Source organism: Alosa sapidissima, chromosome 2, assembly GCF_018492685.1.
Source record: "Alosa sapidissima isolate fAloSap1 chromosome 2, fAloSap1.pri, whole genome shotgun sequence".
Classification (NCBI taxonomy): Eukaryota; Metazoa; Chordata; class Actinopteri; order Clupeiformes; family Clupeidae; genus Alosa; species Alosa sapidissima.
In genome coordinates, this window is record NC_055958.1 from 35,759,738 (window position 1) to 35,878,493 (window position 118,756).

The 118,756-nt window shown below is 42.3% G+C and overlaps 1 protein-coding gene and 3 long non-coding RNA genes across 8 annotated transcripts; 3 read left to right on the forward strand and 1 right to left on the reverse strand.

Annotated features, from left to right (window-relative positions):
- Positions 1-12,517: 12,517 nt before the first annotated feature.
- On the reverse strand, positions 12,518-116,692 carry LOC121693191 (nectin-3-like protein). Of its 5 annotated transcripts, XM_042072503.1 has the most exons (12): positions 116,538-116,605; positions 60,553-60,604; positions 44,557-44,663; positions 20,963-21,304; positions 19,447-19,749; positions 16,745-16,853; positions 14,088-14,257; positions 13,761-13,827; positions 13,654-13,672; positions 13,312-13,397; positions 13,147-13,156; positions 12,518-12,904 (listed from the first exon to the last, which is right to left on the reverse strand). In XM_042072503.1, exons 4-12 carry the CDS (start codon positions 21,201-21,203, stop codon positions 12,818-12,820), a joined length of 1,092 nt encoding a protein of 363 aa, XP_041928437.1. In that variant the 5' UTR covers positions 21,204-21,304; positions 44,557-44,663; positions 60,553-60,604; positions 116,538-116,605; the 3' UTR covers positions 12,518-12,817. The 5 variants fall into 5 exon arrangements, with proteins under 5 accessions (XP_041928437.1, XP_041928428.1, XP_041928419.1 ...); XM_042072494.1 differs by lacking the exon at positions 44,557-44,663 and having other exon boundaries at positions 116,538-116,692; XM_042072485.1 differs by lacking the exons at positions 44,557-44,663; positions 116,538-116,605 and adding an exon at positions 56,874-56,998 and having other exon boundaries at positions 60,553-60,588.
- Positions 69,611-93,734, forward strand: LOC121693479. The gene is made up of 3 exons (XR_006025517.1): positions 69,611-69,621; positions 72,098-72,110; positions 93,593-93,734. It is a non-coding gene; the product is annotated as an uncharacterized LOC121693479 (long non-coding RNA).
- On the forward strand, positions 90,387-92,185 carry LOC121693383. The gene is made up of 5 exons (XR_006025486.1): positions 90,387-90,404; positions 90,564-90,660; positions 91,130-91,283; positions 91,419-91,526; positions 92,057-92,185. It is a non-coding gene; the product is annotated as an uncharacterized LOC121693383 (long non-coding RNA).
- LOC121693370 lies at positions 95,264-102,996 on the forward strand. Its single transcript, XR_006025481.1, has 3 exons — positions 95,264-95,338; positions 96,462-96,587; positions 102,795-102,996. It is a non-coding gene; the product is annotated as an uncharacterized LOC121693370 (long non-coding RNA).
- Positions 116,693-118,756: the final 2,064 nt, after the last annotated feature.

Consider the following 118,756-nt stretch of genomic DNA (forward strand, 5'->3'; position numbering starts at 1 on the left):
CATGTAAGTCAATGCCGTTGCATCAGACATATAGCCTTAAGCAGTCACAGCAAGTTCCATGCCATACAACCCAAGATTGGCTGAGTTACAAGGTCAAGTTTCACATCAAAACATAACTGATTTTGTGGGGCTGAACCAGGGCTGAGTGTCGCCGCCCCCTCCCCCAGCCAGCCCACCGCCGCAACCGCCCCTGCCCATCCCACCCCGTCCCACCCTTGCACGCACACATTAGAATGAACTAGATGGAACTTGCTGTCATCAGTTTCACATCAAAAATAAAAGATTGACTGAGATATGATCACACTTGCTGTGATTTAAACACAGAGGTCAACAATTGACGTCATAGGGTGTGTTGAACTCGGCTTGGCCCAAGGATTCCAATGATACCTTATTTTGCCATTCGGGTCAACAGGTCAAAAGTTACGTCCGTAAACACAAGTCCAACTTTGGCCTGTTGGTGGCGCTAGAGCGCTTGAGGTGCCGGCATGAAACTTGGTGAAATGAATTATTGGACTGTCCCCAATTAGTGTGCAAAATTGTAAAACTTTTTACCAGATGGTTCTATGGGCTGCCATTGACTTCCATTGCAAAATAATGCGCATCAGCAACTACTGGCCAAAATGCATTTTTGTCAATTACGGTGCCCCCTAGAGGTCAAATGTCACCAAATTTCTTGAGCGTCCTCCTAATGGGGTCATGAACATATGTAGTAAGTTTGGTGATACATGGCAGGGTTGCTGAGATATGAGCTCACTTCCTGTTTGGCCGCTTCGCTGCAAGTTTCGATTGGCTGTTACAGCCGAATGCTACTGTCAATCGTTCCAAAAAGCGATGCACTGATAAGGCATGGTCTGAAGATGTTCTCTGCCAATTTTGGTGAGGATCCGCTGAAATTTGTGACCTGCGAAAATTCGTACGTGTTTTTGATTAAATCCAATATGGCGGCCGAATCAATTACGATGACATCACAAATTGGCCTGGGTCGGCCTAAGGACCTCCAACAGTATTACCAGACACCACTAGTGCGTTTTAATTCTAAGCACAACAGCAGCTACAGGCCAAAAGGCATGTTTCTTAATTACAGCGCCCCCTAGAGGTCAAAGGTCACCAGATTTCTTGAGCGTCCCCCTGATTGGGTCCTGAGTCCATGCACCAAGTTTGGCTTTGATACATGCAAGGGTTGCTGAGATATGAGCTCACTTCCTGTTTGGCGGCTTCGCCGCAAATTTCGATTGGCTGTTACGCGCGAACGGTTTTAGTTCCGAAGACGAAAAGGAATAACTTTTGTGCGGCTTGGTCTGAAGAGCATGTGTGTCAAGTTTGGTGTTGATCGGACAAAATTTGTGACCTGTGAAGTTTTAGTTTCACTTTCACTAAAATCCAATATGGCGGAAAATCCATCATGGCGGAAATTGACGTCATAGGGTGCGTTGAACTCGGCTTGGTCCAAGGATTCCAACGATACCTCATTTTTGACAATCGGCCATACGGGTCAAAAGTTACGTGCGTGAACGCACGTCCAACTTTGGCCTGTTGGTGGCGCTAGAGTGCTCTAGGTGCCATCATGAAACTTGGTGACATTAATCATGGGACTGTCCCTAATCAGTGTGCCAAATTTCACAACTTTTCACCAGACGGTTCTATGGGCTGCCATTGACTTCAATGGCGGAATAATAATAATAAATATAGCTGCAAGCAGCAATGAGGGGGCCAAGCAGTATAGGCCGGAGTAGCCACGGCGACAAGATAGAACTCAGCAGACACTCGCGATCAACACTTTCAACAAGTGTCACATCAAACATAACTGATTTTGTAGGGCTGAAACAGGGCTGAGTACTGCCACAGCCTCCGCCAGCCAGCCCCTCCACCTAATCACCCCTGCCCATCCCACCCCGTCCCGCCCCGCCCTACCACGCACGCATTAGAATGACTGGATGGAAAATGTTGTCATCTGTTTCACATCCAAAAATAAAAGATCGATAAAACACATCGCAACTACAGATCAAAATGCAACATTGCTAATTGCAGCACCCCCTACAGGTCAAAGGTCACCAAATTTCTTGAGCGTCCTCCTAATGGGGTCATGAATATATGTAGTAAGTTTGGTGATGATACATGGCAGGGTTGCTGAGATATGAGCTCACTTCCTGTTTGGCGTCTTCGCCGCAAGTTTCGATTGGCTGTTACAGCCGAATGCTACTGTCAATCGTTCCAAAAAGCGATGCACTGATAAGGCATGGTCTGAAGATGTTCTGTGCCAATTTTGGTGAGGATCCACTGAAATTTGTGACCTGCGAAAATTCGTACGTGTTTTTGATTAAATCTAATATGGCGGCCGAATCAATTACGATGACATCACAAGTTGGCCTGGGTCGGCCTAAGGACCTCCAACAGTATTACCAGACACCACTAGTGCGTTTTAATTCTAAGCACAACAGCAGCTACAGGCCAAAAGGCATGTTTCTTAATTACAGCGCCCCCTAGAGGTCAAAGGTCACCAGATTTCTTGAGCGTCCCCCTGATTGGGTCCTGAGTCCATGTACTAAGTTTGGTTATGATAGATGAATGGGTTGCTGAGATATGAGCTCACTTCCTGTTTGGCGGCTTAGCCGCATATTTCGATTGGCTGTTACGGTCAAACGGTTTGAGTTCCGAAGACGAAAAGTGATAACTTTTGTGCGGCTTGGTCTGAAGAGAATGTGTGTCAAGTTTGGTGACGATCGGACAAAATTTGTGACCTGTGAAGTTTTAGTTTCACTTTCACTAAAATCCAATATGGCGGAAAATCCATCATGGCGGAAAATGACGTCATAGGGTGCGTTGAACTCGGCTTGGTCCAAGGATTCCAACGATACCTCATTTTTCAAAATCGGGTCAACAGGTCAAAAGTTACGTGCGTGAACGCACGTCAAACTTTGGCCTGTTGGTGGCGCTAGAGCCCTCGAGGTGCCGACATGAAACTTGGTGAAATTAATCAATGTACTATCCCCAATCAGTGTGCCAAATTTCACAACTTTTTACCAGACGGTTCTATGGGCTGCCATAGACTTCAATGGCAGAGGAAAGATGTTAAATAATAATAATAAGAAATCATAGAAACACAATGGGTGCCTTCGCAGCTTCGCTGCTTGGCCCCCAAATATAGCTGCAAGCAGCAATGAGGGGGCCAAGCAGTGAGATCAGCAGGCCATATTAACCTTGTAAATCAATGCCGTTGCATCAGACATATAGCCTTAAGCAGTCACAGCAAGTTCCATGCCATACAACCCAAGATTGGCTGAGTTACAAGGTCAAGTTTCACATCAAAACATAACTGATTTTGTGGGGCTGAACCAGGGCTGAGTGTCGCCGCCCCCTCCCCCAGCCAGCCCACCGCCGCAACTGCCCATCCCACCCCGTTCCACCCTTGCACGCACACATTAGAATGAACTAGATGGAACTTGCTGTCATCAGTTTCACATCAAAAATAAAAGATTGACTGAGATATGATCACACTTGCTGTGATTTAAACACAGAGGTCAAAAATTGACGTCATAGGGTGTGTTGAACTCGGCTTGGCCCAAGGATTCCAATGATACCTCATTTTGCCATTCGGGTCAACAGGTCAAAAGTTACGTCCGTGAACACAAGTCCAACTTTGGCCTGTTGGTGGCGCTAGAGCGCTTGAGGTGCCGGCATGAAACTTGGTGAAATGAATTATTGGACTGTCCCCAATTAGTGTGCAAAATTTTATAACTTTTTACCAGACGGTTCTATGGGCTGCCATTGACTTCCATTGCAAAATAATGCGCATCAGCAACTACTGGCCAAAATGCATTTTTGACAATTACGGAGCCCCCTAGAGGTCAAATGTCACCAAATTTCTTGAGCGTCCTCCCGATGTGGTCTGAGGTACATGTACTAAGTTTGGTTTTGATACATGAAAGCGTTGCTGAGATATGAAATCACTTCCTGTTTGGCGGCTTCACCGCAAATTTCGATTGGCTGGTACAGGTCAATGCTTCTGTCAATTGTTCCAGAAAGCAATGCACTCATCAGGCATGGTCTGTAGATGGTCTCTGCCAATTTTGGTGAGGATCCGCTGAAATTTGTGACCTGCAAAAACGTGTACGTGTTTTTGATTAAATCCAATATGGCGGCCGAATCAATTACGATGACATCAAAAGTCGGCTTGGGTCGGCCTAAGGACCTCCAACAGTATTACCAGACACCACTAGTGCGTTTTTATTCTAAGCACAACAGCAGCTACAGGCCAAAAGGCATGTTTCTTAATTACAGCGCCCCCTAGAGGTCAAAGGTCACCAGATTTCTTGAGCGTCCCCCTGATTGGGTCCTGAGTCCATGTACTAAGTTTGGTTATGATAGATGAATGGGTTGCTGAGATATGAGCTCACTTCCTGTTTGGCGGCTTCGCCGCATATTTCGATTGGCTGTTACGGTCAAACGGTTTGAGTTCCGAAGACGAAAAGGGATAACTTTTGTGCGGCTTGGTCTGACGATCATGTGTGTCAAGTTTAGTGACGATCGGACAAAATTTGTGACCTGTGAAGTTTTAGTTTCACTTTCACTAAAATCCAATATGGCGGAAAATCCATCATGGCGGAAAATGACGTCATAGGGTGCGTTGAACTCGGCTTGGTCCAAGGATTCCAACGATACCTGATTTATGACAATCGGGTCAACAGGTCAGAAGTTACGTGCGTGAACGCAAGTCCAAATTTGGCCTGTTGGTGGCGCTAGAGCGCTCAAGGTGCCAGTATGAAACTTGGTGAAATTAATTATGAGCCTGTCCCCTATCAGTGTGCCAAATTTCACAACTTTTCACCAGACGGTTCTATGGGCTGCCATAGACTTCAATGGCAGAGGAATAATAATAATAAGAAAACCAACAATCACAATGGGTGCCTTCGCAGCTTCGCTGCTTGGCCCCCAAATATAACCGCAAGCGGTGATTTACGGGGTCCGAGCAAAACAAACATGAGGTAGCATAGCTTTTTAGTTTTACATATGCTTTGATTGTTTGGGCCCAATTGTTCAAAAGAAACGTGATCGGATTTCGGTTATCGGATTTCAGTTACCGGATTGGATCAAATCTTGAAAATGGCTTGTTCAAAGGGAAACAAGGATCCTGAAATTGGATTAGATCACATAATCTATTCTTGGTTTTGATCTGGATAAAACCTTCACTTTGTGTTGTTCAAAACTTTTGAGTTGGATTGGAATAAATTTGATGCATAAAATTAGGATTACCCTGTGCTGTAACGTTATAGTGTGCTAACCTCCACAACCTAATAGTATTCTAACAATACCCTATTCTAGTGTGCTAACCTCCACAACCCAACAGTATTCTAACAGTAGTATTCTAGTGCGCTAATCTCCACAACTCAATAGTATTCTAACAATACTCTATTCTACAGGACTATGCATTTGTCATGGATAAGATGAAGCGTCTGTTAATGGAAGGCAGTGTTTCCCACAGAATGGAATTGTATTTGTGGTGGTAGGTGAAGGGGGGTGGGGGTGGGTTCTGTGTTGGAGTCAATAAGATGAACAACCTATAATTATGCAGTTATACTTGCCTTGCACGACAAGTCCTGTCAAGTAGCTGTAATGTTATAGTGTGCTAACCTCCACAACCCAACAGTATTCTTAACAGTATTCTATTCTAGTATGCTAACCTCCACAACCCAGCTGAAGGAACTGTAGGGGGCGATGTGGGTCGAGGTAGAGTGAGTGTGTGGCGAGCAGGCAGAGCCTCGGTCAGAAGGCTCAATGGTATGAAGTGATGACACGGAGATGGCAGGTTTCAGTGCAACACAAGTGAACTTTATTTGAGTTTCAATTCATCTGTTCTTTTGTTCTTTACTTGTATGTGTGCTGCATCAAAGAGGAAACAAACAGAAAATGGAGTAATCAGTGAAATGGGGTAAATCAGTACAGATCCCAACTCACAAACAAACCAATTGACATTTGAACAATAAACTGAAATCATATGGCTATATAAGGTACAACTAAACAATACTTGACATCCCAAGTCAACCAACATCACCTAATCATCTCTCACATGGGACTCCAACACACCAAACCAACAAACAAAGACCTTAACTATACACATGATGGCATAGCTACTCTACAAACTGATAAACATCACAAAAGTCATAGTGAGGGTCATTAAAGTGATGACTTACGTTAACTCAAAGACGCACACAAAGCAGGACACACTGGAGTGCTGGGTTGAGATGAACAAAAGAGTGAACTGAGGGCGAGCAAACAATTTATCCTGGTCTGAGCCCCTGCTCCGGAGCTACAGGGTTTCCCAGCAGGTAAACTGGGTGTGGTTTGGTGACAGAGCCAAACAATCCAGCAATTTCTCCACAGCACCTCCTTACACTGACAGACTTTGGAAAGATTTGCAAAGATTTGGAAAAGATTTTTGAAAGACTACAGTCTCAGACCCTCTCACATCTAAAGACAAGTAGTAGAGTTTTAAGTCACAGACTATGATTTTGCAATGACTAGGGATCTTGCAGGGTCACTATTTACAAGACTGCAACACGATTCCTTTAAATTATTACCCATCGTGCAATAGATAAACAGGAACTGAAAATGATAGCCTACTAAACTCAAAGTCGTATTTTCGTGTTTCTGCAGCATTGTTTCGAACACTCAACCTAAGAAACACCAGTACAAGGCATTATCCCACTGAGCCACTAACAATCATACACATTGGGCAGTCACATTCAAATGGTGAAAATGTGTGTTGGTAAACACACAAGAAAAACTCCAAGCATACATTTGACAATAAAATGAAGGGCTTTCCTAAAAGAGTACACCTGAAATCTTTTTGAAATTCTGGGGCAATTAGACATTTGTAGAGAAGAACACTAATGGATGAAATATAAATATGATAGACTTAATGATGAAGGAAAAATAATGAACAAAGAAGTTCCCCTAAATGTCAGAGTGTCTCGGCGTTCTGATTCTTGGCAACTAATGACTGTGTATGTTGATTGCCTGATGTCATTCAGGTGCTGTTCAATGGTGTGAATCTTCAGTAACCAATAGCATGTGCAGCTTGATCCTGAAGTTCTAATGGGGATTCGAACACTCAACCTAAGAAACACCAGTACAAGGCATTATCCCACTGAGCCACTAACAATCATACACATTGGGCAGTCACATTCACATGTGAAAATGTGTGTTGGTAAACACAAGAAAAACTCCAAGCATACATTTGAAAATAAAATGAAGGGCTTTCCTAAAACAGTACACCTGAAATCTTTTTGAAATTCTGGGGCAATTAGACATTTGTAGAGAAGAACACTAATGGATGAAATATAAATATGATAGACTTAATGATGAAGGAAAAATAGTGAACAAAGAAGTTCCCCTAAATGTCAGAGTGTCTCGGCGTTCTGATTCTTGGCAACTAATGACTGTGTATGTTGATTGCCTGATGTCATTCAGGTGCTGTTCAATGGTGTGAATCTTCAGTAACCAATAGCATGTGCAGCTTGATCCTGAAGTTTTAATGGGGATTCGAACACTCAACCTAAGAAACACCAGTACAAGGCATTATCCCACTGAGCCACTAACAATCATACACATTGGGCAGTCACATTCACATGTGAAAATGTGTGTTGGTAAACACCAGGGCTGTAGTACTCGAGTCCGGTCTTGGACTCGAGTCCGGACTCGAGACCGTTTTTCTACGGTCTCGGACTTGTCTCGGACTCGCTAGTATTTGGACTTGGTCTTGTCTCGGTCTCGGCCACTGGTCTTGCCAAATATGGCTTTTGGTCTCGACCGAGTCCAGGTGTCTTTAGGGCCATCAAAATTAACGTGTTAATCGCCGCGATTCATTTTGAAATACATAATGCGTTACAAAACACTCAATAGTGTTTACCTTTGTGGGGGGCTGATGTCACGTAACGGAAGCCGCAAAACCTAAAACCGCAAGCCTGAGAGTTTATTTTACTGTCTGTGGAGTTAGCTGAAGATAAAGAGGAACCAACATTTAGCCAAATAGTAGCTTTACTGCAAACTGCTTTTCACTCTTGTTAGATAACGTTTACAATGTCAAAATGCACCAACAGCAACAGTTACATAAAGACGATACTTTTCGGGTCCTCTCCATTAAGATCCAACTTGAACGTACTCCATTTAATTGAGAGCGCGTCTGAGCGCACACGAGAAGGAGAGAAAACGATTGGCAGGCTCCAGCTGGCTTGGCGTTGTTGATGATAATTGATATCTCCTTTTTAATATAAGAAACTTATAAAAGGAAGGCAACAAAGACGAGGTTAGAGGAGATTGCGGATTTATCCGATTTCCACTACTGACCAGTTATAACATGTATGACATGTAGGCTGCACTCACTGTGATTTGAAAAATGGACAAAAATATGAAGAGTTGTCTTTGCCTTTGTGTAATGGAACTGGTGAGTCTTGAAGTTTTCAATAATTTGTTTACATGAAGCACATATTATGCCGATTGAAACACATTCCATTCAGATAGCTAGGTGACTGGCTCAGGCTCATCATTCACTTTTAATTGCAAACAGAAAATGTCTAGCTAGCATCATGTCATTACATGCTTCTATTTCCAAAGGAATGAAAACTGTTTATACCAACTTAATATCATGCTTATCATTGTTAATATTGTACAATACATGTGGCACAAACAATATTAGAGCGTGTGGACTAGCTATAGGCTATATTTCAATGGAGCTGGTAAAAAAAAGATCATTATGAGAACGTGGCCACAATGGGCTTAAAGTGACAGTGCACCATTTACAAATGAGTTAAACAGCATCAAATGTGTAGTATTTCTTAAGAAATTAATACTTTAAAACACAATTACTGTGTCAGTATTATCATTTAAATAATATAAAAGTGTTTTACTTTTACCTTTGTGGTTACTCATTAATTTTGTGATTTATGTTGTATTTAATATGCCATTTAAGAAGCTTTAGTCTTTAGGAACTTTTTAATTGCGGTTAATCGAGATTAATTCATTTCAAAATATATATTTTGAATCGTTTGACAGCCCTATAATAATATTGGAGAAGGGGAATGGCTACACTTACAAATCCTGGGTGTGTTCACACTGTTTTTGCTTTTAGATAATAATAATAATAACCCAAAATGATTGTCTTGATACTGTCATGCATAAGACTTTTTTTCCTATCCTGGACTCGGTCTTGACTCGGACTCGAACCTTTTTGGACTCGGTCTTGTCTTGGACTCGAACCTCTTTGGACTCGGTCTTGACTTGGTCTCGACTAGTCCTGGTCTTGGACTTGTCTTGGACTCGACAAAGGTGGTCTTGACTACAGCCCTGGTAAACACACAAGAAAAACTCCAAGCATACATTTGACAATAAAATGAAGGGCTTTCCTAAAAGAGTACACCTGAAATCTTTTTGAAATTCTGGGGCAATTAGACATTTGTAGAGAAGAACACTAATGGATGAAATATAAATATGATAGACTTAATGATGAAGGAAAAATAATGAACAAAGAAGTTCCCCTAAATGTCAGAATGTCTCGGCGTTCTGATTCTTGGCAACTAATGACTGTGTATGTTGATTGCCTGATGTCATTCAGGTGCTGTTCAATCTTCAGTAACCAATAGCATGTGCAGCTTGATCCTGAAGTTCTAATGGGGATTCGAACACTCAACCTAAGAAACACCAGTACAAGGCATTATCCCACTGAGCCACTAACAATCATACACATTGGGCAGTCACATTCACATGTGAAAATGTGTGTTGGTAAACACAAGAAAAACTCCAAGCATACATTTGACAATAAAATGAAGGGCTTTCCTAAAACAGTACACCTGAAATCTTTTTGAAATTCTGGGGCAATTAGACATTTGTAGAGAAGAACACTAATGGATGAAATATAAATATGATAGACTTAATGATGAAGGAAAAATAGTGAACAAAGAAGTTCCCCTAAATGTCAGAGTGTCTCGGCATTCTGATTCTTGGCAACTAATGACTGTGTATGTTGATTGCCTGATTTCATTCAGGTGCTGTTCAATGGTGTGAATCTTCAATAACCAATAGTATTCGAGCTAGAGCCTAAAGCACTACCAGGGATTCGAACTCTCAACCTAACAAACATCAGCACTAGGCATTATCCCACTGAGCCACTGACAATCCTACATATTTGGCAGTCACATTCACATGGTGAAAAGGTGCGTTGGCAAACACACAACATCAAGAAAATTCTTAGCATACATTTGACAATAGAATTAAGGGCTTTATAAAAAAGAGTACAGATCTGAAAATGTGCACTGTTAATGGTATCCACATAATGATGGTTGTATGGTTGTTCACCAAGGAAAAAAAAATACTCATATAGGAATATAGGTGATATAGGAGAAATGGGCTGAGTGGTCGAACTTTATTGGTCTATATCTCTGAAATGGAAAAACATATCCAAATTATTTTGATAACTTTTGTGAGGCTTTGTCTAAACATTGTCTGTGAGAATTTTGGTGAAGATTTGATAATTTTTGAAGTATGTGAAACTTTTTATGATGTTTGGCTTTTCTCTGAAATTGTGGCAAAAGTAAACATTTTTAGAGCATAAGACCAGGGTGAAAAAGATGCATCTGAATGTAGAGATTAATATCATGAAAGAATTTTGAGTCTAGGTCAATCTGGTAAGGAGAAATAAGCATTTTTGACAAGAGCGCCACCTTTGGGTGCAGTACCCCAAATTTTGGGTTATGGGTAGTGGGGGGGTACTGGTAACAATACTTGAAAATGTTTAGTTTCTAGGACTTACGGTTTATAGGAATATAGGTGATCTAGGAAAAATGGCCTAAGTGGTCTAACTTTATTAGCCTATATCTCTGAAATGGAACAAAATATCAAAATTCTGATCCATAACTTTTGTGAGGCTTGGTCTAAACATTGTCTGTGAGAATTTTGGTGAAGATTTGATTATTTTTGAAGAGTGTGAAACTTTTTATAATGTTTGGCTTTTCCATGAAATTGTGTCAAAAATAAACATTTTTAGACCATAAGACCAGGGCCAAAAAGATGCACCTGAGTTTAGAGATTAATATTATGAAAGAATTTTGAGTCTAGGTCAATCTGGTAAGGAGAAATTAGCATAATTAACTTTTTTTTCCAACAGCGCCACCTTTGGGTGCAGTACCCCAAATTTTGGGTTATGGGCAGAGGGGGGTACTGGTAACCATACCTGAAAATTTGAAGAGTTTTGGAGTTACGGTTTAGGCAGCAGTATGACTTTTACAGAATTTTGGCCAAAAATGAACGGTACAGAAACAATAGGGGTCCTGCAGCTACGCTGCTCGGACCCCTAATAATAAGAACAAATAGAAACACAATGGTTGCCTCGCAGCTTCGCTGCTTGGCCCCCAATAAGAAAAGTTGGAATAACAGTACAGTGCATTTTCATGCACTGTAATAAATCGGATAACAATAGAGGGCATTTTTCATGCACTCTAATAAAAGCATAGAAGGGCAAATAGTCAAAGAATAGTTCAAAAGGTAAAGATCATAATAAAAAGAAAACATAAAACACAAGGTAAAATCATTTAAAAATAAAGAATGATAAAGTATAGTAAACAAAAACAAAGGCAAAAGTAGTAAAAAAGTAATAAAAGTAATAAAAGACAAGGTAGAATAATTAGTCAGATACAGAATTTGTAACTCGGTGCAGTTAGCAGAAAGCATCTGAGAACAATTTGGTCTTAAGTCTAGATTTAAAACTGGCTAGTTTTACAGTTAGTTCCAGATCTGAGCCGCATAGCAGCTAAAAGCTGCTTCACCATGTTTAGTTCTAAATTCCATGACCCGTGGGAACCCTGCTTTACTTTGAGGTCGGCTACGACAGCGGCTCTAGGAGTTCCGATGCAGCCTACTTTTTAGTTATCTTGGTGCATGGTGTTGTACTGTAGGCTAGTGTTGACTTAAGTTCACTGCTGATTTCGTTTCTAAGCATAGCCTACTAAACACATAAATTGACTTTGTCACATAAGTTGACTTTGTTTCTGTGTTAAGATCAGCTGTTTCCCAACTTATCTGAACCTTTCCCACCTTGTCTACGATTCTGAGTTTTCTTTTTAAGCCGCTCTCTCTCTTCCTCGCTCGCTGGCTGTAGTGAAGAAAGCTCGACTCCGCTGGAGTCCAAATGCAGTTTGGGAGGGACAGAAATACCTTAACAGAGCAAGCAGCAACCCTCCTCTATCTGAGGACTAAGCTAAAGTAGCCTATCTATTTTGTAAGTTAATGTAAAACACATAGGTTGGTGAAAGAACTGTAAGCTCAAAATTCAGCTCATTAAAGTGTAAGCTAATTAAAGCATGTTTAGACACACAGGGCCAGATGTACGTACATTTGCGAACGTAGCGTTATCAGCGTCATGGACAAACCACACATTGCGAACGCTGTCAGACCCAAGTTTCCATCGTATTTATCAATCGTTCAATCCTTAGTGTAAACTGCGCTTTTCTCTGCCTTTCTCCGACATAAATTTAAATAGCGAAGTAAAGTACAGATACGTGAAATTTCTACTTAAGTACAGTAATGAAGTATTTGTACTCCGTTACATTACAACACTGCTTGTATTGTAGCCTAACTGTAAAAATTAATATCAGAAAAATTATCTGACACCACCCCCAAAACTAATATTTCTGTGTCTTTGGGGGGTACTGGGTCTTCATTGGGGGCTATAGTACCCCCCTGTACCCCCTGTAATTGGAACTACGGTGAACACTACTTTAAAAAATCCGAAACAACTAAAATTAAATCTGAAAACTTAGAATGTCACGTGTCATATTTGCTGAGACTCTGCTTCTTCACGCATCATGCTCAGCTCAGAAGATCCTTCTCTTGCATCTTCCTGTGACTGTGATCTACCCTAGTAAGACACACAAACAACATGATTTTCACACATCTCCAAAAAGATAATCATTAGTACTACAGACAGCATCTCAGGCAACACATAAACAAGTACAACAACTATTCAATAACTGCATTATGTAGTCATGATAAAAATAACTTGAGAAGTGAGTGTCTACTGGTACATGTCATATTTGCCCTGTTGTGGGCATGTGAAACATTTTTCTCTGATTCTTAAAGGAAATGAAGATTAAAGCTTACCGATAATTGACTGGGAAAATTAAAGGGAAGCAAGAAAGAGAGGGATTAAAAGTAGACCCAGTAAACTTTGAACTAACTATAATTAATTAAAAGTCATTTAGCACTGCAATTCATAATATAAAATATGACTTACTGAGTACATGTACTGTATATTAAAGTACTTACCCTCCTGAGATCGGCTCACGGTTTGGTGGGGTTTCCATACGTTGCCTTCCCAGTCGTGACATGTTGTCGAAACATGTTGTTGCAAACTGGGAAAATATTTCAACTCACCCTTAATGCCAGCAAACATTTAACATTTGTAGAAATCACATTTTATATCCCACCAGTTAACTGAATTATCATTTCCAAATCATCATCTTCAGAAATTCTTGAATAAACGCATAATGCTGCATTGTGGGATATGGAGGAATAAAGGGGATAAATGCAAAGGGGGAAATGGCACATACGCAACACTGACAATATTTTGTTGACAAATATACACCTGAAAACAGAAACATAGCTTACCGAATGTTTCAGGACAAATCTGTTGAAAATATAAAGGAAAAAACATTAAGGTTCAGTTAAAACACATATAAATCTTTTACTCATGATTTATAGGTAATACGTTTTACCTGACACATAATATACAACCGAGAGTTAGGAATATGGTGAAAATGCTCCAGATTAAACAGTAATCTCCTGTAATGACAAAGAGTGTGAGGGATAGAAAATGGATCGATGTCACATTTCTACCTCATGCTAAAGCAGATTTAATGCAACAAATAATTCCATGCGTTAAATGCAGATACAATTTTACATTGTATATCGAGATGTGTACAGCTCAGTAAACTATTGACTTGGAAATAATGATTAAAATAATCCATAACTTTTGAAATTAAAAATAAATAAATATATAAATAAATATATATATATATAAATAAATAAATATAAATACTCACGAGTACATTGGTGCAGAAATGGAACAAATACATGCAATGAACCTGTTGCTGACCCATACAAGTTTGAAACCTCACAATCATACAGGCCATTCATGTCATATGTTAATTTGTGGAAGTGGAGTTGGCTTCCATTTTTTGTAATTCTATTATCGGAGAGAGGAACTCCATTCCTGTGCAGGAGCAAAGTCAAAGTCAAAGTTAATTTTATCATACCAAAGAGGGGATATATATACAAACATACAGATACACAGATACCCCCTCCCCCCACACACACAGACACACTCACCACGCACATATACTAAAAATCCTAAATATAAATAAGCCTAACAGTTCACACACACACACACACACACACACACACACACACACACACTATAGATAATAAGTTGGGCATCCAGTGCAATACAATAACTTAAGAGGGTAGACCATTATGTCCATTGATTTTATTATGTGTCTTTTATAAGAGCCTGATTGCTGAGGGGACAAATGATTTGCTAAATATATTTTATCCTTCTTTGAAGCATCCTTCCATTGCCCCGCTGACTTACTGGAAATTTAATCATGCGTTGCAGCTTGACCTGATCTTGCTTGTGCACGTTACCAAAACACAAATCAAACCAAAAGACAAGATGCTCTGGAGGACGGCTTTATAAAACAGCTGCTAGATATAACAGTCAACTGGCACCAGTTGTGGTTTGAGCATGATGACATTTGAACTAATCTAATGTGACAACACAGAAATATGCTAACGGGTAAACTGATTGAAGTTCACAGCTCTGATGGTCTTATTTTATAACATTAGCCAGTTGTGAAGAATGAGACCTCACGGTCCAAACTCACAAAGGGGATGCGCGCTCTTTCAGGCAACCAAGGTACAAGGAGACATTGACGAACCACAGACAAGTGCAAACTTTGTGCTAAGAGTGCTGGTTTATTTACAGTGTTCAAAAGTGATAAACAAAAACTTTGAAAAAAGGCTACAAACAAAAATCAACACGAGGGTTGCTCACAATTAAAGACTTAACTAAACAAAATAACCAATACAAAACTAATAGGGATTCACAGAGTTAAATGTTCACAAACCAGACTCACAGCAAGCTGCTCTCCCTATGCCACTCTCTCCTGAATGACAGAAGCTCAGCCTTTTTATGGGCCTACCCATTAGAAACGTCACTCAAACATGCCTTGATCCTAACAATTTTACCCTTATTTTACGCTATAAAAAAAATATACTTTCTCTTTCCCTAAAACCAGTTCAAAACCCTAACCACAATTACAGACACGCCATCAAAACAAAAAAATACAAAAAGATTGCAACTTTGACAATTCGGGTTTCTCGGGGGATCATTGATGGCGGGACACACAACAGGGAAGTGAATGCAGTCAGTGTAGGTGCTATGCAAGGGGGCAGGCGAATTCCCGGAAGTAGAAGAATCGACGTAGGCTGGAGGGACCACCTCTCTGCTAACTCCCATAGAAGTCCATTCATTCTAGGATTTTTTTTAAATACCATAACTTCATATAACATATATCCTGTGCCGATATTGTAGCTTCTGTGTAATCTACATAAACACTACAAAGGCAAAACAGACTCCATTACCTCGCCTGTAACGTTGGTTACCCGTAAGAAGAATAGTTAGCTTGTTCGGTTGGAGGGAAGCTAGCTTTGACGTAATCTCTCTTTCGCGCCGTAGGGAGATAACCGTATTGTTTGGATAAGAAGCTCAGTCCACCTTACTGTCTATGACGGTAACTCATAAGCAAAACCCATAGATATATCTATGAGCAAAACCTAGCATACACGACCGTATGTTAAGGTAAAGCATTACACAGAGGCAACCTAATAATAATACAAAAAAGCAAACCTATTTTTTTTTTAAAACGGCACTAATCATTTCAGAGGTTTTCGATGGATTGACCGTAGGTCGGAAAAGTGGAAAGAAGATTAGCTTCAAGGCTATAACTTTTTTGTTTTGTTTTAGCATGACTGTTTTTGAAGATGATCATGTATGGTAGCTTCAACATTAACACGACTTGGTGAGAATGATATTAATAATAATACATAAATAAATGTTTAACTTTGATGACTTTGAAGGCGAAGGAAGTGTGAGAAGAATTTCTGTGTATCTATCATATGAGTTACAAGATTCAGTTCGATGGCTAACGTCACGAAGTTAAGTGTGAGTCTGCGCAGTACTGGGGGGACCAACTGAAAAATCGTTCTATTTGACTCAGTGCCCTCCCATTGAAAACGACGGAGTCTGTTCGTCCATTTCTTTTACTGTCTATGGTGCTATGGCGTGGGAATACTGGTGCGTGTGGTGGAAATGTTTGGTGGAGCAAAACCAGCGAGTACCTTGCGGCTTGCGGAGATGTTGTGGATGAAAACTGGTGAGTACAGAAATATGTGTGACGCTATGTGACGGTGAAATATGAATGTGTTCAGAACGCGCTAAACCGGTATCGCGTGTAATGAACTTGCCAAGTGCCGTGTGCAGGTGTGTGCGTGTGTGTCGGGAAATGTTTGTCAGTTATGTGTAGGGACAACGTCGGGAGCATTTGGGGAAAAGTTTAACTGGAGGGCAACTTTTCCACACCAGTACAAACCAATTGTTTTTTTGCCAAGTAAAGTTCAAACACCATCCCACAAATTGTACCTTCTCCATTTATATTGTACATCCTCTGGATTGGCGTCTGTTTGACATTGAAACACTACAGATGGAGGGGGACTCTGAAGAGTGGTCACTTTAGCAGGATCAGGGGGATCTAAAAGAAAAAAATAATTGTAAACAGATCAAACTTTTACCACTAACAGAACATATGCATGGGTGCCCTGGATTTACAGTCCTGTCTTCAACATACACCAATCTGCCTGCAAAGCTTGCAGATCCTGGAGTCCTGAAATCCACTTTTAACGGAATCCTGGATTTACTGACTGACAGGCCACAGGTGGTGAGGATGAAATATAGACAGGAGAGATGCCTAGTTCCATAGATATGGGAGTTTCACACACCGGCCAATCAAAACCAACAACAACAACACAATTACTAACAAGTTCTGGGCAGAAAACAATCACCAACAAAACAGCAGTGTAGTGGCTAGCATGCAATAGCCACACAAGTCATGGGTTCAATTCCCAGCTGCCACCATTGTGTCCTTGATGTGTAGAACCATTTTGTAGCTATGGAATTAATTTGTCTGTGTGCAAAAAAAAATGCATACCTGCAGAAATATTTTGTGCACTTGTGAAAAACAGTTGTCCACAGGGATTTAGTTTGAATGTGTGTGGAACAGCTTTATAGCTACAGGCAATAAAAGGAACTTATGTCTTTGCACATACAATTAGGCAGCAATTGGGAGAAGTATGACATCTATCTTTCGTGTGCAAATTGGATCTACAAAGGTACAAAACTTTTTTTACAGACACAAATTTTGGCAGTGTTTTGTCGTCATTTCTGAAGAGCCAATCAGCGAATTTTAGCACGGTCTTGACAGCGTTTCTGCACAGCTAATCAGCACATGGTATGGTATGGTGCCCGCCAACCCTGGCCGAGAGATGTGGCACATGACGTCCCCTGATTGGCTAGTCAGTAGGCAGTTGGATCAATCCTTTTAGAACAGGCAAGAGCTTTCTAGCCTCACGTCAGCAGCGCTGCATCACCCATATACATTAAAACAACCAGCGGATGGTGGGCGGGTGCGGTTTTGAAAATTGGTCAAAAAACTTTGGTGCTGATGGATGGCTGATGGATGATAAGTTTTGCTATGCAGTTATGGTTGAAATAATAGCCCATCAGCACATCTCTAGTGTGTGTGCCTCTCTCTCGCTCAGAGGGGAGGGGGAGGCTGAGGGGTCGATCAAGCATGGATTCTAAACTCTGTGGTGGATAGGATCTACAATTAGGTGTTAATTAATATTACTACGCTAGTTCGAAGTACTCCCAAGTGCTATTGCGCCACACATTGTAGTTCTCCTGTTTATTCGCTTGGAAAATTGCCACGTTTCATGTTGTGTGACCGTTGACATTTTTATCAACTACTCGTGCAACTGTATTTAAGTCGGGAAAACGTGGATGTTTTACTTCTATGTCTGGCTACGTCTGAGCCCGTTAGCATAGCAACATGCTAACACATTCGTGCCGCGCACCAGAGTGTTTGAGTGCACGTACCGACACGGGAGAGGTATGACTCAACTCGTGAAAGTTAAGGTAAGAACATATATTACTACTGACATTGGGTGGCGTGTTCCTTTAAGCACCATCACACAAGTTGAAACTTACATCTGTGTCATTCTTTTTGGTGAAATGGTCTTTGCACGCTTCATCCTGTTGTCTGCCCTGGCTCTAACCTCGAGTTTTTTAGTAGCCTTTACTTTTCGCAAACCTTGTGAGCGTGCGAACCCAAACACTGTGACCTCGCGCCAAATGTTTTTATTGGTTTATTAAGTACAAACAGGCGAGTTATGAAAAATTGAGTGTGAGGGATAATTTGTTCACTTCACACAAAAAGATCTTGGAATGAGAGCGCTAACTGTACTAGCGTTTAGTCCACTGTCTATAATAGCCTAATTTAGAATTCTTTTTTTTAACCGACTACAGACAACTTTGATCGGTTAACGTTGATACAGTCAACCATCGGTCAAACGGTCCGATGAGAGCTGAGCCAGCACAGCAATACTGGCTCATTTCCTCCGAGCAGTATGGCTCAGTTCGGTGCTGTAAGGTGCACAATTATCTATTTCCAATGTAAACATTTGTGAATGGTACCAAAACAGAGACACGTAACATTCCAATTTTCCGGCTCTCACTCTCACACACACACACACAATGGAGACTCCCCTCTGTAGCCTAGGCTACCTGACTCAGAACAATCCAAGAGTGTTACAGCACAGAATTTGCACTGTTGTGTTGATAAGGCCAACCTTAGTGAACACCGAGCTGAACTGTCATTAAGTTAGATAGGCTACTGATGCATGCAAATTAAATAGTTTGTTCTTATCACAACAAAGTCAATCGTGGAGATAACATTTGTTTGACAGGCAAAGTTATCAGCACTTAGCAACATGCATGTAAGAGCCTTAGGTGGTAACAAGGTAAGGTAGGCCTAATGTTAGAGCACAGCTGGGTCTCTACACACGGTCACAGTTAACATCTATTAATTCATCAAATGTGACATGAGAGGTTTGCGCACCGCCAACGACCCTCACCCCCACCCCACCCCCGAATAAAAAAGAACAAAAAATAATAAAAATTGTGCCCTCTTGGAAATCACAAATGCCCCCTCTGTCACTGTACTCTCTGATTGTGTGAAAATGCAGAGATAGAAAACAACCCTGTAAAGATATAGCATTGATACTCACAATGGATGTTGATAGAGTAATTGAACATTTGCTGTCCATTCAATGTTGGGTGTCTGACCAAACACAGGACTTCCTTGCGCTGGATTCCTCTGGAAGGTAGACCCAGAAGATTGCAGGTGACATTGCTAGTGCCATCTGGGTTCACAGTTGAGATTGATGTAATGCTCACTGTGCTTCCAAGAGAGCTGGCATTCCATGACACCTCAGCAGGAGGATATGCGTTGTCAGCACTGCAGGTTGCAAGAGTTACCTCACTTATGCCAACCAAGGGTGTAACAGTGAGGACATTTACCACAGGTGGAGCTAAAGACATCAAAACAATTTTTAGTTGTTGTGTAAAATCACAAGGCAGGTGTGTAGCATAGAATACACTAAATGCAAATAAAAGGAAAGTGTGCTCATTTTTGTAACTCAGGGAATGGCTATAAAAAATCTAGGTACTTGTTTGAAAACAATGACTTTGGCTGGACTCATGGTCTATTGTCAGATTACCGGTAATTGAAAATGGCACTCTTTAGCAAGATGTACTTTAAGTGGGTTTTGGCATAGATTGAAAAGTGACTATACTGAAAAGATCTCTGCACAAACTATAAACCTAACTCTGATACAGAGAGGGAATGCACTCACAGGGTGTGTGTGTGGGTGTGGGGGATAGTGTTCCTTGGTGGCGACTTTGACCAAGTTATTACAATATTGGAAAATGATTACATTAGGCTTTATTACATTTTTCTTGGCGTTAAAAAGGGATTTTTATTACTATTATTGGGTGTTATTACATTATCGGGAAGTTATTACATTATTGGGTTCTACAGGGGCGTTCACACCAAGAACAATAACTTAAAAGATAACAGCAAAAAATATATATATTTTAGATAATATGAATGACAAAGTCCACACAAACTATAACAAATGAAAAACAATATAGTTGGGGATCACTTTCAGAGCAATTTTGAGAATGATACAAAGCTGACAGCCAATCAGAATCCATCACATTCATCAACACAAAGGGAGACTTTCCTTATCGTTGGTCAGTGTTAGTTATAGTTACCGTTCCTGGTGTGAACGGCCCTTAACCATTAAACCAAAGTAAAATATGTGGAGTATTCCAATCTTATTCGCAAAGTTTTTTATGAGCGGAGCTATGTGCAGCTTCTGAAAAGATGTCGGGAATGAAAAAGGTAGGCTAAACTTTTGGGCTGAGTCACGTAAGACTGCATAGTAGCGACATAGTGGCAGTATAGCTTAGGTAGTTATAATATTACTACAGTATGAAAACATTCACGAAAGTAACTTTAGAACTTTGATAGAGACGTTATTGAACAGAATATGCTGTGTGACATGTAAACAGGAATATTAACAGAGTAGTCTACTACAAACTCAGGTAACCATATTTGCAATATTGTCTTATTCTGAATAAGATTAATACTCTGAATATTAATGTAAACATGTACTCAATTACACAACATCACGTTGGGTTTGGTTTCAAACTACCATTGTATAAATAGAATGATCTTACCATGCACAGTCAACTGGATGGATTTCTTGACAGGACTGCCTTCAAACAAAGTAAAGCTACAGGAGTAATTCCCACAATCTTTAATACTTGCATTCTTTAAAAGAATATTTGCTACGCCTTCTTGAATATTCCCAATAAATTTAAGACGTGTTTTGAGATCATTCACTTCTTCAGGTGTTGTATTCCTATTTCTTATGATTGTGAAAATCTTTTTTTGAACCGTCTTCGGTGTTGTTCTCATCCAATCTACCTGAATGACAACTTCAGCTCCAGATAATTGACAGACCAATTCAACGTCTTCTCCGGCAATGACTTCTTTATCAACACCAATAATTTGGAGGGCTGTTGAAAACACAAAAGATAGGTATGTTGAAATAAGAAAAGATTGCAATGTGCCAACGTACATGACCATAGCAACAAACACTAAACTATTACCATTCAGTAGACAACTTGTTTTTTGTAGACTATGGTAGCCTGGCTAGACAATAAGAGTGCAAACACACAGGAAATTACATAATGAAAGAACATAAAAAAGAGAAAAAGTACATGAAAGTAGCGATGGACCGATTCCGATTCCGATTTTTTCATTTCTTCTAACCACTTACAGCACACACACAGTTATTTTCTATCTTGTTGGGAAACAACATACAAGGATGATTGTATGTTGTTTCCCAAATGCTTCAGTGTCTGATACAAAAAACAAGCTTGCAGAACTGGTGTCAAAATATGCAACTATCAAGTGCATCATTGTGCATGTTGGAGCAAATGACATCTACAGAGAACAGCTGTATGTCAAAGAAGATTTCAAGGAACTTTTCTCGGCCCTATATGAGCTTGGAATACAAATTTTCATCAGTGGCCCACTCCCAGCAGAGGGAAGCTTTGTATTTTCCAGACTATTCAGTTTAAACACCTGGCTCGCAAAAACATGCTTTTCAGTTGGGATGAATTTTATTGACAATTTTAACCTTTTTTGGAATCGCAGGGAATACTTCAGACCAAATAGCTCAGAGCTGAGTTGGACTGGGGCCAAGATCTTAACCGAATACTATCACCTCTCTCTCCTGCACCCAACATTTTTTCTGCCAACCTTGAGCCGAGCCTCTGATAAGCGCTCAGTGGCCATACAGACGGAACAAGCGGATGACCTCAACAACTCAGCTAAACCAAAACACTCTGCACAGGCTGAAACAGAGATATGCCCAACCTCCCCTGCTGTGGGGCCCTCTGATAACCACCCACTAGCCTCCACTGAAATGCAGACCTTGGAGAAACATAAACAACCAGCTCAACAATGCCAAGCCATGTCCACTGGACAAGATAAGATGGGTGCTGCTAAAATGACTCAAAGTCAATCACTGGCGTCAAACTCCCTGGAATCTCAGCAAACAAATGGATGTGATGAGCATGAGGAGATAGCACCTATCAAAGCTGCTGAGAGGATATCAGAAAGGAAGGGTCATGTTGTAACACCAGTACCAATACCCCTCCCCACCTCCGTCGTCTCCTTGTCACCACAAAGACACAACAACATGGAATACACTACTGGAATACCTGCTGAAAGCGGAGCATCTGCAACAAACTTCCCAGAACCTCAGCAGGCAGATGGAGACTCTGGATCAATTTTCAACCCCAACCTCCTTGATTTCCCATCACCACCCACACCCAATCACATCCCCACCCAATCAAACTCCCCAGGCCACACAAACCCCCCTAATCTCCCATCACCATCCCCACCCCGTCATCCCATCACCCACTCAAACTCCACAGGATCCCCTGAATACCCATCACCATCCCCACCCAAGCACATGATGTTCCCTGCAAGAATGGAGAGACCAGTAGCCATGCAGAGTTTTACTAGCCCAAGATCATTAGCACCAAAGAAGCGAAGGGCACCTCCACCCCCTCGCCCTCCCCCTCCCCGTTTAGAAGGATCTCTTAAGCAGCAGCAACCTCTTAGTTCATTTTCTCAGCCGGCATATAGCATGGAATGTTCAGTGGAAGATACAGATGGCAGCAGCAGGGGACAATTATATGATGACTGTATTGCATGATATTCTCAGGGTCCCTGCAATATAAATGGTACTGACAGTAGTTTTGAGAACATGCCGGGACCCAGTAAGCCCATGACATTCTCTATTCCTGTATTGACAAGAAATAGAACACAAATGCATCGAGCTTATAGGGTAAACCAGTCCAATCTCCTACCCGTACCACATCAACCTCAGATTTCCCCCATGGATCATATTTCCCCAACACTTACAGCAAAACTAGCACTCCTAAATATCAGATCTCTTTCAAACAAATCATTCTTAATTTATGATCTAATTTGCACACACAACCTTGATTTTTTACTTTTAACTGAGACATGGTTAGATCAAGCAAACAGTGCTGCTACTCTCATCGAATCAGCTCCCCCAAATTTCAGTTTTTTGAGTGCTACCAGAGCAAATAAAAGAGGTGGGGGGATAGCCACAATTTTCAAGACGTCTTTTCAGTGCAATCAGTCGTCATTCGGTGACTTTACTTCATTTGAATATCTGTGTGCATGCATTAAGTCTTCTCCTCAGATTTTATTACTGACAATTTACAGGCCTCCAAAACATTCAGCTAAAGTTTTTCTTGAAGAGCTAGGTGAACTGCTATCAGTTGTTTGCATAGAGTTTGACTGTCTTATTATATCAGGGGATCTAAACTTGCATGTGGATAATCCTGAAAACAACTATGCCAAGGAATTCATTGCACTAATCGATACTTTCTCCCTAACACAGCATGTAAAGGGGCCAACACACTCTCTCGGCCATACCCTCGACCTTGTTATCACAAAGGGTCTCGATGTCTCCACAGCTGTTAAAGACCTGGCCTTATCTGATCATTTCTGCGTGTTCTTTGATGTGTCTATGTCCCCACACACTCAAAACACAGCTATGGTGGTAAAAAGGAGAATCATAAATGATCAGACAAGTGCTCTCTTTGAGCAAGCACTTTCACTAAAGTCAAGTCAACTGTCAGACTCTGAAGACTTATTTGATCACTTTAATGCAAAAATGGCAAACATTATGGATGACATTGCTCCATTACAATTCAAGAAAGTTAAGGACAAACAGAAAGCACCATGGAGGCAAAATCCAGCAGTTAAACTTCTAAAAAGAGAGTGTAGGAAGACTGAAAGAAAATGGCGTAAATACAAACTTCAGATCCACTATGAAATCCATAAAGAGATGCTCCGCACATATAACTCTGAAATATGCAAAGCAAGACAGTCTTTCTTTTCTAACATTATCAATAGAAGTTCAAATAACACTCGTATTCTATTTTCAACTGTTGATAAGTTAACAAATCCCCCCTCTCAATTAGCGCCTGAACTTCTCTCAACTAATAAATGCAATGAGTTTTCATCTTTTTTTAAAGGTAAAATTGACAAAATCAGACTCATCATATCTGCTCAATTATAAATTCAACAACCTGAACTTCCAGCAACAAACAGAGGGAAACTAAACTTGAAAAACTGTTTTTCACCTCATAGCGGCGGATGTCCTTCAAATTGTAAATGTATCACTGCTGTCTGGCACTTTTCCTAAGTCACTGAAAACAGCTGTTGTAAAGCCACTTCTCAAGAAGAATAACCTGGATGCCTCCATGCTAAACAATTACAGGCCCATATCCAATCTACCTTTTATTGGCAAAATTATTGAAAAAGTAGTCTTTAATCAATTAACCACCTTCCTAACATCAAATGGGTATTTTGATTACTTTCAGTCTGGTTTTCGGGCAAATCACAGCACTGAAACAGCTCTCATTAAAGTTTCCAATGACATACGCCTCAACACAGATTCAGGTAAAACATCAGTCCTAGTGCTACTGGACCTTAGTGCAGCATTTGACACTGTTGATCACAATATTTTACTACACAGACTAGAACACTGGGTTGGATTTACAGGCATAGTTATCAGCTGGCTAAAATCATGTCTACAAGAAAGGAGCTTCTTTGGTGCAATCGGAAACTGTACCTCAACACCAACGTCCTTGACCTGTGGTGTTCCCCAGGGGTCGATCTTGGGGCCACTATTATTCAACCTCTATATGCTCCCACTTGGACAAATCATTCAAAATAATTTGATTTCATATCATAGCTATGCAGATGACACACAAATTTACTTAGCTCTATCACCAAACGACTATGGTCCTCTTGAATCTATGTGTCGGTGTATAGAACAAATCAACACCTGGATGTCTCAAAATTTTCTTCAGCTGAACAAAGAAAAAACTGAAGTAATTATATTTGGTAAAAATGAGGAAAGACTTAGGGTTGCCACTCTCCTTGACACAAAAGAGTTGAAGGCAAAGGATACTGTTAAAAATCTTGGTGTATTAATTGACAGTGATCTAAATTTCAACAGCCACATGAAAGCAATAACTAAATCAGCTTTTTACCACCTCAAAAATATTTCCAAACTCAGATGTCAAAACATGACTTAGAAAAACTCATTCATGCATTTATCTCCAGCAGGGTTGATTACTGCAATGGACTGTTCACAGGCCTTCCTAAAAATACTATTAAACAGCTTCAGGTGATACAAAATGCAGCAGCTAGGATTCTAACAAAAACTAAAAGAACTGACCACATTACTCCAATTCTTAAGTCCTTGCACTGGCTTCCAGTAAGTCACAGAATTGACTTTAAAGCACTATTGCTTGTTTATAAATCAGTAAATGGAGCAGGACCTAAATACTTGTCAGACATGCTTCAGCAGTACACACCTTCTCGTCCTCTCAGGTCCCAGGTGAAAAACCTGCTAGTAAAACCTACAGTTAGAACTAAACATGGTGAAGCAGCTTTTAGCTGCTATGCGGCTCAGCTGTGGAACCAACTTTCGGATGACATTAAAAAGGCCCCAACTGTAGCCAGTTTTAAATCTAGACTTAAGACCAAACTGTTCTCAGATGCTTTCTGCTAACTGTGCCGAGTTACAAATTCTGAATCTGCCTTGATAATTAGTCTACTTGGTCCAGTACTTTATTACTTTTTTTACTACTTTTGCCTTTGTTTTTGCTTACTAATTATTCTTTATTTTTAAATGATTTTACCTTGTGTTTTATGTTTTCTTTTTATTATGATCTTTACCTTTTAACTATTATTTGACTATATTGCCCTTCTATGCTTTTATTTGTTATTATTGTTTGGTTTTGTTTATGTAAAGCACATTGAATGACCTCTGTGTATGAAATGCGCTATATAAATAAACTTGACTTGACTTGTCTAATATAGCATGTTAATATAGAAATGCAATCAACTTATCAATATTGAAATGGCTGAATCGGTGAACAGACAGATTCTTCTTCAAGTCTAACTTCAGCTGCAGTATCAAACTATAATGCTTCCCAGTGTCTGCATTTATTTATTTATCCTGTCATCTTTGGTCCTCCATATTCCATTCAGTAGCGTGCAGCTGCAGCTCTCATTTGGAGTTGCCATGTTGTTACAGTCATTCATATTAATATATAAACATTGCAATGCTGAATCATTGTTATTTTGGACATACACTTCACGTTTGGTCTCAGTGGAAATGGGAAATAGCATGAGTTTGACTTTGGTATGAAGTTAACAGGAGGCAATGGAGGGAAACAAGTAGGCTGACAGCCTAGGCTACAAAGGCTACACAGGATTTATACTGCTTCTTCACAATTATTGGGTTGAACTCACACGGTGGTGTCATGTAAGGACCCTGTTCATGTTGCACAGCACTTGTTATGATATTTTGAGTCTAGGAGGCACAAAGGTACAGTTAAGAACATGCCCTCATAAGACAGCACCGATTTTTTTTCATGTTTTTCCTGACCGACAGTATTCCATGAACATGATCAACTGAGCTCCGTGTTCAAATTGGCCGGATTTCTCCTTTAATTTTGAATTTGATACCAGCAAAATGTTTCAAAAAAAGAAGTTGGGACAGGGGGTAACAAAATGCTGGAAATGTTGTGTAATGACAAAGAAAACAAAAGCAATGTTTCATAACTAATTAGGTCAATTGGCAGCACAATTGGGTATGCAAAAGAGCATCCCAGACAGGCAGTCTCTTAGAAGTAAATATGTGGGGGTATTCATCACTCTGTGTAAACATGTGTGCACAAATTATGAAACAATGTCATTTTAATGCTTCTTAACATGAAATTGTTAAGTATTTGGGAAGTTCATCATCTACAGGATATTATTAAAACATTCAGAGAATCTAGAGAAATCTTTGCAAACAAGGGAAAGAGCTGAAAAACAATATTGGATGGCTGTGGTCTTTTGGCCCTTACATGGCACTGCATCAAAACCAGGGGGTCGTTTCTAGAAAGTGTCGTCGGCTAACTTGCATCACAACCTTGGTAGTTCGCTCCGTCGTTCTTGGATTTGGTGTTTCTAGAAAAGGTAGTTTGAACTCTCAATCGCAAACAAGGATCCATTTATCACTGTGCTGATGTTAAGAGTCTGTGAAGATTATAATACTAGCCTATCAAAAAGCAAGGCAATACTTGAATTAACATAAATACCAGAATGAGCCAAGTAGGGGAGTCAGTCTCTTAATCAAAATTAAGCTACAGGATAGATCAGTGTTTCCCCTACAGTGTATTTAACAGCGGCGCAGCGCCGCCGCTGGATTTTCAGCGCCGCTGCAACATAATATCACGAGATTCACTTAACACACTGTAAAAGCACAACGGCCAACGTCATCTCGAAATTGTTTTCTGAAAGTCTTGAGTAAGTTAAGCGCATCAAATCCGCACTTAGCCTCTCATTATTCAGGACATATATGCGGCATGATGTGTCAGGTGATTACAAGCCCAAAGACAAGTCTGCAGCCCATATGGCTAGCCTACGATCTGAACACGGTTACATTGTTTAGCTATCCGACTGATGGGGTCTTGCTCCGCCACAGTGTAACCTATGGTGTCATCGTTCACTTGTAGGTTACACAATAAATAGCCTACTTATAGGCCTGGTGACAATAAAAAATGATATTAGTTATATTTCATCACGAAGCTGTTTGTATGCCGTGAATTTGCTTGTAGCCTATGCCATATGTTAAGCTTGAGCAATTCCTCTGATCCAAAGCCTGCTTTGACACATTGACACTAATGTGAAACATGCATCCTCCTCTCCTAGCCTACATCAAATAAAAGAAACCAATTCATGATTACCGAAATGAATTTAACATGGGGGGAAAAAGTTTGTTGCGATTTAGCCTACTGTTGTGATGCGGTTCTTTCTGCTGATTGGATTTACGTCCGGTGTCGTCAACTCTGAGAACTCTTGCTCCGGCTGACAATTTTATCCAGAGAGCTGATTTCCCAAAGATGAGCCTCCATCAACATTCAACGACAAATTATTAAAACGTAAGTAATGCAATAGAGTAAACCAATGTGCTACAAGGTGTATGGTCTTAACGTTAATTGTAGCCTAGACTTGTAACGTTAGCGTAGGGCTACATGTAATGTTTGCATGGGAAAGCTAGGCGAACACAGTCTAGGCCTGTTTAAACTTTCTGATAGTTAAAGGAAATATGAGCATATGTTGGCATATACGTATAGCCTAAATTCTGTCCACTTAGCTATAATAGGCTATCACAAACAGACCTTTTCTACGTTTGCGGCATTAGACATAGGAGCCTACATTCTCTTATCAGAAAGACGTGTTCTCATAACTTCAGCGTTCTCTTGACGGTGAGACGAACGGTCGCACTTCAATCAAGTAGCCTAGGTCCTTTTCGAGTTAATTGTGAGTGAGTTGTATGGTAACTGTGGGAGTGTTGTAGAAGAAAAGTGAGTATTTACTTTTTTATACGTGGGTTTGTTGTTTTGGGACTGAGAAATAGACTACAAGGAGAGCATCTGGCTACGTGCATGCGTGTCAGCATTAATGGTCCCCCAACAATTCAATTCAATTACCAAAGAGCCTTAGAGATGTTCTTTGAAAAGCCCAGAAAAATTAAGTGCTCGCAGATTGGGTGTGGCCTTTGCCATTAAAGACAAATTTAAATAAATTGTAAATCTTTTTCTGGGTTGTGCCATTTCATTTTTCTTCTATCATTTTTAACCAATAATGTAAAAGAAAGCTGAAAATGTCCACAAAAGAAACACGAAGGTATGATATAAAAAAAAAAAAAAAAAAAAAAAATGCGCAACAACCCCCCCCCCCCAGTAATAGCACCGCTGCTGGAAAAATTTCTAGGGGAAACACTGTAGATCAATCATTGAATCACGAGATAAACATCCACTTCGTAATTTTTGGTTAGGCGGTTTGGTGTAGTGGCTAAAGCAGGTGACTTGTTGTCCCAGCGTTGTAGGTTCGATTTTCTTATGAAGTGAGATTGTCCTCTTGCTACTAGCTACCTGCAGGTGAACTAGTGTGACACGTGGATTCAATTGTTTTTGACTGATGTCATGTACCTATTGGTCTCTCGATGTAGAGTAACTATATGCATAAATATTTATGGTCAAAACGTATTGACGTGTCTCGTAGGCCTACTCTTACTCAGAAGTGAAAAGGAGAGATAGGATACGAACTCCGGTCGACCGCGCAAAGTGCAGACGCTCTGCCGTTAAGCCAAGAGATAAGTCATCAAAACTTGCGATACCCTGAAATTCATGTAGGCTATATATTTTTTCCAACATAGATATTTAAAACAAATAATGGCACATATTGGTTGGCTTAAGTCAACTGTCTTGCAATAGGTTTAGGTTTTTACTGATGGCACTGACAATACCAGCATTAATCAATTAACTCTCACCAGATGAATTTCGTTCCACCTAGCTCCGCCTTGCTCCACTCACATCCATCTGGGATCGGTTCCGTTGAGAGTGATTTCGGCACGAGATTGTATGGTATGGTATCAGGACGCAGGGCGGGAGTTTCATAGATGTGAGTGGTTGAAGTAGCACGTCAATAGATGATGGACAAGTGGCTTATCCAATCTTATGCAAGGATTTTTTTAATAAGGCCTTCTGAAGCACCACTCCAATGGATCGATCCCAGATGGATGAGTTGAGGTAGGCGGAACGAAATTCATCTGGCGAGAGTAAGGTTATTAATCACTCGGTTTATATTAGAAAAATGTTGATGTAGGCCGTGACAGAGAATTTCTAGGGGGTTGGGTATTACACTGCCACTGTTTCCACCAATGATATGCATCGCTGCATCATCAACAACGTTGTTTCGAACTACGGTGTTCAAACGCCGGGGGTAGCGAATTGCAACACAGGTACGATGCTTTCTGGAAACAGGTGTAACAATGTCACTGTTTGGTAGCAAGTTACGTCGTACCATGGTGGCTGAACAACTTCGTTGCTAACTTTTCTAGAAACGAGCCCCAGATCTGTTTCCAGACCGGTCATTGTATGGGCTCAGGAAAACCTCTGATAACCATTGTCTATGTGCACAGTTTAATACTCAATTCAAAAAAACTACAGCCAAAATTGTATTGAGACATGATACAGAAAATACCACTGTTTTATCTGGGCCTGAGCTTGTTTTAAACGGACTGAGGTAACATGGGAAAAGGTCCTGTGGTTAGACAAATCAAAATGTGCAACATTTTCTGTTTGGAAATCATGGACTCACCTGGGAGAGGGCCTATCCAAGTATCCAACCTATTCAACTTGTTTTAATGCTCAGTTTGAAACCCAACATCTATGACGGTGTAGAAGAGCATTAGTGCCTACAGCATGGACATCTTGCACATTTGGCAAAGTACAATCGATTTTAAATGATGTATACAGGTTTTGAGCAACAGATACTGCTATCCAGGCAATGTATTTCCCAAGGAAGACCTTGAATATTTCAGGAATACAATGCCAAAATGAATTCTGCACATATTTAAACAGTATTTCTCCATAGAGGAAGAGTCCAGGTGCTACAATGGCCTATCTGCAGTCCAGACTTGTCAAATTAGGTGCATCATGGAATGAAAAACATGACTAAGAAAACCTCATACTATTGAGCAACTGAAATCCTATATCGGGGAGTAATGGGACAACATTTCATTCTCAAAACTCTAGCGATTGGTCTCCTCAGTTCCTAAACATTTACAGAATTTTGATAAATGAAGAGGTGAAGCAGTACAGTGGTAAACATTCCCTGTTCCACCTTATTTTGAAACGTGTTGATGGCATCAAATTCAAAATCAACATATATGTTCCATGAAATAGTCCAAATTTTCATTTTAAACATTTGATATGTTGTCTATGTCCTTTTTGCTGCTAAATATATCTTTACCAGACTTGTGTATGATCACATTCTGTTTTTATTTGCATTTTACACAACTTCCCAACTTTTTCTGATTTGGGATTGTAATAGCATATACATTATAGGCCTTTCATTTTGTGATAAAATTATATAAATAGAGCGGAGCTGCTATCCTCCCTGAATGAGTCCGAGGCTGTCATTCTGGGCGATTTTAACTTTGACTGGCTTTCCCCCGCAGCAGATTAATTTAAAGATCTATGGACAGAGTTAAGTCTTACTCAGTTGGTTTCATAACCCACCCGCCCGAACATGAAATTCCCCAGTCGCTCAACATTATTAGATCTCATTCTTACGAACAAACCGGAGCATTATTTCCAAACCTGTGTGTTCCCTATGGACTTTAGTGACCATTGCCCTGTAGGTTGCATTATAAATCACAGGAGAAAAGCTCAGGTTCTTTAGTGATTTTTAAAAAGTATTTTAGAAAACTTAATGAGGATGCTTTTTTTTAATGATTTGCAATCCAGTGAACTTATTTCCAGTGAATCCAGTGAACAATCAAGTTCAGTTTATTTCCAGTTCAATCCAGTGAATTTACAATTACTTTGTGGTAATGTCTGAAGTTCTACCATGGACTCTAACATTTTTTTGTGGAAAACATACCTTGGTTACCTTGTTTCAAGCCATTCTAGTGTGGTATTGAAAGCCTGCATGAAGACCCAGCTCGATTAGCGCCAGTTCTCATTAATATTCAATGAGCTAAGCTGCTTGACTTTGATTGGCTAACAGCTAGTAGGTTTCGTCCATAACATGACAGCCATTATCAACTAATTTTAGCTTCATGGCATGAACTTAGCTTGGCTAGCGAGTGCTAGCATTGTCTAAATGTGCATAAATAAAACCTGCTAGGCTAGCGAATTCATTAAACCTGTATAACATAGCACTTCCTTTCCTGACAATTACGTTTTACTTACAGGCACTAGTCGTAGACTGTGATGGTAGCCTGCTCCAGGCTTCAACAGCAACCTTTTTGCAAAGCCTGTGGCATTGTTCCAAAAAACAAACTGAAGCCATTTGATCCTCAAGTCTGGGTTCTTGGGCAAAATGCATTGTTGAAGTCCGTTGACATTCAGCCATCCTTGCCTACGAAAACGGTCACAGAGCTAAACAAATTTTGTGGGCAAGGTCTCAACTGGGCGAGCTCATGAATAGTAATGAGTTCATCAATTCCACGTCAATCTGAAGAGCTTTTGCAATTGGCCTAGCTGTTCAATTTCACATTCACGACATATCACAAACACATTTGGACCTAACATGTTTAAAAAAAATACAAGTAAAAATGGTTTTGTGTGGCAGGGCACCTTTAAGTGTGGTAAGTCCTCATATAGAGCATCACAGTCCCGCCCCTCCTCCGAGAGAGCTTAGTTTACGGAAGTAAATTTCCCATTCATTTCTCCCATTGACGTTTTGGAAAAATCTGTATCAAAAGAGTTTTAGAGCATGTCTTAGGCTAATCAGCTACAGAGTAACTCATAAGCATACAACATATCATTTCGAGTGAAAAAACGAAGAGAAAGTCCAAAAAAAGTCAAAGGTACAAGACTGTGTACATATTTTCATTTCCGAGCGAAGGAACTACTCATCCCATAAACCACCGCGCCTCACTGAATAATATATAAGCAGCACGAACCAGCGCGAAATCATTTCCAACCGGCGACAGCACGCAAACCCTTTCCTCCAAACAGTGATTTTTATATAGTGAATGTGCAGTTAATAGCAGTTATTTCAGGAGTAATCGTGCAAATAATCGTGTTTTTGTATTGAATGTTATATTTACCATCGTGTATTTTATATCGTGTGTGAAAGCGGTTAACGTTAGCAACATTGTGCAGTGCTTCGTATCTGACTGCCATCCTGATGCATGGACCGGTGCATGGTCTGCTCTTGGACCACCATATTCAGTTTGCTGTGAATTATTACGCAAAATGTTCATTAAATGTACGAAGAAGTATTTCTAGGTTAATGATTGATGATATGACTCGTACAGTATGAAGGCTACAGTAGCCTAGCTAATGTTAACTAGCATTACCAACCTCCCTGCAAAACTCACCACTCTTATCCCTCATGCTGGCCCTTACAAAACCCACAAGCTAACCCTCGGACACACAACAGTCAATAATGTGACCCGATTTAAAGTGGTTTTCATCCCTTTGGACACTTGATTTCGTCCTTGAAACAGTGAAATATTCACGGGGGCATGGACGGTTTGCTAACCATTTTACTGCAGTGTCTAGCTGCTAGCCGGTCGTAGCATCCAGCTTGCATGTGCTATCAGCTAGCTAGCTCAAAAGTTGAAGTACTTATTAAGATACAGGGCTTTTTATGCCTCGACTAAGTTGATGTTTCCTATAAACAACAATTCATGTTCATAGAAACAACAAGGTCACTAAAACATTATATTAATGTTAGCAGCATTATAATGACATTCTAATGTCTGAAAGGCTAATGATTAGCCTATCGGCTACCTGAAAAGTTAAGTGTTTAAACTAGCATTTACAGTGTTCTATTTGATGGTGTATTGGCCCTGACTAAGTTTGTGTGATATATAAACCACAATCCTTGTTGATACAAGTACCAATGTTCGTCTAGAAAGTTTTTATTCACATTAAGATTTTCGCCATAGGCAGTAAAAGACTCCGCCATCTTTGTCAATAATTTTCGCTGATAAAGTTTCAAACTATGATCATAACAGCCTTTCCACCAATCAGAGGCATCACTGTGGGATTGTGGGATTGTTCAGGATTGTGGGTAATGAAGTACTTATCCAAGACATCGCGATTAAAAGACATTTATTTCAAAACAAGGTTAGTGCCCCTTGAATTTTCGCCCTCTATATGACCATATACAATCGCTTAGTACAGCCGTAGCTGGTTTTGAGTCTACCATGTGCAGTTAAGTTTTTATGGCTTATACCTGAATTGTCAATGGAGAAATTGCATTAAATGCTTACTTCCGGAAACTCCTGTGGGCGGGACTGTGATGCTCTATTATATTAACCATCTCTATGCATGTGGCAGTAATCCAGCAAAATTCTGGAAAGTGGTAAATACACTTAATGGTGTCTCTCCATCTACACCATGTTCCAAATTATTATGCAAATTGGATTAAAGTGTCATAAACAGACTTGGAATTTCACCATTCTGGGAGCAAGGCCACTTGGCTTTCAGTTGGGCATATTTGGTGGGGGGCACAAAGAGGAGCCTCTCGCTGCAGCCTGCGGGAAGGCGGGGCTTGACATCAAGCCCAGCCCACATCCAAGTCAGCCATGTTTTTTTGTATTACGTCACGCAGTTTAAAATTGCTGGCGGCAAGAGGGAGGGAGGCAGTCAGCAGAGAGAGCCAGGACTCGCAACGAGACTGGGCGAGCTGCTAGTGCTACATTCTACAAACCAGCAACTTACTGCAAAACACGTTTTATTGTGTAATTCAACACGTAAACTGTGGATTCAAACCAGTGCAGCAACTCGCAACAGCACCAACGTTTCCATAAGAACGCTGTTGTCACACTACTCATTCGTCAGATAGGAACTAGCTAGCTGGCTAGCTAGCCAGCAAAGTTAACCACCCAGATGGCAATAGGCTGCTGGCGGGCCACCGGTTTCGCTGTCGCCGGCGGACCGCTGAGTTTTTGCACATCGGTTCTACCGCGGTCCGCTGGGCTAACGAGCCTCAGATTTGACAACCTTTTCTTTATTCATTTATACGGCGGACTGCCGGTGGCCTAACGTTACCATCGCGGGTTGCTGACAAGTAGCCTATCTACCGGTGGTCCGATAGCTGCTTGCTATCTGGGCAGTAGCCTATATTTGAGATGAGGATGTCGAGCTTGATCTAGCTGCTAACCGGTTAACGTTACACAATGCATGTTTCTGGTTCACCTGTTGTCAATAAAGCAAAATTGCCCCTTTGTAGGCTATTTGGTTGTAATGGAGAATTCTTGCTGTTAAACTGATAGTCCATGATAATGAAACAACACACCATTCTACTTTTGAGGGCTAAATTAAATGAAATATGGCTCGTTTTCCGTTTGAACACATTGTCATCAATATTTAAAATGACCAATTTATGTGAATGTGCATGGTTTCAAAACCGGAAATCAAATGAACGAAAAAGTAGGCCTACACAAACCCAATTACAGTATCTAGCCTAGGCCTACATGAAAAATTCACTGTTGTTGCATGAAATGTAATTTGTGTTTAGCCTAAATCATCAGTTTCTATCATCTAATATGAAACAATATACTATATAATTCGCTACCGGGCTGTCGGCAGTAGGCCTAAAGCCAAAGCGTATGGGGAGTGACGTAGGCAAAGAAAACATGGCTGAGTTGGATGTGGGCGGGGCTTGATGTCAAGCCTCGCCTTCCCGCAGGCTGCAGCGAGCTGTACTTGGGCACAAAGGCCACATGTCAGGGCACCAAGGCCAAAGTTAATACAGTAGTAGGCTATAAAAATGATCAAAGTTGTATTCACTGCAGTAGACCTGCATCACTGTATGAAACATTACAAAAACATGAAACATTACATATAACTGTAAATCATCTGATCATCTAATATCTACCGATATCTAGGCTATATTTAACATTTATTTTATATTTGGCCTGTTATGAAATCATGTATTGAACAATTTAAGCACAGCTCAGCTTTAAGAAACTCAAATAGCCTAGATGCATGCTTAGCATTTTGTGATCATTAAGGCTACTTTCACAAACTCTTAGTCAGTGTGAGAGAGAGGCTTTGCAACCCCCAACTCACATTTAAGGGATGGGCGTGTCCAGAAAACTCCAGTGGTTGAAGGGTTGGCAGACAACAAATAGCTCTCGAGTTTTAAGTGATAAAGGTGCAGGTTTATTTACAGTGCGCAGGTGCAATATATGAAATAACAAACAAACAAAAATACTTTGGAAAAGAAAAGAAAACTGGCCATCATAGGCATTACAAACTCACACATTCAGCCTCGCAGCAAGCTGACGCAGTACTCTGCCATTCCAAACTACCTCTCCTTCCACTCTCTCTTTCTCCCTTAAATAGGCCTACCAATCAAAAGTGAATTGGTAGAGCTCACTATCCAACCGGGTGTAATAGATGAGAAATAACTATGGACCTTTTCCATACACATACATAACATATGACACAACACATAATTTTACCATACAAAGTACATAAATGGCCACACATATACTTTACATACAGACAGGGACTTTACATGCAACAATCAGAACAAATAATAAACTAATTAAAACACACGCCAACTCACCACCCCCGCGCCAAACAACCCACTTTCCACTGTCCCGGGACAGTGAATAAGGAACTGGCTCCAATGCGGTTCGTGTTTCCCCAGGGGACCAGTATTCGGACGTACCCAGCAGAACGTTGGCAAACAAGATGCGTGAGTGTTGTGTATGTTTCAAAAGTGAGTTTATTGCTACTACGGAATGAACAATGGAGCTGAATCAGTGGGTACCTCACTGTTCGCTATGTATGTTGATAAATAAATGTAGTAGACTGAACTGACATGCATTGTGGTTGTTTTAAATGTAATGTTTGTAGCGGTCGCTAGCATGGTAGGCTTTGAAACGCCGCGGGTCGGTGTATGTGATGCACGTCGGGAACTGTATGCGTTTATCAGTGTATATGCTATGTGGGAGCTGCGTGTAGGGAATTAAGGCTCACTAACGGTGAGACCCGTGAAAGCGAGACCTTCGCTTTTCACATTTCCTCCCCCCTCGGAAGGCTCGTCACTAGGGTGACGAGACAGGAAGTCTGCAACAGGGTTCTGTTTCCCTGCCCTGTACTGAACCTGAAATCTGAATGGCTGCATGGACAAAAACCATCGGGTTATGCGTGCATTTGAGTCTTTCATTTTTCCCAACCACTGCAATGCCCTATGGTCAGTTTCAAGTATAAAGTCTCTACCCAACAGGTAATACTTAAAAGTGTCCAAGGCCCATTTCACTGCCAGGCACTCCAGCTCCACCACAGAGTACCTGGTCTCACGGGGAAAGAGCTTACGGCTTATGTAAGCCACAGGCTTTTGCTGCTCCGCCTCCCCCTGTAGAAGAACCGCCCCCAGTCCGACTCCAGAGGCATCCGTCTGCACAGTAAACTGTCTCTCAAAGTCCGGACTCTGCAGCACGGGCTCACTGAGCAATGTCCTTTTTAAGTCCTGGAAAGCCCGTTCATGCACCTCCTCCCAACGGACCTGTACAGCACCCGCCTTCCGGGTCAGATCGGTGAGAGGTGCTGCTCGGGTAGCAAAGTTCGGGATGAACCTCCTGTACCACCCGGCAAGCCCCAAGAACGACCTTATGTCCTTTTTGGTCTGGGGTCGCGGACAGTCCCGGACAGCTTCGACCTTATCCTTTTGAGGCCTTATCCCCCCACCTCCAAGAATGTGTCCAAGATACCTGACCTCCTGTTGAGCCAGGGCACATTTTTTTGGCTGGATTGTCAGCCCTGCATTGTGAATGCGCCGCAGCACCTCTGCCAAATGTTCCAGGTGCTCCTGCCAGGTGGCGCTATACACCACTATGTCGTCCAGATATGCCGCTGCAAAGGTACCAGTGCCCTCCAAGACCTGGTCCATTAGTCTTTGGAAGGTGGCTGGCGCCCCCTGCAGGCCAAAAGGCATAACCTTAAACTGGTACAGGCCTTGTGGGGTACGGAAGGCAGTGTATGGCTTAGCTCCCTCAGCCAACGGGACCTGCCAATAACCCTTACAAAGGTCCAAGGTAGAGATGAAGTGAGCCCTTCCAAGGCGCTCTATGAGGTCCTCAAGCCTCGGCATTGGGTACGCATCAAAATTTGACTGAGCATTGACCTGCCTGAAGTCAATGCAAAACCAAATGCTCCCATCTTTCTTTGGCACTAGGACTACTGGGCTGCTCCACCCACTGTAGGAGCGCTCAATGACCCCAAGCTGCTTCATCACCTCCAACTCCTCCTGGAGTGCAGGCAACAAGCGCTCAGGGATTCTGTACATCCTCTGTCTCACCGGCCGGGAGTCTTTCAAGAGGATGTCATGCTCCACCACCGAGGTACACCCCGGCTGCTCTGAAAACAGGCCCTCAGGCATGATTGCCTGCAATTCCAACACCTGCTCAGCAGTCAGGTGTGAGAGGTCCAACTCAGTGGCGGCGACACCCGAAGGGAAAAACTGCTCCGGAGTTTCCTCCTCCTCCACCACTGCTTGCACCATCAGCTGGTGGCTGAGCGGCAACTCCCGTTCATGCCACTCCTTGAGGAGATTGACGTGGAAGACTTGCTTTGTCTTCCGCCTCTCTGGCATCTCCAACTCGTAGGTCACCGGCCCTAGCTGACGTGTAATCCGATAGGGCCCCTGCCATCGGGCCAGAAGCTTGTTCTCTGACGTTGGCAAAAGCAAAAGAACCTGCTGTCCTGTCTTGAAGGTCCTCTGCCTTGCTGACTTGTCGTACCAGCGAGCTTGGGTCTGCTGGGCCTGCTGCATGTTCTCCTCCACCAGACTTGCCATCTCCTCCATTTTGTCCCGCATTCTGAGGACATAGGTGAGCAAGCTGTGGGTCTCGGCAGGCCTTGGCCTCACCCAGGCCTCCCGCAGTAAATCCAGAGGGCCCCTCACCTGGCGCCCGTACAAGAGTTCAAAGGGCGAGAACCCAGTAGAGGCTTGGGGCACCTCCCTGTAGGCGAAGAGGAGGTATGGAAGCCATTGGTCCCAGTCTTTGCCGTTGGCTGCAACAAATTTCCTCAGCATACTCTTCAACGTCCGGTTATACCTCTCCACCAGCCCATCAGTCTGAGGGTGGTAGGGAGTGGTCCGTATTCCCCTTATCCCCAGTAGACTGTACACTTGTCTGAGTGTTTTGGATAGGAATGCCGTGCCCTGGTCTGTGATGATCTCCTCTGGAATGCCTACCCTAGAGATCAACTGAAGCAAGACACGGGCAATCGCCCCAGCTGTGATCTTGCGCAAGGGGAAAGCTTCGGGGTATCGGGTAGCATAATCACACACAACCAGGATGAATCTGTGACCTGACTGCGTTCTCTCCAAGGGCCCTACTATGTCCATCGCTATTCGGCTGAATGGAATTCCAATAATGGGAAGTGATTGCAGAGGGGAAGGCTTAACCTTATGGCTGCTGGTTAGCTGACAGGTGGGACAAGATTTACAGTACTTTTGTACCTCACTGTATAGCCCTGGCCAATAGAACCGCCCAGCTATTCTCTCCAGGGTTTTAACATTACCCAGGTGTCCTGCCCATGGGATATCATGGCCTAAGGCCAGCACCTTGTCTCTGAGACCTTTTGGGACTACCAGCTGCTCAACACCGCCCCCTTCAGGTTGGTGGTACAATAGGCCCGCCCGGATAAAATAGTGTTCCCCAGATAAAGCTGTGGCTAGACCTGTCTTCTTGCCCTCTACCTCTGTCACTTTACTGAAAGGCTCAGTTAAAGACTCATCGTCTTTCTGCAGATCACCAAAGTTACTGGGAAGCTCTGACCAGTCTTTTCCTGTAACCTCTGGAACTGGTCCCTGCTCTCCCATCTTCTGCACTGTTCCCTGCAGTTTTTCTTGTCGCCTCTGTCTGCGACTCTTATGCACCTTGACACACTCAGGGGGGCTAATGTCAGCATGGCTATATGGCATGTCTAGTAGTGTTGTCATATCAGGAGTCTTCTCTGCCTCAGCCTGTGCTTGGGACCGTGTTACCACCATGCTAACTGGCTTGGAGGAATGCACCAGCTCCGGTAGTATCAGCACCTCCTGCCCCAACACTACAGGATGGCTTAACCCATTCACCACACCAGCCGTTAGACAATAGGCCTGTCCTCTGACCTCAAGATAAATCTCTGCCACAGGATAAACATGCTCGTCTCCATTGACACAGCAAACCCTTAGTTGCCCATTCCCCAGCTCATCTGACCTCTCTATCAGATGAGGCTGAACTAAGGTCTGTGTGCTGCCTGTGTCTAGGAGTGCCACTGTAGCTCGGCCATTCACCCTAACGGGGGTAGTTTGGAGTCTTCCAACATACTGTCCAGCTTCCTTACCAGGTCTAGGTACACTGCACATGCTTGCTCCCTTGGCTTTTCGGACGGGGCAGTCCCTAATCATGTGCCCTGCCTGATTACAAAAGTGACATATGACACTGGCTCTATTCAGGGGGGTTGTATGTGCTGGGGCCTGTCTAGGCTGTGAAGTGGAGGGAGCGGGGTAGGTTTGCCTAGGATGTGTGGTAGAGGGGGAAATGTAGGTCTGTGTGTCAGGTGTCCTACCCTGCCCAAAACCCTTAGGACCAACTCCACCACTGTATCCCCCAGACTTACCTCCGGCTGCAGGCCGGCTAAAGCTCTGGAACCAGAAGGTCTTTGGTCCTCGACGAGCACCCTGGAATGCCTCCACGAGCTCTGCAGCTTTCTGGCCTGTAGTCGGGTTGTGCTCCTTCACCCAAACACGCACCTCCGGAACCAGGGAACGCAGGTACTGCTCCAGGATGAAGATTTCTCCTATCTCCTCCACAGTCTTCCCTGCTGGTTTAATCCACTTTCGATAGAGGTCCTTCAGGCGATTGTATAACTCCCTAGGGGTCTCCCCTGGTCGGACTTCGGGATCTCGGAACCGTTGCCTGTAGATCTCCTCGTTGATCTCATACTTTGCTAGTATGGCCTCCTTAACATTACCATAGTCCATGGCCTCTACCATGTCCATAGCCACATAAGCAGCCCGAGCCCGCCCTGTGAGATAAGGCACCAGGTACACGGCCCAGTCGGCTCTCGGCCACCTATAGGCCATGGCCAGTCTCTCAAAGGTGGTGAGATATTGTTCAATGTCATCTCCTTCCTCTAGCCTAGGCACTGCTGCCCTGGTCCAAGCTGCTGGAGTCGGTGCGGCTGGGTCGGGTGCTGGATACTGTGGGGCTGCTGGAGGTGCCACTGGAATCTGTGGATCTGCTGGTGGGAACCAAGCATTGTCTGGCACCGGCTGCCTATGTCCATCATCGTCGCCCCTCCGTTCAGCCTCCAGCTCGTCTCTAAAGCTGTTCAGCTGGACTTGGACACTCCGCCACCTCTGCTCCTGCTTGAAGGCCTCGCGCTCCTGGGTCTGTAGGGACTTTGTGATGAGCTTATACAAAGAACCTAGGTCAAACGCCTCTGGTCCTCCTTCTGCTCCCTTCCCAGCTCCTGGCTCTCCTCCTTCGGTTCCGTCCTCACCATCATCACCGGATGGCTTCTCTTGCAGGCCCTCCTGGGCCAGCCGTCTGAACGACATTGCCTGCCTCGTCAGGTATCGTCTCTGGACTCCCTTCTTCTTCAGCTTCCCGGAGGGCGCCACTATCCCACCGCTGCCACCAATTGTGAGAGAGAGGCTTTGCAACCCCCAACTCACATTTAAGGGATGGGCGTGTCCAGAAAACTCCAGTGGTTGAAGGGTTGGCAGACAACAAATAGCTCTCGAGTTTTAAGTGATAAAGGTGCAGGTTTATTTACAGTGCGCAGGTGCAATATATGAAATAACAAACAAACAAAAATACTTTGGAAAAGAAAAGAAAACTGGCCATCATAGGCATTACAAACTCACACATTCAGCCTCGCAGCAAGCTGACGCAGTACTCTGCCATTCCAAACTACCTCTCCTTCCACTCTCTCTTTCTCCCTTAAATAGGCCTACCAATCAAAAGTGAATTGGTAGAGCTCACTATCCAACCGGGTGTAATAGATGAGAAATAACTATGGACCTTTTCCATACACATACATAACATATGACACAACACATAATTTTACCATACAAAGTACATAAATGGCCACACATATACTTTACATACAGACAGGGACTTTACATGCAACAATCAGAACAAATAATAAACTAATTAAAACACACGCCAACTCACCACCCCCGCGCCAAACAACCCACTTTCCACTGTCCCGGGACAGTGAATAAGGAACTGGCTCCAATGCGGTTCGTGTTTCCCCAGGGGACCAGTATTCGGACGTACCCAGCAGAACGTTGGCAAACAAGATGCGTGAGTGTTGTGTATGTTTCAAAAGTGAGTTTATTGCTACTACGGAATGAACAATGGAGCTGAATCAGTGGGTACCTCACTGTTCGCTATGTATGTTGATAAATAAATGTAGTAGACTGAACTGACATGCATTGTGGTTGTTTTAAATGTAATGTTTGTAGCGGTCGCTGGCATGGTAGGCTTTGAAACGCCGCGGGTCGGTGTATGTGATGCACGTCGGGAACTGTATGCGTTTATCAGTGTATATGCTATGTGGGAGCTGCGTGTAGGGAATTAAGGCTCACTAACGGTGAGACCCGTGAAAGCGAGACCTTCGCTTTTCACAGTCAGCTGTCCACTGATTTACTGATATCTAGGCGACATTTGTAATATTTATTTTGTATTTGGCCGTTATGAAATAATGTGGAACAATTTAAACACAGTGTAAAACTTAAATCCCAAATTTGGAGACATGCATGTATGTTGAAATTTACTGCAAATTCAAAACGGGATTACTCTTGAACGGCTAACTGTACAGGGGGCTGCTTTACACCTTTCTGTCCGGTAAGGTCTGCTGTTTATTCTGATATATGGTTTGTCATATGTTAAACGAAGGGTTCGTGAAGTATTTCACCGAGATGAATAGGTAGGGAGATGGACGCAAAACCTTCAGTAGAATTTATGATTAAATTGAATGATATTATTCACTTTTCTCGCGAACCGTTCACCACAGCAATTAGCGGCTAACATCGTTTAAAAACTGAGAAAAAGCTATTTCATGTGATACTTGTTATGTCTGTGTGATGAGTTACTTTGCGAGTAGTTGAACTGAGAAGAATGGGTGAATTTGGACGCACTTTCTTTGTTGCGCTGTCACTTTCTCCACTGCGTAATTTGCGCTGTGAATGCTAAGATTGTTTTGACAGGCCATAGGCTAGAAAATCTGGTAAAGCAAACCTAGTCTTTTCTGCAGTTGCCTTAACTTCCAGGGCCTCCACCGCAGCAGCATGACTAGCAGCACGGGTCCCAGCACAAGCAGCAAACACCCGAGGTAACTCTTTTAAACAGTCATCAGGCTCATTCCTCAGCTGAAGAGAATCAGTCATCACAGGAAGAGGGTTACTCTGCCAAACACGCCCACCAGCCAGATTATTCCCTAATATAACAGACACCCCATCAACAGGGAGGGCAGAGCGTACTCCCAACTCAACCTCCCCCTCTTCTCCCAGACCTTGAGGAAGAAGAAAACGGCAAAATAGACTCCAAAATAAAGGACTCTGATGCTCCTGTATCACACAGGATTTTTACAGGTAACTTCTCCTCACTGCCAATTAGTGAAACAAATCCATTTGAAATGAATGGAGTGTAATTAGGCTTCAGTTTGTTAGGAAGTACAACATCTGAATTAAAAGGCGACACAGCTAAAGCAGCAGGTTTCACAAACGAATAACGAGCTTTGGCCTTTGACTTTAGCACTGGACAGTTCCCTTTCCAATGACCTTTCCCTTGGCAATAACGTCAAACTTGCTCTGCATCAGATGTAGCACCTGACTGGTCTTGACTAACTGGCAGACGTTTGGAGTTTTATGACGAAAAGAAAACACGTCTCTTCGTCCATTTGCTGAACGCAGATGTTCGCCAAAATGAGCTTTATGCGTTAGTTCATATTCATCTACCAACACTGCAGCATCGGCCTCGTTCGCAGCTCGTTCCACCCTCCAGACCTCTCAGGTCTCAGGCGAAAAAGTTCTTAGTAAAACCTGCTGTTAGAACTAAACAAGGTGAAGCAGCTTTTAGCTGCTATGCGGCTCAGCTCTGGAAACAACTTTCGGATGACATTAAAGAGGCCCCAACTGTAGCCAGTTTTAAATCTAGACCAAACTGTTCTCATATGCTTTCTGCTAACTGCACTGAGCACATTGAATGACTTCTGTGTATGAAATGCGCTATATAAATAAACTTGACTTGACATTAGAACAAAGTTGCAGGGGCAATAGATACATTTTAGTGATTGCTGATTATGCGACAAGGTATCCAGAGGCGTTCCCACTGCGTAACATCAAAGCAAGGCAAGTGGCGAATGATTTTCTTCAGCTGGTCTCACGGGTGGGGGTTCCTAAGGAAGTGCTGACAGATCAGGGGTCTAATTTTACATCTACTCTGCTTAAGCAAGTGTACAAGTACTTAGGAATCAAAGGTCACTCCATACCACCCTCAGACCAATGGTCTTGTCAAAAGATTCAACAAGACCCTGAGCAAGCGGACCGGGGGCAAGTTCGCAAGTTTGTGTCAGACTCTGGGTCTGACTGGGATGTTTGGCTACCTCACCTGTTATTCACCTACAGGGAAGTCCCGCAGGCGTCCACTGGCTTCTAGTCGTTCGAACTCTTGTAGGGCCGGAAGGTGAGGGGGCCACTCGATGTCCTGAAGGAGGCCTGGGAGGGATGAGGAGCCAGAGCGGAAGATGAATGTCCTGACATATGTGCTGAAGATGCGTGACCAAATGCAACACCTTACCGAGCTGGTGCAAGGGAATATGCAGACTGCGCAAGCCAAACAGCGTAAGTGGTATGATTACTCAGAAGTGAGAATGTGTTGTTGCTTCCCACGTCTGAAAGCAGCTTACTTGCAAAGTGGCAGGGGCATAGTGGCATATGTAGTCCAATAGCGGGCGGGCAAGGTCACATATAAAATAAACATGCCAGATAAGAAAAAGCAAAATCAGATTTTCCACATAAATATGTTAAAGGAATGGCACCCTAGAGAGAGAGCGGTGGTGCAGCACCTGTTTGCCAGAGCCATCGGAGAAGAGGAAGAGATAGATGAGCAGTACTTCCCAGTCAAGCGTGAAGAAGATGCAGAGATAAACCTGGACCACCTCTCCAAGGCCCAACAGCAGGAACTGAAGGCATGTGTGCCTGAGGGGGTGTTCAGCAGCATGCCAGGCAAGACACAGCTGGCAGTGCTCCACATCAGGCTGAAGGCACCTGGTCCAGTCCGGCTCCTGTGCTAGTGGATTCCAGCTCAGCTTCTCCCAAAGATCAAGGAGGAGATTGACTCCATGCGGAACATGGGAATCATTGAGCCATCAACCAGTGATTGGTCGAGTCCGGTAGTGCTTGTGCCAAAGAAAGATGGGACCTTAAGGTTCTGCATGTACTTCAGAAAGGTAAACTCAATTTCTACTTTTGATCCATACCCGATGCCACGGATCAATGTGTTGATTAACCGCCTGGGCAGTGCCAGTTTCCTAACAACATTAGATCTCAGTAAGGGATACTGGCAAGTTCCCATGGCCACCCTGTTTGGCTTTTAGCAGTTCTGTTATATGCCTTTTGGCCTGCAGGGGGCACCGGCAACATTCCAGCACTTCATGGACCAAGTGCTCGAGGGGGCGGAGGAATAATCCTCTGCATACATCGATGATGTGGTCATCTTTTTTATGTGAAGGCCGTGCTGAGGAGGTTTGGAGGCAACACCGAAAACAGACGTGAATTGCCGTGAAATTGACGTGGGCACTGCTTGGCAGTCATCCCCCCATGAACCCCTCCTCCTAATTCTAGGGGAGGCTTTAACATGTAAATGAAAATGCTGTGAGCTATACAAATGCAAATCAGGGTAGCAGGGGGAGCTTTATCCCAGGTGATATTTTTCTAAAAGGTATTAACTTAATTTTAAGAAAAGCTCTGGTATAAATAGATCAGGCTCAGTAAAGCATAATTATACTCTTAAATTTTAGCTTGAATTGATTTATTTAATGAAAGTATGACTGTGACCTTTCCTTTGGTCTTGCTTAAATGCACAGTGGCTGTGTTAACCACACAACTCCCAGCAATGCGCTCAACAGGCAGAAATGATGCTGGGTATGATATAGGGGTGTCACGATATCGATTTTATATCGGAATCGATCAAAATTACATCTTTATCTTGAACTTCGAACTAAAAAGTAGAATCGACAATGCAGCCACACTCCCAATGTCACGTCCAGCATGTATGCAAATACGTACGCACGTGCTGAACTGCGGCATCAACACTCCTCATCCTAATTTTAGGCTGCAGCCAGTTAAAATACACATCAACCTACCAAAATCGAAGCCCCTCTTGCTACTCTGAAAATACCAGCGAGGAAGTATTTTGTTGTTCATTCACATCAATTAACACTAACTAGGCCTACTCAAGCAAGTGAAAAGATGATCTAGTTACAGTCCAAAATTACTTTAAGGCTTAAAATGCATATTGATAAGTACATATTCTATGAACACTAACCTTGTTGGGGGGGGGGGGGGGGGGTTTATCGGTTGCCATCTGACTGGGGTGGGGGGGTTATGGTGTCGGGTCGGTCCGACTGGGGGTGTGTGGGTGCTGGCGTCTTGTTTGTGCGATACACTACAGACTCTTAGTATTGGTGTAATTTGTGCAATTTTAACAAAGACTATTACAAACAATAGAACAAGTGCAAAAGAAAGTGCAAAACAACAAAATGTGCAAATGTGATCAGTCACTACAAGCCATCCTCTTTGGCTTTAAAAAGAACATTTCAAGGGCCCTTTGGTAATTGCACTGTTTTACTATTGGACCATTAATGCTTATCTTCATGCAGGCTGTCAGACTTCTTGCCCTGCAGCCTGTTCCGCAAGTCTGTCCTGATCTATACACCGAGAGTAAATGAAGTTTAGATTATTTTATAGTTTTGTGTAATATGAATGGAATTTGAGCGCGGAGCCCTTTTTAATTTAGAGGCCGGAGCAGCCGCTCTGTTCCACTCTGATACCGCTGACACCACGAGTCTGAGGCTTGCCCAAACCCACCCAGAATTCATGTCTTCCTAATAAAACCAAGACTGTTACATTTCAAAGATATTGGCCATATAGCCTAAGTTCGTTGATGGGGATGGAGTTAGCTAAATAATTTAGAAAGTATACGCATAGCCACGGGCGGGCCTGGACGGGGCTAGGCCCGTCTATTTGTCAATCTTGCCCGTCCGATTAGAGGGCTTTCCTTCGTTTACGCTCACCATCTTAAAAAGACGCGCAAGTCAACACTGCGCTTCGCTCAGGTGGCTGTTTACTCGGCCGCTTCTCCGCTCAAATTCGCGTCAGGTCACTCCGCTCAATTTCGCTCCCTGCTCCACCTAAAAATCATCCAACCGCAATGAAATCACTCCATTCTCGCTCCAATTTAAAAGAGGGAGAAATAATCTACAAGTCGAATTGTCACCTTAAACAGAAAACTTAAATCCCAAAAAACTAAGAGCAACGGCAATATATTTCACTCAGAACATTTATTTTAAAAGATAGTGCAACAACAAACACGCTTGGCAACATTAATACACATAAGCCTAAAACTAAAGGGATCAGTGGGATTAATTGCCTAAAGAATACAGGCTTAGCATCCAAGTTTTACTTTAGCCTTCTACTTGATATGAAGCATATTCAAATTGCTCACGTTTTTCTTTGCTCTCCGTAGCACACTCATGTTTCCGCGAAATGTGTCCTCTTAGATTCCAAAATGAATCTTTACTCACTGAAACTGTGTCACCACATGTGCTATGTGGCTATTCTTGCTCTACAATGTCAGTATCTAGTTGTTTTGTAGGAATAGTACACTTGTATGACTTATCAGTTTCCTTTCTAACAGTAGCGTAGCCAGAAATGTTCAAATGGGTGGGCACAGAAAAATTTGATCACAGCTGACAAATTACGCAGAAACATTTTCAACTGGAGCAAAACAATGCATGAATGTAGCTTCTGTGCATCACATGAAACACAATTGAGACAATAGATTGACCATATTGAAAAACTGCAAAGCCTCATCATAGGCATTTATGACATGAAAAGTGGAACTTATAGAACGAAAAAGACAAATTACGCAGTCGGCTACAGCTGCTGGAAGCGAGACAGAGTGTGCTAGCTAAGGAAGAGGTGGACCTTTGGAAGTGCACCACCATAGACCTGATATCTGATGAGAAAGACGGCATCGTTGGCGGGATGTCTGGATGGATTGTACAACCTCCGTCCTATCGCAGCCAGGAGCTGAGCTCTATGCCACACTGCAGTCAAGATTAGAGGCAACTCCGAAGTAGCCTACAGGACAATGCACCACAGACGTCAGCAAAATGGACCAAATTCAGACAGAATGCCGCCAGTTAGCCTACCTACTGCTCCGAAGCAGCAAACAGCCACTTCACGGTGCTGTAGGATTTTGGGTTTCTCGTGAGCTTCCCAATTGTTGTGTGGGCAGATCTCGCTTTGTACACTTCATTCATGTCCTTGATGGTAATAATAGTGTAGTAGCCTACATAAGATAACAATGACATGAATATACAACATAATAGCATATCATAGGAATATGGGGTTTACACTTATAATGACCCAGGGTGACCAATAGTGACACATCAGCCAACCAATCACGAGTGATTTTTCTTGTTTAAAAGTATTGGTTTCATCCAATACTGAGTAAGGAAATTCAAGCCAGGCCTGGTCAGGCGCATTTCGCTGCCATTCATATGCTAATTAGAGCCATTAGTACTCCGCAAGCTCTCAACATACGTCACAGTTCTTTTCCAGACAAACGCGACGTTCACATGCTGTAAATTGTCATTAACTGCCGAAAATTAGTCAGATTTCCGGGCATTTACGGGGACCACTTTTCATGCAGTGGCAATAAAGGGATTGCGCCGTGGCAAAGCGGAAGGGATTCCTGTAGAGGCATTACAAGCTGCTTTTGAAACCTCAACTATCATGCTTCACCAGCTGATCAAACAGATATGGGAGGAAGAGATCATACCAACGGATTGGAAGGACAGCCTCAAGTTGAGAATTGGAAAAGCTAGAGCAGCATTCAACATCCTAATCAAGATCTGGAGAACAAAAAAACATCTCTCTCAAGACCAAGCTTAAAATCTTCAACTCCAATGAAAAATCCATACTTTTGTACGGATCAAAACATGGAACACCACTACCATCATAAGCAAGCTGCAGTCGTTCATGAACCACTGCCTAAGATGCACCCTTGGGATCTTCTGGTCAAACACAATTAACAACATCAACCTGTGGGAACACACCAACCAGGAACCAATAGAAGTACAGATGTAAAGGAGAAAGTGGATCTGGATTGATTACACAATGATAAGAAACAAAACAGCAATAACCATCCAGGCACTGACATGGAACCCACAAGGCAAACGAGGTAGAGGTGGTCCCAAGAACACCTGGAGAAGATGGCCTAAGACAGACAAGGGTGAAGGCAATTCATCAATGGCCTATGCAGGGGCATTAGAGTTCTCAACGGGTCGGGTCGGCCCGACAAACCCGACGGGACCCGGTCGGGTCGGACCTCGGGCTTAATCTTTTCCGCACAATGAAAAAAAACATTTATTAATCATCACTGCTGTTCATCGTAAAGAAAGTTCACCGTCGCTACTACAGGAGTGGGAAAATCAGAGGTCTGGAAAGTGTTTGGAGTGGTGCTGATTTCTGCTGGAAATTCTACAGGTTAGGTAGGCAAGGTGCTTATGAAATATGTGACCCTGCAAGGCGAAACCAGTCACTTTGGTAAAATTGACAAAATTAAGTCATTGTGCTCACATGAACGGCCATAAACTAAGCTTTCCAACGATATGTATATCGAGGGTATTACAAAAAGTATCGCTAGGATAACCGCGTCCAAAGTTGGCATGGTTCTTCCGTCACGATACGCCAAAAGAGGAGAAAATCACCGTTTTAAGTAAATTGTCACGCTAATGTGTTGAATCTTCACCTAAATAAAGTCAGGGTTTAACAGTCAAAACGTGTTTTACGTCAGGCCGCGTTCAGGCAGATAATTCATGTTGATGTGTCAGGTTACATCGGGTCCGGGCTTTAAAAGCCATGGGCCGGATCTGGTCGGGTTGTAATTTTCAGGCCCATTGAGGGGAATAACTATCGGTAAACAGTGTACGCAGTTGCTTACGGGCCTGGTCCAAACAGGGGCCCGCATCACGCTGGAAATACATGATTGACGGCCGGGCCCCCTATCGCATTAATCGACTTGCGACCGGGCCTTTCACTGTAAAACGTTCCCTCTAAGAATGTCATCTGACTACATAAATACATGTATAAAGTAATTACACAAATTTATTGGAATAAATAATATCAACAATAGGGTTGGGCACCGAAACATGGTTCTAAAATGGCATCGATGCCGACGCAAACGGTAGTAACGGCATTGAATAACAACATGGATTTCGGTGCCTCATTTCGGTGCTTAAACAGGGTTTTTTTTTTTTTTTTTTTTATACGAGGCACATACGAGGCATCACTGCATGTCATGCGCCATCTCTAATGTCTTGCTATGATAGCAACACATCCAGATACAGTTAGCTAACATAAACACTGGATGTATAAACCAGAGGGGTGCACCACATAGGCGAGTGGACAGTGTTTGACAGCTTGCGTGAGCCCAGCTTACTTTAAAACGATATCGCAAGCTCCTGTCAAAATCTAGCAGTGGGCCTAACTACACACAAGCAAAAGGCTATGAAACAACATCAACAGTAGCCTATATGTTACACAATATCCTTGCTAATGTGCTAACTGGCATTTATTTGAAATGTCATCAACAAAGGTGTAAGGTGAAAACTTTATTTCACGGTGTGTTCTAAACAACATAATGGCATGATATTAATCTTTCATGTACATGAGGCCCATATAGCATCACAATGAATATGAAGATCATGGTAAAAGTTCGCTGGCAAAAACATAAATGTAGGTTACATACCTGATGTCACTGAGCTGTCAAAGAGGCTAAACTCTCTCCGTACGTTATCGCTAATTAAACTCTGCTGACTGGTGTTAGCGCATAGCCATAGTTGCTGTTAAAATGCCTACTAGGCTAGCGCTGGGAATCTAAACACTTCAACACCGATATGTAGCCTAACGTGTTCAAAACTATTGCGTGTTATGGGTTAAGACATTAAATTTCTTGGCAGTGTGCTGTAAGTATGTTGTGTGTTGGAGAAGCTTCCTGATGAAATAATGTGCTGTGTATGTAGGGGAGGGGGGGGGGGGCAGTGTGCTGTAAGTATGTTGGGGATGTGTGTTGGAGAAGCTTCCTGATGAAATAATGTGCTGTGTATGTAGGGGAGAGGGGGGGGGGGGGGGCAGTGTACTGCAAGTATGGTGAAGGGACTTACTATTGCAAGCAGAGTACTGTATGTATGATATGATGTATGTGAGTGATGACAGTGAAGATGTGTGTGTGGGCAGGAGGGGAGTGGAGCAGTGACTGTGTTTGTGTGTGTGTGTGTAGTGTGTGTGTGGGTAGGTGGGGGCAGTGTGCTGTAAGTATGTAGAGGATGTGTGTTGAAGATCCTGAAGACAATGTGCTGTGTATGTAGGGAGGGGGGGGCAGTGTGCAGCAAGTATGTAGAGGAGGCTTACTGTAGCAAGCAGTGTGCTGTATGTATGTGAGGTGATGACAGTGATGATGTAAGTGTGTGTGTTTTTTGTGTGTGTGTTGGGGATGGGGGTGGGGTGGGGGGGGGGGGGGGGCAGAAAGGCTAGGCAATCAAGGACATGGGTAGATGGAGGATAAATCAAAATAATAAATACAAAGTTCTATGGAGATGTGCAAAAGTTGGAGAAAAGTTGTGTGTGTGTGTGTGTGTGTGTTTTGACGTGTGATGAAATAAGAAAATAAATAAAAGGTCTGTGTGAAAGTGGGGGGGGGTCATGAGTGCTGAGGAGTGAATGAGTGCAAAGTCAGTATAGTGTGAGTTCAGAGTTCGGATGGCCTGGGGATAAAAACTTCTCCTGAGTCTCTCAGTTCTGGCTTTGTGACTACATAGGCGTCTTCTTGATTTCAGCGGTAGGAATAATCCCCCCGAATAATTTTGACACACGGGAAACACTTAAACAGGATGTGTAGTTTTAGGGAGCGCCAGATTGTATGCATTAGAAGCTGAGACAGTTGCTAGCACACAGATTAGCAGAGGTCACCCCATCCATTATCCACTCAGACCAAACAGGCTTCATTAAAGGTAGAATTTCATCCACCAACACCCGCAGACTGTTAAATATAATGCATCACTCTACAAATTTTCAAGATAATACCATCATAGCAACTCTGGACGCAGAAAAAGCTTTTGATAGGGTGAACTGGAATTTCCTGTTTTCCACATTAGGGAGGTTTGGCTTCGGGGAGTCGTTCATTAACTTCTATACACCTCTCCTTCAGCCACAGTAATCACCAATGGACTAACATCACAAAGTTTCACTCTTCACCGGGGAACTAGACAGGGATACCCACTCTCCCCCTCACTATTTACAATCTTCATTGAACCCCTAGCAGCTGCCATCCGTCAGAACCCCCTCATCAAAGGTGTCCAGACTCCATATATGCATCACAAAATCAGCCTTTATGCTGACGACATTCTTCTCTTTCTTCAAGACCCCACAACATCAGTAGAAGAAACCATCAAACTCATTGACACATTCTCTAAAATTTCTGAATACTCAATCAATTGGAATAAATCTGCAGTTCTCCCATTACATCCCAACAGCTGGGATGTGACAGCCAACTCTTCACCTATCCCACTCTGCACTAACTATATCACTTACTTAGGGATAAAAGTCTCCCCCAGGCTGTCAGACTTATTTAGCCTAAATTATTCCCCTCTACTCACTTCAATAGATGATGACCTTCAACGCTGGAAGAACCTCCCATTATCCATCATGGGCAGAATCTCAGTAATCAAAATGACAATACTGCCCAAAATAAACTATCTATTCTCTATGATTCCAACCCAGCCCACCACCCTCTGGTTTAAGTCTCTCGATTCATTAATCACTAAATTCTACTGGAAAGATAAGACCCCAAGGATCAAACTTGCCACTCTCCAAAAACCAAAAGCAATGGGAGGACTAGAGGCCCCACACTTCCAGCACTATGCCCTGGCCAACCAGCTCCACTTCATCCACAAATGGCTACACCCCACCCCCTCAGACAACACCTGGTTAGACCTAGAACAAACAATATGTAAAGAAATTAAAATCTCAGATCTCCCTTTCTGCAGTCAGTCGGTCAAAAAACATCCATCCTTCAAAGCCCCAACAATTTCAGCTACTCTGACAGCCTGGTGGAGATTCTACCACATCACTGATTCACCTATAGCACCATCAATTCGCACCCCGATTTGGAATAACCCAGATTTCACCGTCAATAAAAAAACACTTAACTTTCACACATGGATGGGAAAGGGCATCACTCACCTTCAACACATTCTTCAAGACAATAATCTGGCCTCATCTCATTTTCCTGTTTGGTCCAGAAGCACGGCATCGAGAGTAAACACTTCTTACAATACCTGCAAATTAAATCATCTATCCTAGGAAAAATTAACATCCAGACAGCTAACCTTGACATTCCCCCACCAATCTCAGAGCTGCTTAATATTCCCTCTCCCAAAAAAATACTCTCCCAAATTTACAAAATTATATCTCGTTCAGAAAAAACAATTGGCCTGCCATATCACAAATGGGAATCAGACTTATCAATTACTCCCGGTGCCGACTTCTGGACCAAAATGTGCAAAAACATCTACCTCATGACAAAGAATAGTAATCTACAACTAATACAATACAAGGTTCTTCACAGATTCCACTTCACTGCACATAAATTGGCTAAAATGGGGTTTGGCTCGGATCTTTGCACTCACTGCACACAAAATAACCCAGATACATACATTCATGCGGTTTGGCATTGCACTCCAATCAACCACTTCTGGGTGAGTGTCACAAATCTCTCTCTTCCATCTTTGGCTGTTACATCCCAGCATCCCCTTCCTTATGCATACTTGGTGATACATCCACAGTCAATTTAAGCAACTCCTGCAATAAAACACTGCTGGTAGCGCTGACTATCGCCAAGAAAACAATCCTCATGAACTGGAAATCTAAGAAAAAAGCTCACATCGCTCATTGGAAAAACTTGTATATCATTAGAAAACCTATCAACTACAAACTTAATCAATACTCAGGATATAACCTCTCCTTGGTCCCCCTTTATCACCTACTTACAGTCCTGACCCTCTTTGCCTGAGTTCCATCTCCACACCATCATAACACACTTCATCAACAGATACACATATCATCGAACACTGGGCAGGGGAGGGTAGCTGGAACTATTATTGTTATTATTATTATTATTATTATTATTATTATTAATATAAATAGCATCCCCTTCTTTCCCTCCCCCTTTTATTTACATTCTCTGATAACTTTACTAATTTCACTCTTTCTCTCTGCCTCTCCCATCGTTATTCTGACGGGACCCCATTGGATGGCTTGGGAGACTCGGTCCTGGCGGGTCGCTGTGTGGTTTTGGCATTGGTTGGGTCCTGTGGGTTATCTATTGGCCCTGGGCCCCCGGTGTGCACCCTCCTCATACGCTCATGCACACGCCTTGTCCTGGAAGCACACAGCACGCTTTACTCTCTTTTAATTGCACTACATGTTAGGTGACATACATAAACAAAAACTACAAAACAGGCTAGGGTAAGAGTGGAGTGCAGGTAGATGCCTCATCAGGTGTCTATCTGCATGCCTCACTTATTTTAATGCACACATTGAGGAGGCATACATCTTACACAGGGTAAGTGTGGTGTGCATGGGGAAATCCTGACAGATATTCACCATGCATGCCCACTTCTTTTAATGCTACACTCTAGATAGACCCCTCAACCTAGCCATTCACATACTGTACATATTTAGGTCAAGAGTGGCGTGTTGGGTGAAGGTCTGGGGGCGAGATGTGGTTGGTCGTGGTAGTGGGGGATGTGTGCATATGCTGGGGGCCTGGGGCGATGGGTGGCACGCAGGTCCTCCCCTCTGTCAGCTCGTCGCAGTATAACTGCGGGGGCTGGGTGGAACTGTGGCCATTAATGGGTGCCCAGGTTGGCAATTAGTCAGGCAATCAACCAGGCAATCAGTTATTCCTATTATTATACTTATCATTAATAGAATAATTACAGCTCCTCTCCTCTGAAACCCTCCCTCCCTATGTTCCAGCTTCTCTCCTCCTGGCCCAACAGCAAGCCAGCCTTATACATATGCACACACACACACACACACACACACATACATCCTCACATACTCACTACCCCTCACCCCCCATCCCAACACCACCTCATTCACACTCTCAGAGCTACCATCCGCACCCCCCCCCCCCCCATCCCCCCTTCTTTTCATTCCGGTCATCAATTTCATCCCTGATAATCATATCTGTAATCATCCTGGACGCAAATCATCCTTAGCCTTTCTGTTATTAATATTATGTTGTGTTATGTTTGTGGAAGCCAAGTCAATGTGATGTCTTGTTAAGTTACAGTATGTGTTTATGTAATGTACATCTGTTTGTCGTATGTAGTATTCATGTGCATGTCGTAGTGATGCATTTTCTGTAATGTCAATGATGTTTGCAAATAAATAAAAAAAAAAAAAAAAAAAAGAAGCTGAGACAGTTGGATTCACAGGTGACACCTGTGCCAGTGTTCTGATTAGCCCCGGGAACTACTCTGGGAGCTTAACAAGCGCAGCTGGCTTTAGGCCATTATGACATCACAGCCATTCAAGTCTATGGGGGGAAAATTAGCTTTTTAACATTTTTAATCCCCTATTTCTCAAAAAGTATAAACTTTTAAAAAAAATCTGAAATAACAACTCTCTTGCCCCACTCCAACCAACGGTTATTTCAACATGTCTGTATGTTAAGCGGTTAGAGTCGCATTCATTCTTGAAAAGGTTAAAAGAAAAGGTTATAAGAAGAAGAAGAAGAAGAAGAAGCCAGGAGATTTCAAGATAGTGGATTCCATCCACTATAATTACCAAAAATAGGAAGCTTCTTTAAAAAGATAGCACAGGAGGGTGAGATTGACATTGAGCTGGAGCAAGACAGTGAAGCACCTGAAGCGACCGTTGGCAGTAGTAGCTCCCTGGCTAATGCTAGCACCAGAGGATCAGGCAAGGTCAATGTAGTAGAAGGTGAAAATGTTGAGGAGGAATGGAGTGAGGTACCCGCAGAGCAGGGACGTGCACAGGAATTTTGAGGGGCAGTTGCTCTGACCTGAAAAAAGGGCACCCCCCGAACAAAACAAAAAAAACTCACAGGCTATACACGGCATACATTTACCAACAAAACAAGCAAAACTAGATGCGCGCTGCTGTAAGCTACAATCAGATTTTTTTGTATACCCTTGTTGTCTCAATGATAATAACATCTCATTTCAGACTATAATTCAGAGTTTGCTGTTCATTTGCATTTTAATATAACATCGTATTTTGTCATTTTTGGCGAAGACATGCATTCCGTTAGGGATATTGAACATATTGAACATTCTCTAACCATCGTGATTTGGAATTGGTGCAGTTTTCAGCACAAAAACTCATTTTATTCTTTTCATGGACAGCGCTGCTCTATGCTGTTTTATGGTGCTTTCTGCCTCTTAGTTGCGCACGCATGTTTTCGTGACGTTGCATAGAAATCCATGTAGGCCTATATGAAGGACTGAGAATAACAGGGTCTTTATTAATATATATACACAAAGAAGTAAAACACTGAAATACAGCACTCAATCACCTTAACTACTGAGTGCAAAGTCTCTGTCTCACCTGCTGGTTGGCTTTTTCGCAGCCAACCCTGCAGTGGGGGGGTGCCCTTTGCTGCCTCCCTGAGTTGTCTCTCCCTCTCCTGAATCTGCCTCTTTTCAGTGGGCATCTTGGCTTCAAACAATAGCCTGCCCAAAATAGTGATAGGATTTAGGCATTTAACTATTTTGAATAAAATAATTAATGTGATGCATTACTTCCATCACTCATTCTTCTTGCTAAAACTATATGTGAGAAACTAACTATCAGCAGACATGCTTAGTTTGTCTAATGCCAAAACAATAGTAGCCTAGGCTATGTGATAACGTGCTGCTTGTCTGCAAGCCATCTGTCTGATTATTTAGGCTAAAAGTGACAAACTCAGTCTGGATTTATGAAGATTTTAATTTCATAAACTTGATGATGATGATCGTTCGTTTGTTACAAACTCACCTTTACCGACAACGCTGAGTCGTCTCACCCGACAACCGCGACAATCTCCTTCTAGGGCCGCTGCCGCTCATGCAGGCTCAGCTCAGGTGCCCACGTAAACAGAGTTTGCCCTTCCCCTAGGCTACTGACTTTCACTTTCGGTGCTCGAATGGAAGTGAGTGAGGCTTTGCGATTTTTTTTATCTAGGCCTACATGAAATTCTGCATCCACTGTAGCCTACGATTTATTTATTTATTTTTCTTTCCCCTCGGAAGGGCAACGTGAGTTGAGAAGGGCATATGGGCAGTTGCCCGGGCAACCTGAGCAACCCCCCTGTGCACGTCCCTGCCGCAGAGAGCTTGGTGGCCTGTGCTAACATCAGCGGGTCATCCAACAGCGTTGAGGAGAAAGAGGTAGATTCTATGCCCATCACTGCTAATATATCCTCTTTGCATGAGTATCCAACGGACATGGGACATTTTCCTGAGAATCTAGACTCAAATGTCTAAAAATCTATAGGGTCATGCAAACCTACTGGCCGTTTCCCACTGGAGCACGAGTCATCCACTGTACATAAAGCTGCATGTGTGGTGTGTGACCATTGGCATCAGAACAAAACTATGATAAGGATAGGGAGAGGGACATACCTCACGAGGCCAGCTTTTGGTGACAGGTACTACACTGTGTGATTAATGTTACGCTCACTTTAGCTATGAACAAAAAATTCCCTTTAGAGGACATAAGGTACAAATAGGAGAAATTAACAATGCCAATTTCCTTTCTGTCATTGAGCTCCTGGCAATGTACGACCCAGTGCTTAAAGATCTGATTAGCCACCCTGCTCGCTCGATCAAGTACCTAAGCCCACTGATACAAAATGAGCTAATCGAAATTCTAGCAAAACATACTCAGAAACACATTCTAGACGAAATACGATCAGCTCCATTTTTCTCTGTGATTACAGACAACACAAGATGTGGGTAAAGTGAATCAGATGAGTCAGATCTTCAGATATGTCATAGTTGAGCGAGATGCTCTCGGTGTTGCCACTGATGTGACGATCAAAGAGTCCTTCATTGGATTTTGTGAGGTTAACAACTCATTGGCCAGCGAGCTTACTAGGGAGATTATTGCGGCTGTGGAGAACAACGGCTTAGGGTACGATGCCGTTGTTCGGGTACGATGGTGCCGCAAATATGCGCAACATATACAGTGGTGTCTAAGCAAGGATAATTGCCAAGGAGCCAACTGCTGTGTATGTACACTGTGCCTCACACAATTTGAATCTCATCCTTAATGATGCGATCAAGAAGTGAGACAGTTCTTTGACACTCTTGAGCACATTGATGTGTTCTTTGGGCACAGCATAAAGAGATGGGCAATGCTCTCAAATAAAACACAGAGTGATGACACAAGCAATGACTCCAACATAACACTGAGGAAGTTATGCTCGACTAGATTGTCCTCACGTTACGAAGCAGTAACCGCTCTGAGATATCGGTACAATGATGTGATGAAGGCATTGGCAAAACTTTGACAAACCGAAAGAAAGATGAACAGGACGAGGCTGTATCATTGGAACAGGCAATGGAGAAATTTATTTGAGAATATTTGGTTGAGAAAAGTGAAAGCACATTTTGATGAGCTGTGTCAAGATGAACGTTTAGCAGATGCGGAGTCTTACTTTCGTGTCCATGTGTTTAATGCCTGCCTATTTTGGTTGTGGAGGGCCTGCCCCCACTGTTAAAGAAAATCTAGGAAATACTGTGGTGTATTTAATTTTACTTTGGGTCATTCCATGTGAAAACAGCCAATATCGGGGTATCATGTACATGGTAAGTTTCAGGTCAACTTTGACGGTTTGCCTGTTGCGTCCATTTGAATTTCTGGTGCCACGGCCCTAATTGACACATTGGAATTTCACATTTAATTTTTTGGCATAGAAGGCTGGAAACTGGTGTGGTAGTTCATTGTAGCCTGCACTACACAATTCTGGAGGCAGAATCAACATTCCTTACTGTTTGGGTGAGAGGTGGGTCACCAAAGTCCTAAAAGATGTTGACGGCATGTGTGATTCAGTTTTTGGCTGGCCCTAGCACCACAATTAATGATCATATTTATTCTAAACAGGATTATTTGTTATATGTGGGGACCTTGCTCTTGCCAAAATTAATTTGAAGGGTATGGTACCACTGGTGGGGGTTTTATGGGGGTCCAAACCCCTCTCCGGCAGAGGTGAGGTGGATTTATAGGAATGTTGATTCTGCCTGCAGAATTGCGTAGTACAAACTACAATATACTAACACATCACTTTCAGCCTTCTATCACTATTATAAGAGAAGTTATGGGCCTCCAAAAATGCCAAAAAATGAAATGTGAAATTCCAATGTGTCAAAAAGGGGTGTGGCACTTGGAATTCAAATGGACATCACGGGCAAACCTTTTTGAGATATTGACCTTAAACTTCAGATTCCTTTGTTTGGTAACATAAGGCATATTTTCTGTGCTTTTCAGCAAAATCTGAGAGGTGTCATGTACATGGGTGGCTGAGTTGGCGTGGAATGAACCATCTCCATAATACACAACTGTGTGGGAATCTGTTATCTGTCTTGTTTAACTAATGAATAAAGAGGATTTATGTGGACGACAAGATTTCTCCAAAGTAGTGGAAAAAGTGCTCAAATTGTAAACTGTACAGTGGACTGCTTTACACCTTTGTGTTCGGTAAGGTCTGCTGTTTATTCTGATATATGGTTTGTCATGTGTTAAACGAAGGGTTCGTGAAGTATTCCACCGAGATGAATGGGTAGGGAGATGGACGCAAAACCTTCAGTAGAATTATGATTAAATTGAATTATATTATTTACTTTTCTCGCGAACCGTTCACCACAGCAATTAGCGGCTAACATCGTTTAAAAGCTGAGAAAAAGCTCTTTCAAGTGATACTTGTGATGTCTGTGTGATGAGTAGGCTACTTCGCGAGTAGTTCAACTGAGAAGAATGGGTGAATTTGGACGCACTTTCTTGCGCTGTCACTTTCTCCACTGCGTAAAAGACTAAATTAATTTGCGCTGTGAATGTTAAGATTATTTTGACAGACCATAGGCTAAATAATAATCGCTATTAGTAGGAAGCAAAGAAGAATATTGAAAGAGGGCGCCAAGGCCACCGTGGCCTGTAAACCTCTGATTTTCAAAGGGGCATCACGGCCATGAAATTCCTACCCTGGTTGTGTTGCATGTATTTGTAGAGTTATAACCAAAGAGTTTACCTTGAATCATGCTGCCGAAGATCAACAGAAGCAGTGTCAGAGTCTTGTGGTCCTGCAAAAGGGAAAATATTTTTACAAATGTAATCAAAAACTGAAAGTTTCCAGGGAATTCCTACTATTTCTCTAATGAAGAATGCAAGTTTGAATTAATTATTGTTTTCCAGAGGTACACACTGGCAGACTCAAGAGGGGCGACCTCTAGAGCAGTGGTTCTCAACCTTTTTTCAGTGATGATGTGAAATATTTTTTCAGCCAAGTACCCTCTAACCAGCGCAAAGCATTTTTAGTTGAGAAAAAATATTTAAAACAGAGCACCGTGCCATACGCTTCAACCACGACTCCATCATTTGAGTTTTGACAGAGATTGACAGGTGATGGCGGGTGGCATGTGACAGGTTGGGTCGAACCATCCTGGTATGGGGGGGGGACTCTGGGTTTTTAGGATAATGAAATTGAATAGCCTACTGAAATATAAAATTCATTTTATTAACTTATATTTTCCTGAAATATTTATTAAATAATTGTTTTAAAGTATTTTTGCATGGATTCTACTTTTTAAATATATGTATATTTTAAAATCTCACGTACCCCCTGGAGTGCCTTCACGTACCCCCAGGGGTACACGTACCCCCATTTGAGAACCACTGCTCTAGAGTGCCACTGCAAGCAATAAGTTTGAAGGACATATAATTCATGAATGTGTCTTAATTAGTTCCCTTCTAGTGTTGTAAACGTAATGCACCCTATGCGATGCTCAGTGTTCCCTACGTGTGCCCTTCTGTTCTGTTATCCTAAGTCTTCTTTTTTTTACAGTGGCATGAAAATGCACTGTTCTGTTATCCGAAGTCTTATTAGGGGCCAAGTAGCGAAGCTGCGAGGCAACCCATAGTGATTCTGTGTGTTCTTATTGGGGGCCAAGCAGTGAAGCTTTTCTTATTATTCTTCTTCTCCAAAGGAGGTCTATGGCAGCCCATAGAACCGTACAGTAAAAAGTTGTGAAATTTTGCACATTGATTCCATACAGTCCCATAATCCATTTCACCAAATTTTCAGTCTGAACCACAGGCAGTCTAGCGCCACCAATGGGTCAAATTTGGCATTGCATCCATAAATTTATATTTGAATCGTATGTCCGATTTCGAAGATCGATATATATTTGAAATACTTGTACATGGCCTAACTCAACGCACCCCATTATGTCAATATCCGCCATGTTGGATCTTCAACCATATTGGATTTCACCAAAAACACGTAAAAGTATTCACAGGTCACAAAGTTCATCCGTTTTTCACGAAACTTGGCGCAGATCATCTTTAGACCATGCCTCACAAAAGCCGGCTAATCAAATTTGGCGGCAAAGACGCCAAACAGGAAGTGAACTCATATATCGGCAAGTCTTTCACTTAACACCACCCTTTGTACATAGGTACAGGACCCAACTAGGAAGAGGCTCAAACAAATTGGAGACCTTAGACCCATAGGTGGCACTATAATTAGCAAAAATTGATTTTTTTCTATAACGTTTGATGTATTTCAAATTTAAACTTACTAGTGAGGTCTGTTGAAGGTTGTATCAGCGATAGCGGGGATACGTCACTTCTGTTGATGTTCAAACAAAACAGAGAGCTAGCTCGCTACTCCCTCCCCCTCCCTCCCGTGCAATTAAAACTCTCCTAAACGTGCATCTCGTCGGTTATTGGTTGAAACACTTTATTTTGCTTTTGAGGGGTTGCCAACCCTTGTTGGTAGCAATTGTTTTTGTGTACAGATCTCAGAGCCTAGGCTGCCTACAGAGACGCTTTTTTTGACTGCCTGCTTATGGGGCAGGCAGCAAGCGGATCGTTAGGAAAAATTAGCCTTTTTTTGGGCTTGAAATCGCTGATACAACCTTTAATACTTTGGGAGGTCCTAAGGCTGCCCCATTCCAATTTGTGATGTCGACGTAATTGATCCGGCCTCCATATTTGATTTCATCAAAAACACTTAAAAGTTTTCATAGGTCAAAAATTTCATAGCCTGGCCTCTGCCTGCCTACGTACTTCCGCTCGATTTATTTTCCCTACAGTACTCCGACTGGAATAGGTTGATTTCCCTCGTTTACTTCGGTAGTTGGGCAACCGAACCAACTAGCGAACAGAGGGCGTCCCTGAGAACGATTACGTTACACAGGAATGGTGTTTCAGTTACTACGCCCCCGCCCCCGAAGCAGGCCGCTTGGAATACATCAACGTAGGGAGCGAAAAGGGCTTATAGCCTACTTATGAAATCTTTGAGCAAATGTGAATAAAAGGCGCAAATAAGGTTGGTGTGAGTTATTTTAGCTCTTTCTAGTTTAGCCTATCAACAGGAGTGTCACAAACGAAGTCACAGTCGAGTAGGATGTTATATCGTCAGCTAATCTTTAGTCATACCTTAATTTGGCCACTTTAAATACGAACGTACCACTCTTCTCTGTATGACGAAACGTCGGCAAAGCAACCAAACAGGAAGTGAACACATATCAAAACTAAACTCGGTACATGGACTCAGCACCCAATTAGGAGGAGGCTCAAGGTGGAGGAGGAGGTGACCTTTGACCACTAAGGGGGCGCTATAATCACAGGAAATAGGCTCATATCTCAGCAACGCTTACACATATCAAAACCAAACTTGGTACATGGACTTGGGTCCCAATCCTGAGGACACACAATCAATTTGGTGACCTTCGACCACTAGGGGGGCGCTAGAGTTACAGGAAGTTAGCTCATATCTCAGCAACGCTTTCACATACCGAAACTAAACTTGGTATATGGACTTGGGACCCATCTTGAGGACGCACAATAAATTTGGTATCTTTTGACCACTAAAGACCATTAAAGACTTTGTCGTATCAACATCAAACTTGGTACATGGACTAGTGAACACATCCTGAGTACCTACAATACATTTGGTGACATTTGACCACTAGGAGCGCTATAATTAGCAGGAAGTAGGCTCATATCTCAACAGGTAAAGAAACCAAACTTCTTACATGGACTCAAGACACAATCCCAATCCAATCCAGTCCAGTCCAGTCCAGTCTATAATTACAGGACATAGGCTCATATCTCAACAATCCCAATCCAATCCAGTCCAATCCAATCCAATTACAGGAAGTAGGCTCATATCTCAACAATCCCAATCCAATGCAATCCAGTACAGTTTAGTCAAATTCAATCCATCCTTCGACCACTAGGGGGACGCTAGAGTTACAGGAAGTTAGCTCATATCTCAGCAACGCTTTCACATATCAAAACCAAACGACCCAATCCAGTCCAGTCCAGTCCAGTCCAATCCAATCCAATTCAATCCAATTCAATCTAATTAATCCAAACCAATCCAATCCAATCCAGTCATGTTTAGTCCAGTCCAATCCAATCCAATCCAATTATAGGAAGTACACACACACAATCATTTAGCAACCTTTGACCACTAGGGGTGCTATAATTATCAACACTTTCTCGTATCGTCCACTTGGTATGTGGACTCGTGACTACATCCTGAGGAAGCACAATAAATTTGGTGATGTTTGAGGTATGCATATGTGTTGGGGACTATTGGGGTGTGTGTGGGAGGAGGTTGATCTGTGTATGTGTGTGGGTTAATTGGCTGCGTTGCCAGGACAACTCCTGCTCAACTACTCGGCCCCCTCATTGCTGCTTGCAGCTACATTTATTATTATTATTACAGTACATGAAAATGCATTGTTCTGTTATCCGAAGTCTTCTTCTTATTACAGTGCATGAACATGTTTTAGCCTAAAATGTTGTAGCCTAAAAAACGTGTGGCATCGCTTAGAGCACCTTTAAAATGGAACAACTATGATGCTGATAATGGAACTCTTGAAAGGGTCTATTTGGTTATTAAGTGATGATGCAATAATAGGCTAATAAATCTTTTTATTCCGGGTCCAACGGCTTTCAAAGTCGCTCGTTTTCTCCAGACAGGAAAATAAACAATTTATTTTCCACTATTCAGAGTAGCCTTTAAGAAAATTGTCATCCTACTACTCGCTTGTTGCCTCAACCTAATAAAATCCTATTTTTTGTGGAAGCCTGCACGTAACCCTTGATTGTATCATCTGGCTGCACAGCTATAGTAATTTCTCTGTTAAAGTTAACCAGTTTTGTCTTACTCTCAATAAAACAGAGGTGATGGTGACATGGTTTATAAGTTGCAAAAACTGGCTGGCTGCGCTAGTAAATGTTTTTTGACCAAAAAGCTGTTGGGCCTGTGACGTCGGACTTAACAACCGAATATAGAACCTTTTGTGGGTGCCATATATGTACCTAGCTATAGAACCCTTTAAGGTTCAATATAAAACCTTTTGTTTGTTGTGTGTAGGTATAGTTTTATAGTTTAAAGCAGGGGTATTCAATTAACCTTCAGCGAGGTCCAGTTACGGAAAATTTCCTCAAGCAAAGGTCCTGAGCATCATAAGGCAAGATAAGAGTAATTGGGGAGAAAAACTGAGTAGGCTATTTTTAAGATCTTAATGTGAACTTAAAGGAATTATCCGGAGTAAAATGCACTTTATATCAATTTACGGATAATTGGGAGTACATACGTTGAGTTGACATCAAAATCATGTCACTCAGATGTGTTTTGAGAAAGTTCGATTTTACCCTTTTTAGTCAAAACTCATTAGCCTGGAAGTGACCCAGGCATGTCATTTCACCGCTACAAAACACTATTTTTATACCTCTTCTTCAGTTCCAAACAACATTACACTTATGTGGTAGTGAGTAGAGGGTCCCTAAAGCCAAACCGAAGTATCCCAAGGTCTTTATGTGGTCGGATAGAGAGTCCAGAATGAATTTCATCAAGCCAGTACCTTTCTGGAAATGTTTCACCATAGTAACTTTACTCACTGACTCAACTTTATCAGAATGCGCAGAATGAGTAGCAGCAAGTGAAATGATGGTTCCTGAAGCTACTGAAGTAAATGCTGTTATCCTAACCTACGAAACATTTAGCGCAGCTTTGAAATCTTACGTGAAAATCTAAATTAGGTTATTATGGTCCGGGTCCGGATAGGATCACGTCAGGGTCCGGATTCGGACCGCTGTCCGCCATTTGACAACCTCTGGTTTAAAGGGACACCAGGCAAGCCTGATGCTTTTTCTCTACAAAACTCCCCCTAGCGTCTGTACGTGTCGATACGTGTGCGAGCCCCCGCTGGGTCTGAAGCTCTTTTCCTTTTCTTTGCATCTTCCGTCAAGGGTTTTCGCTGCTTCTTCGCCGACTCGCCATTATACACATTTGCAACAATCGTTAGCGTTTCGTTAGCCTGCCTCTGTGCTGTGGATGCAGCACGATGTCCAAGACTTTGTGAGACTGAAGGTCGGCGAGTACGATACACTGAACTTGTAAGCGGGATATTCTTCCTACAGGCAGTAGAAGCGGGCGAGAGAGTCTTCATTCGCCCTGTAATGAGTAATTTAACCATATACCGACTTACGGGGGGGGGGCAGCCGAGGCCTACTGGTTAGCGCTTCGGACTTGTTACAGGAGGGTTGCCGGTTCGAACCCAGACCAGTAGGCACGGCTGAAGTGCCCTTGAGCAAGGCACCTAACCCCTCACTGCTCCCCGAGCACCGCTGTTGTTGCAGGCAGCTCACTGTGCCGGGATTAGTGTGTGCTTCACCTCACTATGTGTTCACTGTGTGCTGAGTGTGTTTCACTAATTCACGGATTGGGATAAATGCAGAAACCAAATTTCCCTCACAGGATCAAAAGAGTATATATACTTATATACTTACTTATACGAAGATGATTAATTAACACAAAAACGTTGCCTGGTGTCCCTTTAAGTTTTGCTTGTCCATGAGCCTGCTTTATTTGTTCAAGGCTTGCATTTTAAAGGAACCGTATGTAAGATTGTGGCCAAAACTGGTAGGCTACTGCAATCACTTTCAAATTACTGTAGAGCGGTGTATCCCCTCCCCCTCCACCCTGACTGGCAGAGCTGGCAACCCGGATGCCGAAGCACTACTGACTTTGTGATTAGTAGATAGGTGGAAGGTGGCGCATCAGACCAAAACACAACATGACAACATCAACATCAGTTAAGGGCTAAAACTTCACTTTTTAAATGACAATATCCTGGCTGGACTTCTGTTGTTAGTGATATAAGTATTTGAAATGAACATGATTTTTAGTGACATATCAGGACCATTTTATACTTTACATTTCATACTTTGTGGCTAAGGCAGCTCTTGTCAACTGCAGGTCGGTGCTAAATAAGACTTTCATACTGAACGACTTTTTCTGCCGCCATGACTTGGACTTATTGTTTCTAACGGAGACCTGGATTGTTGCCGTAGTTGGTGAGTCTGCTGCCTTCATTGAACTGTGCCCTACAAACTGTTCATTTGTTAGTACTCCGAGACGCGTTGGAAGAGGTGGTGGCGTAGCTCTTGGCGAAAATGCCGTGAAAATCCGGTCGCTTCCAACAGAGACTTACAGTACCTTTGAACTTCAATGCATGACAGTGGAATCCAAAACGAACTTACCGATATTTGGAGCCGATACTGCTTTTATTTTGCTCCCTCAATTTACATCATACAAATGACACATAATTACACAAATGATGATAACAAATGTTATAAGTCTCAATTTAAAAAAGGAACATTTATTGAACTTGTGGATGGGTGCACTGGATATGGTTAACTGTGCAAAATGCTTTCATCAACATCTTACAACACAGCCTTGATGATGCATTGCTTGCTGACATATTATAAGACATAATTCAAGTCATCACAAAATGTCCTTTGTCAACACATTTAAATAATTTAAGAAAACAATAAGCCTGAAAAGTAGCTATTGAAATAAAGTGCTTGATTTGTCATTTTAGACTGCATGGTTTCAATTTTTCTATGTCTATATTTTTCTAAAAAAAAGCTGCCAGATTTGTCAACCACAGAACATAAATCAGCAGAGGAAAATAACGTGGAAATAACATGGTGTCAGATGTTTCTGTTGTAAACGGCATCAACGTCAAAAGGTATAAAAACGTATCTCTCAAAGTTTTAAAATCTCTCCTTCATGTAGCGCAGCATTCTCATATTGCTGTGATGCGTGTGTCCCACTGAGTGACCCAGAGGAAACTTTTGTTTCTCATTTGTATCCCTTCTGTTGCTAAGGAGGCAAAATGGTAATTCTCTTTTAAGGATCATTTAAGTATTACTTTTGTCACAATTATTTTTCCTAATTTTGCCTTAGGAGAAATAAAACAAGCAAAAGATGAGACACATAGCAATAAGACAAGTAGGAGTCACATAAGAGATATTAGTTTGAGAAGCAGGAGAAATACAGGAGATCTCTTATATGTTTGAGTGTAGTCTCACTTACAACTTGTTTCTCCTTAGGAGAAATAATAGAGCAGATGGAGTCACATAAGAGATATTAGTTTGAGAAGCAGGAGAAATACGGGAGATCTCTTATATGTTTGAGTGTAGTCTCATTTACAACTTGTTTCTCCTTAGGAGAAATAATAGAGCAAATGAGGAGACATTGCAATGAGAAACTGTTGAGAAGTAGGAGTTACAATTGAGATATCAGTTTGAGGGTCAAAAAATAGGGCACTCCATAGCATTTCAAACTTTTATTTTATAAAACAAAGCAAAACAGTTGTACTTTAAAAATGGACTTTAAGCAATGGGAGCTTGCACAGTTGCACTTTAAAATGGACTTCAAGCAATGGAAGCATGTTAATGCCTTGATATGTTCTTTTTATAATGTGTATTCTTATTTTTTATTTTTTTGTGTGTGTGAGTGTGTATGTGAGTATTATTTTTAAAAGCTGCACAAGCAAATTGCATTGTACGGACCAACTGCACAATGACAATTTAAGTCTATCTATAAATCATACAACATGGAGAAATGAACTAATAAACAATAACATAAACAAACTGAACTTGTGCCAAAGCGTGCCATACTGTGTACAATGGTGGATGAAAGCGTGGGCTGGTCAATCTGCGTCTTTTATCCTGGTGGTGGAACCAACCAAAGGGAGGAGGGAGAGAAGAGCAGAAAATAGAACATTGTTAGTTTGTGAGCCACTCAAAAATACAAAGTAAGACATTTGTTTGACCGTCTGCTTTCATAACTGTGGGAATTTTGATACAGCACAAAGATCAGACACACCTTATTAATCACTTAAACACAGAATGAGGGATGTGATAGCTACCACTCACATTTGCTATATGTTGCCCAATTGAAAAACAGATTGTATTGATATATTTGTCAAGCTTAAACAAGTTTGTTGAATTCCCTCACCTCATCTAGTGAGTAAACTGTATTGTCAGGCTAGGATTAACCCCTATCCAGCTTACCACTAGGCAAAAACCTTGTTTTGGTTGGACTAAGCCTATTCAGTGTAAAAAAAAAAAATGGGCATCTGAAAATAGTTTAGTTCAGAGTCCTGATGTCAAAAACGTAATTTGGGCAATTTTTTTTGTCATCTGGGAGCTGGCTCCATAGTCAGAACGCATAACAACTAAATGCAGCGTTGCCTTGTTTAGTTCTGATAGTGGGTTTCAACAGGAACATTTCTCCTGTGATCAGTGAGGTTTAAGTGATGAGTATTGCTGGAACATGTCACACAGTCTCATTGAAGGGCAAATCTGGTGTAAACTGATTCAAAGCCTTGTTGTTCGAGCTCACCAGGCACTGTCCAAAGGACAAAGAACAATAAAATGTGTCATAACCTAGACAAGTTATGGACAAGAAAGTAAAGCTGACTCAATATGGCAAAAAAGCCTTCGGTAGCTTCTTTCCATTACAGGGTTTCCCCAGGTTTGACCACCCCAAATAAGACTTTTTTTAAGACCTTTTTAAGACCACTTGCATGAAAATTAAGACCTACATCACACCCATTATTGCGGTTGTAAAACACCAGATCAAATCCATAATGACAATTAAAACAACACTTCCCCATAATTACTATTAATCTGCTTAATTGCTAAACATATTTAGTCATTTGAATACTTAATATTTATTTTTAAACTATTACACCTAGGCAAATTTTAATGTGGTGTGTAGGCCTAGGTGTAATTGAGTGTTTGTCACTTTAAGAAATACGTGAGTAATTACTGTAGCCTTCAGTCTCACGGTTTTAGGCTAGTGAATAATAGTTGCACATAATGCATGAGGATATGTGGATGCAATTCATTGTTGTCTGTCATTAGATAAAATAAATGTAAATAAAAAACTATCAAGTTCATAGAAGGGATCATGTTCAATAAGGATTTTAGCACTAATTACGAATGACATACATGACCTGAGCTAGCAGAATTAGTTAGCAAGGAGCTCTCTCCAGATGTAAAAGTTTGCAAAGGTCGCGCTGCCTATTTCTAAATGACATTAAACCCAATAGTAGACCTACGTACATCTCATAGCCTAGGTAGGTTAGCAACACAAAGTTGAGAGGTGCAAGTGAGCAAATCAACTTGATATTAGCCTATTATTATGTGTTACCACAGAATCACTTAAGCTAAACTAGCAGCCATGTCTCGCTGTTTATGGCACGACAGCTGCGCATATGTGTGTGAGGAGAAAAGACGCACAGCCACAGGCTTGCCTTGTGCACACAAACAAGAACACGGTCATTCTTAAAAGTATTGATACTAATAAAATTAGGTATTGTGACAACTGCTAATAGCTATTGCGACACTTTTGTAGTATCGGTGCACCGTGCAACACTAAATTAGACGATCTCTGACGTTAATCAACCCCCTGTTGAATTTTCACATTGTTGTTGTTTTTTCCTAGCCTAGAAATCTAGACGCACCCTAGCGGCGGCAAATTAATTTGCTCAGCCTGTACGTCTAGTATCAAACCATAGGGATTTCTATTGGCTGACGCCGTGGACGTCATCCAATCACAGCGCTCTATTTTGTTAGAGTCTTAAGGCGGGCTTAACAGGATGGCGACAGTCCTGCGACAGTGAACAACAAGGAAGGTGGCTATGGCAAACGAAGAGTGGTTGTTTGAATCGGCGTTGGCGTCAACTTTGGAGGAGTTGGACTTGTGCTTTTCTTTGAAAGTTGAGCAACACAATGCACTTAAGTCATTCCTTTCGAAGAAGGATGTATTTGCCGTTTTGCCGACCGGATACGGATATGGTCGTAGCGCTGGCCTATTGCATGCCTAGGCAGTTTGAAAGACAATTCTCTGCCCGCCCCTTGGATTAAGCGAGGTGAATGGCTCGATTCCAGACTATACATTTCAATGATATAGGATGGCCCGCCAGGCTAGTTTTTTCCCCCATTTCACCTTGCTTGCAGGCTAGTATAATTAAAATTGAAGACCTTCGTTTAAAAAATTAAGACTTTGGCAACGGAATTTAAGACTTTTTCAGACCTTAATTAAGGAACATGACATTTAAGACCGTTTAAAGACCCCGCGGCTACCCTGCATTATGTCAGGAATACCAAAAGTACTTCTATACGGCTCTGGGCTATACTTCCCTGTCCATAATTCAGAATTGGCTGTGCCACATTTTCTTTTTCCTATGAACAGCACACAGTGATTTTCAACAAGAGCTATGGATCAATTCATACCGGATTTGTCCTTTAAGTGATTTGTAAACAAGGAGTGCTTTAGGGTCAATCCGGTAAATCAAAGACAATGACTCACATATTACATCTAAATTAGCCCAAAACATTTAGCTCTGATCACTCAAGAGACACTGACAATTGTCAAAAACAAAAACAAAATACAGAAAATACAGTATACACCAGGGGTATTCAATTAATCTTCAGCGAGGTCGTTACGGAAAATTTTCTCAAGCAAAGGTCCGGAGCATCATAATGTTTAGGCTATGTATATGTATGTATGTATAATATATATATATATATATACAGGGGCGGAGCCAGAGGGGTGGCTCCGGGTGGCACAGGCCACCCTTGAGATTCAATTGGCCACCCCAGATCCTAGTCTACAATTGGCCATTAACATGGTGTAAGGTGGGACCTTTCTTGATGCACTTGCAGCAGTGTGAAGTGTCAGACGTCAGAAATGTAAGTGGCAAACACACTTTTTTGAACTGTGGAACGAAAGGTTTCCCCGATCAGGAAATACTCCTTAATACGCAACTTTGTGTAGGCTTAACAGAGGTAGCCTAAATATCGTGCCTATGACGATGACAGCTTTAAAAAAAAAAAACATTTATTTCACTTGTCTCGCTGGATTGAAGGCAGAATGTGGGCTGTTGTGCAAATAGATGAATGAGGGTCGGGAGATTCCGTTAACAAACACCTAAAGTTTTGCCAACATTTTCTCCATTATTATCGTAAAATGTCTCCATACAGGGCAGGGCTGGTTCTAACCTAGGCTAGGCTACTATATTTGGGTGGGCTGGTAGAAATTTTGGGTGGGCAACATAGCAAAGCTGTCAAATTGGATCAAAACTAACATAAACACAAAACAAACACAAAACAATCAGTACTACCTAGCTTGAGTTGCTGCAGCCAACAGCCAGGGATAGGCAGTATGTCTGATACATGTATGTAAAATACAAAAGTATATTAGTAGTAGTATATTGTCATTTTTATTTTATTTAGTTGGAAAAAAATGGCATCATATTTTGTATCAAAATACTTTATAGGTTTGTAGTTAAAAATAGTGCCAAATTATTTTGGTAAAACCAATAACCTACTTTTGGTGATGTGATTATAAAAGTGCAAAACAATGAATGCAGCACTGGTGCTGACTTGTAATTTGCCCAGAGTTGTTGTGATCAGAATATTGAGATTCAGGGAGATAAGTTTCTTGAGAACTTTAGTCATCCAATTCAAACACATGGAACCGGTTATGTGGTTGCCCTTCAAGAAGTTGCACCATGTGCAACGTGCACAATGTTTGCACACATCCACAATACACTCCTTCATACCAACCTCAAGTTTCTTGAGAACTTTAAAGTTAGCATAGCCCAATGACACACAACTTAGATAATTAACTTTAATATGTTAAATTTTATTCAAATACAAAGACCTGCAAGAAGTTGCACCATGTGCAACGTGCACAATGTTTGCACACATCCACAATACACTCCTTCATACCAACCTCAAGTTTCTTGAGAACTTTAAAGTAGATAGATTAGATTCCCCATGCAAACTCTGAAATGAACAAACTGAACAAAAATGTTGGTAGTGTTGCATAGGTTATTGATATTAAATTTGAAAATACAGTTGCTTAATATATAAAGACGTATAGGCCTGCACAATATTGATAATTTAAAAGTAAAAATCACATAGGCCTATTATTTAGGAGGACTACCCTCGCAAAAAAGGGGTGAGGGTATGTTTGTTTTAAATGAGTAGCCCTCCATTTGATTTGGGTCTTCAGGTAGCCCTCATTCCCAAAAAGGTTGGAGACCCCTGGTCTACATGAACTATTTATTGGTGTATGTGTGTCTATAAAACCATCAACTGTGCATAAGTTAAGACAACCAGAGGAATACAATAAATCATCTGTTGGAAATTGTCTCTCTTAATGTCTCAATTAAAAAATGAGGGAAAAAATCCAACCTTTAAACACATTTGTGAATGAACCAGGTATCGTCAATTAATAAATGTTATTCCTTAAAATACAGGGGGCATAAGTAAGGAACCCCCTATGTTAAAATCCCATAGAGGCAGGCACATTTTTATTTGTAAAGGCCAGTTATTGAATGGACTCAGGATACTATGCATCCCGATAAAGTTCCCTTGGCCTTTGTAATTAAAAGATAGATAGATAGCCCATCACATATCCTTCAGATATACCTAGATATATCATGGTTTTATTTCAGTTAGCTAATAGCTGGTTTGATTTGCATGCTACAGATTCTATTAATTGCAAAAGAAATGTTGACTGGCAAGTTATTCATGACTGCAGATGCTGACCGCAGCAACGCTACTTCCTAGTTTACCTGGGTTACAAGAATGCCCTTTCACTCCTGTTACAATATGCTGTAATTTATAGCAGGTTAAACAAAAGTGAGAACATTTTGTGGGGCAAAATATACTTACCATTTTGGTACGCTGTTTGTTCAGCAATTTGATCTGATGGTCTAGCGTAGTCTTCCAATTTTTTAAGAAGCTGCCGGCCTCTTTTCAGTGGAATTGAGCTGGAACCAGTTTAAACCAGTGGCAATAACGTTAGCTTTGTCATCTTGACTGACATCCCAAAGACATTTTAAAATTCTGTGCATTTTGGCAACAGCATGGCTTAACACCATTCAAAACATACAGACTAAAGCTGTATAAGGCAAAGTAAGCTAGCACTAGCAACGTTAAATTGTCTAACGTTAGCTTTATATACAAGCGGCACAGCCAATGATGTAACTTACAAGTAGCTAACATTAACTAGCTAGCTAACTTTATGTGCTGCTTCTTCAGGTTGTTCAATGATATATTGAGTCTAAAAATATGCAAGAACATTAGCAAATTACCAAAATGTTAATGTACCTTCTCTGAGTTTTCGTGGTGGCGAGTTCTGCACAATCCTTCATACCCACACACCGTTTCACTTGGTTTCACTGGGCGCCAAATCTAGACTGCATTTTCTGGAGTCTTCCGCACGCGAGTTTATCTCGTCCGACCATCATAGACCTCTGGAGTCTAACTTGATTTCTCTAACTTGCTAACAAGTCGCAAGTTAGCTCTGGGGTAGCAAAAAGCAAATTGTGCCGCCTTCACGTACCATTGATTATAATATCTACTCGAAGGTTGAGGAGGTTTTCCTGCGTTCAGGAAAACGTCTGCGTCTCCGATTTTGTTGTCTCCCTGCGGGAGAATTTAACAGGTGATCTCCTTATATGGGCATAGATGGTAGCTTTTTTGTAGGCGAACTTCAGAGGTCTGTCAGAGCATCGTCATGTGTGGTGGTCACATCATATGGTTAGGCCTACTGTTTGCAAATGTGAACTTGAAAATATGTGCAATTAAAACAAATAAGCCAATGAAAATCATTTGAGAATTGTTGTACAACAGCTAGAGCTCTTACAGATCAGGCTAATTTATAAAACAAATAGGTCTGGATGAGCATTACATTAGTTCACTTAGAGAGCTCTCTGATGGATAAGCCTGAGTACAATATGAGATATATTAAGTCTGAGTATTGTATAAGCCTTTGCTGAGATCTCTTTTGTAAATCAAAAAAGGACTAAACTGAGATGACTAGAATGAGAACGGTTCAAGCTTGTGAAGAGATCTCTTTTACAGAACTGATGGAGCCTAATCTGAGATTTACCAAAAATATCTGAAATGAGAATTGCATGAGTTTACAGAGAGAGCTCTCTGGTGGATCAGCCTGAGTAAAATATGAGATGTATAAATTAGACAACACTGAGCATTATTTAAAATATTGATGAGATCTCATTTGTATATTAAAGGGAGTCTACACTGAGATAACTTAACTCTTTTGCTCCAGAGACAAACCTGAGAAGCGAGAGACAAAAGCAATAATCTCATTTTTATAACATTTTTAACATTTTCTTTCCTCTGGGGAGACAGACCAGACGCACACACAAACTTCTGTTTGGTAGCTGACGAACCACCATTGAACTGGATTGAACGTTAGCAAACGGCTCTAAACAAGTAAGGCAAACACGGTATGTCTGGTACATGATAAACGTTAACACAAATTAATATTCAACTACACGTCTCTCATTATTAAAGAAGCCCTATGCAGGTCTGGTTATTCCTTTGCTGTTTCTGGGTTTTTGCCTGATTTGGGCTCGCATTTTTCACGACATAGCTCCCCCTGCAGCTTCGGTAGCAAGTGACTGCTACGCTAAACCCCTACTAGCTAGCGAGCTAGCCATCAATAAACCAAGCTAAACACGTAGGGCTCACAATGAAACGGTCGAGCAAACACATTGTTCAAGAGACTATCAAATCACATTACAAAAACGAAGTTCACCCAAGGGTAGGCTACTTACAATTTCAACAGCAACAAAGCCAAGTCGGAGTCCGTTTTGCAGTCTTCTTAGAAACTACAATCTGACTAAATTTTCGAGTATTTCCGCCGAGTTACATCCGGATGTGTTTGGACTGGACCAGAAAGTTGCATATTCGGTTTTTCCGCAGAGAAGCACTAGGGGGAGACGAAGCACCCACCAAACGACCCAAAAAGTGTTGTAGAACCATCAGAACGACTCTCAACCTGCATAATTAAGGTCATTTCTGCTAAAATTGTTGCATAGGGCCTCTTTAAAGCTCTGATATCACTGCGAGGGGGAGGGAGACGCACACACCACACGCGTCCAAAACTCAGCCAGGTGGTCGCTGAATAAAACTCCCACAAATATCTCGGAACAACGTCGGCATTACTTAATCATATGATTTACCAGTGTTCGTAACAGCTACCGCTAACGCATGCATACGGATAGCCTACAACTTAGCTATTTGCAGCTCCCTAAATACAATGGCAAGCATGTTTTATATAACAGGCATTCAGGGAGGGAGACACACACACACACACCACACGCTCCAACACTCAGCCAGGTGGTCGCTGAATAAAACTCCCACAAATACCACGGAACAACGTTGGCATTAGGCTACTTAATCATATGACCAGTGTTTGTAACAGCTACCGCATGAATATGGATAGCCTACAACTTAGCTATTTGCAGCTCCCTAAATACAATGGCAAGCATGTTTTATATAACAGGCATTCAGGGAGGGAGACACACACACACACACCACACGCTCCAACACTCAGCCAGGTGGTCGCTGAATAAAACTCCCACAAATACCACGGAACAACGTTGGCATTAGGCTACTTAATCATATGACCAGTGTTTGTAACAGCTACCGCATGAATATGGATAGCCTACAACTTAGCTATTTGCAGCTCCCTAAATACAATGGCAAGCAGTTTTATAAACGATCATTAAGCATTAAAAAAAGTAACCTACCTATCATTCGTGTTTTCCATTTGGACCCACAAACTTGCTTCCACCTTCAAAGTGTAAGGCAATATTTCAGCTAAGTCAAGCAGTTAAAAGATGCTTTGAAAGTTTAAAGTTTACTGTTGTCTTGAAGAGCAGGCTTTCAGCACTCTGCTCGTGGGGGAGGGGCAGTCTGCACGTGAATTGCAGTGTCTCCAGCAACACAGAGCTGCCTGTGGACGCCTGTATGTAAATAATGCGGGGGGAAAAATTATCGGCGAATGCAGCGGCTTATCGGCCGATGCCGATACACGTAAAAAACGCAAATATCGGCCCGATATATCGGTCGATCCCTAATATTGATCAAGCCACCCACATACTAATGGTGTGACGAATGGAGTGACGAATGGTGCCGGGACACTGTAGTAGTATGCAAACACTGCTCACCACTGGCAGAGTTTATGATCATAAAGTGCCGTCCTTTTTACCTGCCAAGGGAAATTACTGCGATTCTGCTAGTCGCAGTATACATCCCGCCTACCAACAACAACAGCGATAAGAACACGGCTCTTAGTGAAGTGTACCAGGCTGTCAGTGAACAACAGACAGCACACCCAGACGGTTTCACCATCTTCACTGGAGATTTTAACCATGCTGATCTCAAAACTGTACTTCCAAAGCTACACCAGCATGTTGATTTTCCAACAAGAGGAGATAACATCCTGGACCTGGTCTACACTACACACAAAGGAGCATACAAAGCCACCCCCCTCCCCCACATTGGACTTTCAGACCATATCACTGTTATGCTAATGCCCGCATACAGACAAAGGGTAAAAGCGAACAAACCGGTTCGTAAGCAGGTAAAAGTGTGGCCTGAGGGAGCCTCCGATGCTCTTCAAGACTGCTTTGACACAACAGACTGGGAAATGTTTAAGCAGGCAGCCACTTACAACAACCGGACAGACATAGAGGAGTATACAGACACTGTAACCTCTTACATCACCAAGTGCATCGATGATGTGACCCACACAAAAGACATCATCACTCGGGCTAACTGGAAGCCATGGCTGACAGGGGATGTCCTCAGGCTGCTGAGGGCCAGAGACAAAGCCTACAGAGCTGGGGATGAAGCTGGCATGAAAACAGCGAGAGCCAACCTGTCCCGTGGCATCAAGGAAGCAAAAAAGGAATACACTCGCAAGATAACCACCCACTTCAAAGACAGCAGGAACTCACAAAGCCTATGGCAGGGCATTCAGGCCCTCACGGACTACAAGCCCGCGCCACAGAGCTGTGAGAGCAACATCCCTCTGCTCAACAACCTGAACCGCTTCTTTGCTCGCTTTGAAGCACAAAACAGCACCTGCCCACAAAAGACCCATCCCCCTCTACATGAGCAGCCCCTGTGCCTCTCTGCCGACAGCGTGAAGAGGACACTTGCTGCTATCAACACCCGTAAGGCAACAGGTCCAGACAACATCCCAGGTCGTGCGCTGAAGGACTGTGCAGGGGAGCTTAAGGATGTCTTCACAGATATCTTTAACACTTCCCTGAAGCAAGCCATCGTCCCATCATGTTTCAAAGCTGCCACCATCATACCTGTGCCGAAGAAAACTGCTCCATCCTGCTTCAATGACTACCGCCCTGTGGCACTGACACCCATCATCATGAAGTGCTTTGAGCGGCTTGTCATGTCACATATCAAAGCCATTCTCCCCCCCACCCTGGACCCCTTCCAGTTTGCATACCGAGCCAAGCGGTCTACAGAGGATGCAATCTGCTCTGCCCTCCACCCAGCCCTCACCCACCTGGAAAAAAGAGACTCATATGTGAGATTGCTGTTTATAGACTTCAGTTCTGCATTCAACACCATAATACCACAACAACTCATCTGCAAACTTGACAAACTGGGACTCAGTACCTACCTCTGCAACTGGCTACTGGACTTCCTCTGTCAGAGGCCCCAAGTAGTACGTGTTGGCAACAATACCTCAAGCAGCATCACACTGAGCACAGGGGCCCCCCAAGGCTGCGTGCTCAGCCCGCTGCTCTTCACCCTGCTGACGCATGACTGCACTGCAACCTACAGCAACAATCACATAGTGAAATTTGCTGACGACACAACTCTGGTGGGTCTCATCACCAAGGGCGACGAGACTCAATACAGGTTGGAGGTCGACCATCTGACCACGTGGTGCAGGGACAACAACCTCCTGCTGAACGTCAGCAAGACCAAAGAGATTGTTGTTGACTTCCGGAGAGGTCACACCCAACACCTGCCACTGACCATCGACGGTGCTGTGGTGGAGAGAGCGAGCAGCACCAAATTCCTGGGGGTGCACATCAGTGAAGACCTCTCCTGGACCACCAACACTGCATCACTGGCGAAGAGAGCTCAGCGCCGCCTGTACTTCCTGCGGAAACTCAGGCGAGCAAGTGCTCCACCAGCCATCATGACCACATTCTACCGAGGCACCATCGAGAGCATCCTCTCCAGCTGTATCGCTGTGTGGGGCGGAAGCTGCACTGAATACAACAGGAAAGCCCTGCAGCGCATAGTGAACACAGCTGGAAGGATTATTGGTGCTTCACTCCCCTCCCTGAAGGACATTTACACCACCCACCTCACCCGCAAGGCGACCAAAATTGTGAGTGATGCAAGTCACCCCGCTCACAATCTGTTTGATCTACTGCCCTCTGGGAAGAGGTACAGAAGCCTGCACTCCCGCACTACCAGACTCACCAACAGCTTCATACACCAAGCCGTAAGGATGCTGAACTCTCTCCCTCCTCTCCCCCCTCCACCCTCAGCTACATAACATCCTGGACATTGGACCCAAAATGGCCGCCTGCACTACTCCACTTGCACACTTGCACACTTGTACACTTTACAACTGGTGTTGTTGTCCTGAAAACACAACACTTCTGCTGCTCTTACATAACTTGCACCACTATGCCACTTTCTTCTTACTTAGGTCAAACAGAACTACCCAAGCCTTTTATTGGCCTGTATTTGCACTAGTATTTTTATTGACTGTCTATGCACAATTTCAACCACATTTTGCTGCTCTTATTTTTTCATTATTATATGTGCCCTCTTATTTACTTATTTACTTACTTTTTTATTTACTTATTTACTTACTTTTTTGTTTACTTGAATGTTATGTTTGTCTGTGGACCTAAATTGGTAAAATATGTCTTGTCTTCACCGTGGGATAGTGAGAAACGTAATTTCGATCTCTTTGTATGTCTGGAACATGTGAAGAAATTGACAATAAAGCTGACTTTGACTTTGACTACTAGGTCATACCCTTGATCTTGTTTTGTGTTATGGTTTTTCTGTAGGTAATATTATGGTTGAAACGTCCTTCTCTGACCATTTACCTGTTTTATTTAACTTTGTCATCTCTAACCCTGTGCAGGCGGCTAAAGCTACTGGCCGCTACTCTCGCTGTATAAATTCTCAGTCAGCAGCTCAGTTCTCTGACTTTTTTGTCAAAGAGGCCATTGCTACTATCATGTCCTCAGCCTCCTCTGCCTCATCCAGCCCAGATGATATGGTTGCTCTTTTCCACTCCTCCTGCTCAGCCATTCTTGATATGGTGGCTCCTCTTTGTCACAAGCGTCCGAAATTTAAATCTCAAGTCTGGTTAGATGATGCCTCCCGCTCACTCAGGCAGGCCTGCCGGAGAGCTGAAAGGAAATGGCTAAAAGACCGTCTTACAGTCTCCCATGACATTTTTAAATCTACTTTAGCATCCTTCCAGGCAGCCGCCAAAGCAGCCAGAGCTAAATACTTCTCTGATATTATTAATCAACATGCTAACAGACCCAAAATTCTGTTTCACACTATTAATCAAATCACCAACCCACCCTCACCTGCTCCCTTCACTAGTGCTGATGCTTGTGAGAAATTTAAGAATTTTTTCATTGATAAAATCGAAAACATCAGAGCACTGTTCTCTCCCCCTCCTCTGCCTTCCCCCCCAGTTAAGGTGTCTTCAGGCCCTTTATCTCCTTTTTAGTCACTTTGCTGATGTATCGCTAGCAGATCTCAAGGGCATAGTCCTCTGTATGAAACCCACATCTTCCCCTGGTGATGTTGTCCCCTCTCCTATATAATAATAATTACCGCCCCATCTCTAAACTCCCTTTCCTTTCCAAGGTACTGGAGAAAGTAGTGCTGGCCCAGTTGCTTCCCTTCCTGACTCAGCATAACATCCTTGAGCCCTTCCAGTCAGGTTTTAGAACACTCCACAGTACTGAATCAGCTCTGCTAAAAGTCACCAACGATCTGCTTCTCACTCTAGATTCAGGTCAAAATGCAATCCTGGTTCTATTGGACCTCAGCGCAGCGTTTGATACTGTGGACCACAACACCCTCCTTACCCGTCTTGAGGACTGGGTAGGCATAAAGGGGACAGCACTACTTTGGTTCAGCTCCTACCTCAGACACAGAACCTTCTCAGTATCCCTTGGTTGCTCCTCTTCCTCCTCAGCTCCTGTTTCCTATGGGGTCCTGCAAGGCTCCATTTTGGGCCCTTTGCTGTTCTGTTTATACATGCTCCCCCTTGGTGACATCATCCGGCGATATGACATCTCTTTTCACTTCTATGCTGATGACACCCAGCTATACCTGCCCTTAAGATCTGATAACTCCATTCAGCCTCTTCTGGATTGTCTCCAGAATATTAAGTGCTGGATGAATAATAACTTCCTTCAGCTAAATGATGATAAGACAGAGGTCATAATTTTTGGTCCTTCTAAAGCCCCCTAATTGAAGGAAAATTAGCCCACCTCTCCTCTTTTGTCAAGCCACGTGCCAAAAATCTAGGTGTCATCCTTGATTCAGAACTCTGTTTTAAAAGGCAGATTAGCTGTTATCAAGAGTAGCTTCCATCAGCTGAGAATTATTTCCCATCTCAAACCCTCTTTGTCTCCCAAGGACTTAGAAATAGTAATTCATGCATTTGTTACATTGCGGTTAGATTATTGCAACTCCCTCTATCTTGGTCTCCCCCAGTCCCAACTCTCTCGTCTGCAATTGGTACAAAATGCAGCTGCTAGGTTGCTTACTGGCATCAAGAAATACCAACACATCACCCCTGTACTGGCCTCCTTACACTGGCTCCCCATTAGCTTTAGGGTCCACTTCAAAGTCCTTCTGATTGTTTATAAGGCACTGCATGGGTTGGCTCCCTCATATATTTCAGACCCCCTCCATCCCCTCTCAGCATCCAGGTCCCTTAGGTCTTCTCTCTGTGGCCCGCACCCGCCTCAAGCAAAGAGGCGATAGAGCTTTTGCGGTAGCAGCCCCACGTCTGTGGAATTGTCTGCCCCCAGATGTTAGACTGTCTCCCTCCATCACCACTTTTAAATCAAGACTAAAGACCCACCTTTACTCCTTGGCCTTCCCTGCTTCCTAGCTGTCCATCTCTCTCCTCTCTTCTTCATATTCAAGTGTCTTCTGTACTGTTGCTATTTATTTGTTTAGGGCTGTCTATTTGTCTATTGTATTTCTGTATTTGTCTTGCTTACTTTCTCTGTGCTTTCCTTTTATATTTAGCTTGTCCTGATTTGCTTTTATTTCTATTTTTAGCCATATCCTCTGTACAGCACTTTGGTCAGTGGAAACTGTTTTAAATGTGCTCTATAAATTAAATTTACTTACTTACTTTTACTTACTAATTGAAATACATTTCTTAACTTGTGATATCACCAGTTAACATGGGCGTATACTTATCCCCTATGTTACCCTGTGTTAGCTGAGGCTATATAAGCTACATGTTGTAAATGCTGTAAACCACTGCAATAGTAGATAGCTATATCTATAGAACAGAAGTCTATTGTCGGAAGTTCTCGGAACAATGGGATGTCGGAGCAGAGGGTTTATTTTTTATTCGAAACAAAGGGACGTAGGACTAGTGGGCTATAGGACCAAAAGGGACATTTTCGGGTTATTGAGAATTCGGAACAATGGAGCGTTGGAGAAAAGAGCTGTAATGCACATGAACGGCTCACAGCTAGGGTTGGTTGGTTGTGACTGAGTAAGTAAGCTAGCCTAGGCGGAACTAGGTCGAGGAGATTTAATGGCTCTCCGATAGGCCTCTCTCAGGGGTCGGGAACCTTTTTTGCCTGGAGAGCAACTTTTACCATTTTTTTTTTATCTCAGAAGAGCCACATAAAGACGGTTACAAGAAAAAGTTTGGATATTTAACGTACAGTTACTTTCATTCAACAGAGGATTTTTTTAATACATGTTCTACTAGTTTTAAAAGTAATGTGCAAGTAACTTGAAATGTAAAGTGGAATGACAGAAGTATAGGCCTTATTCCCATGTAGGCTAAACACCACCCCCTATTTTCCCAGTGTCCTTTGGAATGCAAAGTAACATCATACTGTAGTTAACAACACAACACTGAATTTTCATTGACATGTCATTGGCGAAATTGAACATTAACCCTACCATATATAGTCATATATCCATAACGCCAATTAAATACCATCAGGGCTCTACACTAACATTTTTTTTCCAGGAGCACTTGTGCGCCCAAGTTAAAAAATCTAGGAGCACAGACAAAAATTTGGGCGCACAGTCACTTCTGTACTTAACTTACACATAATCTAACATTACACTGCAGCTAACAGTTAAACATGCCAGTGCACCAACTGCGAATATTAAGAATGACTGACAACATTTAGGCTACAGGAAACAGGATTTTAAAGATCAGTGCCTACTTTATTTTCAGTCTGTTCTATTTTCCTACCCGTTGTTAATGTAAAATAATATAATACATTGCCATATTTGCATTTAGCCTGTATATCAAGTATCCTGCCAAATGTAGGCTAATTTATTTATTTGTGAATCCATCTGTAGCTAATCCAAATATGCCCATGGTGACCTATCTGACTGCATACTGCCTAATACTACTGCTAAAACAGTCCATTTTCTCTTCCACAAAACCCAACATAGGCTATCAAGGATATATATATTTTTTATCCTTTTTTTTAAATATCTGCATTGATGGGGGCAGTAGGCAAACGTTAGGCCTACTTTCGTTTTGCACTTCAGCTTGTATTCGATGTAAACAAACAAGCATGCGTGGAAGCCTGGAGTTGTCAGTAGCGTTCTACCTTTGAATAAAATGGGAGTATTACGGGAGGCTACTTTTGTGCCTGTTCGCTACAGCTATATTTTGCATATTGCAGCCAATACGTCAACTGGGCTAAAAGGCATGTTAGGTTACCTTTCCTTCTCTCACTGCATTCTCAGAATCTCATCCTGTTCCTCCTATATCCTATGAATTTGGTGGATAGAAGAACTAATTTCTTCAATCTTTGCATCTTGGCTGGCTAGTCTAACTTTCCGCTTTTTCTGCGCGCTCTTGGATTTGATAGAACTACTAGCGAGTCACAACGCGAAACTGCTAACGTTGATGGGAGGTGTCGTTTTTATGCTGCATTCGCGACGTGATTCTATGGTTTGCACATGTTTCTCGATGTTCCGGTGTATCGCACCAGTGCGCCTAAATATTTTTTTGCACTCGCACGCAATCATTTTTACTCGCATGTGCAAGTGAAATGGGCGCACTGTAGAGCCCTGACCACGGCATTGTGTTGGCATTATGGATGTGACAGCTTTGCGCGGAATTGCCCTTAAACGTGAACGCAGGTTTGTCTTTGTATTTTTCACATGTGAGAAGAAAGATTTCTCACATGCAAGTGGAACCGAACAGGGTTAACACAGCAATAGGCTCCTAAGGCATCTGTGTCAACGTGTGTGTTTGTGTGCGCACGCCCACCGATACTATCGGCCCGATATTAGCATAAAAATGTAATATCTGTTAATAGCGTTATCGGATTTTTTTGCCTTAAACCCAATAAAATAATGCTTGCGTTACACCCAAATAGTGCCTATGCGCTCCTGAAGCGTTTACCGGCGCACAGATGATGACCTCATCAAGCTGCGTCTTGAAGCATACAAACAAGCGTGGATGGCTGCAGTAACAAACTTGCTCGCTCTGTTTCAACATTATGTCTGTGGTTTGGAAGTGTCTCCTTCGGACGTTAAACTTGCGATTTCAAATGACTGCAAAGCGTCAGTTATGCGAGGCGGAACCAAGACTTCTTCCTTCAATACTTCCAAGAGCAGGGTGGATTGAGCCCAGTGTATGTTTATATTTTAATGATTGTGGGTATGGCCCGTTATGAAGGCCAGTCAGTCTTTTAGCCCCGTTCATTGGACTAATACTAAAGGAGGACTTTGTTTACTACTGGAAGGTCTGGACTGAAACTTTGTGCCTTCCTTGTTCTTATTGCACACTACCTTAATGTTGCATCTCTTTGTTGTTGCTCATGTAGAGCAGTGCTGATTGAGCCCAGTTCATAATTTCAATGATTGCATTAGCCCAAGTAATGGGCTAGGGACACAGGCTGCTTAGATTTGTACACCTTAAAATGTTTCGTTTTTTGTACTTAACCTCAAGCCTGAAGTATTTTTTGTAGCTCAAACAAATGTTTTCAAAATTGTGCAGTATAGTTGCCACATTGTAATTGACTCATATTTGTGCATTCATTCAATTAAGGTGATTGAGTTTTAGTTAAAGAAACAGTTCATGAAGCATCCTACAAATGCAGGCTCATTTAACACAGAAAAAGGGTAGCCTGTCATACACTATGCCTGTTACTTTAGTTGGCTTTACATTCTGCTATGTTGCACATAGTTGTTCAGGTACAATGTTTTATAATTTGTGAAGAAGTCAAATTTGCCCTATTTGTTGTGGGCATTGTCAAGATTATCTCAGGGAGAGTGTAATCCAAACTGTTGTTTGAGACAATTAAAAAAAAAAAAAAAACATGGCACTTTTTCCCTAAATTAAGTTGAAGTATTTTTCTTATTTTGCACAGACAATTTTAACATTTGGAAAGCCTTGTTGCATTCAAGAATGCATCCAGTGGGGCATCACAATAACATTAAGCATGTTGTGTTAATTCCACAACAGGAGATATGTGATGTTACCTAAATTAGTTTTGAGGAAAAATAACCCACATATCGGCATCGGTATCGGCTGATATCGGAATCGAAAATTGAGAGTTGGACAATATCGGCATATCGGATATCGGCAAAAAAGACAATATCGGACATCCCTACTTTGACACCTTTGCACACTGCTGCTTATATTTGTCAAAGTATATGTTAATTACTTTTTGTAAAATCTGACTGACTATTTTGAATATGATACTTTCACTGGCATTTAATATTGTAAGACTGTATCATGATAGACACCTAATGTGTATGTGAGTGTGAATGGTATGCCTTTTTAGAAGAAAGCCTTTTCTGGGCTAGTCTAGTCTAGTCTAGTCCCAGTCTGTCCCTGTGTTCATGCGCACACACACACACACACACCCTATTAGAGTAAGGGCAAGTGGAACAAAGGCAGAATGCAGTAATGGCAAGTGAAATCAAGGCAATAAGGGCAGATACTGCACTCTGCCTCCTTGGTTTCACTCTACTTTTCTATACAAACTGCAAAATAAAATGTAAATTTAGCTAAGAAATGTATTAGGTAGCCATATGAAATTTTAACAGATTGAAGAGCAGACCATGTACTTCTTATTTGTGCAAAATTTTTTTTTTTGAAAAAGTGCAGATACTGCTCTTAGCCTTTGTACGGCAGAGTTATATAAATTACTCAGATAGACTACAATATTAGGCTACATTTTGAAAATGAACAAACTAAAATAAAATAGCCTACATTTTAATTAAATACTTTTTAATTATTTTCAAAAGCTGAGCCGCATCAGAGGGATCAAAGAGCCGCATGCGGAGCCGCGGGTTGCCGACCCCTATCTGAAATTAGTCTAGGCCTACCAATAGAAAATGCATGCAACAGAAACACAGATGGCAAAATCTACGACGGAGTAGCCTATTATGGCCACACAAGGAAAAAATATTTTTGCCATGACGAGATTAAACTCGACATTTCGAGAATAGGCCTAAAGTTGAAATGTCATGTCGACTTTAAAGCAACACCAAAGAGTTTTTGTACCCTAAAATAATGTTTCCAAAATCGTTTCAGTGGTTCATCAACTCGTAACCGGGTGAACGGCACTTCTGCATTCGCTTCAGAGTCCTGCGGAAAGTTCCATTCATGTGCCTTCCCAACGTTCGGGCCTATGTTTTGCTTATTTTCTGATAATTACCGGTGTTGTGTGCCTTCTGGTTTCTCCACCTACTGGTTTCCTTGCGCGTGCATGTGCTGCAGCAGTTGTCAGACATTCACAAACAAGTTGTTTTAGGCGGTTTGAAGTCGCTTTTCATATATACGCCATGAGCGCTCGGCTAGCCTACATTACAGCCACTCGGACAAAAGACATGTAAAAAAATATATGTTTTGAAAACTAGCATTAAACTGGATTCGATCCTGCAAAAGCAACACATGCATGACTCTCTCCAGCCTGATTCCCTACTCCTTGAGCCAACTAATACCTGGCCGTTACGCGATACAATTAACTACTGTAGGCTACCATCAATTAATAACGTAGGCAACACCCAGGTAACATGTTGTCCAGGCTATCTGAAACAAGTGGTTGCCCTTCACCTAAAACAACTGAGGGGTATTTCACAAAGGCAGAATTAAGACATCCAAGATAAGTGATAAAGCGAGGTTTGACATAGCTTTGTCTGGTCATCCTAGCTCAACTCATTTCACTAACGCCAATCCAGGATCAGTAGGAGCGACTATGTCAAGCCAGGTGTAAGTAATCCAGGATGTGTGCGCGTTCTCGTTTCTGCCCCAAAGAACTCACGGTTGGAATAAAAAAGACGCAGAAAATACGTCTACGTGCGCGTTCTCGTGTTGGGATGACTTTGGCCAATCGTGTAACGTGGAGACGCACAAGACCGCCTCTATTTAAAAACAATTACTTCCGCATTCATGAGCGATAGCTTAATCTACACTGGGGTGGTTTTTTGTGTCTAACCTATAACATCAAATAAATCAATTGTTATCAGTTGTTGTGTGGTATGCACGTCCATAGTGGGATATTTGCACGCACAGCCCTATTAAAGCGCATTCGAGATCCAAAATGTTAGTAGAGGCGGAGCTCCACCTTTAAGATTTATGACAGAATCCTACACGTGAGATAACTTCGTTTTTAAGACAATTGATTGGTCAGTGTGCGGTAGATTACACGATTTGAGCTATAATTTAGCACATAACCTCCTCCCGACCAGGTTTGGTTGACAGCATAAGATACCATGGTGATATAGCGACACTAAAACAGATCCACTTTCGTGTCACAGCATAGCCTGGCTTTGAGCGCAACATACCTCGCTAACCCACTAATCGGGATTCGTAGTACACCCCACAGGCTAGGTGCAGAGAATAAATTCCCATGGTAACTTATGTGCCAAGTCAAGGCTAAATTCATCCAGGATAACCAAAAAATCCCAGTTTAATCCCTTATCTACACTCTAAGAAGTAAAGTGTCATTTTTCTTACACATTTATTGTGTCAAGGCTGTTTTAACACATAATGTGTTGATAATGACACAAGATGAGTATTATTATAGACAGTTGTCCTCTCTATGCTTGTGGTACCAGATTTTTCAATAGCTCCAGTCTCAGGATAGACCCTCTTGAGGTGGTGAGTGAACAACTTCACTTTGATGTAGGTTAGATCTTGAATTCTATTTTGAAAAATATCTAACTATCATTAAGTTTGCTAGCAGCTAGCGCTTGCTGTGCACTTTACTTTAAGGCTAGACGTTATCGTAAACGTGCTAATGACCAACCATTTCGTCCGAAAATTCTAAAACAACGATGTTTTTAATACTTGAAAATAACATTTGCTAAATGAACCATAAATTTTTCAGTAGCGATAGGTGTGTAGATTCGAACAAAATCTAGTTTGGTTCTTACCGGGCTTTTACTGCCTGAAATATCCGTGGTATATTTTGATTACCACGCTCTGAGTTTAGTGCTGGGCTGGTGGGTGCCTATTAGTCTAGGTTAGCAGCTAGTGGCTAGTGATTTAGCTAAATGTTTGTGTTAGCTGTCTTAAATTGAGATTGTTGCAAATTTTCTCATAGTTCTAGCGTACCATGTTCATATATTCATAACGGGATGACTTATGGTATTGTATTTGGCTTGATGTCACTAAGATCACAAAAGTGGTCCAAGTTTGAAATAATTTGTTGCCAACATTTTGAGCTCGAAAATGAACATTGCATCATACAGTTCCACATTTCGTCTCGTTCCATTTTGATCAAGGAACCGTGGACCAACAGAAAAAAAAACGTTTCTTCAATCAGTAGGAAATACTTGCTAATTTGGTGTCATCAAACATAGAGGTATTAAATTAAGTGCTGGTGTGAGCTTTCATTCAATGCATGAATGTGCATGTCTGCGTGAGAGAAACAGACCACTCCATAACGTTGATAGTAGGGATGTGAATTTCTGCCAAAAATGCCATTTGATAAACGAGGAGCAAAAGTCGAATATCATTCGAAACTGTGTGTGTGGGGGGGGGGATCTCACAATGACGTAAAGGAAGGCCAATTAGCCCATTTCACAAGATGGGGCCGCTGTGTAAATCAACTTCCTGTGGAAGAGCACTGTCCCATAGACAGCAAAAGAAAAGTCCACAGGAAAGACAGAAACAGGAAGAAGTTTTACCCTGCCAATTAAGGTATCATTAACATCAATGAGGCCGGACACCTGGACACTGTGAAATTGGTCTATTTCATCTTTAGCGATTAGGCTAATAGGCTGCAGAGTTTACGGTCACGAGGTCATGACAATGCTCTTCTGTTTGTTTACTATGTAGCTTACACAATGCAGCCTAGATGCTACCCTGCTGCGCGATCTGTGACAGTTTGCGCGGGGTGAATTATGTAGCCTGTAGCCTAACACATTGGAACTGCACGAAAATAACAATATTCAAAAAAGTTATTTTAAGATCGAATTTAGCACGCAGTTTGAATATTCGAAGATCGTGACTCATCCCAGTTGGTAGCAAAGTTATGATTCAACCTAATGGAAGGCTATTAATGATGAAACGACACTTAATAGAACGTGGATTTATGCAGCTTCCATAAAAACAGAGCAGACTATATAATACATTGTCTAGCATTGACTATTGTATGGTCAAATTAGAATATAACGTGGTCCAAAGCTATTGTAGCCATAGTCTTCCTGTTAAAGATCTCCAGATTAGTGATTTACGCCTATCTGATCCGCCATTTACCATTCACAAAAACTGGTATTGTGGTACTGGTATTTACATTATTAAAGCAGTAATCTCATGTGCATGTTTTCACAAACTTTTTTGTGAATAATGTTAGCCACTACTCTACTGAGGCCTATAGACATAATAATCATGCTTCTGTAATTTAATAATGTCTGTCTTGTATTTCCAGGGCATGGATCATGAAGAAACATTCAAAATTCTGGCAACAGTGTTCAAGAAAGTGGAATTTGATGCAGATTTAGCTGAATTCATTGATGTTGACTCAAATGTTTGTATAAGCAACTTGGATAAATTCCAGATTTACCTTTGTGAATCAACCAACTCTCAAGCTGACAATGGAATGGCCTGTCATGTTCAGGTAAGTGTCCATTTCTGTAAAATTAGTCCTATTGTCCATTTACCCACACTGCTTCACATTTCCATTTAGATGGCATTAAAGGAGAAGTTCGGTGTGATATTGACCTAAAGTGTGTTGAAACATGATACCGAGTGTGAGCTTTTGTCTCATAGCTCATTTTGGCTTGTCCCCTGCACTCTGGCGCTAGTTAGCCGATGCCACCAACAGGTTTTCAAAGGGGGTTCCTTGGGCATCGGCCTAGCCATGCAAATAAATCACTGTTTTACACCATTTACGAGGCTCAAAGTAGCTCCACACTTCATTGGTAGACTTCCGAGGGCCCTGTGGAGAGGCTTGGATTGTGAGTAGACTATGCATAGAAAGTTGTTGTTTGTATGTCTGCAAGTTAAATCATTTTGTTCAGTTTCAGACAGAGCATTGTGTGGAGTTTGTTTTTAAAAACAACTAAAATAACTAATAATAGCAACACATGACATATTTATTTGGGATTTTTTTGTAGTTATCCATCTTATAAAGAAAAGGTAGCCCTGGCGAGTAACATCATTACCACTTTTCCATGCCTGAAAGTTCAGGTGGACAGGAAAGGACAAGGATTTGTAAGTATTTTATACATTTGAGTAATAGTTTGAAGATCAACTGAAACCAATAACTTTTACCAAAACATTACAGAAGGCCAATTTCCACCAGAAAACACTATGGCAGCAGAACTGAAAAGCAACAACTATCTTAACTAAAATCTACTATCTAACTAAGCTAACCTTCTAACTAAAAATGTTTTGAAAGTGAGCGACTTTTGGGGAGCTCAAAACTGCTGCTTCCCTACATTGACTGGAGTGACAGGGTTTTTCACCGATTCCAAAAAAGTAAATCGTCATCAACTTTGATATTTCAGCTGTTGGTACAATACATTCATGCTGATGAAGACATTAATGCATTAAAATACTAGTTACTGACATGCCTCAGTTACCTTGTAACGCCCTTCCCCACGGATTGTACTGATTGTAGCTGTTCCTTTGAATTTGTCTTCAATCATACCAAAACAATTGTTTTGTTTTTCTGTTAAAGTTTGATTCAGAGTTCAACACTTTGTTCAAGGGAAAGGGAGATTTCTTCCTCAGCAGATGGGAAGCCATAGTCATCCCACAGCTGACCGCAGTTGCAGTAAAGGAGAAACATGAAATCGCATCGCTCACTGAGGGAATGAATGACCTAACAGATGGTAAACTTTCAGAAATTTTCAGCATCTTAACATGTTGGATAAGTGGATCCTCAAAACAGTTACTAGGAACTGTTTTTAAAGCTTTCAATGTCTTGATTTGAATTTATGATTGTGTGCTTAATTTTTCATTTGCAGATGAGAAGAGCTACAAAATCCTACAAATTCTGACCCATCTTCTCCCCAATCGCATCCAGCCGGTGCAGTGTCAAGTCGGCCATCACACACCTTATTGACTTTGTACCGGTAAGGTTTGATGGTTTTGTTTTAATACTAATGTACACCGTTCCTGAAAAGATTTGGAATTTGATTATTTATCTAGCAGGAGTTGACCTGTGGTGACCTTGACCTGCTTTTGCTCCAAAATTATCCTATAAAAAGTTTGTTGTGCTATTGTAGATATTCATGAATTGTTACATAATCCAAAGCAATTTTGGCGTTCTCCATATCCTAGTTATTCATATAACTTGTTCTTGACCATGCATTGTGGACAAGAAATGCAATGCTGGTAACAATTCAGTGGCCAGCATTCGGATAGCAGCCAATTACCAGACCAGTTAAATTAAGTTTGACATTTTTGTTGAATAGTGGTATGTTAAAAAATCGATTCAATAAATGCATATATTTTGGTCAAATTTGTACCTTTAATACAATATGCAGGTGTGATATGGAAAGTCCATATTGCTGAATTAATGTTGACTCATTGCACCAGTTTCCCAACACTACAATTTTGTTGGACAATTTCTTCATATCCTGTTCCATTTTTTCCCTTTCAGACTGGAACTAGCATCTCATCCCTCTGTTCTAATGATGACTCTGAATGCCACGCCTCTCAGCCACAACTCCTATTCATTGGCAGCTTCAAGGATGCAATTCAGCAGTACGTCATCGTTGGCAAGAATGATAAGGTCATCATTCCCCTTCAGGAAGATCTCACCGGCACTGTAGACAAACTGTTCAAGCTGTTTTGGGTCTGTAACTCAAGCTGTTTTGGGTCGTATCCACCCCAACTTCACTCTGACTTGTAGCCAAGATGGCTGCCCAAAAACATATCACTGTATGAATTCATTTTCCAAACACCTAAGTAGAGACCACAAGATTACACAAACCTCTGAAGATGAACCTCATCCAACCCATTTTGAAATCACTACCCCCAAAGCAACTCTTGAGATCCCCACCGAGGATAACATTGTTGAGGATAACATTGTTAAGGATGGCATAGCTGAGCCCGAAACGTCTGCAGCCACCCCAAAGAGTGCTACAGCATCATTTGTTGCAAAAGTATTCTGGGTCAAATGTTAATTTCGCTGCTGTTACCAGAACTGTTAACTATGTTTTGTTATGTTTTAACAATTAATGGAATCAACTGTTAGTGAATTACAAGATTCTGTGACTTCAACATTCAGAAAGTATTCTTGATGGGCTTAAGGCAGCCTTTGAACAAGAGTTGACGATGACGATGCAATGTTTAAGTGACGCATATGATCAGCTCAAATGGGCAAGAGTACAGAACAGGGTCTGTGCTCTCTTTGGAAGCTTTGTGAAGTTATTCACCTCATACCAAACAAGCAGACCTTTTTAATGATTATTAATTTACTTAATTTTCTGTATTTTGATTACCATTTCTATGCATATGTTGTTAAAGCGACAAAAGAATACAAAATTGTTACCTTAAAGGATTTACTTCATTTTAGGCCACTTGATATTGTTAAAGACTTCTGCTCAGATAAACTGTATATTAACCCTAGATACAAGAAGGTTTAACCTCTTCATTTGTCTCTTTATGTCTCCTGATATGATTCAAAGATGTTTTATTCAGATGAACTGTATTTTTAAATATAAGAATGTATAATTGTACTGATGTATGTTGTGTTGATGTTGAAGGATTGTGGCATGTCATAATAAACTAATAATCTACATATACTGCTTATTCTCAACTTCATTTGTGAATACCAGTGGGTTAATACTGAAATAAATTAGCCTTCTAATATGCATAAATGACACATATATGTGTTTAAAACTATTACACTTTACTGACACACAGTGTGTCGGAATGACACATTACTGTGTCACAATATATGTGACACATCTAATGTGTTAAGTTGAAATTGACACAAAATGTGTCATCCCTGAGTAGTGAAATTCTACACAATTTGTGTCATTTTTGACACATTACTTCTTAGAGTGTAGGTTGAAATACCCCTCTGGTTACCTTAGGCTGCTATACGGCCGTCAGTGCACTGTACACAGTATGCTACTCTTTGTGGTTGATCAAATAAAAATAAAAGATGTTGGTGATGACGTTATTGTAGGCCTAGTAGACCTACATTCTTAGAAATTAAATGGTACGAGAGAAGAAACGATCTACATTTTAGCGCACTAGACCGCGATGTCTTCAAGGGTTGAATGAAGGGAGTTTGCAAAAATGTGCGTATTTTTCCAAGTCAATAAACATTCTTAATTTTCGAATATCTTTGTCAGGGAACATTTGACTTTTCAAAACCATAGGCCTGGTAGTCGCTCAGACAAGGAGAGATAAAGGCAATACCATTTGTGTCACCTAATGCAAGACAAAATGTTGACAGAGTGTTGTTGCTTGCGTGGTTAATTCATAGGTAATTTGATGACGGTTTTCAGAGAATTGGAGTGGCTCATAGAGATAATGCGCTGAATAGGTCGGTCTGATTCATATGTGTACATATTTGGTACGAATCCATTTTAATGCTATAAAGTGTGCAAATTTATAGCCTTTATTTTACATGTATTTTTGTACGAGTGGTTGTAGTGTAATGATCATGGGATAGATATGAAAGGACTTCAAATCCGTCTAAAACAACTTGTTTGTAAATGTTTGACAACTCCTGCAGCTGTGGTGAGCAACGCGAGCGAGGCACACAACACCGGTGGACAATAGATTATCCCTTAGGGACCGTTCGTTATTTATAAACGGGATCACCGGAGGGATTTTGAGTACTTCCATCAAAAGTAGCATGACCCTCCCCTGTCTGCTATTTAATTTCCAACGACCCTCCAGCAGCATTTTCAAAAATGACATGACCCTCCCTGGCTAATTGTCGATGTCTTCCGCCCACGCTCTTACGCGCTATGAAAGCACATCAACTTATGCTACCGCCCTTAAACCAACCTCGCTTTCTGATCTTACACATCACACTTCACCAAGATGGTGGCCATTTCAGTAGATTTACTCACTAACATTGTTGTGGAAACACAATAAGCATGGAAACTAAATGCACACTTCCTGCAACTGCATTAGCCTAACGAGAAAAGTTACTCCTCTAGTAAGTATTCACATGAAATAAAACAATAAAGCATTGAGACCATTCAACAAAGCACACTGGGTAATAACAAATTCAACACATGAACTTGTTGCTATGGACTCGTCTCTAGGCTTCCTCAGCCATTGTAAAGCTGCCGAAGCTGAACATTATCCAAAACTCAATTTCTCAGACGAGCGTCAATTTGGGAGCTTACACTCCTTCCTTCTCAAATGACTTGAAAAGGCCGTTTGCACAATTTCACAAATAATCACAGGGACCGAAAAATACCTAACATGCCAACTTTTTCCGGGTTTATCATTTTAACGTTTCCCCGCTGTCTTGCCATTTTAATATTTTCCCGTAGAATATCCCATATTACACTGCAAAAAGGGATGTGTCAAAAAACAACACATGTGACTGTGTAGATAGCATTTTGACACATGTTGTGTAGATTTTAGCACACAATGTGTATTTTTTTTATAATTTCCGGCTCTGGATAAAGTGACACCATACATGTGTTATTCACTGATGGAACAGCATTTGTGTTTGCAGAGAAAATAAATACACATATTTTATCTGGTACCTATGAAACGCTCTACGACTAATAAAAATCATGAAGAAAACAAACCTATCTTAATGTCAAATTACGAGATTAACGGCTGTTTCTGTGTTGACCAATCACGTCATGCAACTGTCTTTTTGAAATGCTGTTTCCATCCGCCCTTTTCACTCACTCTGACCAGCGTTGGAGTAAAGATGCAGTCAGACTTGGAGACCGATGTAAGTATTTTTGTATTATGTTGTAGCGTTTACATTTCTCAGCGAGCTGATAATAACAAAAATAACCTTCAGATATGTATAAGATAAGTTTGTAATGAGTCTAATGTTAGCTGGCTCATGGTTGGTACCAGTAACGTTAGTCTTGTATCGAAGTATGGATAGCAACTAGCTAGCTTCTGTGAACATACGGATAACTTTAAAGTTACATTAACGATAACAGTTGGGCTACATCGAGTTTTGAAAAGGAAATGGCAAGGTACAGAACCATATTTCAAGATTTAGCATTATTTGGCAATAAATAGCTCTCCGTAGCTTATTTTCCCATTGCTAGAATGATATTGCATGTTAAGGAATGCTAACGGATAACGTTAGTTTAACGTTAGCCCTAACCATTACCTTAACTTAAAGTTAGCAGACTGGGCAAAGTAAGCGTTAGCATCTATATGAATGTCAACATTATTATTTAAAGTTAACGTTAGCGTTAATGAGGCCAGACAAAATAACACTGCGCCATGAATTTAGTATTTAGGTTATTTATCGATATAGACAGTGTTGGAAGTGTGCCATAAAGGTTAATGTGGGCACTGCAGACATTTCAACCGTTAGCTGCTACTGGGTCAGCGGCAGACATGTTCGAATCTACATGAACATGCATTCATGAGAGAGGGAACTTAGCGATGACTGCTTCGTCTCGCGTGCCTATTACTGGCAAATTACTGGTAAATAGGCCTTGTTATGTTGTTGTCAGCTTGTCACCACACAGTACCATTGAAATCATACGAACATTTTTACTTGGCTAACCATTTTTGTAAAGTGAAGGGGGTTGTGTAACGTTACGGCCTGTCAAATACAGGTATTTTATTTATTAACTGTAAATGCATTGCTCATGTGTGTATTGTTCCATGTACTGTACCAAGTAACCATAAATGAAATTACAGTTCATTTTGAAACTCCAATACATAAATAAAATACCATGTTGTAACCATGTTATCAACACATGTTTGTCTTTCAAGGTGTTATTAGTTGCCTTACATTCAGTTGAATTAAATGGGCATCTGGGCTCTATACGGAACATAATAGTATTTTTATGTTAAAAGTCATCTTTCCCTCTACTTTCATAAAGCTGGAAAGACAGACCAATTCATCAGGAAATGGGAAGCGAGCATCATTCCAAAGCTGAGAGCAGTTGCTGCCTTGGAAAAAGGTGGTGTTGCATCACTTACAGAGGGGATGGAAGACCAGACAGATGGTATGTGGTGGTGTGTGTGAATGTGTGTAATGATATGGCATGCAATATGTCAAAGGTTAAAGCCTGTGTTGCAGGTTAAAAACCGCTGTTGATTAATGGTTACATAAAGCACTAAATATATGTATATCATTTTTAAAAATGTCTCCAAATGGTGTTAAATGCCAGTTTTTGTTGTTTTTAGCATTAGCGGGGTTTTTTTACGCAATTAGGTGATAACGTCACTTTGGGGACTACATGATCTGCGCTTCATTCATTTCAATGCATTTCAATGGACATCGTGGTTACACTTTCAACATAAAGTTTGTATATTTACACTTCGAATTTCGTCACAGCATTTATATCACAGCTACCCTATGATCTACCAACGGTAATAACGGTGCCTGATATCAATTTAGTATTTTTTTCTGAATTTCGGGATTTTTTTCTGAATTTCAGGTCTCGTTTTGGAGGGTATGTTTTACATTCATTCCTATGGGAAACGGTCGCGGTTACACTTTCAACATAAAGTTTGTATATTTAGACTTCGAATTTCGTTACAGCATTTATATGACAACAACCCTATGGTCTAACAAAGATAACAATGTCTTCCGATTTTAGTTTAATGCAATTTTCTGAATTTGAGAGGCCTCATTATGAGGCTACATAATGCACCTATTCAGTTCAATGCATTATGCTTATAACGTTACGACACTTTTTTTGTTACTGTCAGTGAACAGCACCGAGTGAAAGTCAACATTTTCTTTATATCTAGTGATAGTGATCATGTCGTTAGTTCAGATAAGTAGGCTACCGGGCAAACTTAGTCAGAAGATCAGAATATAAAGCATCATGATAGCTAGCTATGGGCTAACTTTCCAGTCCCACCTGTGAGCCACCCCTGTTGTTGCAAACTTAGCTTCTAGCCGCCGCCGATTAGGCTGGTCATGTCTTCAGCATGAATATTTTCGATAACTACTGCTCGTGATTGATTGCCATTGACATCGTCAGGGTACGGCTTACCAAAGAGGGAGATAATATGGGGAAGTCGCAGTTTTGCAGGTGCTTGTGTGGGCTGTGCCGTCCAGATGGAAACTGTGGTGGAGAGCTGCAGTAACTAGGGAAGCGAGTGCATTTTGGCCGCTGGCCGAGGAGCTCCCCCCGTGACCAGCAGAAGACATGATCTATAGCAGGGGTCGGCAACCTTTGTAACATGGAGTGCCAGTTTGAAATTTTCTTCTCATCTAGTGTGCCATTATCAACGATAACGCAAAGTTAAATTATGACACAAAATACAAAAACATTTCCAATATACCTGGAATTTTATTCTCAACAATAACAGTATCTGTATTCTTAACAAAATAGCCACATCAACATTTCAAAGACTGAAAAACAGCTAGCCTACACATTTAAACGAAAACTAGTGTAGGCTGAGGCAACATCAAATTATCAGTTGCCTACCAGACAGTCAGTGTGATCCCTGGCCCTGCTTTGCTTGACTTAGCTCTGTGATCTGGGGCTTGTAGTTAGTTACTTTGAGTTGCAAACAGGCCTCAGAGTGCTCCGTTGTTAACCGACTGCGGGTGGGGCTGAGCACATGTTTCATGTGTGAGAACACCTGCTCACAGAGATATGTTGACCCGAAGACTGACAGCAGCGCCAGTGCAATGCCCCTGAGACAGCTGAATTTCTCAGGTGTAGATGCCCAGCAGGTGAGGATGTGGGCTCCGTGATCTTTCACTGGTGTGGCTTCCAACTGTTTTCTGAGCTCTGCAAACTTGGTCACCCACAGTGTTGAGCTCTTCAGCTCAATCAGCTGCATTTCCATATCCTCTGTATCCATCCAGTCGATCAGAGTGGCATCCAAATCAAGTCTATCAAAGCTGTCGGGCTTGATCAAGATAGAGAACATTGGTCCGTACATTTTAACCCTCTAGGCGCCACAGGCGACTATAGTCGACAAGATGCGGTACTGAATAAAACGGCCGATTTAGTCAAATAGGGTGTCATATTTCGTTCGACTTCCACTCCACTAGATGGCAGACATGTCATACGTCATCCCCGAGTCGAAAAAAGGACACGCTTTAGACAAAAGTTTCTAGCTACAGCGCATTGAATCAGTGCATGAAATACCGGAGCTAGTGTGCGTGTGAGCCATTTTGTCAGAGCGATATTGTCAACGTCAGCGAGTATTTGCATTAGATTATCGTCTAATGGCATCAAAAAAGTTTACCTGAAATGAAGTGTTGGGTCTTCTATTCGCGGACCCTGATTCTGAAGGGGAATATCTGCCTTCAGAAAATGACGGTGATTCGTTTAGTGAGGCTTCAGATGCGTCCCTGCCTTGCAATGATGCAGCTGGACAAAGTGAGAGTTTACTCCATAGTTTAGCTTACACCAAGCACAAACGTTGAATCGTTTGCCCAATGTCACTGGTGGGAATAATGTTTCACGGGTTCGGAGTGTTCATCGGGAAGTTAGCAGGGTGTTAGTGGTGTGGCGAACGAGGCTGGAGGTAGCCTAATATCCATAGCGCTAGCTTCTGTCTTCTGAACGTGTGCCTCTCCACAATCGCGGCGACAGTAACGTGGTGGAGCCTTTGTCTAATGCCACTGGGTATGTTAGACGAGGTCGAAGTGCTCATAGGACAGTTAGGGGGGAACGTAGTGGCAGTGTGGGGAGTCGCAATGAGAATGACAGTAGGCCTAGTCCGAGCTGCGCAAATTCTCTCCACTCGGCGCGCGCGAGGCAGATCTGGCCATGCTGCTCGCATGGTGGAGGTGGTGACACGCTCTCTCCCTCTCCCACACACACACACACATTAGGTCATGCATAGTCTATCACAAGATGATGGGAATGCCGGCCCTGTATGGATAGGGATAGGGAGTCATTATCTCTACAGCAAAAGGCCTGCTACATAAAAAAAAAAAAAGTCAGCCATTTAGTAATGATTTACACTGTTGATTTGCTATCTACTTCCCTGATCATTTAGGACATACAGTACACTATGTGTTCCTTTTTGTGTGTTCATGTCCTTGTGATGTGTGTGTCTTTGTCAGCTAAGAAAAAAAACAAAAAAACATCAACAAAAACAACAAAAAGAAAAAAAATACTAACATTGTCTCTTGTCTTGTCTCGTCATCTCACTCCTGATCTGTGCCTTGCCGTGGCAAATGAGCTTTTGAACTAAACAGGTCTTGTCTACTTGTGTTTGTGTGTCATCTGAATAATATATATGTGCCCCATACATGGAATCAGAGTGCCTACTGTATATAGTAAATGGAAAATCTCTACAGCAAAAGGCCAGTCTACCGCTACATGCATTTGGTTTGTTTCTGCCATTTATTAGTAATGATTTACACAGTTTGTTCACTACTTACTATTTACCTGAGCATTCAGTATTGTGCAATATAGCATACAGAAGGTGAGGGACATTTTGGGGGGAAAGAAGTGGTGCATTTTATCATTCAAACATGCAACTTTTCATGAAAATTCTATAATCCAAGATGGCCGCCACCATATGACGTCATAATATGCAAATTAGATATAAACATTTAATCTCTACATACACTTTGGGTCATCCTTAATATTTCTCTAATTTACAGAAAGTCTCTATCTCTTATCACTTTTAAGATATAGCCTTTTGAAATGAAGATGTCAAAATTGATCATTTCAGGAAAAAACCTCTGGCGCCTAAAGGGTTAAAATCCACAAATCGCGTGGTGAACTCCGCCTCCAGCACACGCATGTACGTGGTTATTTCAGCGGTGCTGATGTTGCGCAGGGAGGACAGCTCTCTCAGGTGTCGGAAGTAGCGGAACGTGGAGGTGGAAATGTCATCTGAGAATACTGCCAGCTTACCGACAAAAGCCGTCCATGTCTCATACATGTCCAAAACAGTTTGTCCTGCACCTTGCAGTCTGAGATTGAGCACGTTCAGATGTCCCGTAATGTCCGCCAGAAACATAAGTTTCACAATCCACTTCTCGTCCTCCAGTTCTGGATATTTTTGGCCCTTTTCATTCAGAAAGGCCTTGATAGCATCAAAGCAGCTGACAAATCGCTCCAGAACTTTTCCGCAACTCAGCCATCTCACTGCTGAGTGGAGAGGCAGATCTGTATATTCGCTGTCCAGCTCCTCGAGCAGGGACTGAAACTTCATTGAGATCCGAATTTGACATTTTTGCGCACAGATTTTCCTGATGTATTATGCAGTGGAGTTTCATGATGGGGTGGCCGACTTTTTCTTCAATCAGTTTGACAGCTCCCTTGTGTCTCCCAACCATAGCGGGGGCGCCGTCTGTGGTCACTGCAAACACTTTTCTGATGTTAATCCCTCGTTCTTCAAAATGTTCAATTAATGCCTTGGCCACGTCTTCACCTTTTGTAGTGTCAGGCATTGGCTTCACGCAGCATAGTTCCTCTCTGACAGTTGAATCACAGTACCTTGCCATGACTGCCAAACGCGGGATGTCATTCACATCCACGCTTTCATCAAGTGCAATGCTAAATACCGCAGCATCTTTTAATCCAGCTGTTTGCTGAGCTCTGACATTTTCAGCCATTTCATCAGTACGTCGCTGAACACTTCTAGCTGACGTGGGAATGTCCTTTATTCGTGACTTGATGGTTTCTTTATTTGGCAAGCTTTCAAAAAGAACATCTGAGCAACTGAGAAAAGCCTCCTTAATAAATTCGCCATCCGTAAACGGCTTCCCATGCTTTGCAATGCAATGCGCAATGCGATAGCTTGCTTCTGTCCCGTGATTTTTAGCAGTGGTAAAAACCTTGAAGGAGCTAGCTTGTTTTCCATATCTGGACACAGCACGTTTAATTGACTCTACTTTGTCTGCTTGATCTTTGAAGGTCTTCTCGTGCTTCGTCTCAAAATGACGCTTAACACTTGAAGTTCTGCACACAACATTCTCACAGCATAAAGTGCACACAGCACGGTCCTTCACAAATACAAAACCAAACTCTTGTGTCCAGCAGGACTGGAATGGCCTAGTTTTAGCCTTTTCAGCAGCCGGCGTTGCCATTGTTCACAATATCATGCTCTGTCATTCAGTCAGCACGAAGACAGCGGACAGGGCGCTTAGGTCACGTCACACACTTTGATCTGAAATTTGCGCGCCTGCAATTTAACGCAAATCCACGCAGTGGTGTCCTCCGGGTCCTAGTGCCGGCAGTCAAACGCTCACAGACAAAGAGGCAGATGCTTTTATTTTTTAAACGGGACAGATAAAGTGAGTATCGTAATAATACTAAGGTGCCAGTGTGTCAGTGTTTATTCCGCGGCGTGCCACCCGTGGCACGCGTGCCATAGGTTGCCGACCCCTGATCTATAGCTATCTATCTACCTGTCTATATACATATCTAGGCTATCTATAGACTATCTATTTATCTATAATCTGCGCTATCTACTGCTGAACAATCCCTTACTCGTCTCTCTTTACTCCTCTCTCGTTACTCTCAAGGGTCTCAAGGTGGGCTTTGGTCTGTAGCCTCCCCAAGGTGACGTAATGCAATGCATTGTGGGGGAAAGGAGAATCACTTCAAACGCTGTGAAATAGTACCTGCTTTTTCGTATTATATTCCGTTTTGTGATACCCAACAACATCAAATACAATGGATAACAGTTTAAATGTTTATTACCAACAAGCAAATTGTGCAAATTCGTTGGAAAATTAACCCTGCAACACGGGCTTTAAGTTCAGAATATAGGAACCCTTGCCTTATTTCCTACTTACCAATAATATGAATTAGTCCTTTCTCAGTGTAATCCATGTTGGTTGATTATGGATAAGCACCTCATACATAGCCTGGTTAAAACAGACTCATTTACTTTGTGAATGTAGTCTGGGGACTCATGATTGGGGAAACATGTCCAATGCTAACATCATGACGGGGGTTGACTTTGGGTTAACATTGAAATTATTGGTCCAACCCAACCAATTACATTGATCAGGGATTCCTAATGTTACTTCCTACTTAACCTACATTTTACAAACTGACAATATACAGCATCAACGGTCAGGAAACAATGTATGTAGACCTACCTTTGCTGTACATAAATGTACACATTCTTCCGACTGCAATTTCTGATGTTTTCAGGCATTGCTACTACTGTACTACTACTACTACTAACCCTCTCTGGGGTTTGATGGAAACAATTTAATCCTACTTGGAAACATTTGTTGTACCTTAAATCTGTTTTTGTTTAATTTTCAGATGAAAAGTGCTATACCATGCTGGTTGTTCTGACACATCTTCTGCCACCAATGCCCGGGAGTCGCTGCAGTGTGAAATCAGCAATAACATTCCTTATTGATTTTGTACCGGTATGTTTCGAAATTATGTCTGTAAGAGCCAATGAGGGACCAGGTACGGTGGCCGACGGGTGCAAACGCCCTGCAATTTATGACAACTCATGCAGATAATGTCACGGACAGAAGACGACCCAAGAGCGCAAGTTCAAATTCAGAGTCTTTTTATTGAAGGGTTCAGGGGGGAAGAGGAGTGAGAGAAACGTGAGGTCTTGGAGGTTCCGGTTCCAGGGGTGCTAGGAGTGCCAGGGGTGTCAGGGGTTCTCGGGGCTCAGGGGAACACACACACAACAGCAAGGTGAACAGCAGGCAGTAGTACAGACCAGGGTTAGGCACTAAACGTGGTGAGGGACAGAAGGCAGATTCGAGTTACCGGGGGGGCTGAAGATCGGAGAGTAATCGAGAAGATCCGGAAGGCGGGTCGGGATAACCGGGGCGGTAGAACAGGGAGGCAGTCAAGAAAGGATCCGAATCACAGGTAGGAGTCAGAGAGTAGACAGGCAGGCAGGCAGGTTACTGGTACAGGTTTGAAGACGATCTGACAGGGCTTGGCTGAAAAACAGGGCTTTATATACTGGGAGAGGTTAGTGGAGAAATGCAGTGCAGCTGGCAGAGTAATTAGAGCAGAGTGGGGCAAGGTGAGGATGGTGAGTGGGAAATGCAGCGCAGCTGGCCAGGTAACAAGAGCAGAGCAGGGCGGAGCCAGGTGGAGCTCGTTAGGCAGAGTAGAGAGAGAGTGAGCAGAGTGGCAGAGAGTTGAATCAATTAAGGTTGTTGCCCGGGAGAGAGAATGCTCATGACAGGACCCCCCCCCTAAGGGACGGCCCCAGAAGTCCCAAGAACAACATCATGCCGGGAGGGTGGAGGGGAGCAGGCGGCGGGTCAGAACTCCTCCGAGCGGTCCGAGTGAGCATCCTCATCCTCAGAAGGAGCTGGAGGGTCACGGTCGGGAGACAGGACAGGTACTGAGACAGGATCAGGGTCAGGCACAGGACAGGAAGCCGGGCGGGCAGGACGGCTAGGGACCCCTCTGGGACGGCCCCTACGGATTGCAGGCTGATCAGGATGTAGTCGGTGGAAGTCAGTGATGAGGGTCCGGTCCACTATCCTCCTGGCCGGGATCCAGGTCCTCTCCTCCGGACCATATCCCTCCCAGTCAACGAGGTACTGGAGACCCCTACCCCGTCGCCTAGAGCGGAGCAGCCGCCGGACGGTGAAGACAGGACCGCCATCTAAGAGGCGCGGAGGAGGCGGCGGCGGAGCCGCAGGGACCAGGGGACTTTCATGGACCGGCTTGACCTTGGAGACGTGGAAGGTGGGATGGACCCGCATGGAAGTGGGCAACTGAAGCCGAACCGCCGTTGGACTGATGACTTTCTGCACAGGAAAAGGACCAATGAAGCGAGGGGCCAGCTTTCGTGATTCAACCCGCAGCGGCAGATCCCGGGCAGACAGCCAGACCTTCTGACCAATCCGGTAAGTAGGTGCTGGGGCCCTCCGTCGGTTGGCACCGACGGCGTAGCTGGTTCCTGACTTCAGGAGCATAGTGCGAGCCTGGGCCCAAGTGCGGCGGCAGCGGCGGGCATACGCAAGGGCAGACGGACAGGTGGCATCCGCTTCCTGGCTGGCAAACAGTGGGGGTTGATACCCGTAGACACACTGAAAGGGGGAGAGCCCGGTGGCGGAACTGGTGAGTGAATTATGGGCATATTCCACCCAGAGCAGGTGTTGAGCCCAGGCCCGGGGATTTTGGGAGGCCACGCACCTCAGTGCCTTCTCCAGCTCCTGGTTCATGCGTTCAGTTTGGCCGTTTGACTGCGGGTGGAATCTAGATGATAGGCTGGCGGTGGCCCCAAGGAGATGACAGAACTCCTTCCAAAAGGTTGCTGAGAATTGCGGCCCCCGGTCTGACACTATATCCTGGGGTAGGCCATGGATACGAAACACATGTTCCAGGACCACCTGGGCGGTCTCCTTAGCAGAGGGTAGTTTAGGAAGAGGCACGAAGTGGGTCATCTTACTAAAGCGGTCAACAATGGTAAGGATGACTGTGTGTCCGTCAGAGGGCGGAAGACCCGTAACAAAGTCCAGTGAAACGTGGGACCAGGGCCGCTTGGGTACGAGTAGGGGTTGCAGCAACCCAGCAGGAGGCTGGTTGGGGGTCTTGTTTCGGTTACAAGTGGGACAAGCTCGGATGAATTCTTGGACATCCCGTCTCATCCGCCGCCACCAGAACCGCTGGCGGACCATATGAAGGGTGCGAGTGATGCCGGGATGACAGGCCAGACGGGATTCGTGCCCCCACTGGATCACAGGTGACCTGAGATTTGCTGGAACAAACAGACGGTTGGGGGCGCTGGTGCTTGGGCCGGGCTGGTTCCGAAGAGCCTCCATGACCTGCTTCTCGATCTCCCAGGTGAGGGCCGCTACGACAAAGTGGCTGGGAAGAATGGGAGCTGGCATGGCGGTGATCTCGTCCTTCTGAAACATCCGGGAAAGGGCATCAGGTTTGATGTTGCGAGATCCCGGCCGGTAGGAGAGCGTGAAATTGAAGCGGGTAAAGAACAGAGACCACCGCTGTTGACGGGAGTTCAGCCTCCTGGCTGTTTGGATATACTCCAGGTTTTTGTGGTCTGTCCACACTACGAATGGTTCCTTTGACCCCTCTAACCAGTGCCGCCATTCTTCAAGGGCGAGCTTGACGGCCAGCAGCTCGCGGTTCCCAATGTCGTAGTTGCATTCGGCTGGGGTTAGCCGACGGGAGTAGAAGGCACAGGGGTGCATCTTGCCATCCTCGGCTGCTCTCTGAGAAAGCACTGCACCCACTCCCACGTCCGAAGCATCTACCTCCACCACAAACTGCCTTGCTGCATCTGGCATCTGGAGGATGGGAGCGGAAGTGAAACGTGTCTTGAGGCTATTGAAGGCCTTATCAGCAGCTGCTGTCCATTGGTACGGCTGTTTAGTGCTGGTTAGCGCCGTGAGTGGTGCAGCCACTGTGCTATAGTTTCGGATGAACCTCCTATAAAAGTTCGCAAAGCCCAGGAACTGTTGCAACTTTTTCCGAGACTCAGGGACTGGCCAGGACGTGACAGCCGACACCTTCATGAGATCCATCTGAATGCTGCCCTCGTTGATCACATACCCCAGGAATGAAACGGTCTTGGCATGGAACTCGCACTTCTCTGCCTTCACGAAAAGAGAGTTCTCCAGCAGGCGGCGCAGGACCAACTGGACATGGTGCGTGTGTTCTGACAGAGTCTTTGAGAATATTAAAATATCGTCAAGGTACACAAACACGAATGTATTTAGCATGTCCCTGAGGATATCATTCACTAGGGCTTGAAAAACTGCTGGGGCATTGGTGAGGCCAAATGGCATGACGAGGTATTCATAGTGGCCGGTTGGTGTGTTGAACGCAGTCTTCCACTCGTCTCCCTCTCTCACCCGCACCAGATGGTAGGCATTGCGAAGGTCCAGCTTCGTGAATACGGTGGCTCCCTGCAGCAGTTCGAAGGCAGACGAAAGTAAGGGCAGTGGGTAGCGATTCTTAACAGTGATGTCGTTCAGACCCCGGTAATCTATGCATGGACGAAGAGAACCGTCCTTCTTACCGACGAAGAAGAATCCCGCTCCGGCGGGGGAAGAAGACGGTCTGATTATCCCGGCGGCAAGAGAGTCATTAATGTAGTCTTCCATGGCCTTTCTTTCCGGGGCTGACAGTGAATACAGACGACCCTTGGGAGGTGCTGTGCCAGGCAGGAGATCAATCGCGCAGTCATAGGGTCTGTGTGGGGGTAGAGATGTCGCCTTGGATTTGTTGAACACCTCTTTCAGGCTGTGGTAACAGGTCGGAACATTGGATATGTCGGGGGTAGCGCTAGATATTTCCCGGTGAACGGGCAGGGTGGCCCCCCTTAAACAGGTCTGGTGACAACTCCTTCCCCACGAACGGACTGTCCCTGTCTCCCAGTCGATGTGGGGGTTGTGCTGACAGAGCCACGGGTATCCGAGAATGAGTGGTTGGCCAGGTGAGTGTAGAAGGTGAAACTGGATGGACTCTTGGTGGTTTCCTGACAGCAGAATTGTCACAGGGGCTGAGATGTGAGTGACCTTGCCCAGATGATGTCCATCCAGGGCTCGTGCAGGAATGGGTTGTGCCAGTTGATGATGGTTCACGTCCAGTTGCCGTGCAAGCTCAGGGTCCATGATGTTTGCTTCGGCTCCAGAATCCACAAGGGCGGCCAACGTATGAGTCGTGTCGGAAAGCTGAAGGCGGAGATGAAGCAGGGGTTTTCGGATGGAGGGAGACTGAAGACTTGTTGAGCTCACCCGGATCTCCCCTACACCTGGTGAGCTGCGGCCTTTGCCGGACAGGTGGCGACCACGGTGACTTTCACCACCACAGTAGAGGCAAAGGTTGGAGGTTAGACGGCGCCGACGCTCCTCGGGAGTCAGAGAGGCACGACCAATCTCCATGGCCTCAGGCTGATTGAGTTGGCCTTGGGACTTGACAGGCAGGGGCTGGACAGAGGAGGTATCGACCCGAGTGCGGATGGCAGGTTGACTGAGGCGCCCCTTCTCCCTCCTCCGGGTCTGTATACGGCGGTCAATGCGGACGGCAAGGTCAATGGCGGCATCAAGCGTTGAGGGCGGGTCATGAGAAACCAGCTCGTCTTTGATATAGTCCGCCAAGCTGTGGAGGAAGGCTTGCACCAGTGCCTCTGAGTTAAACGAGCTTTGACTGGCCAGGGTACGAAAGTCAATGGAGAAGTCTGCCACTGTCCGATTGCCCTGACGGATGGTGAGCAGAGCTTGTGACGCTTCGGCTGTTGGCGAGCCTAGATCAAAGACCTTTAACATCTCCTCCTCAAAGGCACTGAAGGAGGCACAGGCTGGGGTTTGCCGGTCGAATTCCGCCGTTCCCCACAACCGAGCTCGGCCGGTGAGATGGGTGATGACATACCCCACCTTGGCTCCCTCCGTTGAGAAGGTCCTGGGCTGTAGTGCGAACTGGATTCTGCAGCTGCTCAAGAATGGTCTTACTTGCTTTTGGTCTCCATCGAAACGTTCCGGGTTCCCAATCTTTGGTTCAGGAGCGTGGGGATCTGGTGGCAGCACTGCCGGTGGTACAGGAACAGAAGAACCAGGGGTGGGTGCAGGTGGAGTAGCCGGGTTTGAGAGTAGTTGCAGGGCTTGGGCTAGCAGTTGTTGCTGCAGTTGGAACTGTTGTTGCTGCTGGTTGGATTGCTGTTGTTGTTGGTTGCCTAGCTGGAGAAGGGAAGCGATGTCGCCAGCCATCCGATTGATGTCTCCCTCAGTGCGTTCCAGTCGCTGTAGGGCAGTCATCTCGGGCCCTTCCTCCATAGTGGTCAGGGAGTGCGCTGGGTCCATGATGGTCAGATCGTTCTGTCACGGACAGAAGACGACCCAAGAGCGCAAGTTCAAATTCAGAGTCTTTTTATTGAAGGGTTCAGGGGGGAAGAGGAGTGAGAGAAACGTGAGGTCTTGGAGGTTCCGGTTCCAGGGGTGCTAGGAGTGCCAGGGGTGTCAGGGGTTCTCGGGGCTCAGGGGAACACACACACAACAGCAAGGTGAACAGCAGGCAGTAGTACAGACCAGGGCTAGGCACTAAACGTGGTGAGGGACAGAAGGCAGATTCGAGTTACCGGGGGGGCTGAAGATCGGAGAGTAATCGAGAAGATCCGGAAGGCGGGTCGGGATAACCGGGGCGGTAGAACAGGGAGGCAGTCAAGAAAGGATCCGAATCACAGGTAGGAGTCAGAGAGTAGACAGGCAGGCAGGCAGGTTACTGGTACAGGTTTGAAGACGATCTGACAGGGCTTGGCTGAAAAACAGGGCTTTATATACTGGGAGAGGTTAGTGGAGAAATGCAGTGCAGCTGGCAGAGTAATTAGAGCAGAGTGGGGCAAGGTGAGGATGGTGAGTGGGAAATGCAGCGCAGCTGGCCAGGTAACAAGAGCAGAGCAGGGCGGAGCCAGGTGGAGCTCGTTAGGCAGAGTAGAGAGAGAGTGAGCAGAGTGGCAGAGAGTTGAATCAATTAAGGTTGTTGCCCGGGAGAGAGAATGCTCATGACAGATAAAACAGACGCAACTTAAGAAAACATCAAATTTGACAACATATGCACAGCATTTAGAAATTGCGCTGCAAATTCACATGTTGTCATTAAAGGGTTCAGGATTTTGGACATAGGACCTCATTTCCAAGTTAGCAAGTGTGATATTTATCAGTGGAGACCGTTTTTAACACGTTTCATCCAGTCCTTCTAGTTGCAGAGTTCGCAGGTGCTAGGCTAGCGCAAGTCATTAGTATGTGTTATCTTGCCACTAAAAACAGCCTTACCCACTCCAAAGTACACCCGAGGCAAATAAATTATAACACCAGACTGTCAATGTTCGTGTTGATAGTTTTATTTCTAACATTATTCTATCCCTGCATTTCAATGATTGCATTATTGCATTACATTTTGAGGGACTGGTTTCTTAGCAGCGGTGGAATTATACTTGCTCCGGTGAGTAGTACTGCGCCTAAAAGTAAACAGAGAAGCGCACTCCAATCGGGATACCTAGTACAGGGTTCCTACGCAGTATGGAAAACCTGGAAAAGTATGGAATTTGATTTTAGTAATTTCCAGGTCTGGATAAGAATGGAAAAAAGAAACAAGGGTATGGAGAAATTGTTTCCAGACTATTGCATCTACAGTACTAATCACTTCACTCAGGTCATAATGAACCATTCCTACTATTGTGTAGCTTAACTGTCAGTCCCCATCGTCAAGATACAACTAAAAATGACTCAGCTAAATGGACGAATATTAAATGTCATTTTTTAATTCACTTCAGTTGTCCATACCTTTGTTTTCCCCGAGTTATCCTAAACCAGATGTGGCCGCAATGTCGAGAATATGGTCAGAAAAATCTACCGAGAAGTTTGGAAATTTGAGTATGGAAAAAGTATGGAATTTTGAAATGGAAAATGTGTAGGAACCCTGCTAGAAGTAGCCTAGGTAATATCAGCCCACCGCTGCCGTTGCTTATTTGCCTACTACCAACTTCAGGGAACAAAGTATAACTATTGCAATGCGATGCAAGGGTAGTTTTATTTCTAACACTATTCTATCAACACAGACATTTACATCGATTGTCTGGCGTTATAATTTATTTGCCTCGGGTGTACTTTGGAGAGGGTAAGATTGTTTTTAGTGGGAGGCTAACACATACTGATGACTTGCACTAGCCTAGCACCTGCAAACTCTGCAACTATAAGGACTGGATGAAACGTGTTAAAAACGGTCTCCACTGATAAATATCACACTTGCTAACTTGGAAATAGATAGATAGACAGATACTTTATTGATACCCAAGGGGAAATTCAAGGTCAAGGAAATGAGGTCCTATGTCCAAAATCCTGAACCACACCTTTAATTGAAGGTCGTTTGCACCGGTCAGCCACTGTAACTAGGTCATTATTAAATATTTTTGTTAAAAAAGAAACAGTTTAAATAGTTGTAATGATTTCATTATAATTCATAAATTGTGTAAATAGTCTAGACTAACACTGTTTTTTGACCATGCCTATGACTATTGAATTTGATATTTTTTAAGGAAACGAGAAAGTTATCTTGTCTTGTCGCCCGTGTTACAATTATTGTTAATGTAGCTGCAAGTGGTGATTTACAGAAGAATAATTACACCAAAATGTTACCTATGCAGTATAGTATGCACATTTAGACTTATTTTTGATGGTGTATTTTCAACTGTGTGTTTGATTGTTATGCAAGTGGTTTTCATACAGATGAACTATAGTTACTCTAAACAAATTACTATTGACAACACTTCTGATGTGGCGTTTTTTATTATTATCTCAGGGATCTAAACATGTTTCTTATGAAATGTATTCATGCATCTGTGTTTTCTGATATGACTGTTATATGTTGTTACATGTCATCCATTAGTCATAACTGTGATTGTATCTTTTAATATGTATTCATCCTTCTGATATTATCTCTTATCACTGCATATCCTGCTACACTTAGTGCAGTAGCTTTTGTTGTACTTTGCACTCATTAAATGGCAAATATATTTTGACATTTGTCTCCCTTTATTTTTTAATGATTACAGATGCTTGGTAATGTTAACACATTCAGTCAATTCTTTTAATTTTCAGCTACACATAATCAGCACTTAATGTTTTGAAATTACATATTTGAGTGTAAAAATGTCTCACACACTTAATAAAGTGTAAAAAGTATTGATATCACACATTTGTGTGTGAATTTTACCTGACACAATTTCTGTGTTGAAATGGCTCACACATCGATTGTGTAAAATAACACATTTTCTGTGTAAAATTACCTGACACAATTTCTGTGTTAAAGTGGCTCACACATCTATTGTGTAAAACGTGTTGGCATAACACATTTTCTGTGTAAAATTACCTGACACAATTTCTGTGTTAAAATGGCTCACACATCTATTGTGTAAAATTTGACACAACATGTGTAGTCCCTGAACACACTCACCACATGTCTTAAAATTCTACACATGATGTGTCATTTTTAACACATCTCTTTTTGCAGTGTAGGCCCTACTGTAATACTCTCATAACATTAGTCCTGCATTCTGGCCTGTCTCTGTGTTGTCCTGTTGTTACCCTTGCCCTTCCAGTGAAACAGATGTATTCAAATCATCGTTTTGCTTGCTTGAATGCGAACTCAGTGTGATGTTAACCTAGGCCTATTTAAGTTAACGACGTGGTTGTCGTGAGAACACGATTCATTAGCGCTTGCAGTGTTCGGCCGTAGGCTATGCATACGTGCGCACCTGCCAGGCTACTCAGCTAGACAAAGAATCGTATATTCACTCCAAGTTGGCCTACCATAACTTACCAACTACACTGTAGACCATAAACTGGCTATTTATATGACCAAATGTATTTGTTCAACTTTATGAAGCAGAATTACGTACTGCTACTTGGAACGTAACACATTTGTGTTGGCAGGAGAGAGAATGACAGCGATTAACAAATTGCACTTGTTGCTGGTTACCAATAAATAGGCCTACTATATATTTTTTTGCAAACAACAAAAACAGAAAGGATGGAGACAGCAAAGCTAGAGATGGGCAGGAACGAGGTCAATTGGTATTAGAAATGCTTGTCAAAACGTTAGGAGCTGGATGTGTGGATGAATGAAGCACAAGTATGTTACGCATGCACACTGTTTAAAGTTAGGCTACACGGTAAACTACAAGTAAACCAAAGTTAAATTTAGCCTTTTAGGGCTGGATAAAGTTGACCAAATGGATATAGGCTGTTAGGCGTGAATAAAGTAGGCTACTTTGTGGCTCCAACCCTTCCAACGTTAATGGGGACGAATGTTGACATTTTCCGTATTTTGCGTGAAAAACCCGGGAAATCCACCGCCGTCATGCAATCCGGCAAAAGATTCTTTGGACGCCGCTATTTATGGATTTTCGGCTCCCATTGACTTACATTGAACACATGTAAACAAAACGTCAATTATGTGCTCAAACTAACGCCGCTGACTTATAAAAACCACCATTCCACTTTGATACGAAACTACATAATTGTACAACATTTATACAACAAAAATCACAGAATTTGGATCAAGTAATGTGGAGAAATCTTATGCAAAGTGTCAACCCCTAACAATGTGCCCATTGCCCAAATTTATGGTCGACTAATGTCGAATGTCAGAGTAATGACATTGAAAAAGGTACCTTAATGATACACTTTAATTTATAAAGGTACGAAGTATAAAAAGAAAAACACAATTTATCAGATGGATCACCCAAATAATTTGTAACAAAGTACATTTATTCGAGGGCACATCTATTCCCAGAACTATAATGGGTGTTAAATATTCCACAACCACTAGCTGGCAGCATGACACAGCACATAAAGTACACCTACGTGTCGCTGCGACCTGAAGGATGGCGTAGTTGAATATCCACTTCTCCTGCACTTCGGGTCTAATAGCGGGTGAATTGTATGACCACCAGATGACGCCATTTCACTGCACCTCGGGCCTAATAGCTGCTGTAACTTCGTTTAAGTATTAAGCCTCGAGGAGCCGACGGTTACACTTGTTTTATGGGCGTTGTTAGCTGCGCAAGCCGGGTAGGCTACAGAAGAAGCCAATAGGCTACAGTCGCGTGTGTTTGTGGTGATTTATTCCATGTATTAACAAAATAATAATGTAACATTAAAAAAATGGCCTACATAGATAAAAAAAACTAAACAATAACAAGGTTGTAGCAGCACAGCTGTTACATGTACACTGAAGACAATGAGGCCTTGACTGGAGCTAAGCATGCTTTGTATATCAAATCTATCATGACCCGATTTACCCCATCCAGCAGGTCTCAGGTCAGCTCTTTGCCTCTGATGAAAATTTAGGCAAATTGGCAAAGTTTTGTAAAAGCACTCAGTATTACAATGTAAAAACTATATGTAGGTACTCACAAATACATTATGCAAGTACAATGATAGTACCTGATAGTACATGTTGTTACACAGGTTGTACCACTGTACCTAATTAGGTAAGTACACTGTAACAGCAACACATTAAAATAAAGTGTTACCGAAGTCTTTATTGTCCACTACTGGGGAAATTCATCGGCAACACTTTATTTTAATGTGTCGCTGTTACAGTGTACCTACATGTACCTAATTAGGTACAGTGGTACAACCTGTGTAATAACATGTACTATCATTGTACTTGCATTATGTATTTGTGGGTACCTACATAGGCTATAGTTGTTACATTGTAATACTGAGTGCTTTTACCAAACTTTGCCAATTTGCCTACATTTTCATCAGCTGACCTGAGACCTGCTGGATGGGGTAAATCTGGTCATGATAGATTTGATATACAAACCATTCTTAGCTCCAGTCAAGGCCTCATTGTCTTCAGTGTACATATAACAGCTGAGCTGCTACAACCTTGTTACTCTTTGATACAGTGGAATAAACCTATTAAGTGTACCAGTTAATTACTTACATGCACATATGACATGTATGTTGTGTCTTCGATGTCTTGGAACAGGTCTACTAATTCACATGTACTGTGTGGTGTAACAGCAGACACGTTTCAACACATCAACTACAGGATGCATGACATCATTGACAGGATGTATATAATATGTACATGTATATGTACAAGTACTTAACTGGTACACTTTATTTGAATGGGTTCATTCCACTGTATCAAAAGAGTAATAAATAACACAGTTGATACATGTACTACAGTATGTAGGGTAATGGCAGACATGTTCCAAGACACCAATGACACAACATGTAATATGTAATTGTAAGTGGGCAATTCCACGGAAAAGTGGGCAATTCCACGGAAAATTGACTTTTTGTCACATCCATAATGCCAGTGAAATGCCTTGGCATTTGTATGATGTGAATGTTACTATTCATTTTTTGTGCATTTTTCTCATGTACATTCTTCAGCCAGAAATAGCAAATGCTCAAATTTCATGTAATCATTCACATCATACCATACCATCACATTTTATTGGCGTTATGGATGTTAGAAAAAACGTAATTTTCCATGGAATTGCCCAAGTACTAACTACAACCAAGGACCAACAAGGAGCACCCAAGAGCAAAAAAACATGTACACTGAAGACAATGAGGCCTTGACTGGAGCTAAGAATGGCTTGTATATCAAATCTATCATGACCAGATTTACCCCATCCAGCAGGTCTCAGGTCAGCTCTTTGCCTCTGATGAAAATGTAGGCCAATTGGCAAAGTTTTGTAAAAGCACTCAGTATTACAATGTAACAACTAAGCTTATATGTAGGTACCCACAAATACATAATGCAAGTACAATGATAGTACCTGATAGTATATGTTGTTACACAGGTTATACCACCGTACCTAATTAGGTAGGTACACTGTGACACATTAAAATAAAGTGTTACCTATATATATATATATATACTAACTTCATTTCAGACCGACAACCTGTTCTGTATTGCTCTCTCTCTCTCTCTGTATATATGTATATATGTGTGTGTATATATATATATATATATATATATATATATATATACACACATACACACACACACACACATTACATACATACACATATAAATGTAGCGTGACAAGTGTGTTTACATGCAGCACTAACTGTTTACAAGCAATAACTTCAGTTCAGTAAAACTGACGACCTGTTCTGTATTGCTCTCTCTCTCTCTGTATATATACACACATTACATACATACACATATAAATGTAGCGTGACAAGTGTGTTTACATATATCTCTGTATATATATATATATATATATATATATATATATATATATATATATATATATATATATATATATATATATACACATATACATACATACACACACACACACATATAAATGTAGCATGACAAGTGTGTTTACATGCAGCACTAACTGTTTACAAGCAATAACTTCAGTTCAGTAAAACTGACGACCTGTTCTGTATTGCTCTTTCTCTCTCTCTCTCTCTGTATAAAAAAAAAATCTATATATATATATATATATATATATATATATATATATATATATATATATATATATATATATATATATGCACACACACACACATTACATACATACACATAAATGTAGCGTGACAAGTGTGTGTTTACATGCAGCATTAGCATGACTGCATGGGAAAAGTGTTGCCAAAGCTGTTACATACAACATAACAAACAAGAACATAAGACCATAGGACAAAAAACAAAAACAGAAAATACTCTCTCTCTCTGTCTCTGTATATATGTAGCGTCACAACACATGTAATTTCACTGGACATTACGGTAAAAATCTTGTTTTTCCTTACTAATATTCGTGTCATCCAGCAAACATATTGCTTAATTCTTTTGACATTTCGTTCCTTTATAAATTGTAATGTAATATAAAGGTACGTTTTTGAATGTCATTACTCTGACATGTGAGGGATAACGGCCACCGACGTGACCTGTTATACGTGACTCATGGACAAGGGGAAATGCCATTAACTCGGCGTCACGCAGCGGCAATTTTCTTAATATCGATATTTCTCCACATTACTTAATCCAAATTCTGTAATTTTTGCTGGATAAATGTTGTACAAAAATGTAGTTTCGTATCAAAGTGGAATGTTTTTTGTCATAAGTCAGCGGCGTTAGTTTGAGCACATAATTGACGTTTTGTTTACATGTGTTCAATGACGGCGTGCATGCAGCGGCGGTGGGAAATCCCCCTTATTTTCATTGTTCAATGTTGACAGAGCTATGGAACGAAAGAGAACGTTATATGGCGACAGAAATCAACAATCAAACAAGCCACCACAATTTTTTTGCTGTTTTCATTAATACAAAAGATAGGTGACCCTCCCTCCTAGACAAAAAAAAGTTAGGTGACCCTCCCCTTAACAAAGAATAAAAAGACATGACCCTCCCCTATTTTCCTCCGGTGACCCCGTTTATAAATAACGAACGGTCCCTTAGCCTACTTATTCTCGAAATGTCGAGTTTATAGGCTAATCTCGTCATGGTAAACATATTTGTTTTCTTCATGTGTGGTCCTAATACTCCGTCGTAAAAATCCCATACTTAGGGGAGGCCTACCTTTTGATGAACTGCCTGAAAAATACTCCGTGAGCTTGCAATCGTCATTCTAAGAAATCATTTTTTGGAGGTATAACCAGAGCCCGTAGACATTCTCTGGTATGTCTCGCAGTCCTGCTTACTGGGCTGTATATGTATGACTCGGCCACAACCACACTCAGAACACGGAAGCAACGTGGATATTACGTGCCTACGTCTACGTGATAGGCCTGTCAAACTCGATTCCTTTTAAGGATCCGGGTTATTCTGAGTCACTCACTAAACTGATCCGGGTTGAATGAGTCACTTGAGTCAGTATTGCTAAATCGCAAAGAAATTCAGTCCTACGTTCAAGCAGTGCAGTGGGGTGCTTCATTTCGTTATGTGCCTTCTCATTTTGGATGTGGATCCTCCATGATTTGAAACCAGGTTTTTGCAGTACTTGCATTTAGCCTTTAGAGTTTTGCTCTCCTGGTCAAAGTGCATCCAAACATTGTTCATCTTTTTGGTGCTCATGTTCAGAAACTTTGATCTTATTGACAGAGAGGGTAGCCTATATTATAATAATTAATTATTTGTTGTTGTTTTGTTAACATTAGAAAAGTTTGCCTACAATGTTTATTACCACTACTATATACTAATAGTAGGCTACTAGGAATCTATTCTAATAGGCTGCTAATACTAGGCAACTAATATTATTATTAATCATAGCTATACTGTTAGGTAGCCTAATATAATATAATATAATATAAAATAGCCTAATATAATAGCATCAAAACCTCCACCCACTCACGGGAAAGAAAGCAGTTTGAGCCAGACTGTTTATTTATTGTCTTAACCTAGCCTAAGCAATTGACTTTCACAGACATAGAAACAGGAATGTAGAAATGCCCTGCAGTGAATAAATTATTATTATTGTTATTATTGTTATTATTATTACTACTACTACTATTCTCATTAGGCCTATCATTATTATCACCTTGACACAAGTAGAAATTAGGCTACTCGCTCGTCTACAGATCCACTCATGACAATGTAGCCGGCTGATTCGACTGACTCGCACTCATAACAACATAACGTAACCGGTCCGCCCGGCTGATCCAAATGACCCAGGTAGGCTAGCCTACTCAAGCAACTCCATACAGAGCTTGCAATGTTTCAGACTGTCTTCGCGACCTAATTGCATTTTAAAGTAGGCTATGCGTGCAGAATATATGTTATTTCAGAAGTGAAAGCATGACTTTTGTTGTGGATTTTCTTTTAACCATGACGAGGATTTACTCGCTCCTCTAAAGATCCACTCATGACAACGTAGCCGGCTGATTCGGCTGACTCGCACTCATAACAACAACGTAACCGGCCCGCCTGGCTGATCCGACTGACCCAGGTAGGCTATAGCCTACTCTCCATACAGAGCTTGTAATGTTTCGGACTGTCTTCGTGACCTAATTGCATTTTAAAGTAGGCTATGCGTGCAGAACATATGTTATTTCAGAAGTGAAAGCATGGCTTTTGTTGTGGATTTGCTTTTCACCTTGACGAGGAGTTACTCGCTCCTCTAAAGATCCACTCATGACAACGTAGCCGGCTGACTCGCACTCATAACAACATAACGTATCCGGCCCGCCCGCTGATCCAACTGACTTAGGTAGGCTAGCCTACTCAAGCAACTCCATACAGAGCTTGCGATGTTTCGGACTGTCTTTGCGACCTAATTGCATTTTATAGTAGGCTATGCGTGCAGAACATATGTTATTTCAGAAGTGAAAGCATGGCTTTTGTTGTGGATTTGTTTTTCACCTTGACGAGGAGTTACTCGCTGCTCAAGATCCACTCATGACAACGTAGCCGGCTGACTCGCACTCATAACAACGTAACCGGCCTGCCCGGCTGATTCAACTGACCCGGGTAGATACTCAAGCAGCTCCATGAGCGTGCAGTTCGGACTTTCTGCACGACCTAATTGCATTTTAATATGCTACATCTATACACCAAATCTAATTATGTCTTGGCTACATGCAGAACATTGAATGTTATTTCAGAAGTGAAAGAATGGCGTTTGTTGTGGAATTGCTTTTCACCTCGAGGAGGAGCTAGCCTACTCGCTCTCGCAGATCCACTCATGACAACGTAGCCGGCTGATTCGACTGACTCGTACTCAACGTAGCCTAACCGGCCGGCTGATCCGACTAACCCGGATTGCTACTCAGCCGCTCCAATCTGAGTCCCATGGTCTGCGA

Excerpts from the sequence above, each read along its gene's own strand:
- LOC121693191 (XM_042072485.1), bottom strand. The coding sequence starts at position 56,979 with ATGCCCACTGAAAAGAGGCAGATTCAGGAGAGGGAGAGACAACTCAGG. Across the intron at positions 19,750-20,962 it reads CATCCAGTTGACTGTGCATG|CTCCACCTGTGGTAAATGTC; the intron begins GTAAGATCATTC and ends TGATGTCTTTAG. Across the intron at positions 14,258-16,744 it reads GTACAATATAAATGGAGAAG|GAATGGAGTTCCTCTCTCCG; the intron begins GTACAATTTGTG and ends GCTCCTGCACAG.